Source organism: Cetorhinus maximus, chromosome 1 (genome assembly GCF_964194155.1).
Source record: "Cetorhinus maximus chromosome 1, sCetMax3.hap1.1, whole genome shotgun sequence".
NCBI lineage: Eukaryota > Metazoa > Chordata > Chondrichthyes > Lamniformes > Cetorhinidae > Cetorhinus > Cetorhinus maximus.
In genome coordinates this window covers 144,308,971-144,453,149 of record NC_135879.1, presented here as the reverse complement: position 1 = coordinate 144,453,149, position 144,179 = coordinate 144,308,971, and the positions used below count along the sequence as shown (strand labels likewise).

General features: G+C 41.3%; 2 protein-coding genes across 2 annotated transcripts; one reads left to right on the top strand and one right to left on the bottom strand.

Moving 5' to 3' along the window:
* Positions 1-43,613: 43,613 nt before the first annotated feature.
* On the bottom strand, positions 43,614-45,641 carry gsx2 (GS homeobox 2). The gene is made up of 2 exons (XM_078555837.1): positions 45,035-45,641; positions 43,614-44,558 (listed from the first exon to the last, which is right to left on the bottom strand). The coding sequence occupies exons 1-2, from the start codon at positions 45,405-45,407 to the stop codon at positions 44,218-44,220; spliced, it is 714 nt and encodes a 237-aa protein (XP_078411963.1). The 5' UTR covers positions 45,408-45,641; the 3' UTR covers positions 43,614-44,217.
* A 19,231-nt stretch (positions 45,642-64,872) lies between these two features.
* LOC144684276 (cysteine-rich hydrophobic domain-containing protein 2) lies at positions 64,873-140,674 on the top strand. Its single transcript, XM_078547910.1, has 6 exons — positions 64,873-65,080; positions 93,646-93,700; positions 109,519-109,674; positions 133,121-133,177; positions 133,356-133,415; positions 137,735-140,674. The coding sequence occupies exons 1-6, from the start codon at positions 64,935-64,937 to the stop codon at positions 137,783-137,785; spliced, it is 525 nt and encodes a 174-aa protein (XP_078404036.1). The 5' UTR covers positions 64,873-64,934; the 3' UTR covers positions 137,786-140,674.
* The last annotated feature ends 3,505 nt before the right edge of the window (positions 140,675-144,179 follow it).

The window sequence follows — 144,179 nt, the reverse complement described above, 5'->3', positions numbered from 1 at the left end:
CACATTCCTTAGATAATATCACCACCTTCAACACCTCTTTGTCCTTTTGTCTGTGACATCTTTTGGTTATCTCCACCTATCACTGGCTCTACTTGTCCCACCACACCCCCCCTCCCCACCCCCATTAAACAAGCTTATATTTCACTTCTCTTCTATTTTTACTTAGTTCTGTTGAAGGGTCATTCGGACTCAAAACGTTAACTGTGTTCCTCTCCACAGATGCTGCCAGACTTGCTGAGTTTTTCCAGGTATTTTTGTTTTTGTTTTGGATTTCCAGCATCCGCAGTTTTTTGCTTTTATTGCACTTCATTCATTTTGTCAGAAGACTCATTTCTCTTTGTTGTTCGCAATACATGCTCTGCTCTGTGTGGGCATCTCTTGAACTCCCACGCATCTTCAGAGCATAACCCATATTGCCTGTTCAATGCCTTGTTCCCAGTTATAAGATAAATGAAACATATATTTGTGGGGTGGAAAATTTAGGCTGACTACTAATGTGAATGTAACATGTTGTGGCTGAAAAGATGGGTGGGGTCGACTTATGTCTTGAGTACATACAAAAATACGATTTTTGCAGCCAGGTAAATGGGGTTGTCTTATATGCCGGGTCAACTTATATGCCGCAATCTATGGTACTAATTGCTTGCTGTACCTACATGCTAACTTTCCTTGTATGAGGACCCCCAAGTATCTCTGAATATCAATATTTATAAGTTTGCTGCCTTTTAAAAAATATTCTGCTTTTTTCTCTTATTATCAAAGCTCACACTTCCCCACATTATACTCCATCTGCCAATTTGTTGCACGCCCACATAACCTGTCTACGTCACTTTGCAGCCTCTTTATGTCCGCCTCAGATCTTACATTCTCACCTAGCTATGTATCATTAGCAAACTTGAATACACTACATTAGGTAGACAGTAGGAGGCCAGCCAGAAGCACATTGGAACAGTCAACTCTGGAGAGCTAACAAAGACATGGATGAGGGCTTCATCAGCAGATGAGCTGAGACAGGAGCAGAGTTGGCTCGTGTTGCAGAGGTGCAAATAGGTGGCCTGAGTGATGGCATGGATACGTGGTCAGAAGCTTATCTTGGGATCAAATATGACACTAAAGTTGCAAACAGTCTGGTTCAACTTCAGACAGTTTCCAGGGAGGGGGATGAAGTTGATAGCTAGAGCATAGAGTTTATAGTGGGCACCGATGACAATAGCTTCAGTCTTTTCGTTGTTTAACTGGAGGAAATTTCTGCTCATCAAGTACTGGCTGCCAAACAAGCAATGGAATAGTGGTGAGGTAGAGCTGGGTGTCGTCAGCGTATAAGGGAAACGTAATGCTGTGTTTTCCTAACTTCCAAACTCCCCAGCGTCGGATTTGGTGGGGTACCCAAAGATGCGCTGGGGAATCCCTCTGGAAAGCTCCCAGGTAAAGGTTTGCATGGCAATTGCCCAGAAATACACATTTCTTCTGCGCTGCACTGGGAACCATCCAAAAATACACTTTAAATCGCAAGCTTCGGATGGTTCTGACAGGGTTATACTAATACAACCCCCCACCTGCCCCATGTCTGACCCACACACCCTGAAATTCCAACACCCCCACCTCCTCCCAATGTCCAACATCCCCAGCTCCCCACACCCTTGAATATCTGGCCCACTCCACCCCCTCCCGATGTCCGACACCTCCCTGAATGTCTGACCCCCACCCCCCCCACCTCCATGAATGTCTGACCTGCTCCACCCCCTCCCGATGTCCAGCTCCCCCTACACCAGCCCCGATGTCTAAGCCTCCTCCCCCCCACTCCCAGCCGGCCTCTGAACACCCCCAAGTCATTTTCACTTACCTTAGGCATTTACCTTCTCCCTGGCCTGTCAATTTCAAACCGGACTTTTAAACTTACCTGCTTTACGGCAGCTGGTGCTGTAAAAAAGGGGCGTGTCCTCCTTCAATTTGACAGTGCTGGACTTCAACGCTGGACTTTGGCGACAGCCGTGCTGCCTGGATCTCGCCCGGACTGAGTTCGAAGGTCGGGCGAAACAGGCACGGAAGAAATTTGGCGTAGGTAAGTGGGCACGGAGTGGCAATCCGACGCTGATTGCCACTCTGAGGAAGTTGTGGCCCAATAGATGATGTCATTGAGGGAGGTATGTAGGTGAGAAATAGGAGGGGGCAGGGAAAGATCCGTGGGAGACACCAGGGGTAACAGTGCGGGAGCAGGAAGAGAAGCCTTTGCAAGTGATTCGCTGAGTGTGGTTAGATAGATAAGAATGGAACTAAGTGAGCGCAGTCCCGCCCAGCTGAACAACAGTGGAGAAGTGTTGGAGGAGGATGGTGTGGTTAACTGTGTCAAAGGCTGCAGACAGGTCGAGAAGGATGAGGAGGGAAATTTTTCCTTTGTCACAGTCACATCGGATGTAATTTGTGACTTTAATAAGAGCTGTATCGGTGCTGTGGCTAGGGGAATTCTGATTGGAGGGATTCAAACATGGAGTTCCGGGAAGGATGGTTATAGATTTGGGAATGACAACATGTTTAACGACTTTGGAGAGGAAAGGAAGGTTGGAGGTGGAGGGCTGGTTTGCAAGGATGGTGGGATCAAAGGTTTTTTTGAAGACAGGGTGAATGCGGCAGATTTAAAGGAGAGAGGAACAATATCTGAAGGGAAAGAACCATTAATAATATCAGCTAACATGGGGACCAGGGAGCAAACAAGGACAACAGCTAGAATGAGCAGGCACTGAGGTTTGTATCTCTGGCTGCCTTAATACAGGAACAGGATGCCATCCATTGGACACAAATGGCAAGGTGAGCACCTCCAGATTAACCAAGAATGTCCATCAACCACAAGGGATTTCATTCCATCAATGTTCAAATGAAAAGACTCATGCAAATCTTTGGTCGATTCCCTGGGAGCTGCCATGACGCGTTCACACAGAGACAGTCCAACACCCCCGACCTGTTCCCGTCTGGAAGTACCCTTAAGGGCTCAAAAAGAGTACCCCTTTCAAACCTGGCTAATGACATCTCTGAAGAACTCCACCAACGAACCCTAAAATCATTACAATGACAGCCATATGACAACCAGCTTTGTCAGTGACCTAGCCATTGGCATGCTCAAGATGTGCCTCAGGTGATTAGACAGGTCTGGAGCTGCTCTGATGCATTGAGAGGCACTAGAAGAATTGTTGTCTGCCATGTACAGCACAGCAACAAAGACTAGAGGTGGAGGAGGAACAAGCTGTTCATAAGGATTCCAATGAAGAGGAGGAGGGTGAGGGGGGGAATGAAGAGAAAAGATGAAATGAAACTCCTAACATCAGAGCACGCTTCAGATCTCTGTTCGGGATGCCAGGAATTTCCTAAGAGCTGGAAAATTCAGCTAGACACTCACAATGGACCAAAGTCATTATCACATACCCTGGGCGCTCCTTCTCCCTCCCTCTCCACCTCCACTGGTGCAATCCTGTAACCAGCCATCCAATATTTCACACCCACCAATTGGCATCTTTTAATTCATGTCTTTTCATTCATGAAAAAGCAACTGAAAAGGTGAGCTGACGCCCAACATGCAAGAATGGACAACATGGGAAGTGGTGCAAATTAACATATTTTATGTGACTTGAGCAAAACAAAAGAAGCTAATGAATATAAGATTTTCCTAAACATCCATGTGCATACTGTGGTGAACTTTTTTCTTCCTTTGCAGTGTTCTCCAACCCCATGGGATCTGCAAAGATAGAGCCAGACACTCAAATGCCTTCTCCGATGGTGCCTTGATAACCTGTGAGTTTTGGAGCCTATGAGAGTCCTGCCAGACTGAAGAAGAGTCTGTCTGTTCTGAAGAAGAGCCATACGGACTCGAAATGTTAACTCTGTCTGTCTCTCCACAGATGCTGTCAGACCTGCTGAATTTTTCCAGCATTTTCTGTTTTTGTTTCAGATTTCCAGCATCCACAGTATTTTGCTTTTGTCCTGCCAGACTACCCCACCTGCACCTATGCAGAGCCAGACTTGGCCATTGGGCGGAGAGGCAGCAGTACTGGCTGATGGGAGTGATACAAAGGAGCAACTGGTGAGAAAAAGGAGCGCATTGAGTGGAGTTCCAACTTCCGTGTATCCATTCATCATCCCTCTCCTGGTCCAGGAGCACATGACTCCTACCTCTCTGCGCGGGAGCAGCTTGGTGCAGATCAGTAACACACTGTAAGACCAGGGCTAAATGCCTAAGGTTTCGGTGAAAAAAAACCAGAAAATGCTAGAAATATTCAGCAGGTCCCACAGCATCTGGGGAGGTAAAAACTGAGTTATTGGTCTGTAACTTCTGTGGAGTGGCATTCACAGTCGGATTGCCACTCCACTCCTAGTCACTTACCTTAAAATGCAGCTGCACCTTTCTTGCCCGACCTTTCAACTCGGGCCGGGTGAGAAAGCTGCAGTGAAGCGAGTCCCTGAGGCCCCCAGTTGAGTGCAGGAGAGTTGAGGGTAAGGAAGACCTGCCCTCCTTTTTACTGCACTGGCTGCTGTAAAGCAGGCAAGTTTAATGATCCAGCCATTTTGAGAAGCCAGGGAGAAGATAAGTGTGTGGGGTAAGTGGATAGGATGTGGTTGGCATGCAAGGGGGCCAGGAAAAATCGGGTGACTGGAGGCGGGGGTGAGGTGTGGGGGGTTGGGTGGTTGGGAAGGGGTGGGGTGTCAGGTGGTCAGGTCAGTGAGGTACTTGGGGTGAGGTAGTTGGGAGGGATGGGGGTTGAGTGGATTGGGGGCCGGGCAGTTGGGGTGGTGAGGAGGTTAGAATGGGATGAAGTGTGGGTCGTAGGGTCAGGTTGGGGGTAAGTCGGGTGGGGTGGGTATGTAGTCGGGGGGGTGGGGAGGGCAGTTGGGGACTGGAGAGGGTAGTTGAGGTGTGGGGGGCAGTCGGGGAGTGGGGAGGACAGTCGAAGTGGGGATAGTCGGTGGGGTGAGGAGGGGAGTCGGGTGATGGGGGCATAGTGTAATCAGGGGATGGAGTGGGGAGGGCAGCCAGGGTTGGGAAGGACAGTCAGAGGAGTAGGGGAGGGGTAGTCAGGTGTGTGGAGATAGTCGGGGGACCCATGGTGGGTTGGAGGCTGTGGGGGCGGAGTCTCTTAGGGGATCTGGGGGTTAGTTGGTGGGTGGGGGAAGAGAGGGCAGGGGTGATAACCAGGGAAGGGGTAGGGCCCATAAGGGACCAAGGGGGCAATCTATGGGTAGAGCCACAGAACATCGCTAGCGTGTTGAATGAATACTTCACATCCGTCTTCACCCAAGAGAATGAGTATGAAGGTATCGAGCTCGGGAAGAGAGACTGAGAGGTTCTTAAGCAAATTTATATAGGGAGTGACAAGGTATTGGAGGCGATGGCAGGTTTAAAAGTGGACAAATCTCCTGGGACAGTCTGTGTCCCAGACTGCTGAGGGAGGCAAGGGAGGAGCTCGCAGGGGCTCTGACCCAAATTTTTAATTCCTCTCTGGCCACGGGGAAGGTGCCAGATGACTAGAGACCAGCTAATGTGGTTCCATTATTTAAGAAGGGTTGTAGAGATAAGCCAGGGAACTACAGACCAGTGAGTCTCACATCAGTGGTAGGGAAACTATTGGAGAAAATTTTGAAGGAGAGAATCTATCTCCACTTGGAGAGGCAAGGTTTGATCAGGGATAGTCAGCATGGCTTTGTCAGAGGGAGGTCATGCTTAACAAATATGATTGAATTTTTTGAGGAGGTGACCAGGTGTGTAGATGAGGGTAGTGCAGTTGATGTAGTTTATATGGATTTCAGCAAAGCCTTTGACAATGTCCTACATGGGAGACTTATAAAGAAGGCAAATGCACATGGGATACAGGGTAATTTGATAAGGTGGATTCAAAATTGGCTTCGTTGTAGGAGACAGAGGGTGATGACGGAAGGATGCTTTAGTGACTGGAAGCCAGTGTCCAGTGGCGTACCACAGGGATCGGTGCTCGGTCCCCTATTATTTGTCATTTATATAAATGACATAGATGACTATGTGGGGGATAGGATTAGTAAGTTTGCAGATGACACAAAGATTGGCCGGGTGGTTAACAGTGAGGTTGAGTGTCTTGGGCTACAGGAAGATACAGACGGGATGGTCAAATGGACAGATGAGTGGCAGATGGAATTTAACCCTGAAAAGTGTGAGGTGATACACTTTGGAAGGAGTAATTTGACAAGGAAGTATTCAATAAACGGCATGGCACTAGGAAGTTCTGAGGAACAAAGGGACCTTGGCATGTGTGTCCATAGATCTCTGAAGGCAGAGGGGCATGTTAGTGGGGTGGTGAAAAAGGCATATGGGACACTTGCCTTTATCAATCGAGGCATAGATTACAAAAGTAGGGAGGTCATGTTGGAGTTGTATGGAACCTTGGTGAGGCCACAGCTGGAGTACTGTATGCAGTTCTGGTCGCCACATTACAGGAAGGATGTGATTGCACTGGAGGGGGTGCACAGGAGATTCACCGGGATGTTGCCTGGGATGAAACATTTAAGTTATGAAGAGAGGTTGGATAGACTTGGGTTGTTTTCGTTGAAGCAGAGAAGACTGAGGGGCAACCTGATCGAGGTGTACAAGATTATGAGGGGCATTGACAGGGTGGATAGGGAGCAGCTGTTGCCCTTAGTTGAAAGGTCAGTCACGAGGGGACATAAGTTCAAGGCGAGGGACAGGAGGTTTAGGGGGGATGTGAGGAAAAACCTTTTTACCCAGAGGGTGGTGATGGTTTGGAATGCACTGCCTGGGAGGGTGGTGGAGGCGGGTTGCCTCACATCCTTTAAAAAGTACCTGGATGAGCATTTGGCATGTCATAACATTCAAGGCTATGGGCCAAGTGCTGGTAAATGGGATTAGGTAGGTAGGCCAGGTGTTTCTCACGTGTCAGTGCAGACTCGATGGGCCTAAGGGCTTCATCTGCACTGTGATTCTGTGTAGTCAATGTAGGATTGGGGATAGGCAGGGTCAGTGGTGTGGGGGATGTCCCATGGGGAGATGGGGGGATGGTGTCGGGGTGGATTTGTAAGTAAGTTATCCAGTTGTAAGTTGTTTTAATTCTTCTAACTTTTTCTGGGTAACTGAGTAAGACGATCCAAAATTATCCAAAGTTTGCGATTTAAATTGGAGTTTCAGATAGCTGAAAGTTTGAACTTCCTGGGTAATTGCTGTGCAATCCTTACGCGAGGACTTCAGGTGAGGAGGTGGGGTGTCCCCCAGTGCATCTTTGGGGTACCCCAGAGATTGAAAATTATGGGCCAATGTTTCAGGCTAATGATCTTTCATCAGACCCTGTTTCTCTCTCCGCAGATCACCCAGAATTGCTGAGTGTTTCCAGAATTCTGTTTCCATTTCAGATTTCCAGCATTTACAGTAATTTGATTTTATAAGGCATCTGTCATCTCGGTTAAGGTGCCAGACATCCAAAGTCTGCATGGTTGTGGTCATGACCTGCAAAAAGTCATTTAATTACTATGATTGAAATCTATAGAGGAGGTCAATCTGTCCATTAGAAGAAGACATTCTTGCTTTGTACTGCAACATTATTCCACTAATGCTTAAGATGAACCCTGCCATCTTCTATACTATTGTGGACAATGTGCGGAACAGAACTGTCAGTACTTCACAGATTTGTTGCTGTCCCTCTCTAGGATTATGCTTTTCATTGATGACCTCGGGGTTCTGCATCTGTATTCAGCTCAGCAGAGTTGGGAGAAGATGAGCGGTGGCTGTTCCTGCCACCACTCTCTGCTTATACTCACTTTTAAACAATAAATTACCAGCTGAGAACCCAACTAGCAGAGATGTTGACTTGGATCAGTGACCTAGCCTTGAGTATGACTCTAGTCACCTTTTTTTTGACTTGTAACTTGACCTTTTAAAATATTTGTTATTCTTTCACAGGATGTGCCCATCCCTAATTGCCCTTGAGAAGGTGGCAGTGAACCACCTTTTTGATATGCTGCAGTCCATGTGGTGTAGGTACACCTACAGTGCTATTAGGGACAGAGTTCCAGGATTTTGACCCAGCGACAGTGAGGGAACAGTGACATAGTTCCAAGTCAGGATGGTGAGAGGCTTGGAGGGAAACTTGCAGGTGGTGGTGTTCTCATGCATCTGCTGCCCTTGTCCTTCTAGGTGGTAGTGGTCACAGGTTTGGAAGGTGCTGTCAAAGGAGCCTTGGTGAATTCCTGCAGTGCATCTTGTAGATGGTATTTGCTGCTGTCACTGTGCATTGGTGGTGGGGGGAGTGAATGTTGAAGATTGTAGGTGGGTTGCCAATCAATTGGGTTGTTTTGTGCTGGATGATGTCAAGCTTCTTGAGTGTTGTTGGAGCTGCACTCATCCAAGCAAATGGGAGGTATTCCATCACACTCCTGACTTGTGCCTTGTAGATGGTGGACAGGCTTTGGGGAGTCAGAAGGTGAGTTACTCGCCACAAAATTCCCAGCCTTTGATCTGCTCTTGTAGTCACAGTATTTATATGGCTAGTCCACTTTAGTATCTAGTCAATTGTAACCCCCAGTATGTTGATAGTGGGGGATTCAGCAATGGTAATGCCATTGAATATCAAGGGGAGATGGTTTAATTCTCGCTTTTTGGAAATGATTGTTGATTGGCACTTGTGTGGTGCAAATGTAACTTGCCACTTATCAGCCTAAGCCTGAATGTTGTCCAGGTCTACCTGCATATGGATACAGACTGCTTCAGTATCTGAAGTGTCACAAATGGTGCTGAACATTGCTCAATCAGCAAACATCCCCATTTCTGACCTTATGATGGAGGGAAGGTCAATGATGAAGCAGCTGAAGATGGTTAGGCCGAGGACACTATCCTGAGGAACTTCTGATGTCCTGGAACTGAGATGGTTAACCTCCAACAACCACAACCATCTTCGTTTGTGCTAGGTATGACTCCAACCGATGGAGAGTTTTCCCCCTGATTCCCGTTGACTTCAGTTTTGCTAGGGCTCCTTGGTGCCAAACTCGGTCAAATGCTGCCTTGATGTCAAGGGCAGTCACTCGCACCTCACCTTTGGAGTTCAGCTCTTTTGTCCATGTTTGCGCCAAGGTTTTAATAAGGTCAGGAGTTGAGATGCCATAGCAGAACCCTAACTGAGTGTCAGTGAGCAGGTTATTGCTGAGCAAGTGCCGCTTGATAGCACTGTTGATGACTCTTTCCATTATTTTGCTAATGATCAAGAGTAGACTGATGGAGCAGTAATTAGTTATGTTGGACAGGACATAGCTGGGCAATTTTCCACATTGCTGGGTAGATGCCAGTGTTGTAGCTGTACTGGAACAGCTTGGCTAGGAGTGGGCTAGCTCTGGAGCACAAGTCTTCAGTACTATTGCTGGAATGTTGTCAAGACCCATAACCTTTGCAGTATCCAGTACATTCAGTTGTTTCTTGATCATGTGGAGTGAATACAATTTGCTGAAGACATCTGTGATGCTGGGGCCCTCTGGAAGAAGACGAGATGGATTACCTTCTTGGCACTTCTGGCTGATGATTGTTGCAAATGCTGCAGCCTTGTCTTTTGCACTGATGTGCTGGGCTCCCCTAACATTGAATCTGGGGATATTTGTGGAGCCTCTTTCTCCAGTTAGTTGTTTAATTGTCCATCACTATTCATGACTGGATGTGGCAGGACTGCAGAGCTTAGATCTGATCCATTGGTTGTGGAATCGCTTAGCTCTATTGCACACTGCCCACACTGTTTGGCATGCAAGTAGTCCTGTGTTATAGCTTCACCAGGTTGACACTTCATTTTTAGGCATAAATGGTGATATTTCTGGTATGCCCTCCTGCACTCTTCATTGAACCAGGGTTGATCCCCTCGCTTTGTGATAATGGTAGAGTGGGGGATATGCCAGGCCATGAGGTTGCAGATTGTGACTGAGTACAATTCTGCTGCTGCTGATAGCCCACAACACCTCATGGTTGCAGTCTTGAGTTGCTAGATCTGTTCAAAATCTATCCCATTTAGTACGGTGGTTGTGCCATACAACACGATGGAGGGTATCCCCAATGTGAAGAGAGGACTTTGTCTCCACAAGGACTGTGCTGCTTAGTCACTCCTACTAATACTGTCATGGACAGATGCATTTGCAACAGGTATATTGGTAAGGATAGAATTTTTTTCCTTTTGTTAGCTCCCTCACCACCTGCGACAGGCCCAGTCTAGCAGCTATGTCCTTTCAGACTCAACCAGCTCAGTCAGTAGTGGTGCTACAAAGCTACTCTTGGTGATGGACATTGAAGTCCCCCAACCAGAGTATGTTCTGTGCCCCTGCCACTTTCAAAGTTTCTTCCAAGTAGTGTTCAACATGGAGGAGCACTGATTCATCAGCTGAGTATGGGTTTGCTGTAAGTGGTAATCAGCAGGAGGTTTCCTTGCCCATGTTTGACTTTATCCCATGAAACTTTATGGGGTCCAGAGATGATGTTGAGGACTTCCAGGGCAACTCCCTCCCAACTGTATACCACTGCCATGATGGTGATGATGGAGTCTGGGACATTATCTGTAAGGTATAATTCCGCGAGTATGACTATGTCAGGCTGTTGCTTGACTCATCTGTGAAACAGCTCTCCCAATTTTGGCACAAGCTCCCAGATGTTAGTAAGGAGGACTTTGCAGGGTGTGCTGTTGTCATTTCAGGTGCCTCAGACAATGCTGGATGGTCCATTCAGTTTCATTCCATTTTGGCATTTCTGTAGCAATTTGATACAACTGAGTGGCTTGCTAGGCCATTTCAGAGGGCAGTTAAGAGTTAACCGCATTGCTGTGAGTCTGGAGTCACATGTAGGCCAAACCAGGCAAGGATGGCAGATTTCCTTCCCTAAAGGGCATTAGTGGAGCAGATGGATTTTACAACAACTGACAATGGTGTTATGGTCACCATTACTGAGACTAGTTTTTAATTCCAGATTTTATTAATTTAAATACTACCTGCTACCATGGTGGGATTTGAACCCATGTCCCCAGAGCATTAGCCTGGGCCTCTAGATTGCTCATCAGGTGACATTGCCACTACACCACCCACTCCCCATGTGGCTTGAAGAAAATGACTTGTGGGTTGATTTGACTTGGAAAAAATTGACTTTTGGCCATTCTTCAGTTTAAAAACAGTATTCTACAGTATGATTGGCATTTGGGCGCGAACCACACATATGTAATCCAGCACAGGTTTTCTTCTCCTCCTGCCTGATCCATTGTCACTGCTGATTGGCTGCTTTGGATACTGGACTGCCAGATCCACAGCAGTTATTAGCCAATAGCTTGTCAATCAGGAACGGTCTACACGTCAGATTCCTCTTTCTCTACTTTCTCGTGTGAGGAGAGGTCTGTTTTGTCAGTGTCAGTGATGGATTGGACCGAAGGTGATGGAGGCATCTCAGGATCCTGCTGGCACACACTGCCCACTCAGAACACAATATCTTCCTGAGGGTTCCATGGCCACATGCTCCCTGACCAAGAGCCCCAGTACAGTGCACTCTGGCCGCCCAATGGTTCTTTGAGTGACTCATCATGCAAGCTCCCATTAAGCACAAGCTCACCTTCCCTGGGATGCACAAGCTGGGATGTCAGTGCAGCAAGACTTACATGATAAGATCCTGACCAAGGAGACCCATAGGTACTGGGACTAGCCCTGGGCTCCCCACCCTGCTTCATCATGTGCCCACAGACTCTGTACTCCTGCCCCAGTAGGAGCTCTGTATCTAAATGGGGGAGACGGGTGAAGGGAGATGGACAGGGATTGGAAAAGGGGAGAGGGAGAGGGTCAGGGGAGAGCGACGGGAGACAGGAGAGAGGGACAGGGACGGGGAGGGGGGAGCAGGTCATCAGCACACACAAGCAAAATCTCAACAATGTTACATGTATTATATATTAACTGTCTTGAATGCTGAAATGCTGAGGTCACTTTGGTAATTGCTTCATGTAGAACACATGTATTGCTCTCACAAGCCACCAAAGATTGTACTTTTTGGTTATAAAAGTTATGAAAGTTTGGTCACAAAGTGAGCTGCTGTCTATAAAACATGTGGAATGGATTGAAGGTGCTTGATGGCCCTGCGATGATATCAAATTTTGTTCACCACCTGAAAAGCCATCCTGAAAAGTAAATTTTAACATTGAGATAAAAACAAAAAGCTAAAAGCTACTGCGGATGCTGGAAATCCAAAACAAAAACAGAATTACCTGGAAAAACTCAGCAGGTCTGGCAGCATCAGTGGAGAAGAAATCAGTTAACGTTTCGAGTCTTCATGACCCTTCGGCAGAACTGAGTATAGTTAGGAGAAAGGTGAAATATAAGCTGGTCTAAGGTGGGGGGGCGGGGGGAGAGAGAAGTTGAGGGTGGGGTGATTGTGGGGATAAGCAAGCAGTGATAGGAGCAGATAATCAAAAGATGTCACAGACAAAAGGATCAAAGAGGTGTTGAAGGTGGTGATATTATCTAAGAAAAGTGCTAATTAAGAATGGAAGGCAGGATACTCAAGGTACAGCTCTAGTGGGGGTGGGGTGGAAAGACTAACAAAGTTTTAGTTTTAGATTTAAAAATAATGGAAATAGGTGGGAAAAGAAGAATCTATATAAATTATTGAAAAAAAAAGGGAGGGGGGAGAAACGGGGTGGGGATGGGGGGAGGGGGAGTTTAAGATCTAAAGTTGTTGAATTCAATATTCAGCCCGGAAGGCTGTAAAGTGCCTAGTCGGAAGATGAGGTGCTGTTCCTCCAGTTTGCGTTGGGCTTCACTGGAACAATGCAGCAAGCCAAGGACAGACATGTGGGCAAGAGAACAGGGTGGAGTGTTAAAATGGCAAGTGACAGGGAGGTTTGGGTCTTTCTTGCGGACAGACCGCAGGTGTTCTGCGAAGCGGTCGCCCAGTTTGCGTTTGGTCTCTCCAATGTAGAGGAGACCGCATTGGGAGCAACGAATGCAGTAGACTAAGTTAGGGGAAATGCAAGTGAAATGCTGCTTCACTTGAAAGGAGTGTTTGGGCCCTTGGACGGTGAGGAGAGAGGAAGTGAAGGGGCAGGTGTTGCATCTTCTGCGTGGGCATGGGGAGGTGCCATAGGTGGGGGTTGAGGAGCAGGGGGTGATGGAGGAGTGGACCAGGGTGTCCCGGAGGGAACGATCCCTACGGAATGCCGCCAGGGCGGGTGAAGGGAAGATGTGTTTGGTGGTGGCATCATGCTGGAGTTGGCAGAAATGGTGGAGGATGATCCTTTGAATGCGGAGGCTGGTGGGATGATAAGTGAGGACAAGGGGGACTCTATCATGTTTCTGGGAAGGAGGAGAAGGCGTGAGGGCGGATGCGCGGGATATGGGCTGGACACGGTTAAGGGCCCTGTCAACGACCGTGGGTGGAAAACCTCGGTTAAGGAAGAAGGAGGACATGTCAGAGGAGCTGTTTTTGAAGGTAGTGTCATCAGAACAGATGCGACGGAGGCGAAGGAACTGAGAGAATGGGATGGAGTCCTTACAGGAAGCGGGGTGTGAGGAGCTGTAGTCAAGGTAGCTGTGGGAGTCGGTAGGCTTGTAATGGATATTGGTGGACAGTCTATCATCAGAAATTGAGACAGAGAGGTCAAGGAAGGGAAGAGAAGTGTCAGAGATGGACCATGTGAAAATGATGGAGTGGTGGAGATTGGAAGCAAAATTAATAAATTTTTCCAGGTCCCGACGAGAGCATGAAGCAGCACCGAAGTAATCATCGATGTACCGGAGAAAGAGTTGTGGGAGGGGGCCGGAGTAGGACTGGAACAAGGAATGTTCCACATACCCCATAAAGAGACAGGCATAGCTGGGGCCCATGCGGGTACCCATAGCCACACCTTTTATTTGGAGGAAGTGAGAGGAGTTAAAGGAGAAATTGTTCAGTGTGAGAACAAGTTCAGCCAGACGGAGGAGAGTAGTGGTGGATGGGGATTGTTGGGGCCTCTGTTCAAGGAAGAAGCTAAGGGCCCTCAGACCATCCTGGTAGGGGGATGGAGGTGTAGAGGGATTGGACATCCATTGTGAAGAGGAAGCGGTTGGGGCCAGAGAACTGGAAATTGTTGATGTGACGTAAGGTTAACATTATTGTTTCATGAAATAAATGCAATTTTTACCTGTGCTTACGTTTGAAGAAACGCCGGTCTTTTCCGAATTTATAGTTCTGAATGACTTCAGATATTAGTTATAACATTGTAATTGAAACCTTTAATCATAAATGATGTAAGAAGCTCCTTGTAACATTTAAGCTACTATTAAATTTATAATTGATTATCCTTTCGCTATGTCAGAAAATTTGTGCCTGGAAAGTAGGAAATGTTCATCTGACAAAGAGAATAGGCCTACCACCTAAGATTATTATTGCTCAGTCAACAAATGGAACAAAGTAAAGACTTTTTCAACCTCAATGTTATGAATAGAAAAGTTTGCATCTTAATCTCTATTAGATTTGCAGAGTACAGTGAGGTAAAGAAAAAAATGATGTCCATAGATGATGCCATTACCAGCAGCAGCCAGAGATCAATAACGTCTGTAACATGTTATGCTGCCATCTACAATACCTCTCATCCCCGTCAGCAAGCCTTCACAGAGGCCATAATTTCGGACCTCATTGTTAATTGCAGTTATGCCTATATCACTTGTTGAAAATATCAATTTGTTATCTTTTTGGAGTATGATAGTTTTAAATATCCCAATTACAATTTAAAAATTCCTCCTTGTTTTAAAGTCAATAAAACATTCATTTTTGAAATGCATGTATATCAGAGAAACTTTTATTTTTGTCATCCCACCTATGCCGGGGGTGGGGAGGAAAAGAGGCTTTGTCCAGACCAGCAACTAATAATTAATTTATCAAACTTTTTTTTATTGAAAAAGGGATGGGGATGCAGTTTTGACTACATTTTGTACTTTCAACAGTATGACAGTGGAGAATGGGTGAATCCATAGGATGTGCATTTTCAAATACATTCAAACAAAGTGACTGAGACTTGACTTGCTTGCTAAGAGTAAGAGGACATGTCAGTGACTTTCACTTTAAAAAATGCCTTGTGACATGAGAAAAAAATGACTTGGTTATAATTTTGCACACTACCTGTGCAACTAACCCTATGAATTGCAGGTATGTGCACTGATGCCTGGTAAGCATATTTCCTGTGACGATGCACCCTCAGAAAGTATCAACTCGCCTGAGGAATCATCATCCAGAGAGTCCACAAACTCCTGTTCTGCTTGTGAAGACCCTGGTGGAGAGAATATATTAGTACTGACAATGTCAAAATATTGCTACTTAGCATAATTAAGATGTTCATTGTTTTTTATTTGTTCACGGGATGTGGGTGTTGCTGGCTAGGCCAGCATTTATTGCCCATCCCTAATTACCCTTGTTCAGAGGGCACTTAAGAGTAAGCCACATTGCTGTGGGTCTGGAGTCACATGTAGGCCAGGCCAGGTAAGGAAAGTAGATTTCCTTCCCTAAAGGACATTAGTGAACCAGATGGGTTTTTACAACATTTGGCAATAGTTTTGTAGTCATCATCAGACTTTTAATTCTGGATTTTTACTGAATCTGCTGTGGTGGGATTTGAACCTGGGTCCCTGGAGTATTACTCTGGGTCTCTGGCACACTAGTCCAGTATCAATACCACTATGCCACTGTTACTGAAATCAAATCAACATGACTGATTCTTGCATGGGATGTGGGCCAGAGATATTTAATTTTGTCATCAGGCAGCTATAAAGTCCCATTCTCTCAAGAATTTGCAGCAGTGTCTGACTTCGCACACATCCAGATTGCTGTTGACTACATGTATATTGCTATGAGGGCTCTCTCATGGTGTCAGCATTACTGGTGGACAATTGCTATTCCTCATGTTGGAATCCTGGAGATGCTTGTTCCTGGTCCCTTCCTGGTGCTTCAGCCTGTGAAAGCCTGACTCCAAACAACTCCTCCTGCTGGGGCAGCCTGCCCAAAATGGTGTGCTGGCACCTTGGTTGAGGCTGCAGGTTGGCAATGGAACAGATGTGCTGACATCCTGAGAAAGATCAATATATACCATTCCTGTCATGCCATTTGCACTTCTGTGGGACTGTGGCTCAATAAATCTACTCATCTACAGGAGCCAGATTGCAGAATATTAGCATATATTAAAGGCCCCTATCAATTTGGTACACCATTCACTCCCCAGTGCACACCTGTCTCTTCATGCTGGAGTCCAGAGCCTCCATGGCAGTCACTTAAGCTTCCACCAAAGCTGTAAAGCATTTAAACATAGACACCTGTTGAGAGGGTGATGGCCGAACCCTTCAAAATAAACTGCAATGTGTGATCACACCACAGAGGCTGAAAGTGGACTCCCCCCGACAGTCTCCGTTTTAGTGCTAAAACTCCTTGGCATGCCTTTCGAAATCTCATGTAACTGCTCCTGTGAGCCTAGCAATTTTCTTTTCATAGCTGGGTCCATGACGTCCTCATCTCTATCCTCCGCAACAAAGCTCGGAGGGGGACCAGTGAGTTGCTTCCTTGGCTTTCCCTGCCATCAGCACTTACTGCTGCCCACTGATGCTGGATGTTTCACCATTTGTGGACCTCACTGTCTCATTATCTAATCAATGTGGAGCATTAGTGTCCGAGCTAGTGCCTAGAAGGGATGGAACGAGTGGTGATGCATCAGCAGCAGGACTATCCTCCTCTGTGATGTCCTGCTCTGGAGGAGCATCATGGTGCTGTGAAGAACTGAAAAGAGAGAGAAATGTGATGAGTTAGGACAGCAGATAGAAGTTGGATATTTGCAGCCTGTATTCTTGAGAATAGAGCTTGAAGGTGTGAAACTTTACTGAGGTGGATGAAGGATTATAAGTAATATCCAGTCTTCCAGCTGAGGTAAGCCGCCAGCCTCACCTTCCCCCATGCTGTTGATTCTGTCAGGGTCAATCAGCTCCAGGACATCCTGCTCTGATTGAGTGAAGGCTAACAGCATAGGCAAAGGATATGACCATGCGGTTCATGATGTATTTGCTCAGGAGAAATAAGTGACATCTGCCTAAACATTGCACAAGTCTACTGGAGTAGAACAATACATAACTGCTGTGCAGATGGTACATATTGAATGTACATTTTATATAAACTTTCTAAATGCCTTCGTTCAGGTTTTCAATGGTAATTTCACCATGGCAAAAGAACCAAAGGCGAATGAGGAATAACTTTCATTCACACAGCAAGTGGTTAGGATCTGGAAGGCACAGCCTGAAAGTGTGGTAGAGGTAGATTCAATCGTGGCTTTGAGAAAAGCAGCATGGAGGTAATTCCAGGGCCTCACTGGGGTCAGGCTGGTAGGCCCCGGTGATGGGTGTGGGGGGCCAGGGTAGATTCAGTAGGGGTGAGGGAAATGTGGGAAGTAGCTGAAATGCCTTGGTGGGGTGGGGGGGCCTCCAACCAGCACAGTGCCCTGGCCTTTGCTCTGGCCTGGCCACAAGACTCGCCAGATTTGTCGCCAACCTCCCTGCCCTGGGTAAAGTCCGAGCAGTGGAGACAAGAGGCCATTAAGTAGCCATTAATTGGCCCCTTAAGGCTCCAATTGGCCCACGGGCAAACAGGCTTCATGACGCCTCTCCTGCTGTGAGCAAATTCCAGGGTGGGAGACAGGGTTTGGCGGGTAGATGGCAGGCACGAGCTGCTGCCATGGTGCCCAATTTTACACATCCTCCACCTGCCAGCCTGAGGGGGTGGTGGTGATGGGCAGGGGTACGGTGGAGGGTGCAAAATCCTGGGCCAAGTTTCTATTGTGATCTTGTGGAGGAAATTGGAAAGTGTGGTGGAGGATGAGTGTGACAGGCATATCGTGAGGTGGGATATTGAGAGTGATGAAAAGGTCTATTTGCTTTTGTTGCTCGTCAGGTCATTAAACCTCATTTTACATTGAACCTAGATTGTGGGTGATCTCATTAAAACGTATAAAAGAAGGATTTACATGATGGGTGCTGAGATGCTATTTCCATCGTTCTAGAGTCTAGAACTAGGAGTCATTGTTCCAGGATAAAGGGCCAGCTATCTGGAATTGAGATGAGGAAAAACCTCTTCACTCGGAGGATTGTGAATCTTTGGAATTCTCTATCCCTGTTGGCTGTGGATGATTAGCCCTCGAGTTCAAGACTTAGATCAATGAATTCTTGAGCACTAAATGAATCTAGGGTTATGGCCATAGGGCAGAAAAGTGGAGTTGATGCAGAAGATCAGCTTTCATCCTATTGAACGGTGGGGTAGGATTGATGGGCCATACTGGCAGCACCTGCTCCTATTTCTAATGCTTTAATGTTGTTATGGAGATGATACTAAGGTTATTGACCTTATCAACCAACTCTAAAAAAACCAATTTCACTGCGGCCTTGGGATGTTCTTGCTGGTTCTAGGGAACAATTGCTCTCTCCCTGCCCTCACTTCCCCCATTAGGAGTAACAGGAAACTATCAGGAAAGTTGGGAGCAGTCCTCCAACTTAGCTCTGCAAGCAAAATGTGTTTAAGAGTTATCTAATGAAAATTATAAGCATGGGATGCAATCTTGCTTTGGCTCAAGACTTTCAGGTCATAAATTAGATTATTCAATCTGCTCTCTCTGAGACCATTATCCCAAATGAGCCTGTGCCTAGCATTAGTGAGTAGTGAGGCGTGAGTGTAGATGTTGTTGCTTCTCATGAGAGTGAGAGTGCACCTGCAGCAATGCAACCTGGGTCCAGGAAGCATTGGAAGAGCAAACATCCGGATACCAGAAGCAAATCCTGCAAGGGCATCAACTTCACTGAGTCAAGTGTCATTTCAATCCTAGAGTGCTCCATCAGAGTGCTCCAGACACAAACTTCACAACCATCTTACATTGAAATAGTAAAAGGTCAATAGCAACATGAAGAGAGTTTCTAGTGCAGAAGGTAAAGATTAGTCATTGTGACAACAAGTAACAGTATCAGTACAGCACCAGCAAGGGACAAGATGATAGTAAATATGCTAATTTCCAGCAATTTGATGTGCTTTGCACTTTTCCAGGAAGGCCTTCTGTTACCCTTACATGGTGAGGTTTGTAACTTTCCTGATATCCCATTTATTAAGTGGTTACCTGAAAGCAAGATGGGATTATGAGGGGTTTGTGTGATAAGTAGATGAAGTGCAGCTTCTCTAGTCGAAGAAGTTGGTAATGAGCTCCTGTGTGATGGTACATTAAGCTATCACCTGGGTTTTTAGCACACCCCATCATTCTTCTAGGTTTCCAGCACTTCAGGTTGTGTTTGGAAGGACCAATCTCTTTGTAATAGCCAATTTAAGGATGCTGTATGAACGATCAGTGTGAAAATCTTGCTGGGTTATACTGCAGGGTGAACTCTGATCTGTCCAGACATCAAAAATAGGACTTGAGAATATCAATGATCTGTTCCACTATGATCCTGGTAGTACGCAAGAAACTGCTTGAAGCTGTTTTTGATTTCTGTTCATGGATGCCAAAATGTGTTATCAGGCAAGGCTGAAGTGCATACTGAGGTCACCTTGTCTGAGCTGGTGTCCTGGATCACCAGAAAAACAAATTGTGGCTACTTGGTAACATTGCTGACATCACTCATTATCTGGACATTCATGGAATTAAAGGGGGTGAAACTGGTCTTTGCCGAAAGTATGAAATGGGCGATAGCGAACTGCTAGCCTGTTTTACACTGTATCTGAACTTATTTTCCACCGAAGGCAATGGTGCAATTGTCACCTTTACAACCACAAAAAAATGCATTGCCCTGGTGGAAAGAGGGTGCAAGTCAGGCTCTAACAACTGGGATATCACTCTCAGAGTCTCAGGGGGAGAATGCTGCCTTCTCAAACTATCTGTAGGACAATCCAAAAATTGGAGCTCTACATTATGTAGACCCTGTGGTATGGATACCCTGTTGGTAATTCATCATCACCTCCAGTGTGCCAGCTCAGCCTTCAACCAACTGAGGAAAATACTATTTGAGGACCAGGGTCTCAAACCTGAGATTAAGGTCATGTTTTACCAGGTAGCAGTGGTCCCTGTGCTATGCGCTTCAGAAACTTGGATGACCTACAGCAGACAGCTCAAAACACTGGAGAAGTATTACCAGCGGTGCCTTCACAAGATCCTCCAAGTCCTGTAGCAAGAAAGGCGGCCCGACAGCAGCATCATCTGCCAAGCCAATATGCCCAGCATTGAGGCGCTAATCACTCAAAACCAGCTCAGGACATATTGTTCATATGCCTGACACCAGACTCCCAAAGCAACTGCTCTACTCGGAAGTCAGTCATGTCAGGAGACTCCCAGGTAGATAGCAGAAGCACTTAGGGATGTCCTCAAAACATCCCTGAAGAGGCCAAGCATACCCACTGATTCATGGAAGACCCTGGCTTGTGACCGACCAAAATGGTGAAGGCTCATTTGGGAAGACATCAAACACATCGAGAGACTTTGACGGGAATGTTGGAGGGTGCACGCAAACTTTCAAATATCTACCCAATCCTTCAAGCACCACCTGCCCCACATGTGGCAGTGTTTGCAGATTGTGCATCGGACTTACCAGCCATTTTAGAACACATAAAATTGGAGGAGGAGAAACTCATCCTCAATCCCAAAGGATTGCCTTAAGAAAGGTATGGATGCCTGCAGGCTAATGTTGCCTGCACATGTGATGCTGCACTTTCTTGGCTTGCATTCTTTCATCCTCCATCTCTTCATCATTGTTTTGTTCTTTCAGGAAGACAATGAACTCCCTGAAGGGAAATCTACTATTTCACTAGAACAGCTCCCAATAGTTTTCATTAAATATCTTTGAAATGAACCTCAGGTGAAGTTATTTCCTGTCAAACCAGTGTCGCAGAGTCACACTTGTGTGACCTTACACCTTTCAGATCTTTCCTTCCCTGGGAGACATTGTACAGACTCAGCATGACTGACCCTATTGTGGTTAGAATAGGAAGATTTCTGGTTTGGAACCAGGTCAGTGCAGAGTTTGTCTTATCTTCAGCAATGTAATGGTAGGAGTGCTACAGTTAGCCTCAGAGCCCCTGGGTTAGAAGGCAGGTAGTTTTCCTGTTCATGAGAGATATCCTGTGACTCCTGATGAAAGTAAATGTTTGTTAATGTTAGATAAGAATAGTCACAGGCTTTTCTGAGATGTGCAATAGTTAAATATCCTGACAACGCGTACAGTCAAAGCTCACACTCAAATAATGGCTACTTTAGCATGGTTCCAGAGAATGACCATAAATCATAATAGAGCCAACGTATTCAAAAATATAATATAAAATGTCACCAATGGTATAACAGAGTATTAAATTCTCCCAATTAAATAACTTATGCAAACTTGTTGAGCCAACCTGCCTACAAAGTTCTTCTGATGCCCTACATCACGTCCACAATTCCTCTGATGCCCTATGTCATATCAAAAATTTCCAGTTACCTGGCCCTAACTGCCTTCTCTTCACCATGGACGTCCAATCCCTCTACACCTCCATCGCCCACCAGGATGGTCTGAGGGCTCTCCACTTCTTCTTTGAACAGAGGCCTGAACAATTCCCATCCACCACCACCCTCCTCCGTCTGGCTGAACTTGTTCTCTCACTGAACAATTTCTCCTTAAACTGGTCTCACTTCCTCCAAATAAAAGATGCATTTTTCCAGGTCCAGACAAGAGCATGAAGTGGCACCAAAACAGTCATCGATGTACTGAGAAAAGAGTTGTGGGAGGGGGCTGAGTAGGATTGGAACAAGGAATGTTCCGCATACCCCATAAAGAGAAAGGCATAACTGGGAACCATACGGGTACCCATAGCCACACCATTTAGAATAAAACTCAAAATACATTTGAGTTAAATATGATAAAGTAGAATTCTTACATGTTATGAATCCTATTTTATTGTAATGGAAAAGTTAGTTCAAGAATGGATGGGTATGAGGAGCGCTTAGTATATTGATGTAGTATGAATATTGAGGTCCTTACAGGCTGCTGACAGGATGCCAGTTAATGTATATTTTATGTAGTATCTGTATATTTAAAGAAGGACTTGTATTTATATAATGCTTTTCATGAGCAGCAGATGTCTCAATGCGCTTTACAGCTAATGAGGTACTTTTGAAATGTGGTCGCTGTTGTAAAGTAGGAAGCAGGGCAGCTACTTTCAGATGAAGCAGTGCTTCTCTTGCACCTCCTTCAGTTTGGTCTACTGCATCCGCTGCTCCCAATGTTGTCTCCGCTACATCGGGGAGACCAAACGCAGACTGGGTGACCGCTTTGCGGAGCACCTCCGGTCTATCCGCAAGCGTGATCCAGACCTTCCTGTCGTTTGCCATTTCAATACACCATCCTGCTCTCATGCCCATATGTCCATCTTTGGCCTGCTGCAATGTTCCAGTGAAGCCCAATGCAAACTGGAGGAACAGCACCTCATCTTCCGATTAGGCACTTTACAGCCTTCCGGACTTAATGTTGAGTTCAATAACTTCAGACAATGAATTCTCTCCTCCATCCTCACCCCCTTTTTCTACATTCATTTTTATTTTTTATCCACTTATTTTTATTTTTATTCATTTATCCGTGGTTTTATTCCCCTTTTTATCCCTCTTTTTTTCCCATCACCGCCCCATCCCCTACAGGGCCATCTGTTACTTGTTCCATGTTGTTCTTTCACACAATGCTTACCCTTGTTCTGCTATTATCGCATTTTGCTTTTTTACCTTTATGCCGCTATCAGCACCTTTTTTTAGCACTAACCACTGCCATTAACACTCCCTTTATCCTTTAGTTCATGACATCTTTGTAAATCCCTCCTTTGTCCCCACCTATCACTGGCCTTCTATCCAGCTCCACCTGCCCCACCGTCCTCCCACCCGCCCCCCCCCCCCCCCGCCCCCCCCCCACACCCCCCGCCCCTTTAACGGTATAAATTTCATCACATTTCCACTTCTCTTCAGCTCTGAAGAAGTGTCATTAACTCTGTTTCTCTCTCCACAGATGCTGCTAGACTTCTTGAGTTTTTCCAGCATTTTCTGTATTTTGTTACAAAGCAAACATATTGGATTAGATTTTCAGCCAGCTGAACCCGCATGAAACTTAACTCCTATGTGAAGGAATCCTTACTGGACTCCAGATCATGGCCTTCATCAGCTCAGAGTGTGTCTGAATCTCTTTCAAACTTGTTCTTTTCCTCTTTGGGTTTGGCAGAAAGTTTGCTGGGGCAGTTACCCTTTGGCTTCATTTTCCTTCCTTAGTCACTCTTGGACTGCCTGAAATCAACACAACCACCCTGCCCCAAATCTCTGCACTCCTCCAATTGTGGCCTCATAAGCATTCCTAATTTTCATCACTTCACATAGCAGCTGAAGGCTGCCATTGGCCCTAAGCTCTGAAATTCCCTCCTTATATCTCTCTGCTCTTATATCTTTCTTTCTTCCTTTAAGATGCTCCTTCAAATCTACCTCTTCTTAGCATTTGGTCATCTGGCCTAATGTTTCCTTTTGTGGCTCTGTGCCAACTCTTTTCATTATGCTCCTGGAAGGTGCCTTGGGGTGTTGTGTTACGATAAAGGTGCTATATAAATGCAAGTTGCTGTTGTTGCTGTAAATCATACCAGCTCAATGGAACTCATAAGGGTGATCTAAACTCACTGCCAAATGCATTCTGCTGTTTTTGACAATGAACTCAACGTATTCTTTTATTTTCACAAGCCACGCTGTTATATGATCAGTTTTCACAAGTACGTTTATATTATCAAATTCTACAAAACTATTTTTCCTCCCAAATCTATAGGAATTTTGATGTGAGTAAAAGCCCAACAGCTTATAAGATGTCAGCTGGAATACCACTGGGGCTGCAGGCTCTGTTATTTTTCACCCGTTAGATTCCTTGCTACAGTTTTCCCATCAATGGTGCTTCAGCCATGGGTTCTACCACAGGGTACTGGGGGATAGCCTGGAGAGTACCAGCTGCCACTGTGGATTCACTGTTGAAGAGTGGTTGAAAATTTTCTTTCCAGGGTTGATGGATGGCATTGTCATCCTTAATAAGATAAGCACCATCCTGGGAGCGAAAGGGATTTTGTTCATCTGACCTTGGTCTATAGGTGGTCCTGGTGGCTCTAAAAAAGCTTTACGTCATGTTATGATGGTCAGCAAACCATCTCTCAGGCTTTCTCTTCCCACCATGTTTCATTTATCTTCTAGGTTTGTCTTTGAGTATCAGCCTTAAGCTGTTGGAATGGTGCTTTTTGACTCATGACGTTGGGTTGTCCGGCCAGGCAATTAAGGCTGCTTGTTTTGTTCTAGGTAACAAATTTCAGTGTTGTTTTCATCAAGTCAGTCCTGGTAACCCCCACTTCCCACCCGAGGCCTGAACAGGGTCACTTTTCGAGCTTCCCTCTATGCCCCTAAACTCCTCCCGCCAGCCTGAAAATTGAGTCTGGGCAGGAAACAGCCCTTAAGTGGTCATTAATTGTCCACTAAAGGACCCTACTGGGGCAAAGGTGGGGGTGCCGGCTTAGGCCTCGTCTGTCCCACCGTAAAATCTTGGAGACGTCGGGTCAGTGAGAGCCCAGTGGGAAGGGCATCCGAAGAATTTTATGGCCAAGCCTCGCCTACAAATCTGCTGGTGGGCAAAGGTAAAATTCTGCACCATGAGTATTCTGACATTCCAAGTTTTCTTTCTCTAACCACAAAGATGGTGATCCTGCAGCTATGGTACCTCAATCAGGAGAAAGTGGGACAGCCTATTTTGAGGGCACCCTTTCCAGCCCCCTCCGCATTGGGGGTTAATGGAGGTTAGCATCTGCCCAATCACAGATGCTACTGCAAACAGCACAAGTGTCCAATAACCTTCATGTATCTGTCACCTGTGTGCAGATTCTTGACTAGGGACTCCCAGGTTCACAGCCCTGTCCCCATCCCCAATTCGCCATCACCACAGGACTTGACAAATGGACCCTGGTAGATGCTGCATGTGACTTTGTTTAACATGGGTACCTTGGGATGTTGTCGACAGGTTGGTGATCAGGCTTCAGTGAAGTGTCGGAGCACGATGGCTGGGACCACCTTGCCACCGCAGCATTCTTTCACTTTTGAAGCCAATGAGATGCACAGTGTTCCTTCACCTGCTCTGCCATTGAGGGCTTTTTTGGACCACGCTTTGTCTGGCACCTCCCCCTGTCCTTGCCACATGGGTGGCCCTATCATGTGCAAGGAGCTGCTGAAAGCATCGCTCAAGGGATCGTCGGAGCACACAAGCCTCTCCACCATGTCCAGGTGGCAATCCACAGAGGAGTCCGACTCTAACATTTACTGGTGCCACTATTACCTCAGTCCATATGTAGGTAGGGTGGTACTCCAGCTCTGCTGCAAACTTTATAATCCTGAAATTATGGTTTTAATATCTCTAATATAAATCATGAATCAGGTGAGTTTACTCTGACCCCTCCCCACATGCCAGATCTTCAATCTATGTTACAGTTAAAAAGAACTCTGTGTAATGGACTTTCAAATGGGAATTGGAGATATACTTTTAAAAAAATGTTTTCAGGATTACAGGGAAATGGCAGGGGAGTTTGACTAATTGCATAGCTCTTTCAAAGAGCCAGCTCAAGAACAATGGGCTGAATGGCCTCCATCATTCTGTATGATTCTATGATTGATATCTGAAAATCATCAGAAACTAGTCAAGTTTCATTCTACTTGGTTTATAATGTCATTTGCACCACTTGATAATCTTTGCTTATTTTACCCCTATGATTCATTAATCTATACATAAGACACCTGAATTACATAGATTGCAATGTGGCCATAAAGGTATTAGTAAACAAGGGTAATGACTTTGAAATCAGTGCATGTTAGGATGGGCATCGGAGAAGACAGATAGGAAGTATATAAAGATTGGCAAGCACAGGGATAATAGATGAGAGAGGCCCTGTACAAAGCAGAACAGAATGGAATTCTGTTCAAGTTGGACTTTGTATGGAGTGAGTTCAGAGATCAGTAAGGAGAACATTAGGAAGCCATGATTGGAGGGAAAAAGTAAGTATGCATTTGAAGCAGAGAAAATACAAAGCTTCAGGATGAGAGCAGGGCAGAGAGATTAGAAACAAAAATAAAAATAGCTGGAAAAACTCAGCAGGTCTGACAGCATCTGCGGAAAGGAATACAGTTAATGCTTTGAGTCCGTATGACTCTTCATCAGAACTGAGGGAATATAGAAATGAAGTGAAATATAAGCTGGTTGAGGGGGGTGGGACAGGTAGAGCTGGGTAGGTTAGATTTGGACGGCTCTAGCAAAGAGTCAACACAGGTGTGTCAAATGGCCTTCTTTAGTGCTGTGAACTCTATTGGACGATTTCATACATCTACTATTTAGATTCTACAGGATTCTGAGATGCGGCCCTAAAGCCTATAACCATGTTCGAAAAGAACAAAATAGGTTTTCTTTCAAAACAATTCCTACCAAATGGCGGTGATAAAAATTAATAAGAAAGCTAAAATATCAATTTCCTGCTTCATGGGCACAGTTATCATATTTTACCAGAGATGTAATTGTTAAACCCAGAAACCCATCAGACACACTAAGAACTTGGGTGGAATCTTACCAACTTCGATGATTCTTGGATATCAGTGGCTGTCAAGCCCATTTGTGCAATCTTCCTGGAGGCAGCCAATTAACAGACTGCCTCCTGGAGCCTCATCCCATTTGGGAAAGTAGGTTGGTTCCAAAGGCAGGATAACCAATTGGTGCACCCAAGGCTGTGGGTGACTGGCAGCCTCACTGGGAGAGCTGGGCAGTGCTGATGCAAGTGGGGGGTATCAAGTTGGAGGTGCCCTTTAAAGACTTCAGAAAACAGTTAAAGAAAGTTTGGCCACAGCTACCAGGTCATCATCGAAGAGGGGGAGACCCTCCACAGATGACCTGCAACCACAAATGTGGCTCTCTGGCACCTCTGGGATTGGCGGGAGGGTGGGGAATGAGTGGGTGCAGGAGATTCAAGCAGGCCTTTCTAGAACTCTGTCTAGCCATCAGGAGGCAAACTCCAGCCATCGTTCAGGATCCACCTACTGTCAGGAAGACCACAACAGCATCACTAATCCGTCCCAATTGAGCACTTGATTACCATTAATTAGTTACAGCCTGTTAAGCCCTATTTATTTTTTGTTTTGGCTATCTCCCTTGCTACAATTTGATTACCTACTGAATGACAAATCACTTTTTTATTGATTCATGGGCTGTGGATGTCACTGGCTAGGCCAGCATTTATCACCCATCCCTAATTGCCCTTGAGAAGGTGATGGTGAGCTGCCTTCCTGAACTGCTGCAGTTGATGTCATGTAGGAACACCACCATTCAGTTAGGGAGGGAGTTCCAGGATTTTGACCCAGCAATTGTGGAGGAACAGAGATATATTTCCAAGTCAAGATGGTGAGTGACTTGGAAGAGAACTTCCAGGTGGTGGTGTTCCTATGCATCTACTGCCCTTATCCCCCTAGATAATAGCAGCCATGGGTTTGGAAGGCGTTGTTGAAGGAGCCTTGGTGAGTTCCTGAAGTGCATCTTGTAGATGGTGTACACTGCTGCCACTGTTCGTTGGTGGTGGAGGTAATGAATATTTGTGGATGGGGTGCCAATCAAGCGGGCTGCATTGTCCTGGATGGTGTCAAGCTTCTTGAGTGTTGTTGGAGCTGCACTCATCCAGGCAAGTGGGGAGTATTCCATCACATTCCTGACTTGTGCCTTGTAGATGATGGACAGGCTTTGGAGTGTCAGGAGGTGAGTTACTCGTCGCAGGATTCCTAGCCTCTGACCTGCTGTTGTAGCCATAGTATTTATATGGCTAGTCCAGTTCAGTTTCTGGTTCATGGTAATCCCCAGGATGTTGATTGTAGGGAATTCAGTGATGGTAATGTCATTGAATGCCAAGGGGTGATGGTTAGATTCTCTCTTGTTGGAGATGGTCATTGCCTGACACTTGTGTGGCGCGATGTTACTTGCCACGTGACAGCCCAAGCCTGGATGTTGTCCAGGTCTTGCTGCATTTGGACACGGACTACTTCAGTATTTGAGGAGTCATGAATGGTGCTGAACATTGTGCAATCATCAGCAAACATCCCCACTTCTGACATTATGATAGAATGAAGGTCATTGGTGAAGCAGCCGAAGATGGTTGGGGGAGGACACTACCCTAAGGAACTCCTGCAGTTATTTCCTGGGACTGAGATGATTGACCTCCAACAACCACAACCATCTTCCTTTGTGCTAGGTGTGACTCCAACCAGTGGAGAGCTTTCCCTCTAATTCCCATTGACTCCAGTTTTGCTAGGGCTGCTTGATGCCACACTCAGTCAAATGTGGCCTTGATGTTTAGGGCAGTTTTCTCAACTCACCACAGGAGTTCAGCTCTTTTGTCCATGTTTGAACCAAAGCTGTAATGAGTTGGCCTGTATACATAAGATATCGCTAAACCCAAATTCAATTAACCTACTCAACTAAATAACCATCACCCTATGTCACTTCATTCTTTCTCATGCCAGCAGTCTTTTGCCACCTCCCCCCATCACCATCATTCTCCCTCTTCTCTGCTCTATCCACACCTCCACACCAGACCAGCCCCACATCCCCCCACATCCCCTCCTTCACTCTCCTCACCGGGGCCTGCCTGACTGTGGTGAGAAAACCACCACCACACACCCTACTCCCCATCTTACTCCAGTCCCATGGTTCCTGAACACTGAGTACTCAATGCAGCCCTTGCAGTGGCCACCACTCCCAATGCTGCTGCTGGGACCAGAGCACTGCCAGCCATGCTAGCTTCTTAGTGTCAATGGTATAGAAAAGCTTGAATACCAAAAGATTAGCCTAACTGCACAAATCACCTGTACAAACAAAACAATCACAATATTGTGCCTACCAACAATGTAAGATAGATTTAGTTTTGGGTGGTGTATTTATGAATGGGGTGAATTTGCTTTGCCCTGTAACTACAGTTGGAAGTTTCCAGAACTGTAGCCAATGTGTAAACTTTGTGACTTGTTGCTGGACCAAAAACATGGCAGCTAAGTCCATTTTTAAATTAGCAGAAAGTAACATTTGATTTACACAGTTTGTGATCTCTTTCATCAATTACGGACATGACAGATCAATACCTGCTATTTGGCTACTCCTGAAATAGTTGATTAAATGTTTATAATACTCATCTTTCTGAAATACAGCATGATCAGAGTTATGGCCCCTAGCACGTTAGCAGAATCAGCAAGAACTATATATCAGTTTAAGTCTGCAAAGAACAGCTTATGAAATTAGTATATGCATGTTTAACACAGCGTTATTTCATTCCTCTATACAATGGTGAATGACTTGAAACCATTTATTTTTACATGCCTATGTATACACATTTAAAATAGTAGAGGACTATCAAAATGAAGTATAAATATAATATAAACTAATAGTAAGAAATTGTTTAAAGCAGGCGATATGAAATCATCAGATTTTCATTTTCAATATCACTCAAAAGTCAAAATGACCCCTCCAAATTTTTGAGTGGTGTTTTTAGGGGTAGATCAAAAGCATGGCAAAAATCTCACATGTTGTATTGCTTTTGGCCCTATTCAATATTGCAGTGTTGAGGGCACTGGCACATTGTTTGGAGGCATTATGCTATTTACAGATGACAGGGAGATAGTGGATGCACAGGTAGTAACCTTCCAAGAATCCTTAGATTCTGGAAAAGTCCCAGAGGATTGGAAAACTGCCAATGTAACACCCTTATTCAAAAAGGGAGAGAGAAAAAAAAAACAGGTAACTATAGGCCAGTTAGTTTAACATCTGTCTTTGGGAAAATGTTGGAGTCTATTATAAAGGATGTAATAGCAGAGCATTTAGAAATACAAAATATAATCAAACAGAGTCAGCATGGCTTCATGAAGGGGAAATCATGCCTGACAAATTTAGTAGAATTCTTTGAGGAGATAACAAGCAGGATAGATAAAAGGGAACCAGTAGATGTAATATATTTGGATTTCCAAATGGCATTCAATAAGGTACTATATAAGGCTACTTAATAAGATAAGAGCCCATGGTGTTGGGGTAGTATATTAGCATGGATAGAGGATTGGCTAACTAATAGAAGACAGAGTGTTCATCTAAGGGGGGCATTTTCACGATGGCTGTAACTAGTGGAGTGCCACAGGGATCAGTGCTGGGGCCACAATTATTTACAATATATATTAATGACTTGGATGAGGGAAGTGAATGTACTTTGCCAAGCTTGCAGATGACAAAAATAGGTGAGAAGGCAAATGGTGAGGATGACACAAAGAGTCTACTGAGGGATATAGACCAGTTAACTGAGTGGGCAAAAACTTGGTAGATGGAATTTAATGTGGGAAAATATGAGGTTAAGCACTTTAGCAGGAAGAATGGAGGAGCTGAATATTATTTAAATGCAGAAAGACTGAAGAAAGCTACAGCAGAGAGGGATTTAGAGGTCCTCATGCATGAATCACAAAAAGCTGGCATACAAGTTCAGCAGGTAATAGAGATGGCAAATGGAATGTTGGCTTTTATTTCAAAGGGAATAGAGTATAAAATAGGGAAGTCTTGCTAAGACTATACAAGGCACTAGTCTGACCACACATAGAATACTGTGAACAGTTTTGGTCCCCTTATCTAAGGAAAGATATACTGGCATTAGAGGCAGTCCAGAGAAGGTTCACGAGGTTGATCCCAGGTATGGATGGATTTTCCTATGAGGAGAGGTTGAGTAGGTTGGGCCTGTACTCATTGGAGTTTAGAAGAATGAGAGGTGACCGCATTGAAACATATAAGATTCTAAGGGGGCTTGACAGAGTAGATGATGAGAGATTGTTTCCCCTTGTGGGAGAGTCTCGGACCAGAGGGCATAATCTCAGAGTAAGGGGTCATCCATTTAAGACAGAGATGAGGAGGAATTTCTTCTCTCAGAGGATAGTGAATCTGTGGAATTCTTTACCACAGAGGACTGTTGAAGCTTGGTCGTTAAGTATATTCAAGGCTGAGATAGGCCGATTTTTAATCAGTAAGGGAATCAAGGGTTATGGGGAAAAGGCAGGAAAGTGGAGTTGAGGATTATCAGATCAACCATGATCTTATTGAATGGCGGAGCAGACTCAATGGGCGGAGTGGCCTACTTCAGCTCCTACGTCATATTATCTAATTGGCAGCAGGGCCCAGCTGCTGCATGGTTCCATCCCAATTTCTGTCTCTCCTCTAAATGGGGCCCCTTTGTGTCGCAAGGCCCCAAAAAACTTTATACCAGGCTTTCGCAAAGTGTGTGTGTGTGTCTGTGTGTATTATGATCAGCCATGTGATATATAGGGAGATTTTTCATTATGGTGCTCCTCGCTTACATATCAGGAAATTGGGTGATTGCAGCTCATGATTTTACACTCATTAAAATTAAAATCCAGGCCCCTTAAAAACTGACAATGGTGAAATGAAATAGAAATATTATAAATGATATATAAATGACTATGATGAAATGGCAGATGCGTTAAATAGTTACTTTGCATCAGTATTTACAGCATGTGGGATTTGCCAGAATTAATGCAAGCCAATTAACAGCAATAAAGAAAATATTAACACCAAAGAGTGACAAATCCGAAGGACCAAATGGTTTTCATCCCAGGGTTTTAAAGGAAGTTGCTGAGAACATTGCAGGTGCCATAACTATAATCTTCCAAAGCTCTCTCAATTCAGAACCATTCCTTCAGATTGGAATATGTCACATATTACTTCATTATTTAAGGCAAGTGGGACAGAGAAACCTATAGATTATAGACCAATTAGACTGAATTTGTTATTGGTAAATTACTAGAGTCACTAATTAAGGGTAGAATGAGTGAATACGTTGAAAACTTTCAGATGATCAGAGAGAGCTAGCATGGATTTGTAAAGGGTGGATCATGCCTGATGAATCTGACTGAATTTGTTGAACAGCTGACTAAAATAGTGGGCAGGGAAATGTCTATGGATATTATTAATATGAACTTTCAAAAGGCATTTGATAAAGTCCCTCATAAGAGACTGCTGCACTCATGGAATCTTAAAAGTGGACAAATCTCCAGGTCCAGATGATCTGTGTCCCAGACTGCTGAAGGAGGCAAGGGAGGAGATCGCATGGGCTCTGACCCAAATTATTAATTTCTCTCTGGCTACGTGGGAGGTGCCAGCGGACTGGAGAAAAGCTAATGTGGTTCCATTACTTAAGAAGGGTTGTAGAGATAAGCCAGGGAACTACAGACCAGTGAGTCTCACGTCAGTGGTAGGGAAAATATTGGAGAAAATTCTGAAGGAGAGAATCTACCTCCACTTGGAGAGGCAAGGTTTGATCAGGGATAGTCAGCATGCCTTTGTCAAACAAATTTGATTAAATTTTTTGAGGAGGTGACCAGGTGTGTAGATGAAGGTAGTGCAGTTGATGTCATTTATATGGATTTCAGCAAAGCCTTCAACAAGGTCCCAAATGGGAGATTTATAAATAAGGCAAATGCACATGGAATACAGGGTAATTTGATAAGGTGGATTCAAAATTGGCTTAGTTGTAAGAGACAGAAGGTGATGACAAAAGGCTGCTTTAGCGACTGGAAGCCAGTGTCCAGTGGCGTACCACAGGGATCTGTGCTGGGTCCCCTATTATTCATCATTTATATAAATGACATAGACGACTATGTGAGTTAGTAAGGATTAGTAAGTTTGCGGATGACACAAATATGCCAGGTGGTTAGCAGTGAGTTTGAGTGTCTTGGGCTACAGGAAGATATAGATGGGATGGTCAAATGGGCAGATAAGTGGCAGATGGAATTTAACCCTGAAAAGTGTGAGGTGATACATTTTGGAAGAAGTAATTTGACAAGGAAGTATTCAATGAACAGCATGACATTAGGAAGTTCTGAGGAACAAAGGGACCTTGGCGTGTGTGTCCATAGATCTCTGAAGGCAGAGGGGCATGTTAGTGGGATGGTGAAAAAGACATTTGGGACGCTTGTTTTTATCAATCGAGGCATAGATTACAAAAGTAGGGAGGTCATGTTGGAGTTGTATAGAACCTTGGTGAGGCCACAGCTAGAGTACTGTGCGCAGTTCTGGTCGCCACATTATAGGAAGGATGTGATTGCACTGGAGGGGTGCCGAGGGGATTCACCAGGATGTTGCCTGGGGTGAAACATTTAAGTTATGAAGAGAGGTTGGATAGGCTTGGGTTGTTTTCGTTGGAGCAGAGAAGACTGAGGGGCGACCTGATCGAGGTGTACAAGATTATGAGGGGCATGGACAGGATGGATAGGGAGCAGCTGTTCCTCTTAGTTGAAGGGTCAGTGACGAGGGGACACAAGTTCAAGGTGAGGGGCAGGAGGATTAGGGGGGATGTGAGGAAAAACTTCTTTACCCAGAGGGTGGTGACGGTCTGGAATACACTGCCTGGGAGGGTGGTGGAGGCGGGTTGCCTCACATCCTTTAAAAAGTACCTGGATGAGCACTTGGCATGTCATAACATTCAAGGCTATGGGCCAAGTGCTGGTAAATGGGATTAGGTAGGTAGGTCACGTATCGGTGCAGACTCGATGGGCCGAAGGGCCTCTTCTGCACTGTGTGATTCTGTGATTGTGAATTGAGGGTAAATTATTGACCTGATTACAAGATTGGTGAAGTGAAAGAAGATAAAGAGTAAAGATAATGGGCAGATACTCCAGTTGCCAGCATGTGACTAGTGGCATCCCACAGGAATATGTCTTGAGGACTCAGCTATTCACTGTGAAATACACTGATTAGTATTTATTAACAAGATAGACAGCCACATATCCAAGTTTGCTGATGACAAAGATAGGAAACATTGTAAGCAGTGTACATGGAAGCATAAAATTACAAAGAGATCTTAATAGATTAAGTGAATAGGCAAAATGATAGCAAATAGATTTCAGTATTGGCATATGTGAGGTAACCTACTCCAGACCTAAGAAAGATAAATCAGAGTACTTTCTGAATGGTGAAAATCTAGAAATGTTGAGGGTCCAAAGAGACTTAGCGGGTCCATGGACAAAGATCACAAAAAATATAATTTAACCCTTGGAGTTCAGGTATCATTCCAATCCATCTACACTCCCTCCATGCCAATGTATTCTTGATATGGTGTAATACCCAGAACTGAACACAATGCATCAGGTGTGGTCTAACAAGAGCTTTAGATGGTTGCAGCATTACTTCTAACCCCTTGCACTCTTGGTATAAAAATTATTAAAATTATATTAACACGTAGAAAAAAAACTCTCTCTCTCTACCTATCTATTTAGATTTTATATCTAGAGGACTAGGCTACATCTGGAGTATTATGTTCAGTTCTAGGTGCTACACCTTAGGAAGAATATAATGTTCTTGAAGGATGTATAGTCCTTCATTTATTTATTTGAATGGCACCTGGTCTCCAAGGGTTAAATTATGAGGAGAGGTTACAAACTAGGGTTGTATTCCCAGGAATCTTGAACATTAAGGCATGATTTGATTGAGGTTTTCAATATATTAAGGGGAACTGATAGTATGGATAGAGAGAAACTATTTCTCCTGATTGTCCCCAATCCTAGATTGCCCATAGTACAAAAATAGGAGTCAGGCCTTTCAGGAGTGAATTTAGGAAATGCTCATATATACAAATGGTGGTAGAAGTTTGAAACTCTATGTAGCAACCAACAATTGACGTTGGGTTAATTGTTAATTTTACATCCAAGATTGATAGATTTTTGTTATCAAAAGAAATGAAGGGATATGATTCAAAGGTTAGGCTATAGATTAGCCATGATCTCATTGAAAGGCAGAACAGGCATCTAAATGGTTTATTTCTAACAACACATCATTTATGGTTAATGAAAATGTTAGATGTAAATTTTGAGTTTAAATAGAAACTAAGGTTTAGAGATTATATTTGCAATATTGGTATACAAATGGTTACTTCATTTTGATATTCCTCCATTTTGAATGTATACATAGACATGTAAAAATAAATGGTTTAAAGTCATCCACCATTGTATAGAGGAATAAAATAACGCTGTGTTAAACATGTGTACTAATTTCATAAACTGTTCTTTGCAGACTTAAACTGATATATAGATCTTGTTGATTCTGCTAACGTGCTTTGGGCCATAACTCTGATCATGCTGTATTTCAAGAAGATGGGTATTATAAACATTTAATCAACTATTTCAGGAGTAGCCAAATAGCAGGTATTGATCTGTCATGTCCGTAATTGATGAAAGAGATCATAAACTGTGTAAATCAAATATTACTTTCTGCTTATTTAAAAATGTATTTTGCTGGGCTGTGGCTACAACAGCAGGTCAGAGGCTGGGAATTGTGCAATGAGTAACTCATCTCCTGACTCCCCAAAGCCTGTCCACCATCTACAAGGCACAAGTCAGGAGTGTGATGGAATATTCCCCACTTGTCTGGATGAGTGCAGCTCTCACAACACTCATGAAGCTTGACACCATCCAGGACAAAGCAGCCCGCTTGATTGGCACCACATCCACAAACATTCACTCCCTTCACCACCAACAAACAGTAGCAGCAGTGTGTACCATCTACAAGATGCCCTGCAGGAATTCACCAACGCTCCTTCAACAGCATCTTCCAAAGCCACAACCACTAGAAGGACCAGGGGAGCAGATAGATGGGAACACCACCACCTGCAAGTTCCCCTCCAAGTCACTCACCATCCTGCATTGGAAATATATCGCCGTTCCTTCACTGTCGCTGGCTCAAAATCCTGGAACTTCCTTCCTAACAGCACTGTGGGTGTACCAACACCACATGGACTGCAGCAATTTAAGAAGGCAGCTCACCACCACCTTCTCAAGGACAACTATGTATGGGAAATAAATGCTGGCCCAGCCAGCGAAGCCCACATTCCATGAATGAATTTTTTAAAAATTCGGCTACAAATCACATGATTTGCAAGTTGGCTGTAGTTCTGGGAAGTTTCGACTGTAATTACAGGACAAAGTTCAACCCTCATCCTTGTGGAAGCTCACATCTATCATTGTTTGGACCCATTACAATCAATGAAACAAGGGAGCAGCAGACAGTTTATCTCCACAGTTTGGGCTTATAACAAAGAGAGAGAGCCATCAAATTTCATTATACCTGCAGAGGCACTAATAGCCACCATCTATTTCCTAAGGTGAACAATGGGTTTTGACCAAAGACATAGAAACTGCTTGTAACCCAAAACTAACTCCAATGGGCAACACCACATGACCTAAGCTCCTTTGACCCTTGGAACGTTTTGTTACATTCCTGGACTCCCAGAGCAGTCTGCCCTTAACATCTAGCCTGTCAACACCAAAACAGGATTCCAGGCTGACAACAAAGCCTGCCTCAAGTCTAAGCCTCCTCGAAGCCTGGTTATCTGGAAGATTCCTGCTATCACCTCGAGAGTGGGCCAAGTCTGTGTGTACCAACCCCATCCTGCTGCATCATCACCAACTTTGAAGGAATTCGGCAACTCCTGCTTTCAGCTAGCTGAACCCACATGAAACTTAACTCCTATGTGAAGGAACCCTCACTGGACTCTAACATTTTGGACTCCAACACACACGTGAATAAATATCCCTCTTTTTTTTGTTCCAAATTATTCCTAGTCGTAAAACTCTTTTCTTTCCCATCTTCTTGTGTGCATGTAATTGCGATGACCATGCCCCGCTTCTGATTTAACCCTAAATGAGTTTGCTGCGAGTCATTATAACACTGACTTCACAAACAGAGGGTTTCGGGAAACATGCCACAGCCAGTTTCAAAAGTCAAACACCTCTGCTTGCGGACAGACTGCGAGAAAAATAGAGTTCAGTTTGCCTCTTTCCCCTGTCCCTAACAGATCCGAAAATTGCAACGGACTATAGTGCAACCTATTGTAGGCTGTAGTTACACCATTAGGCCGAGGTCACTCGATATACGGGGGTAACAGAGGCCAATACCAATTAAAAATCTGTGTTATCATTAGTTATGATCGCCAATCCTCTGTTAGCGTTAAGAATTTGAAAAGCGAAACTGACTTCCCACTGGACTCTAATTATACTGCACTAGTAAACACAGGTGATTGGAAAGTGTCCCCTGCAGAGAGTCACACACCTCCTGTCAGAATGGAGTCTCAATCAGATCGCTCAACTGATTGTTGTGCAATTTTTGCCCTGGTGCACATCTAAGATAGCTGTGCATTGCGCAAAACATTGTCGACTGACATTTACTTACGAGTAGATGACTTAAAGGAGGAAATTCCATTTAAATGCTGAACTCATTGGGTGTTAACATGCCCCGCGTTCTTTCCCCGTCATTTCCCTCTGGGCTCTGACAATTTCTGCTCTCCTTTGACCGCGTTGCAATTTGTGATACTTCTTGTGCTCCTAGTAGCACCTAGCGAGATCGTTCCTTGACTTTACATCCTTGCTCTCACTCTGCGCCAGACTTATGTTTATCTTTATGTGCGTAACATCTAGAACACAATCGCGAGTGCGCAATAACACAAAAAGTCATACTTCGCTGTCAGTAACAATGTCAGACACATTAAAACGACCTGCACTGGTAGCCAACTCATGACCATTCAAACTCATGCATGTTACATAAGACACATTCACGAACAGGCATTTGTTTGATACTAAACATTATAAATACAAAGATTCCACAAGGTACTCCACTAGGTTTTCGCAATAGCGCGAACTCTCGCACGTTTTCTCAATCTCTTGTTCAAACACATTCTGAATTACTCCAACCCGACTATATTTTTAAACCATGCTTTCAAAAATCACGACTGTGATTCACGAAATATGTAAGAATCCTCGAGGATACACTCCTACAGGTCTAAACCGGAGTCACAGCTACAAAGGTAACAACAGTGGGATATATCCTGTGTCACTCACACAGTATTGAGTCTGACCTCAGCTTTCGAATGCAACACTAATTTAAAAATCTCCCGGGTACAGTCTGGCTTTCGGCAATAAATGGCCTTGAGTTGTTAAATTATGTATACGAAGACTCCAATACCATTTATATTAGGTATGTATTACCGTGGCTTGTTCCTGAACACATTGCAATGGCAGCCAGTGGTAGAGGGTAGAACGCACGGTGGAAAGAGTATGTTACTGCCCTGTTCTCAGGGCAGTCCCTACGCTGGTTGGGAAGAATGCATGTACACCCGGTGAGGGCCGTTTAAAGTTTATGAAAGGGTGTGGTAAATATAACTGCATTATGCAATCCGGAATCGTCTCGTCGTCTTTCTGGAATGTAATTTATAGCTGTTTAAAGGCAAATCTGATAAAAGGTTAATCAGCAAAACTAATAAAGCCCAATAGGATTCCGCCCCCACCCCATATTTATAGGACTATGGTGCCGCTAAGTGGCTATATGTATATAGAGCTGTCATTTATTAATATCTTCCACAAAAATCAGATAAATGCGCCATTTTTGTGTTCCAAATCTAAGGGTCCCAAAGAAAGACCAATGCGCATTTCTGTAAATGTCGCCACAAATTATCCCGCATCATTCAGTGATTCGAAGTAGCAACAGTGTCACTGTAACTGTACAAGCTTCGTCCTTGTCTTTTCTGTGTTCTAATAAATAAAACACGGCAGCACCGAAATCACTCGCACTTCACTCTACTATATCCCTACCGTTTCAGTGTATTTGCACGAACGGACCCAAATTTTACCCAACTATTTCCGTAATCCTCTGAAAAATGTTTGCGTTTAACGCCGATTAATTAAAAAAATATATTATGTTGTTCGGGATGTTCTTCCAAATCTATCTCTTGAACGAAAGTATTTTAAAATCGGTCAAAACAGGAAGTAAGTGCAAATTACCATTATTCATTTCCCTTACAGGTCTCAAAAATAATTCACCGCAAAACCATGTGAATATGTAACAAACTCTCTCAAACTCTATCTACCATTTGCTATCACATGAACTGAGATGTACTTAGGTTGCTCGGTGCATGCAGCAGACGTTAAAGTTAGGGAGGGGAGAGCTTCAATTCTTACAAAAGAAGTATAAATCACATTAAGCAGCTCTGTTGGCTGGGCCCCTTAGGACTCCAGGTCCGGCTTCTTTCAAATACAGACAGGCAGACACAAGAAGTAACTTTTTTTTAAAAAATTAGCTATATTACCAATATGAGGCACACGCTAATGGAACAAAGATGACCTTCTTCAACCTGCTTGACACTTTTTTTTTAAAAAAAAGATAGTTTGAAAGGAATGACAAAGAGTGAAGAAGCACACGGTGCTAGGCGGGCGCTTGCCGCGTAATTCAGTCTCCAAAAAGAGAACTGATCCGCCACGTGTCCAACCATCTCCAACATCAGCACCTCCAACCAAAGGCCTTTCTAAAGCTCCGGGATAAGTGATTCGAGATGTTTTATGCTTATTAAAAGCTCCTGATCCTTCACAAGTGTCCTTTTTTCATCAACATTGTTCAGGTGGCCGCAGTTCCAAACAGTAGATGTCGGTGCGCAAAATAAAACTTTTGCGCGCATTCATCTCTGATTTTCCCCTACTTTCCCGGCGGGGTACCAGCTGCTAGCTCGTGAAAAGACGGCTTATTAATTGTTCTTTGTCATGCAGAATTGCTTGATTTCTAAAGAAACTCACAAAAGAGCCATTTGGAGGATTCGAGTATTTTTCCTTGCGAATATTCTGTCATTTGCATCTTTCACCTCGTCTACCAGACACAGGTACTAAGTTCGGGCTCTATTGTGTGTTCGGGCGCCTTATTAACCAAAGGGCCTGATTTATGGCAAGCTGCCTTTTCAATCCTGCACTATAAGTTTGAAAAACTTTTAAAATCCCAATACTGTTTAACAAAAAAACGTCAAAAGCGGGCGGTGAGATGGATAGACGCGGTGCGTTTTGCGCTTTGTGCAAAGAAATGAACGGTATGCTTGGCCAGATTATAAGAGGCGCTGCTTGCTCAAGCTGCACTTAAATAATTACATTATTGTCATTTCCACCTTTTAGTAGTTTAGAGAAGTGAAATTGAAAGGAGTCAATGGCCTGCTTTGCGGGATTAGTATCAATTTTGTTTCTTCCTAACGCAGCCTCTATAAAACACAAAGAGAAAAGAAAAACTGTGGCAATAACAATCCAAAGAGCAGCCAGTAAAGCCAGCACGTTTGTCAGGTGTATCACGCAAACTTTTATAAAACTTACTATTATCGATATTACAAGCCACAGAAGGAGAGAAAAGGTAGAAATAATTGCTATTAATTATTTGCCGCCTTGGCTGCTGGGCGCTGCTTGATTGACGCTAATCAGCGCCGAATTTCTCCTCTGTGCCTTGTTTTGACAGTTTTCCTCATTCTCTTGGGTTTACATTTGTTGTCTACAAAGACCAGTATAGTCCCAGCAGCTGGTCTGAAATCTTAAAACCGTGGCCCACAACCCAGTAAAGGGGGAGGGGGGGGTCTGTGTTTTTTGGTTATACTTGTTGGTGGGGCGACTTTGATCTCTCCACCTGCGAGACAGGGTCTAATTTAATTAATGAAAAATTAAACTAATAGTTATTCTGTGTCTTTCTGCAATGATAGATTGTCAACAGCCAGTTAAATGGGACTCATTTATTCCCACCCTAAATGCGAGGCTGAATGCGCCTGGGCTTCAACTTCACCTGCTTCCCCAGTCAATTAGGAATGTATCGAAAATTCTGCCAGAAACGAGTTAAATTAACCGTTCGCTAATTTTCTTGTGTCCCTACCACATAATCCTCCTTTTACACGGCGGTTAACTTGCCCCTAGAAATTACCACATGTTGTAAGGTTCAAATAGTGCTTAATGAAACAGTGACTAAATCGTTCACTAAGCCGACATTGGAGCCCTTCAGCTTCCCGTTCAAAGGCTCTGGGTTTGCATCCGTCGGGGGTCCCACTCAATGCAATGCAAGTCTTTGGCAGCAGAATACCTGTCAAAGCGTTCCCTTGGCGAACATAGTCGTTTTTCTGCTTCTGCAGAGGTTCCGCGAGAGAGGAGGGAGGGAGGGAGGGAGGGAGGGAGGGAGGGAGGGAGAAGGAGAGGGGGGGGGGGAATATATAAACCTTTTAATGCATTGGCACTTAAAATAAACGGCGCCGTTTGGATAAAGTTGTCAATGTTACTGATGTTCTTTACACCAAACGTGTGATGACTGCATAATGTAGACTCGTTTTAGCCTTAAACTGCGTAAAAATATCCACTTAACAATGCTGCAAGATCAAAGCTGTGATCTCTATGACTTCAATATCCAATTGGCAAGCTCATCGCAACTCGTAGGTTAAAAAAAACTAAGCTGCTCAGTAACATTGCAAAACACTAAAATTCAAAAAAAGCTCTGTTATTGCTTTTAAAAAAAAACCCAAATGACTTTTCACAAATCTATCTGAAATATGAGGTGTTGTTTAGAAAACAACGTTAATGTTAAAGTGATTTCTGCTAGAAATGATTCGCTTATTTTGAAAAAAAGAGGGGTGTGGTGGATGATGAGTGTCAATTTTAGGTGCCTATTATTTCCAACATAACAGTAACTCTCATTGTTTCCATTGTGCCCGAACATTTAGTACGTTTATGGATTGAATGGCTCAAAATGATTACTTTTAGTTTTTTGCCAATGAACATCACCCATTTCACTGAAAAGGCACATGCTAATTGTGCACCCAACTGTATTTGGTTTAAAGTCAATTAAAAGGACGTGAAAGTCATATATCTTTGACCGATATTGTATAGATAGGGCTAATAAGGCATCATAAAAGCACCTCGGGCCATGTCTAACAGTGACACTGGTTTACGAGTTGCTGAATCACTCCTCTGGGTTCCTCAATGCTTTCCTATCCATCATTGTCGCTTCCATAGAAAAGACACACAATGCACCCTTCGCCACAGCTAGCCCAGCCGGGCTCCCCACGCTCAGTCCCGGGCATTGCCAACTTCGGCTTTTCAACAGATGGAAATTGTCAATAGTTCATTAATCTGTGGCTATTTTTCCCCTACTACCGACTGAATAAAGTTCCAATTTATCTTCTCTTATTGCCCTGACAATTCTACCGAGTGCCCGAAGGACTGCCTGTTGTTTGGGCGCTGGCAAAATTCAAGAAACGGATAGCCTATTCTCAGCTGAAATTTACAATCGAAATTCAAACGGGAGGCTGACAGCCGTGCCTGGTCCCCAACAACGACAAAAAGTCCAAGTACACGTTATAGGAGCTGTTTCGATATGCATTTAAAAGATGGGTGACTTGAGCCAGCAACCGAGGTTTTATATATTTAAATATCACCGCCTCGTTATGCGAACCTTCTGGAAGCTCGGTTTTGTTTTAAAACGCTAGCATCCTATTCCGTGTGTCCTTGTGATCTTTTTGAAATCGACACAAAACAAAGATGCAGCATTTTTCTGATCTACTTGTAAACATCGCTTTTCACTGGAACCAAGATTGAGGGGGGAAAAAACAGTCCTTTCTTGAAATTATAATGCAAATTGTTTCTCGATAGGCTTGTTCCCAAATGAGCTTATATTTCTAGAAATCATTTGGTTTCCTATTCTATATGCCTTGTATCATCTGATGGTGTTCTTTTAGTAGAACAAAATACATTGATTGGGATTTGTAGCTAACCTCTAGAAGATGTTGTCATTCCATTTATAAAAACAAACAGACATTGCTTGGATCATTAGAACCCTCCCCCAATATCTTAGCTCGTTTTCATTGGAAACATTGCCCTCATTCTGTCTTACGGCAGCTCGTCTGGAGCGCGGGGTGCGTGTGGCACCTACTTAAAACGCCCAGAAGGAATAAAATGGTCGGGAATGTTTGTTGTCACAGGTGTGAAGTTACAAGTGCGAATGAAGGTCAGCGACCATTTCGAATTTCAGACGAGCGGGACATAGTCCATCCATCATTTATTGCAGCCAGTAATAAATCAGATATTTTTGAGGGGTGGGTCAACTGAACAAATCTTTATATGTTTTACGCAACAGTTAAATAAAATAACATCGTGTCCCCGCTACCTTCATCAACATATTTGGGGTCACATACAACATGTGCCATCTGATAGGCACCTGCAGTTTTGCACTCGGATACTTTCTTTGTGGTATGTTTATCTATTACCAATCACTGATGGAATTGTGTAATTCTGTCTCTCACCCTCAAATCATGAACTGTGGTTAAGCAACCTGGTCTGTTAACTCTTAAAACAAGGACGAAGTTATTTTCCAGTGAGTAGGTTAATGTTACCCCCGACGCACACACTCTTCCTTCCGCTGAGAGAGTCCATCAATATGGATCACAGAACATCGATTATTTAACTTTATCGAATACTTCTCTTAATTCGCTCTTTTGTTTACAGCACAACTTTGTTAAATGGCAGAGCTTCGTAGACGCATGGCTGCGTTCATTGGGACAATCTATGAATTGTATTTCTGGAATCCATTAGTTTCCGTGATGATCAAAATGCAGGAAAATGAACCATGGAAGATAGAAGTGATGAAAATTGTCACTGGGGTGTTTTACTTCTTTCTATGAATCTTTATATCTGCCAAATTATGTCTAGCTAACAAAATGAACAGTTTCCTTCAAACATCCCAACATTTTATTTTAAATAAATATAAATATAAATGTCATATAAAACTATTCACAACAAGTGAACTTCAACCGTGACATTTTACAACAATGTATCAACGAGCTATCTATTTACATTTTTCCCATTCAACCTACAATTGTTTTTAAGGGTCTGGTGCATTTACACAGGTGTCTATTTTTTTTTTACAGAAGTTAACAGAGTTTGAAAATACATTATATAGAACACTCGAGAACTTTTTAAAAGGTGTGTGAATATTGCGTCACCATTGCGTATGGAGAGAAAAAAACACCTCGAACAATTCATACAAAATGATGTTAGCCTCATATTTTAACCTAAGTATTGAAACCCGGGATGTGAATGAAACTGCTGCGTGTTCCATCATAGAAACATTCTACAATGAATCCATTCATACCTGAAGAGTGAGCAGGCAAAGACAACCGATTGCAATCACAACACTGCACCAAGGGTCTTTCTGTTAAATCTTAAGCAAACAGTAAAATAAGTGCGTTGAAGGAATACAGAATTGAAAATGTCTGTAAACGTTTAAACATTGCAGATCATTCCATGGTGACTATGCGGGTGACATATCTTTGTCTTCTTTGCCAGATGATATTGGGGAGAGGGACTCCTCGTCCTCGGAGCGCAGGCAGTGCCCTTGGCTGCTACATTTGCAGGCGTTGTGCGCATTCCGCGGGGTCCCCTTGCCCTCCTTTTTGTGTTTGACGCGTCGGTTCTGAAACCAGATCTTCACTTGCTTCTCGGACAGATTCAGATAGGTTGCAATTTCAATCCGGCGAAGCCTCGACAGGTACATGTTGGAGGCGAACTCCCTCTCAAGCTCCAAGAGTTGCGTACTGGTGAAGGCCGTTCGCATCCGTTTACCGTTCTGTAAGTGACCGCTATTTTCAGGACCTGTGTCCATAATACAACATTAAAAAAATATGGAAAGGCAAAAATAAAATACTAACCCGCCAATAGCAAAAGATAACTTATCTCGCTATCTCCAACCCCTGAAAATAAATGTTACAAACAGTTATGAAACTTTTTTAATATAAATAACTGCTGCGTCTACGTTCTGTTTTGCTCCAATTTTTTATAAAATTCGCACCTAAATTTTCACCTTGCTTATATCTTTCAGATAGATACTTTCATAATATAAATCCTGAAGTCCTTTACTAACCGCTCACCTTTCTTCCAAACGTGGTACCTGCTGCCCACCGTCAGAACAGCAAACCCTCTTCAAAACAATATCAAAGTCTTCCCTATGCATTTGCAAATAGCAGAGTTTTTGACTCCCATGATCCCTCTCTTAACACACAAAACTGGCTAAGCCCGCAATCTGTGCTCAGGTATCTGCCGCGTTCACGGTTTTAAACAGATGTACGTACCCACGGTGAGACAGTGGTATCTCCTAGGGTCTGTTACGCTGTAAGTGGGTGTGCAAACAGGTGGATGCCCGAGCCCAGGGTTTGACTGCTGGTTGATTCGTTGACAGTACGGGGGATCTCCATTTGGGAACTGGCCTTTCAGCAGTGGGATTCCACTCCGGGATGAGTGGAGATGGGACGTGACACAGAGGGGACAGACACAGAAAGTGCCCGTCTTTCTGGACGGGCAGACGGGACCAGAAACCGACATCATGGTTGGAGAATGGACACTAATGGGAATCAGAAAGTCTTGGCCGTGATCGTTCAAGACAGGAGTAGGTCTCACTGCAGAATCTTTGATGATCAAGGAATCAACGTAAAACGATCGAGACATTTTGTGTATTCTCCTTGGCTCTGACTGGCTTTGCTGGTTGCTGGGTTCAGTGTACACTGCGGCAGGCAGAGTCAGAAGGTACTTATGTCTGGAGGCTAAACAAAAGGGTCTCTGGCGATGGTTGGTCTGAACATCACCCACGTGTGCGTCCCGCTCCAAGGCTTTTTTTAAAATGTTGCCAGTGAACTATTAACACGTGATTATAAAGAGAGCCGGAGATCAACATTTCCCCATTTGTCAGGCAACCCCTTGAGACACACTATCAAAGTCTGACAAAACAAGAAACAAAAAACTTTTTAAGTGAGTGTTTTGTAATTTTGCTCAGTGCGTAAAGGGAAAGTCTCACAGCTGATTTAAGATGTCCACAGCGCAAGTTAACCAGCTGCCGATAACAGCACCATTGTCATGAGATTTAAAATCACTTTCAATTGACTGACTGGAAAAGGGAATAGTTTATTCCAGTGACACTTTCTGAATCTTTGGCAGCGTTTTTCAGATGTGCAGATGGCTATAGTCCAACGTAAACACAATACCATTGTATCTCCGGATTCTTCCTGTAATTTTAATTTTATTTTTGCAAAGTTATACATCAATTCTCTTCGTTTCATTAGTTTTCAAATATTATATCAGTTTAAGTTTTGTTACTATATTGATTTTTTTTCGTTAACCACGATAGTTCTGCCCGCTTGGCAAATGTGCGCTGAAAATAGAATAAACTCCTAGCTGCAATTAAATCACAATATCTGACAGTTCAGTTCCTCGATATCATATGGATCGAGAATTGAGCATTTGAAATTCAATCATTGTCTGGGTTATTTGCACCCAGTCCGACATAGATTTCTGGACTATGTTGTATTCAAATACCCATAGAAACACACGTTCACAACGATTTAGGAAGTGTGACTGGAATAAACTATCCCCTTCCCCAGTGAGTCAGTTGAAAATGATCTTAAATCTCGTGACAATCTCTGAAGGGTCGTGTGTCCAGTGACTTGATCCCGATTTTAGTGCGGTTTATTATCCGCCTGTCTTATTTATAATGGACGGAGATGAAAGTGAACTGCTTACAGGTTTGAACAGCTTTGAATAAAAGAAATGAAATCAAAGACATTGATTTTAAGTGTACGCCAACATAAACACAAACGATCAATGTATTAATCCCTGACAGGATTACTACAAGCAATGTGCCCACTACAACCAAATAAATGATCAATAGTTACAGAATTGATTTTAGAAAGTGATGCAGATTATAGACATACATAATTATACTATTCAGATGTATCATATGGAAACACAGGCCTCTTAATGGGGACATGGCCGTGACGATTGAAATCCCCCTTTTAAGTGGTAATTCCTGCTCGGCAAGCATTATGTAAAGTACAGAAATTCATCGAGATTTAAGCAAATCTTCATTTTGAACAAGTGTGTCCCTTGAATGGCTGACTATTAAACGGCACATATTGGTAAGAGATGAACCGGACCTCGGTTTACCGGTCACACTTTAAGGCATACTGAGTTACCCAGCCGCCCAGAAACTAGAATATCCGAGATAGGATTGTGAGACTCTTTCATCATTAATAAACATTGACAAACCCGCAAAATGTGTTGTAGAGTTACCCCGTTGCCTTTCTATTGGCAAATCAGAAGGTCTGTTAAACGGTACTATTCAGTTTGGCAGACAGACACACAGTACTACTTAACATACATTTCAGCACAGTGAAGAACTTCAGCTTTTAGATTGACAGCACATACTCAATAGAAACTGTCACTTTTGAACCTACCCAGTGATTTCAACACTTACTTTAATACAAAATATTCAATTATCTTGTTACCATTAAAGGCAATAACTGCGGTTCTTTCAATAATTGTAACACAAGCAGCGCGCACCGTGGACTAAGATTGTTTATGTTTGGCAATTCACTTTTTATGAATTAACAGAGTGAATGATGATTGCGCTATTTGTTTGCGATTATCATTCAATTAATAAGTGTTTATTGGGTACCAGATTAGTGCATGTTAACAGGCAGCTAACTATCCTAGCAATGCGTTAATCCGACATCTTGTGACAATAATTAGCGATTTTGCTCTGCGCCAGGGTCCTAGCGGGTCAACTTGGAGCTTTACACGGCTTTCATGAAAGGACCTCCAACAAGAAATTCCGCGACTGACTGAAATGCAGGCAAATAATCTGAAAATCATAATCGTCCAAATAAGGTTCTTGGACAACGTCAATAAAATTTCAATCAATTGTGCTAATTTCGTGTTATCTAACAACAGAGCTACAGTTCACTGCTCTATAATGAGAACATTGTAATCTCTTTATTTAAATCGTTTCACACTATGTATCCCAGCCCCGAAGACGTGCAACTACAGGGCTACAAGTACACGGCTACGTACACTATTCTCATTAATAGCAAACCTAAAGTGCATGTCACCTACAAGAATAAATTACGATAAAGTGAAGATCAATCGGAACCCAGAAAACTGCTTCTCTGTTCGACGACTAGTCTTAAGATAGCGCCCGTTATTGCGTTAAATGTTCAATGCCAATAATTTAGCACAACCACCGCTTGCCATTATTTCCCCATGTCAACCCTGTCACGAAAACCTGATCTAGTCAATGTATCTTTCAAACCTCCCACCTTCCTGAGACAAGGTCCATGTGCTTTTTCGCCAGTTTGAACGCCCCAAAGTATTGTTCAACATTTCCGCAAATAGAGTCAACAGCAGGGTCGGTTTGTTCCCGTGTCAATTTCATTCACTGCACTCAATATCAAGGCAAGACCATAAAATACTTAATAAAAGTATAAGGGGTAGATCTGAGCTTTGATGTAGTTAGAACCAGTGCTAGATCGGTGCAGCCATGTCTCCTTAAACATACACCACTATATTCCACACCAATCCCATTTCGGGTAGTCGAATGCCAACCATATTTCCCACTCAATTGTGATAAGAATATTAAATGTGTTCTTATTTATTTTCCCCTCAGATCACCTGATTTCCTCCAAGAGGAATGGACAGCCAGGAGGGGAGCATATGAAATTGAACGGTCACTCAGAAGCCCAGACGTCTCTGTAATAAAAGTTGAACCAGAAAAGTTCTTCAGCGAGTTAGCTGAATGGAGGTCAGGCAGCCTCAATCACATCACCAAGCAGCTTTGTAATTGTACTAATAAAGCGAGTGAACGATATTACAGAAGCAGGGAGGTAGAAAAAGGCCACTGATTCCAGTGAAATAAAATGAAAGAATGCCTAAGCCAGGCGGAATGATGCAAGGCGCGCGCCCGCATCGCATGGCCCTCGTTACAATATTATTTTCGATAATTATGACCAATAAAATTTCATTGTTCATGAAGTAATCCTGGGAATGAGAGTGGTTATGAGCCTATAATGAGGTCAAATTGCTTCGACTAGCCGAGACACGTGTAAGGATTTAAGAGGTATTAAGCGGCTGGGTACAGAGCGCCGACTGTTACCTGAACATTACTTTCATAATTCAAGTATAAAATTAGTCTATTTAGGGGAAATCCTTTGAATCCGTTTATTCTACTCGGGTGACAAAGTGCTTTGTCTGTGTTGCTTAAGTCGGTGTAAAAAATGCGAATGTAACAAAATTGCTCTTTTGTGATTCCAGTTTCTAAAGAGCAACAGAGAACAATAGTGTGCTGCTTTGACCGGGTCTGCTGTCTGTTTTTGGGGTTCTTTCCTTTGATTTTCTTATTAATTCCAAATAACCTGTCAAACACCAGGAAAACAACTCAAACCGTCTTGGAAAATGGCTGAAGGAAAGTTTAATAACATATAAACGTGTTATTGCAAAACAATGCGTGTTACTCCTATTCGGGGTCAAATACGTTATGTTGATATAAAATTTTAATTGAAATTATTTTTTCTCCAAAAAAATGCTATATGCTAGCTCTGCTATGTTATAATTCCACCGACTAATTCATTGATGAAGCTGAAATATGTAAACCAGAATTATGATAAATTTGCCCCTTTCCTCAATTTAAATTGAGTTCGCATGCAACTGACACTAACGCTCTAAATTTCTTTTGTTCCACTAAATATGGGAATGTTCACCAAAAAGTAAAACAACAAAAAAAAAGTGCTTTTGGGAGCAATGTCAGTTTGGTGCCACCCCATTCTACAAGTTGCGACCGTGATCCATTATCACGGTAAACGTACAGATTGTAAGACTCAGTTAAAGCCATTGTAGCTGACACCAAGGCTCGTCTGTTGACTTTACAATAGCCACTCAAAGTCACAGCTTCTAAAAGAACTTGAACTAAAGCTTTGTTAAATATGACCACGATACGAAGAAAAACCACAACTGTATTCTCAAAAAATGTTATAACATTCGTTCAAACGTATGGCTCCGGTGCTTGAAACTAGTTGCATTAACACGTGCAGTTTAATTAAACTGTCTCATGTTACTAGATCTGTCTTGTTTGACTAACATTGCTAAGGCCGGACAGATGGATGGGCATCATTAATTTGTATCGGGCTATTAAAAAAAAACGTTCCCACTGATACACTGGAATATTCCTGATTAACGTAAAATACACTTGTGATTTGTTGAGTATTTGTTACCAGGCAACAGTCCTTGAATAACAAAAATTGAAAAGAACCGCTCGGTCTGCTGTCCTTTAAACTTCAAAAAAGTCTTCAATAATAGTGGAAAAGGACAATGATCGAAGAGACAACAAAATGCCACTGGGGTGACTTTTCACAAGCAATTATTCTTCATTTATCCATTCAGAAAAACAGCTTGGATATTCTTATTTTTATTTCATTTATTATGTTCTTTCCAAGTGATTTGCATGAAAAAAATTGTGTTTGGGTAATAAAAGTTTCAGATTTGCACAAAAACATACCAGTACGGGCAGAACATGGGCGTTTAGGCTTGTTTGATGTATAATTAAGATCGAAAATATGAAGTCAGGCGTTATGGGATCTGTCCCGAAGTGTCAACGTTGGGCGGATCGTCCATTGAAACATTTCAAAAGGAGTCAGGAAACAAACGAAGTGGAGAGCGCGTGACACAGGGAACGGTTGTAAATGTGTTAATTTCAGACAGCTCATTTTTGGAAAGAAGTGAGATCTGTTTCCCTTCCCCCATACAACGTGTTTATAAACCTTGCTTGATTGTTTAACAAGAATGTGAATAACTAAAGGTATGAATTCACAATCTCCTTATCTTACTAGGCATCTATCATAGTCTCAAAATTTGGTTGAACCTCGATTTTAATGATCAGGACCTCTTTCGAATCCATGGACTTAGAATAAACCGTGGTTTTATTTGGCATAGGCGAGGCCAGCAAACGGAAACACACCAACTCACACGCTAACTCATAAATGTTGATAGCTTATCCAAAGCAACATCATCAAAATGTCAAACGTACTGCGCGCAAAAGGTTGTGCATTCTGTTAATTTAAAATCTGAGTCTAATTTCTTTATAATCAGTTTGCATCCAATATCTTTTCCCATGTCTTTCATCTGAATGAGTTCAGGGATGTTTAAAGTCCGAAATTATACATAATGGTTCTCAGAGAGGAAACATAGATGCCCAATAGCAGTGCAAAGTCATATTCAGTTCGGACCAGAATTAAACAGAACCTTGTAGTTTTATGTGGTTTCTGCAACCTATTTGCCATATTCATGAACAAGTCCCAAACGTTGTGTGTTCTTTATTTTCTTTGCAACAGAAAAAAAGCAGCTGACCGATTTCATAGACGCCCTCTTATTCACGGTCGCCTTTATATTTGACATTGGGAGGTCGGAAATGTTACTCCGAATTCACCCTGCCTCACTTACACGAGTAAATCAGCTGCAGACTGATGATAGATTCACAGCTGTAGTGCAATCGATGGTAAAGTAACCGTGAAGTCTGCCTTTAAAATCGGTTTCACGTAAAAAGACAATGAGGGATGAGATCACATCCCTCCTGTGCACCTGGTGGAGTCTCTGCTTTGCTGGTGCACAGAGTAATGGAGGGGAGTTCACACAAGTTTGGAGCAATCCACGTCAGACCGATTCATTTTCATCTGTTTCATTCAGGTATTTAAAATTCTGAAACAGGGCAGTCGCACTGCACTTTTTGCATTATATACAAAAATAAGGGTGCATTTATATTACACTTGTGTCCCGGTCAAGCAGTTCAATTCTACACCTAAGCTGCCATATGAATTCAGCATTAGAATCGGCAGGGAAGCACAGAGGGACTTTCACCATTGTGAAGCAAACTTTATAATTCTAGTTTTAAAAGGTTTCAAAGTGATCTGCTGGAATGTCTTGGTATTATGAATATTAATAAAGTGTTAATAGAACAGTTAATCTTGCACATGCAAGTTGAAGGTGGTGCAGAGTAGAAAAATGGCGATGTAATGGGTGCTGTTGGCCTGCCCCTCTCCAATATCATTTGTTACAAACTTGATGACAATACTAAAATAGGAAGCGCAGTAGAGGCAGACAGATGATTCAATTAAGGAGCAGTTATGCAACTAGACAAATTGTAAATTGAATTTAATGCTGATAAGTGTGAAATATTCCATATGTGTGATTACAATATCGGGGCAGATATTCAAATTTCTGCCTAGGGAATAACCTGGCATTGTAGCTCAGCCTTCTGTCTCTGAGCTGGGGTGTTTATCCGGGATTCTCTTCTGTATTCGTGGCAGAAATAAGTTAGCTAACAGAAAGAGTGGCGGTAGAAGCAGTCTGGGCTATCATTGCGCTCTCTTTTCTCAGGTAGCTGGCTGCTCGCTCTACAGTTCCACTTCCTCTCCTTGTTATGCACCCGCCTAAGTAACACTTTCTTGGTCCGTAGTCCTTGCTAAATGAATCTGTGTAAGTAAGAGATACCTTTTATGAAGCTGAACTCTACTCTCTTCCGTGTATTCATCCTCCTCTTCTTCATAACAAGAGTGCTAAAAGAATCACTATGCAAGCAAAGAAACACCAACCTTCAGTTGCAGCACACAAAATGGCCTCTTCAGTGTGGCATCTGCTTCAGGCATACCTTGCATTGGCTCTTACTGTCTTGGATGTAGTGGCATTAATTACTTAGACCATATTTTGGGTGGAAATGGAAAATAATGAGCTGTAGGAGTTAGTCATGATGCTTTAACACCACTTCACTGTGGCGGAGTGAGCTGCTGGCAAGTTTTAAAAGAAACTGGCATTTTTGGGGAGGAAGATCATATTTTTTGGTGGATTTGAAATAATAACTTATTTTGTTAACTCGAATAAATCTGCCCCTAAGCAGATGGTAATTCAGAGGAGATTCCCAGCCAATGACTTTGGGAGAAGTGACAGGGAGGAAGAAACGCAAAAAAAAAAGGCAGGAAAGAAACAAAGTTTTAAAATCAAATGCATATGCAAGAAAAAAATTACAGACACAAAATCCAGAGCCGCCAATTAAATTTCCTAAATGCTAAACCCCCTGTTCCCCATTCCTTTCCAAATGTTTAAAAGCCACATCCAATGTATTCCTTGTACAAAATATTAGTCACTTCACTATTGTAATCCGGCACTAAAGTAAGTTTTTTTCCCCACTATTATAGCTTTCTGCTCAATATATTACTAGCCTCTATCTCCTAGTGAGCTTCATATAATTGCTGTAATTGCTGACATTCCTCACATAAAATCAGGTGTTTGAACTGAAGCAACTTAGCCATATCTTGTGACAAGTATTTATGATACAGGCAGAGCTAAGAAAAATGCAACCACACTTACCCTTGCAACCCCTCAACTGTCCCTAAATTACCAGGCTGTTTATCCAACAACCAGCACTGGATGAGCAGAAATGTCCTCCAGTTAAATATTGGGAAGATTGAAGCCATTGTCTTTGGCCCTGTCACAAGCTTTGCTCCCTTCCATTAATTTCATCCCTCTACCTGGCAATTAACTAAACATGAAACAGACTGTTTGCAGCCTCTGTGTCCTATTGAACCCCGAGATGAGTTTCAACCACGCAACTGCACCATCACCAAGAGCACCTATTTCTACCTCAACTCATCTGCTGTTGATACTCCCATCCATGCCTTTGTTACCTCCAGACTTGGCTATTCTAATGCACTGCTGGTTGGCCTCTTATATTCTATCCCTTGTAAACTTGAGGTCATCCAAAATTCTGCTGCTTGTGTCCGAACTCACACCAAATGCTGTTCACTCATCACCCCTGTGCTTACTGGTCTATACCACTCCCTAAAAATGTCTTCAAACAGCTGTCCAGAGGATAGGATGAATATGGAACAAATGTAAAAGTCCTGATGTAATTTTTTCCAATTCATTGTCATTTTCTAAGGCCTCTCAATGAAGAAAACAACTTAAATTAAAGATAAATTTCAGTGTCAGGGGAAGAAAAGAGAGTTTTAAAAAATATTTCTGTTTTATCCTTGTAAGCCCTACCCTTAACCCTCCTGAGAAATGCACTTCTGTAATTCTGACCCCTTGAGCATCCCCAACTTCAATTGCACCACCATTGGTGGCCATGCCTTCAGTTGTCTAGGGCCAAACTCTGGAATTCCCTCCCAAAACCTCCCCGCCTCTTTATTTCACTTTCCTCTTTTAAGACACTCCTTAAAACCTAAGGAAATCAAACTTTCGGTCTTCTGCCCTAATACCCCCTAATGTGGCCTAGTGTCGAGTTTTGTTTTGTAATGCCTCTGTGAAGTACCTTGGGATTGTATACTATGTTGAAGGCGCTATATAAATCCAACTTGTTATTGTTGTTGCTGTTGTAGTAGTAGAAGTGGCAGTTATATAAATGTGGGTGCAAACCTATGTGTTGAACTAAGGGAAGCTTATCAGTTAGTTCATTATGGAATAGCATTGGTGGGATTTATAAGGATAAAACGGAGAAATGCTTAAAAAAATGTTTTTTCCCCCAACACTGAAATCTATCTTTAATTTAACTTGTTTTCTTCATTGAAATGCCTTATAAAAGGACAATGAAGTGGAAAAAATACATCAGGACTTTACATTTGTTCCATATTCACCCAATCTTTGGACAGCTGTTTGAAGAGAAATTTTCTAGTAAGGATAAAGGCTTGCTCTTTTATTGCACATTTACTCCCTTTGTTTCACTCTGCTGAGATTGACGTGAGGTGAATTGGTGTGTCCAGGATTTGAAATGCTGTGTACTTGAGTGGGAGTTTTGTTCAGGGTAGAGTCACAGAGGGTACTTCAGATGTTGTGAACTGAAAGTGCATCATGCAAGTTTCACGCCACTGCAAGCAGGATCTTGCTGTGTAATTGTAGACATCCCAAAGAACTGACCTTCTCCAGATGTTTAGTGTGGAAAAGAGACTGCAGCTATGTGGTGTAGGTGGATGGTTGGTATGCATCAGCAACTACAGAAGTTCCAGCCTAAGAACCATACAACTTGCTTATATAGCAAAGGCCAGGGTGACCCTTGGCACAGGATCATTTAACCTTTTTTGAGTCACAGCTAAAAACTTGATAAAGACAACAACTATATAAATAAGCAATTTTATAAACTCTTCATATTCCTAAATTATACATTGGATTACAAGATAGACTAAGAAGAGAGATGCTATTCAGTCCTTCATATATCCAGAGAATAAACTACAGACTCCTCCTTTAAGCCATGCAATAATGTTTTTAAGGTTTGCAAGGTTTCTGCTTCCACTACCCTAGCACAAGGTCCTATCCATGTATTATTACTCTTTTTACTGAAGAACTTCTTCATTTCTGCCCCATAGGGAGGCACGTAAATTAACCAGACTAAGTGAGCATGCAAAACTATGGCAGATAGAGTTTAAGTGGAGAATTTTGACATATGAGGTCTTGTGGGACAGTGGGTAGAGTCCCTGCCTCTGAGCCAGAAGCTCACATTCCAGGACTTGATGGAGCCTAACAGGTTGAGTATCAACCTACAAATCCTTCCAACATGCACCCATGGCAGGCAGTAAGAGCAGGAGAGAGTCCTGGTCAATCACGTGATGGAAAGAAAATTGGAGCCTCTTCGATCACTATTCATAGCTCTGGATTACAACATGCATGGAAAAGTGCACATTACCACAGCAGCTCAGACGCTTTGGGGGGCCAGTTGGCTGGATGACCGGTGTGGATCAGATTGATGCCAACAGCACAGGATTTGATCCCTGTTCCAGCTGGAGTGGATGTGGGACCTGCTTCCTTACCCTACCTGTGGTGGGGGTTGTGTTGCTGTGGGTTGAACCTGCATTTGGGCAGAAAACTGAAGAAGAATTTTGAAATCATTTATTTTGGATCTAAGAAAGACAAATCAGGGTATTTTCTTAATGGAGAAGGAGTATGAACTCTAAAGAAACAAAGGGATTAGGTGCCCATTTATATAAATCATTAAAGGCTTGTGCACATGTCCAAAAGTAATCAAAAAGGCTAATCAAATGGGCCTAAGGCCACCACTTTTGGACCTGAAAAGTGCCCAATCTACCTCAAATTACCTGGAAAGGGTAAATATCTCAAAAATTTGAGCAACAGGTAAAGCTAGCCATTTCGCGTTGCTATTATACAGTGCAAACGTGAATGGGGTTTTCCACTAACAGGATGCTGCCTTCAAGCCAAAAAGATGTTCTTCCTACCACACAAATAAATAATGTAGCGTATGAATTTCAGTGCTTGTGTGATGCCAGGTATATAGGCCGTACATCCTACAACAGACGGATGTATCAAACAACCTAGATAGATGGATAGGAAGGCACTTTTTCCATTAGTAGAGGGGTCAATAACCAAGGGGCATAGATTTAAGGTAAGAGGTAGAAGGCTAAGAGAGGAGTTGAGGAGAAGGTTTCTTCACCCAGAGGTGGTAGGAGTCTGAAACTCACTGCCTGAAAGGATGGTTGAGTCAGAAACTCTCGTAACATTGAAGAAGTATTTAGATATTCATTTGCATTGCCATAGCCTCCAGGGCTATGGGCCAAATGCCAGAAAATGGGATTAGCGTAGTCAGATCTTTGTTGACTGGCACAGACACAATGGCCTGAATGGCCTCCTCCTGTGCTGTAAAGGTCTTTGAGTCTATGAGCCTGTTCCTTTTGCTGTTCACAATAGGCAGAGTACTGATCGTATTCAACCAGCCCATGCTTGCAAAACTCAGAACATAATGTCTAACATTAGATGTGATTCTGCAATTTGACAGCACTTGCTGAACAATCCTGAGTGTGATACGAATTACACTAACAACAAATTTAAGATTATCAGTTGGGCTCACAATGTGGTTCACTTACTTTTGCTAGAAACTACATATGTTCAGGTGCAGGGACCTGTCCTCTGTAGCAAAAGGAATATGTCCAGACATTACACCTTTTTTGAATAAACAAAAGCATGGGGTACAATAGGTCCCTGATGCAGTTGCCATTTTAGTAATCGTAGAGCGAGGGATTTGCTCAGCTATGAAGTTACAGATTGTGGTGGAATACAATTCTGCTGTTGCTTCTTCTGATTATGGCCCACAGTGCCTCATGAATGATCTGTTTTGCACTGCTAGTTCTGTTCTGAATCTGTTATAGTTAGCACAGTGGTGGTCTCACGCACCATGATGAGGCGTGGCCCCATTGTGAAGATGGGACTTTGTCTCCACAAGGACTGTGCAGTTGCACTACTCCCAATACTGCCATGGATGGATGCACCTGCCACTGGTAAATCAGTGAGGAATTAGGTCAAATAGGTTTTTCTTTCTTGCTGGTTCTCTCACCACCTGCCGCAGGTTCAGTCTGGCAGCTTTATCCTTCAGGATTTGGCCAGCTCAGCACATACTGATGCTACTTAGCAACTCCTGGTGATGCACATTGAATTCTCCCAACCAGAGTGCATTGTATGTCCTTATTGCCCTTAGTGCTTCTCCCAACTGGTGTTCAACATGGAGGAGTACTGATTCAGCAGCTGAAGGACAGCAGTAAGTGATGATCAGCAGGAGGCTTCTTTGCTCATGTTTGCCATGGTCCCTCAGACATATGAGTCAGAGGTCAATGTTGAGAATTCTGACTATATAGAACTGCGTTGCCACCTGTCGTGGATTAGTCCTGCTGCTGTGACTCAACATACCCAGTGATGGTAATGGAAGAATCAAGGTCATTGGCTGTAAGATTTAATTCTACAATTGTGACTACATCCGACTGTTGCATGACTAGTCTGTGGGACTAGTCATGCAACATGACAATTTCGGCACATGTCCCCAGAGGAGGAGGATTTTTCAGGATCAACTGGGTACTTTTATTGTGGCTGGTGCCCCATCTGATTTTGTTCTTATTATAGTTTTACGTAGCGGTTTGATACAACTGAGTGGCTGACTAAACCAATTCAGAGGACTGTTAAGAATTAATTACATTGCTGTGGGTCTGGGGTCACATGTAGGCCAGAGTAAGGACAGCCATTTCCTTTCCTAAAGGAGATTAATGAAGCAGATGATTTTTTACAACAGTCCAGAAGTTTCCTAGCCACATTACTGATAGCAGCTTTTTATTCCAGATTTATTTCATTAATTGAATTGAAAAATTTGAATTCATGGCTCCATATCATAAATCCAGGCTTCTGGATTACCAGTTCATTAACATAACCACTATGCTACCATACTGGCACAGTTTTACAAAAAACATGTTAAACAGAACACAAAGTTATCATGTTCCAGAAACCATAAAATGCATATTTATTTCCAGCTAGGAGCTAGGTCTCCGTCAGTAACCTCTCGCAATATAGTTTGCACCTATGCTTTCACTGGGAGGTGGTTTTCCGCTCCAAATAGGGCCATCATCCTTTGGTGCACCTTCTGCAGCAGGATCTCCAACTCTTCAGCATTAACGCAGGGCTGCTTGCATGCCAAAAAATTGAAGCAACATGCAATAAACAGAGCTAAGTGATCCCACAAGCAACAGATCAGATCAAAGCTCTGCAGTCCTGCTATATCCAGTTGTGAATGGTGGTGGACAATTAAACAACTAACTGGAGCAGGAGGCTCCACAAATATCCCCATCCTCTATGATGGGGGAGCCCAGCACATCAGTGAAAAAGACAAAGCATTTGCCACCATCTTCAGCCAGAAGTGCCAAGTGAATGATCCAGCTTGGCCTCTTCCTGAGGTCCCCAGCATCACAGATGTCAGTCTTCAGCCCAATTGATTCACTTCACTTGATATCAAGAAACTGCTGAAGGCACTGTATGCTTCAAATGCTATGGGTACTGATAGTACCAAAGGCTTGTGCTCAAGAAGTAGCAGCGCCCTAGCGAAGCTGTTCCAGTATGGCTAACACTGGCATCTACCTGACAATGTGGAAAATTGCCCAGGAATATCCTGTCCACAAAAAACTAGACAAATCCAACCTGGCCAATTACCGCCCCATGAGTCTGCTCTCAATCATCAGCAAAATGATGGAAGGTGTCGTCAATAGTGCTATCAAAGTAATATCACAATTACAATACAATATTATAATATTCCGCAGCAATAACCTGCTCATTGATGCTCAGTTTGGGTTCCACCAGGGCCACACAGCTCTGACCTCATTATAGCCTTGTTCCAAACATGAACAGTGGAGCTGAACTCAAGAGGTGAGGTAAGAGTATAAAGGCATAAAATGACATAAAGGCAGCATTTTTTTCAGTGTGGCATCAAGGATCTCTAGCAAAACTGAATCAATGGGAATTAGATGGAAAACTTTACTGGTTGGAGCCACACCTAGCACAAAGGAGATGTTTGTGGTCATTGAAGGTCAATTATCTCAGCCCCAGGACATTGATGCAGGAGTTCCTGAAGGTAGTGTCCTAGGCCCAACCATTTTCAGTTGCTTCATCAATGACCTCCCCTTCATAATGTCTGAAGTGGGGATGTTTGCTGATGATTGCACAGTGTTCAATGCCACTCAGGACTCCTCAGATATTGAAGAACTCTGTCCATATGCAGCAAGGCCTTCAGTTGACAAGTGGCAAGTAACAATTGTGCCACACAAGTGCCAGGCAATGACTATGTCCAACAAGAGAAAATCTGACCATCTCCCCTTGATATTGATTGGCATTACCATCAGTGAATCCCCCAATATTAATACCCTGGGGGTTACCATTGACCAGAAACCTAACTGTAATAGCCATATAAATACTGTAGTTGCAAAAGCAGGTCAGAGGCTGGAAATTCTGTGGTGAGTAACTCACCTCCTGTCTCCCCAAAACCTGTCCATCATCTACAAGGCACAAGTCAGAAGTGTGATGGAATACTGTTCACTTGCCTGGATGAGTGAAGCTCCAACAACACTCAAGAAGCTCAACACCATCCAGGACAAAACAGCACACTTGATCAGCGCCCCATTCACCACCATCAACATTCACTCCCCCCAACACCGCTGCACAGTGGCAGCAATGTGTACAATATACAATATCCACTGCAGCAACTCACCAAGGCTCATTCGACAGCACCTTCTGAACTCATGACCGCTGCCACCTAGAAGGACAAAGGCAGCAGATAGATGGGAACACCACCACCTTCAAGTTCCCCTCAAGACACTCACCATCCTGACTTGTAACTATATCGCAGTTCACTGTCGCTGGGTCAAAATCCTGGAACTCCCTAACAGCACTGTGGGTGTTGGTATACCACAGGGACTGCAGCAGTTCAATAAGGCGGCTCACCACCACCTTCTCAAGGGCAATTAGGGATGAGCAACAAATGCTGGTCTGCCAGCGAAGCCCACATCCCAGGAAAGAATTTTAAAAAATTAGAGACAAATGTTGCCCACAAATCTCCACTGTAACACAAAGTCATTTCTCCAGCAAAATTGGTCTTTCATGGTGAACTGCAGCCCTTTAACGGCTGCTCCTTTGTCTGATTTTCTGCTCTCAGATATTTTGGGTCAAAAGGTTTCTAGGTAAGCTATTAATGTGCCAGTTCTTTTTGAAAGCCAGGGGAGAGATTCTATTAACAAAATGGTACAACCCACCCCAAAGCTACATATGAGTTAATGCATAATGGACAGATGGAAAAGATTGGAGACTCTGTGCTGAATGGTGGGGGAAATATAATTCTTAGAGGATTAACTAGGAGGAAAGAATGAGAGTTTGGTATGGAGAATGTGATAAAGTGGAAGCTTGGATTGAGTACTAGGGAGCAGCGAAAGGTTAGAGGACAAAGGAGTTGAAAGGTTTTGGATTTCAGAGAGTTAGGCAGTGAGCACAGAAGAGATTGGTGGCTTGAGGAGTGAATGAGTGATTGTGGATGGGGTGTCTTGGGGTGGCGGTCCCATGGGTAATGAGTCGGCAGTAAGAACAGGGGAACAAGGGGGCTCTCAGTGGGCCCCCTATCCAATGCCGGGTCCCCTGATTGAGCACGCAGTACCTGTCAATGAAGGATTCCCCCACTGGAAGCCTATGGTGATTGTTGCTTTAAGGCCACCCTTACTAAGGGTCACATTGTCAGAACAGTCAACCAAAACTGAGCAGGGGAATCTTATAAGGGCTAGAGTTTTCCTCGTCTAGGGGATGTATTGTAGCCTTGATAGAGACATGTAGCTAATCCAGCAGCTCTGTAAATAAAGTTCCCTGTTCAACTAAAGAAACCACTCAGTAATACATCTCTACATCTGGTGACAGGGATAAACATTCCTGGCACTACCTCTCACCCAACAACTGAGAGTATCTCATTTTAAAGAAGGAAAGAAAGGAAAAAAATATATATACTCACCAGGATGCCTCTCTTGGGGAGATTAACCCATTTGACTGCTCCATGGAGGACTGGATTCAATACATTGAGGGTTTTATTTCCAGGCCAATGAAATAGGGGAGGAGGCAAAGTGCAAAGTAATTCTCTTGAGCATCTGTGGGAGTCAAACCCAGAGCCTTATTCACAGTCTCACAGCCTTAAGCGTGCCCGACTCCAAATTGTTCAGTGAACTCGTGGATTTAGTGAAGGGCCATTTTTAGCTGAAACCATCAGTCATTATGCAAAGATTCAAATTTAATACGAGGGTGAGGGCCCCAGGCAAATTAATTGCGACTTATATTGCTAAGTTGAAGCAATTGTCAGAGCATTGTGATTCGCAGTGACCTTGAATGACATGCTATGAGATCGGTTAGTTTATGGCATGTGCAACAACGCCACTCAACATCGATTACTGGCAGAAGTCGATATAAATTTTAAACGGGCAATAGAGATAGCACTTTCCATGGCCAGCGCTGAAAAAGATTTGCAGGAGCCACAGAGCTTGCAAAATGGCAATGTTTACCAGTCAGGGCAGGAACCTGCAACCGGGCGTGGTGCCAACACCGCAGAAGCAGCTGTGAAGCGGCAATCATTTCCAATCACCCAGGCATCAAAAAAACAATACCGGAGCCAATCAGACAGCAATCCTGAAGTTGAAGTGTTACCGACGTGGGGATAACCACACTCCTGAAACATGCAGGTTTAAGTGCTATTATTGTTGCAAAAGAGGACATTTGATAAAGCAATGCAGAGCTAAGTCCAGACTGCCAAGTAACCAGCCAGCGAAGATGTTAGAAGTACATAACGTGAAAGAGCCTGAAATAACTAATTCTGGCATTCACAATCTTTTTAACTTTAAAGCAGTCAAAGTAAACCCTATTACTGTCACACTCCATGTAAAGAGAAAGCCTCTAGTTATGGAGGTGGATACAGGGGCATCAGCCACAGTGATGGGTGAGCACACCTTTCAGTACCTGAGAGAAGGTACCCAACCCTTAAGTCTGGAGAGAGCTTCTGCCTAGTTGAAGACTTACACAGGAGAAGCCAATAAAGTAAAAGGCACCGCCATGGTACCTGTGAGCTATGGGCAGCAGTCAGCCCAGCTCTCAGTAATAATAGTGACTGGGGAAGGACTAAGCCTTCTGGGTTGTGATTGGCTAAAAGAAATCAAGTTAAATTGGTCTGAAATTTTTCATGTGCAGGCAGGAGGACTGTTAGAATTGTTAGAAAAAACAATAGCGCCTCTCACAACGAATTAGGAAAAATCAAAGGCTTGCAAGCCAAGATTTATGTTGATCCAGAGGCAACTCCCTGATTTTTTAAGGCAAGACCGGTATCGTAAGCCTTAAGAGAAAAAGTGGACGCTGAGTTAAACAGGTTGGAGAAACTAGGCATCATGCAGCTGGTTCAATTTTCGGAATGGGCAGCACCTATTGACCTCGTACTGAAACCGGATAAGACTGTCCATATTTGTGGCGATTATAAGCTAATAGTCAACCAGGCCGCCAAGTTGGATAAATATCCAATTCCAAGAATTGAAGACTTGTATGCAAAGCTGGCAGGAGGTCAATCCTACACTAAGTTTGATATGAGCCACACGTACCAGCAGCTCAAGTTGGATAACACATCCCGTAGATATGTCACAATAAACCCACACAAAGGCCTAGGCCTATTCCAGTACACACACCTACCTTTTGGTGTGTCCTCGGCATGTGCAATATTTCAAAGGATGATGGAGAGTTTGCTCCAGGGATCACCATGGGTTGCAGTATATCTTGATGATGTCCTCATGACTAGATCGACAGAGGCCGAGCATTTAGCAAATTTAGAGGAGGCATTAAAAAGATTTCTGCACTTTCTAAGCTACCGAGGTTACCTATCTGGGGCACTGAGTAGACGCACAAGGATTACACCCTGTGGAAGAAGAGGCTAAGGTAATAAAGGAAATGCCTCCCCCACAAATATCACCAAACTCAAATCATTTTTAGGGATGGTAAACTACTATGGGCGATTTTTACCAAACTTATTGACTGTATTGTCCCCCTTGCACATGTTGCTGAAGAAATGTCATCATTGGTCCTGGAAGACTCCACAAGAAAATACAAATATATGAATTAGGAGCAGGAGTAGGCTACTCAGCCCCTCTGCTCTGCAATTCAATAAGATCATGGCTGATCTGAATGTAATCTCAACCCCACATTCCTGCCTACCCTGATAACCTTTCACCCCCTTGTTAATCAATAATCTATCTAGCTCTGCCTTAAAAATATTCAAAGACTCTGCTTCCACCGCCTTTTGAGGAAGAGAGCTCTAAAGACTCACAACCCTCTGAGAGAAAAAGATTCTCTGTTTTAAATGAGCGACCCCTTATTTTTAAACAGTGACCCCCAGCTCTAGATTCTCCCACAAGAGGAAACATCCTCTCCACATCCAACCTGTCAAGACCCCTCAGGATCTTAAAGGTTTCAATCAAGTCGCCTCTTACTCTTCTAAATTCCAGTGGATACAAGCCTAGCCTGACCAGCCTTTCCTCATACGACAACCTGCCCATTCCTGGTATTGGTCTAGTAAACCTTCTCTGAACTGCTTCTAATGCATTTACATCTTTCTTTAAATAAGGAGACCAGTACTGTACATAGTACTCCAGATGTGGTCTCACCACCTGTACACCTGATCCTTACTTTTGTATTCAATTCCCCTCACAATAAATGATAACATTCTATCAGCTTTCCTAATCACCTTCTGTACCTGCATACTAATCTTTTGTGATTCATGCATTCTGAATCTCAGAGCTCTGCAATCTCTCACCATTTAGATAATAAGTTAATTTTTTATTCTTCCTGCCAAAATGAATGATTTCACATTTGCCCACATTATACTCCACTTGCCAGATCTTTGCCCGCTCACTTAACCCATCTACGTCACTTTATAGCCTATAGCCTCCTTACATCCTCTTTACAATTTACTTTCCTACCTATCTTTGTGTCATCAGCACATTTAGCAACCATTCCTTCAGTCCCTTCATCCAAGTCAATTATATAAATTGTAAAAACCTGAGGCCCCAGCACTGATCCCCGTGGATCCTGCCAACAAGGAAATTTATGCCAACTCTCCACTTCCTGTTAGCTAGTCAATTTTCAATTCATGCCAATATGTTACCCCCTACACCATGAACTTTTATTTTCTGCAATAACCTTTGATGTGGCACTTTAACAAATGCCTTCTGGAAATCTAAGTACAGTACATCCCCTTTATCCACAGCACATGTGACTCCTTCAAAGAACTTCAATAAATTGGTTAAACATGATTTCCCTTTTACAAAACCATGTTGACTCTGCCTGATTACCTTGAATTTTTCTACGTGCTCTGCTATAACATCTTTAATATTAGTGTCTAACATTTTCCCTGTGACAGATGTTAGGCTAACTGGCCAATAGTTTCCTGCTTTGGCGACACTCATATCACATGAATGAATAAAAAACGAAGATGCAATGTGATGGATAAATTCATGTCAAAATTCCAAATGTTAGTGAAAAAGAAAAATTGAAAAATGTAGTTATAAATGGTGGTAGATGGTTGTTAGGTAAATATGGAAGTAAGAAAATTTCTATTAAAATGTGAGAATTTGACTGAATCATTTTGCCTGGGCAATAATTTATGCTGGTCCAGAGTGTCTGATACAGAAATACAACAAACCTCAGTTGCTGAGGCACTCCTGAGGTGATTGACCTGTGGCATGTACGTCATTTCCTTCCCCCGCGCCCTTTGACCCGGGGGCGCGGTGGTGGGCCGCCGCTCTCGCGAGGTTTGGCTGCGGTCGCCGGGCAGCTCGCGGTGTCTCTATGGAGCTGGCGGCCTCAGGGATGATGATGGCGGATTTCGATGCGATCTATGAAGAAGAGGAGGACGAGGAGCGAGCGCTGGAGGAGCAGCTGCTGAAATACGCGCCGGACCCGGTGGTGGTGCGGGGATCAGGACACGTCACTGTGTAAGAACGACCGAAAAAGCAGGGAGGGAGGGAGGGGGGAGTAACCGGAGGGTAACCGGGAACCGTGGCCCGAGCTGCCGGGCTGGGTTTCAGCTCCTGTGGATGACAGCGCGTTGACACACAGCCCAGGCGGTGACAGGGACTGCCCGCTCAACACCAGGGCGGCATGACCGGCATGCCCTCCCGTCCCTCGGCAGGAAAAGTTGATGCTGATGGTAAACGCAGTCAGCAGTCTGACTACACCAGAAGTAACTCCCAGGAGAGGAGCGTTTTCCCAGCTCTGCCAGTGATGGGAAGAGTAGGTTAGCATCATTATTCACAAGGGAGAGAGGAGGTAGCAACCTGGAACCTGATGCTCAGTGTAATTCTCCTACTTATTGTAGCAGTGCGAGACAGCTAAGCAAAGATGCAGGTTCTTTATTAGATTTGAGTGGATTGTGATGTTCTGCTCTTTGTGTATTTCCTTTTCGATTTCGTCCAGTTTTGTCATGTGCATTCTTTGAGCGTTACTGCATCTTGAAGTACTGTGGTAAATGTGCATAAAAAGCTACAGCAAATAGATTTGTTAATGAATTTTACATTTCTTATAGGGTCAAGTGAGAACATGATTGGGCAGAGTTTTGATGCATGCTGTGGTCAAATAGCATGTCAGCAATTTTTTTAGTTTCATTCACGGCATCTGCTTGGGTGAAGCTGCATGATACATAGAATCTTAGAATGGTTACAACACAGAAAGAGTCGTCCCACTCGGCCACCCTTTCTACGTAGCCTGGCAGATTTGTTTACTTCAGGTGTTTATCGAACTCTTTTTGAAGGCCGTGACTGAATCTGCCTCCAACGCTCTCTCAGACATTACATTCTGGATCCTAACCAATGCTGAATAAAAAATGTTTTTCCTCATGTCGCTTTTGCTTCTTATACCATTCACATTAAATCTCTGTCTTGTGATTCTCAACCTTTCTGCTCATGGAATAATTTTTCTCTATTCTGCCAGATCCTGCTCATGATTTTGAACACGCCTAACAAATCTCCTTTCAATCTTCTCTTCTAAGGAGAATAGCCCCAGCTTCTCTGATCTACCCACATAATTGAAACCCCTTCTTTCTGGAACCATTCTCAAATCTTTCCCAGGCCCTTTTTAAAGCCATCATGTCCTTCCTAAAGTGCATTGCCCTGTATTGGATACAGTACTCTAGTTGAGGCTGAAACATTGTTTCATAAAGATTCATCATAACCACCTTGTTTTTATATGCTTGCCTCTATTTATAAAGCCTACAATCTTGAATGCCTTTTTAACCATTTCCTCAACCTACCACCTTCAATGATTTGTGCACTTATGCTCTTAGGTCTCTGTCCTGCATCCCTTTAGAATTGTACCCTTTAGTTCATATTGCCTGTCCTTGTTCCTTCTACTAAAATGTATCACTTCACACTGTTCTGCCTTAAAAGTCATCTCTGACATGTCCACCCATTCGACCAGGCCTGTCCACATCCTTGTGGGGCGGGAGGTGGGGGGTTAATTTCTCCTCTTCACCCATCTGTAAACAGATATTTTGATTTCCTTCCCCTTTTATAAACACTGCTGTATTTCCCAACCCCTCAGTTTTGGTGTGATCGAATTTTCTGTTAATAAGCCCATGTCAAACTTGAGTTAGAATGAACTCAAAGGGTTAGTTTATTTGCACACACAAACATGGGAGGAGGGTCGCAATGTTGCCTCCTTCGCATTCATACTGTAAAAGAGGGATAGAGAAAAGAAAAATTGTTTCATATGGGTCCATAGTCCAGAATCAAAGTCCAATGAGGTATTCCTTCATGGAGGTCAGCAGACTGAAAACCGATGTTGTACAATTCACTTTTCCAGTGGAGTTGACTTCACATGGTGAGATAGGCATATGGAGATGAATCAGTCTTGTAGGCGATGGTACAGAAGTTCCAGCAGAATCAGTGGAAATGGGACCAGGGGTTCAACCTGGGCAGAGCTCTTCTGTGAGGCTGCTTGTAGGATGGTAAACAGCAGACTGACTTTGCGGTTCTACAAGGCAATATTGCTGGTTCCGCAAATTAAAGCTCCATGTCACATGACTCCCACCTCTTTCAGTGTCTTTGACAAAGGGCGTGTATCCCTTGTCTGGGTCCCGAAATTGTTGAGTGTCTCAACCATTAAGAATTGAAAGGAAGGTTGTGGGGCCCTTTGTCCTAGCAGACAAGTAGACTCCAGTTGGCCAGTCTGGGTTATGAAATGCAGATGGCCTTTGTATAGCTCTCTGGAATTTTTCATTAGTGGCTGTTCAGAGATAATGAGGTGCAAGTTTCTCTGATGCTGCCAAAGTAGCTCCTTTTGTTCAGGAGTCACAGACAGCCATAGATTCAACCATTTTAAGGTCTTTGTCCAGTTTTAATTTTTTAGAGATAGCAATGAGCATATCTCTATAGAGTTTATAAAACATATACAGGGTGAGGTCTTAGATATCCTCCTTACAGTTCACAATACTTCCAAGTTTTGTCATCTGCACGTTTTAAAATTTTGCCCTGTATGCCCTGGTCTAGGTCATTAGGAAAAAGAGTGGTGCTAGTGCTGACCCCCGGGGAATTCCACTATATACTTTACCCGAGTCCAACAAACAACTGTCCTCCTCACTGTTTTCTGTCACTCAGCCAACTTCGTAACCAAATTGCTGCTGTCCCTCTTATTCTATGGGCTTCGACTGCATTGGCAAGCATGTTATGTGGCACTTTATAAAATGCCTTTTGGAAGTCCATGTGGACCATATCAACCAGATTTCCCTCATCAAGAAAACTCAATTAATTTACTTAAACTTAAAAAAAAATTGTTCTTGCATGTGCGCATTGCTGGCGAAGCCAACACTTATTACCCATCTCTAATTGTCCTTGAGAAGGTGATGGTGAGCTGCCATCTTGAACCACTGCAGTCCGTGTGGTGTTAGTACACCCACACTACTGTTAGGAAGGGGCTTTCAGGATTTTGAGCCAGTGACAGTGAAGGAACGGCAATATATTTCCAAGTCAGGATGGTTAAAACCAGATCCAGCATTGCCTCCTTCCGCATTGGGCTAGAAATGTACTGATCCAGAAAATTCTTTGGTACACACTTCAGAAACCCTTCTCCCTCTGCCCTTTACACTGTTATTTCAGTCTAAATTAGGTCCCCCATTATCACTCCTCTAATGATGGATTCTCCCATCACTTTGGCGGATGAGTGTTCATTTCACAGCTTGGGTTGGTGTTGTGTGACATGTGATGTTAAGCTAAATCTTGATTTGCAGATCTGATTTGAACTATTTCTTTTGAATTCACTGTGGAGGGGTGGGTGACAGCCCTAGCTTTCCAGCATGCCCGCAGGGACCTGACTCTATTCTTCTCGGATGCTGAGATTGCTTGGTGACAGACTTCTTCATTTGGATCTGTCCAGGATTTCTTTTCCTCATGTGTCACTACTCCCTTGTACTTTTATTTATACATGGGAGGTGGGCATCACTGGCAAGGCCAGCATTTACTGTCTTTCCCTAATAGATGATGGCGAGCCATTGCCTTGAATGTAACTGAGTGGCTTGTGAGGTCATTCAGAGGGTAGTTAAGAGTCAACCACATTGCTGTGTTTCTGGAATTACATATAGGCCAGACTGGGTATGGAATGGCCGATTTTCTTCTCTAGAGGACATGAGTGAACTGGATGGGATTTATTGACAATCCACTAGTTTTGTGGCCACTATTATTGAGATTAGCTTTTTATTCCAAATTTATTTAATTGAATTTGAATTCTCTAGCTGCCGCAGTGGGTTTGAACTCATGTCTTCAGGGCTCTGAATTAGAAGTTCAGCAATGTAACCACTATTCTACCATGCCCCTTGTACCACTCTGTAATTTCCCTGCAAATTTGTTTCTCCACATCCTTCTCACTTGTTGGTGGCTTTTAGGATGTATATACCTATTATTGCAATGGCAACTCTATTCTTTCTTAACTTTAACCAAATAGATTCTGCCCTTGGCCTGTCTGGGACTCCTTCTCCCTAATCAATACAATCACCCTTCCTCCTTTCATTTCTTGCCTATCTTTCTTGAACACCTTATGTCCAGGAATATTTAGTACCCAACCCTGGCCTTTTTTGAGTCAGGTCTCCATTTTCACCGCAACATCGTATTTCCATGTAATATTTGTGCCTGAGGCTCACCAAACTTATTTACCATGATTTGTGCATCCAAACATGCATTGTAAACCTGAATCAGGTCTTAAGTGTATTCCCTCTTAGTCTGACCCCATGTGATGCCTTACTATTTCTTACTTTGGTGCTACCTGTATCTCCCAATCTTTGTGTACCTTGTTTCTCCCTATCTACTGCCTGGTTTCCACCCCCCTGCCAAATTATTTTAAACCCTCTCCTACAGTAGCAAATCACTTAATGAAGAAATTGGTTCATGTCCTGTTGAGGTGCAGCCTGTCTGGCCCGTACAGATATCATCTCTCCCAGAATCGGCCCCAATGTCTCAGGAATCTAAAGCCCTCTCTCCAGCCAAGCATTCATCTCCACTATCCTCCTATTTCTGTACTCGCGAGAATATGTCGCTGGGTGTAATCCAGAAATTGTTACCTTTGTTGTCCTGCTTCTAAGACTATTTTCCAGCTCCCTAAAATCTGCCTGCAGGACCTCGTTCTTTCTACCAGTGCTGTTGGTACCAATGTGTGCCATAATGTCTGGTTGTTCCCCCTACCTACCCCACCAGAATAATCTGCAGCTGTGACATCCTGGGGAGGTAATGTACCATCCTGGCATCATGCCTGCAGCCTCAGAAATGCCTATCACTATTGTGTTTCAGACTCCCTCTTTATTGTTGTTTGCAAATCTCCCCATGGTCTCATCTCTCTCTACCTCTAACATCCTTCAGCTTTCCAACCCTCCAAGGTATCTGCACTCCTCCAATTCTGGCCTCTTGTGCTCCACCATCTCTGGCTGTGCTTTCAGCTGCCGAGGCCTTGAACTCTGGAATTCCACCATATTTGTCCGCCTCTTTTACCTCTCTTTCCTCCTTTAAAATGCTCTAAAAAAACCTACAGTTGAAAGTAAGTTTAAAAATAAGGGAGCTCCCATTTAAGATTGAGATGAGAATTTTTTTCTCTCTGGGGGTCATTGGTCTGTGGAGCTCTCTTCCCCAGAGAAAGTGGAGGCAGGCTCCTTGAATATTTTTAAGGCTGAGTTAGATAGATTCTTCATTGGCAAGGGATTCAAAAGTCGGGGGTAGACAGGAAAGTGGTGTTGAGGCAACAATCAGATCAGTCATGATCTTATATGTGCTAAAAATTTAAGATTATCAGTTGGGCTTGCATTGTGGCGCATTTGCGTGCACTGGAAGCTACATATGTTAATACACAGGGCCCTGTTCTTTGCAGACAGAAAGAACATGTACATATTGCACCTGTTTCAGCTGAACAAAATAAGTGACAGCCATTTGCTGACTCATTCCTCAGGGCAGTGCCTTGACCAATCAGGGTCAAACTGCCCGGTTTAAATTTCAACAATGCAGTTAACTGTCGGTCACCATCAATGGTGCATTCTCCATGGCAATGCCACTTGCCAACCAATCAGCACTCTGTTCACATACGGTATAAATTGTTGTTTTCCCCCTTGTATTAGTATTCTTGCAAGTGTCTTGAAGAGTGCAAGACAAAAAGCTTAGACATGTCTCTTTTTTTCAGCGATACTGTCCTGTACTACTAAACGACGAATTTTCAGTTCCCTGGAACCATGCAATCAGTTATTGTGTTATCGCACCTGATGAGTTTTTCGAAATTGGCACCCATTGCATGTAGTAGTAGCTCAAGAGGGAATCCATATTCAAGTTTTGAACATGTAATAAAAGCAATATTGGGCCAATATAAAGTTCACAGTGCAACTATCAAGAGGTCATCAAAAATTAACTTCCCACTGTTTCAATATTGTTTGGCACCTGAAATTGAAGACTGATTAAAGTGTGTATATGATTTCTCAGACAGTCGAGAGGTATCAAATACTTCAGATGTTGTCTTTGTGGATAGAAAGATGAGCAGAGAATATTATTGAGAGATTGAAATTTGATAAAGTTTAGATCTTTAATTATCATTGTTTGAATTGTGTAAAAAAAAATTAGAATAACTTTTGTGTCTGTTTAATAAACAATATGCCAGTAACCTTATTGAGAGTAGGTTTGGTGAAGTTAGCAAGCTCAACAGATGAATTGGTATCAGTAGCTGCCAATGGACATTAACATTCAGCTAGCTTAAACTCTTTCACGCCCTTGATTTCAGCAACTATTTTGCTTCAATAAGTCTATAAAGTCCAGTAACAAAATTACCAAAAAAGAGAATCAATGAAATTATCAGCAACATGATCATTACAAATGTTAGATGTAAAATTTGTTTATACAATGTGCATTCATGTTTTTAAGATATGAGTGGTGCACTCCAGATCCTGTGCCGGTTCTTTTGACGAGCCTCATCCATCATTCAGTTAGATCATAGCTCATCTGTCCATCTTCATAATTCTTAATACCCTTGCCTATCAAACATCTGACAATCTCAGTTTTTAAATTTTCTATTGATTTAACATCTCCTGCTTTTTTTTGAAGGGGTGGGTGGAAGAGTGTTTCAGATTTTCACGACCCGTTATGCAGCGAAATGCATTCTGACATCACTCCTGAACTGCCTAGCTCTAATTTTAAGGTTATGTCTTCCTGGATTGCCCAACCAGAGGAAATAATTTCCCTATCATCTCCTTTGATTGCCTCAGATTGGAACATTGGAACAGGAGTAAGCCATTAGCCCCTCAAGCCTGCTGTGCCATTCAGCTAGATCATGACTGATCATCTATCACAACACTACCTCCCTGCGCTATCCCCACCTTGATGTCTTTAGTATCTAGAAATATATTGATCTCTGTCTTGAACATATTCTGAGCTTTTACAGCCCTCCCAGGTAGAAAATTCCAAGGATTCACCACCCTCTGAGTGAAGAAATTCCTCCTTATCTCAGCCATAAATGGCTTGTTCCTTAATCTGAGACTCTGTTCCCTGGTTCTAGGTCCTCCAGCCAAGGGAAAAATCCTTTCCACATCCACCCTGTCCAACCCTTTAAGAATTTTCAATACGATCACTTCAAATCTTTTCAAACTCCAGAGACTACAGGCCCAGTTTTCTCCATCTCTTCTTACAGGACAATCTTGCTGTCCCAGGAATTAGTCTGGTGAACCTCCACTGCACTCCGTCTATGGCAAGTATTATCCTTCCTTAGGTAAGGAGACCAAAACTGTACGCAATACTCCACGTGCGATCTCACCAAGGTTCTATACAATTGAAGCAAGACATCTTTACTCCTGCATTCAAATCCTCTTATGATAAAGGCCAACATACCATCTGCCTTCCTAATTTAATTGCTTGGTGAACCTGCATGTTAGCTTTCAGTGACTTATGAACAAGGGCACCCAGGTCCCTTTGGACCCCAAAACTAAATGCAGTATTCCAGGTGCCGTTTAACCAAAATTTCTGTTTAGCTGTTACATAACTTTCACCCAGTTGTATTCCTGCCCTCTAGAGATTAAGGTCAACATTCCATTAGCCTTTTTAATTATATTTTGAACCTGCCCACTAGCTTTTATTAATTTTCTTTCTTGAATCCCTGGATATCTCTGCTCATCCACAGTTTATGTATCCACATATAAAGTAGCTACTCATTATTTTTGATGATGTATAGTGATTTTATAATTTGCAAGAAAAAGTCATTGTAAGATTCATTGTTACAGAATATGATGCAGTTTTAGGGTACTGATGATGAACAATGCAATTTAAATAAAAGTTAATCTTGTACATCACATTACAGGAATTGGATGGTATGCAAATTTGTAAAACTAATTTTTTAAGTGGACTCCACTGCTATTGTGAGTATCAGTGTCATCTAAAGGGATGCATGGAAATCAGCAGGCCATATAGAGCAGGAAGTCATCTATATTTCTATAAATTCTCACATTTTTCATGCTCACAGTATTGGTTTCAAAGTGTAGAGCAACTTGATGTAGATACATTAGCATGTTTTGTAAATATAAAAATACTAAATATCTAACATCAGCTGGTGACAGAACATCAATCCTAGTCTGAATCGGTCTTTATTTTTATTGATCACTTGTCAAATTTGAACGGCCTCGATCCGTCTTATAATATTGAATGGAATGTTTAAATGTCTGTTTTGACACTTGGCCACCCACTTAGGTTGGAATATTATGAAGTCCAACAGAACTTTATATTGCATGCACGTTATTTGTAATAGGACACCTGTAGTATCTGATCTCTACCCTGCATTGAAGTATAAAATGAAAAGCACTTTTACTTCTTTAAGGCTATTGGGTTTGCTTAAAAGTCTTTGAGTGTAGCAGCATTTTCTTTTTAGGATCAGCTGTTAAAACATTTCTGCTGAGCTTTGCTTTGGTCAATCCAAAACATTGTTAACGATATTGTAGTATGCTCGTGGTAATTCCATTTAATAGTAAAATTATCTTCAGTTTCAAATGCTTTTAGAATAAAACTCAAAATACATTTTTGAGTTAAGTATGATAAAGTAGAATTCTTACATGTTATGAATCCTATTTTATTGTAATGGAAAAGTTAGTTCAAGAATGGATGGGTATGAGGAGCGCTTAGTATATTGATGTAGTATGAATATTGAGGTCCTTGCAGGCTGCTGACAGGATGCTAACTAATGTATATTTCATGTAGTACCTGTATATTTAAAGAAGGACTTGCATTTATATAGTGCTTTTCATGAGCAGCAGATGTCTCAATGCACTTCACAGCTAACGAGGTACTTTTGAAATATGGTCGCTGTTGTAATGCAGGAAACAGGGCAGCTAATTTTCACACCGCAAGCCCCCACAAACAGCAATGTGATAATGACCAGCTAATCGGTTTTAGCCTGTGTTGATTGAGGGATAAATATTGGCCAGGACACCTGGGATAACTCTCCTACTCTTCTTCAAAACGTTTACCTAAGACGGCAGACAGGGCCTTGGCTTAATTTCTCTTCTGAAGGACGGCACTGGAGCGCCAGCCTTAATTTTTAATTTAATTTAAGCCTTAATGGAGTGGTGATTCGGAGGCATGATGCTATCAACTGAGCCACAGCTGGCAATTATAATTGAATTTTAATTTTATTCTTTCATGGGATGTGGGTGTCGCTGGCAAGGCCAGGGTTTGCTGCAAGGCCACCCGTATTGCCTTTGAATTCAGTGACTTGCTAGGCCATTTCAAAGAGCAGTTAAGAGTCAACCACATTGCTGTGGGTCTGGAGTCACATGTAGGCCAGACCGGGTAAGGACAGCAGATTCCCTAATTAGTGAACCAGATGGATTTTTACGACAATCGATGACAGTGTCATGTTCGCCATTACTGAGACTGGCTTTCAATTCCAGATTATTTTTAATTGAATTTAAGTTCCATTACCTTGGTGAGATTTGAACATCTGTTCTCAGGGGGTTGACTTGGGTCTATGGATTACTAGTTCAGTCACATTACCATTATGCCACCACCTCCCCTTATACAGTAATAAATCTTCTGCAACTGTTTACCATTTTATTAGTCAGATATTTTAGCTAAATTGGGCAACAACCTTAAATGTGCAGTTTCTGCACAATTCTCAGTTCATTGTCTCATTCTTGATTTAGCATTGTTAGTCCAGTTCTTTGGTGTTGGCCTATCTAATTAGCCACAGTTGTGACTGTGTTGTTTGGCTATTATTTTCCCAGTCATCAGGTGGTTAAGCTTTTGTTTTTCTTTGGTGTCATCCAGTAGGACTAACATCAAGCACATACTCTAGCCTGGAACTTCAGTGCAGCATTAAGAGTGTGCTGCATTGTCAGAGATGTCATCTTTTGAGTAAGCCGTTAAATCATGGTCCTGTCTGCCTGCTTAGGTGGACATAAAAGATTCCAAGCACTATTCAGAGAACAACAGGGAAGTTCCCCTGATGTCTTGAACGACATTTATCTGTCAACCAAAACACATTAGCTGGTCGCTTACCTCTTTTGCTGTTTGTGATCATCCGGCTGTCTGCAAATTGGCTGCTACGTTTGTCTACATGGCAGAGTGACTTATGCTTTAAGAGTAATTCATTGTCTGTAGGAACACTTTGGGATGCCTGGAAGACATGAAAGATGCCGCAGAAATGTGAGTTGAGATTCATTCTTTCTGTTTACTACATTACAACAGTGACTACCCTTCAAAAGTACTTAATTGGCTGTAAAACACTGAGATGTTTGGTGATTGTGTAAAGGGCTGCTAACCAATCTGGCTTCCTGTCTATCTGTTAAACCCAAGATAAGGTCACTGCCTGATGATTGCTATTTTGTGTGTAGGTTGTTTTATCATGTGTGTGCCCTGCTCCTCTAGTGGTAACTGAATGTTATGATCCAGCGAATGTTGAGCTCCTTGTCAGTATGTGTATGTTTAATTATTTTATGCAATCCATGCAAGTTTATCAAGTGAGAAACTACAGTTGGATATTGGAAAATAACAGTGAATATATATTAGATGGTGGACGGGAGCAACAGTCACAGGAGGAAAACTTGAACATTTTATCACCTGAACCTTGAAATGAAATTATTTTGTGTGCTCATTTTTACACATCTATTTTCACATGTTGTGACGTAAAGTCTGACCTCATGTATGTTAGATGGCATTTTCTAGCCCCAGGGGCCATTGACCCAGATGCTTCATGTGGTTCAGTACATGATCTTGATTGAAAAGTTAAATTTGTGAAATCACTGCAAGATTAATAGAGCTTAATCTACGGTGCTTTAACTGGAAAATTGTTGCCTATTATAGAAGAATTATGAAAACGATTGAATAGATATTTTACTTTCTTCTTACTGTCAAGCCGATTGATTGTAAACACGTGCTTTACTGAAGTGTTCCAAATTGTGGTTGATTCCTGGCATTTTTGTTGAAAACACTAGAAGCACAGTTTTCGTCTTTAAACATTTCTGGAACTTAACTGTCTCACCTGATTGTCATCAACCAGAAAGCAGTAATAACTGCTGGCAGAAAGCCACTATCATGAACTAGCACTGCCAAAATGGTAAGGACTATTCATACAGCAGTCCTCTACATTTTAACACATATAAAATCTGACCATTATTGGGTTGTTTTGAATCTTATTTCTTAATATTGCAAACACATCAAACACTTTTATGTTATAAAGTGGCTTCATTATGCCCCACTGGATCATTTTGGAAAGTATTTTGAAGTATGTTATAAGCGAATATTCAAGCCCTTGAAGCAAGCAACACTTCTTGCTTTTTCCCTAAGCACATTATTTATTTAACAAACTTGTTTGTTTAATTGAATTGCAAACAATAGTATTTGGCACCAGTCAATAATATTTATTTTGAATGTGAAATCACAAATGCATGCAACTTTCATTTGTGCCAGGAGTAATTCTAAAAATAAAGTACACAGAATCACTATCATGGTTGCACTTGTCATCTTGATCCTCAAGATACTGCTTTGTATGCTGTAGAGTCTGTGAAAGCAATTTCTATTGTGTGTTTGCTGGTAATGATTTGCTTTGTACTGTTGAACTTGATATTAATACTAAAGCATATGACCTAATCAATGGAATCATGATTTAATTTATTGGGTGATCATTTACAGATGGTAACTGCGAAATTACATTGTTACATAGCAATATTCTGAAAAAGAATGACCCATTTATTATTCTTTTCATGGGATGAGTGTGCCACTGGCAAGGCCAGCATTTATTGCCCATCCCATATTTCTCATGAGAAGGTGATGATGAGCAGCCTTTTTGAACTGCTGCAGTCCAACCGGTGTAAGGACACCCACAGTGCTGGTAGGTGAGAGTTCCAGGATTTTGACTTAGTGACAGTAAAGGAATGTGATACAGTTCCAAGTCATAATGGTGTGTTGCTCAGAGGGGAACTTGCAGGTGGTGGTGTTCCCATGCATCTGCTGCACTCTAACTTCTAGGTAATAGAGGCTGTGGGTTTGGAAGATGCTGTCAAAGGATGCTTGTTGAGTTGGTTCAGTACATCTTGTAGATGGCATGCACAACTGCCACTGTATGTGGTGGTAGAGGAAGTGAATGTTTAAGGTGGTGGATGGGATGCCAATCAAGCCAGCTGCTTTGTCCTGGGTGGTGTGGAGCTGCTTGTGTACTGTTGGAGCTGCACTCATCCAGGCAAGTGGAGAGTATTCCAGCACACTCCTGACTTGTGCCTCATAGATGGTGGACAGGTTTTAGGGTATCAGGAAGTGAGTTACCTGCTGTGGAATTCCCAGCCTCTGACCTGCTCTTGTAGCCACAGTATTTACATGGCTGTCCAGTTCAGTTTCTGGTCAGTGGTAACTCCTAGAATGTTGTTTGTGAGGGATTCAGTGATGACAATGCCATTGAATGTCAAAGACAGATGGTTATATTCTCTCTTGTTGGAGATGATCATTGCCTGGTACGAATGTTACTTGCTGCTTGTCAGCTCAAGCCTGAATGTTGTCCAGGCCTTGCTGTATATGGGCACAAGCTGCTTCAGTGTCTGAGGAGTCGTTGAGTGGCATTGAACGCTGTGCAGTCATCAGCGACCATCCCCATTTCTGACCTTGTAATGGTGGGAAGGTCAGCAGCATCTGAAGATGGTTAGGCCTAGGACACTCCTGCAGTGATTTCTTGGAACTGAGATGATTGACTTCCAACAACCACAACAATCTTCCTTTGTGCTAGGTATGTCATCAAGCAGTGGTGGGTTTTTCCCCCTGATTCCCCTAAGGGTTCCTTGCTGCTACACAAAAGCTGCCTTGATGTCCAAGGAAGTCACTGTCATCTTACCTCGTGAATTGAGCTCTTCTTTCCAAGTTTGGACCAAGGCTGTAATGAGATCAGGAGCTGAGTGGTCCTGGCAGAACCCAAACTGAACATCGGTGAGCAGGTTATTGCTGTGTAAGTGCAGTTTGATAGCACTGTTGATGACCCCTTCCATCACTTTACTGATGATCAAGAGTAGACTGATGGGGTGGTAATTGGCCGAATTGGATTTATCCTGTTTTTGTGGTCAAGACATAACCTGGGCAATTTTCCACATTGCTGCGCAGGTGCCAATGTTGTAGCTGTACTGGAACAGCTTGGCTAGGGGTACAGCTAGTTCTGGAGCACAGGTCTTCAGTACTACTCCCAGGATGTTGTCAGGGCCCATAGCCTTTGCTGTATTCAGTGCCTTCAGCTTTTTTTTGATATCACATGAAGTGAATTGATTTGGCTGAAGACTGGCATCTGTAAAACTGGGGACCTAAGAAAGAGGCCAATATGGATCATCCACTAAGCACTTCTGGCTGAAACTGGCTGCCAATGTTTCAGCTTTGTCTTTTGTATTAATGTTCTGAGCTCTTCGTCATTGAGGATGGGGATGTTTGCAAAGCCTTGTGCTCTAGTTAGTTATTTAATTGTCCACCACCATTTGCGACTGGACGTTGCAGGACTGCAAAGCTTTGATTTGACCTGTTGGTTGTGGGATCGCTTAGCTCTGTCTATCGCATGCTGCTTCTGCTGTTTAGCATGCATGTAGTCCTGTATTGTAGCTTCACCAGTTTGCTATATCATTTTTGGGTATTCCTGGTGGTGCCTCTGGCATGCCGTCCTGCACTCTTCATTGAACCAGGTTGATTCCTTGACTTGATGTTAATGGTAGAGTGGGGGATATGCAAGACCATGAGATTTCAGATTCTCCTGCTACTGATACCTCTCAGTGCCTCATGGGTGCCCAACTATGTTACTGACGAGTACAGGTACAATGATTTTTATCCACTGCAAAATTAATCCTTACCCTGGTGAACAAATATGATTGTTGTAATGGATAATGACGCTGACCTTGCAAGAATTTAAAAGTATGGAACAAGAAGAGGCCCATTGACCATCCTTTCACACAGTATAGATTTACTGTGTCATGAGCTCTCCCACTCTTTTAATCCCCTAAAAGACAATATTGTGTAAAAACCACAATTCCCCAATCAGCAAAAATCTGACACAAGTGTTAAGCTGGCTAATCAATTACTAATGAATGCTAATTTTCAAGGGTATTTAAATATTTTAAAGAAATTGTTTGAACTTTTTGTTTCCACTTTTGAGATCACACAGGGTGTGCAATTTTGGATGCCCTATCTTCAACTGTACATAGATATGTTGGAAAACACTAAGAGAAGAATGGCCAGGATGATTCTGAGCCTTGGGCCTTTAACCAATAAGCACTCAGGAACTAAATATTTAATTGAAAGAAAAGAAGATTGAGAGAAGATGTGATTTAGGGCTTTAAAAGTGCTAAGAGGACTGGGTGACTTAGACTTGAATCAAGCAAAAAAGTAATTGGCACAAAGTTAAAAGTGACAAACTTCAACTGAAATTAGAGATTAGAATTCTGCCCTCACTCACACCCCCTGCCCCAGCTCATGGATGTATGGAAGAAATTCCAAGAAAAGCAGCTGATGTTGAATTGATTAACTGATCCAAAAAGAAAGCTGGGTAAGTATTTTGCTTAGAATGCTATTGAAAGCTATTGGGAGACGCATGACCTGGGACATTTAAAATTCTTCATGGAATATTATTTGTTCTCATATAGCAGCAGGTCATGGCTGAATAATGGACATAAAAGGCGAGATGAGGATTGTATTATCAGTATGTAATTTGCAGAAAAGCACTTCTTCTAGTGACCCAAACAGTTTTGTTTACAATCTGGTTTTACTTGGTGGATGTCACTTTAAATCCAATCACACAGTTGTACTAAACTTAACTTGAAATAAATGTTTCAAGTCTTGTTTGGTTGCCTGTAAGACCTGAGAGAACAGACAACCCTTGTATTTGAAACCCTTGGTACCATTCTAGTAAATGTCTACACCCTCTCCAAGGCCTGACATATTTTCTAAGGTGCGAAGCCCAGAATATACACAATAATCCAGCTAAGGAGTGAATTAGAAAGGTTCAGTAAGACTTCCTTACTTTTATACTCTATGCCTTTAAGCCTGTGATCTGTGTTTTTTAAAGAACTTCCATTTAAATAGTGCCCTTTATGACCCAAAGCACTTTACAGCCAATGAAATACTTTTGAAGTGTAGATAGATAGGTTAAGTGAGTGGGAAAAGGTCTGGCAAATGGAGTATAATGTGGGCAAATGTGAAATTGTCCATTTTGGCAGGAAGATAAAAGAGGAGCATATTATTTAAATAGTGAGAGATTGCTGAGCTCTGAGGTGCAGAGGGATCTGGGTGTCCTAGTGCATGAATCACAAAAGGCTAGTATGCAGGTACAGCAAGTAATTAGAAAAGCTAATAAAATGTTATCATTTATTGCGAGGGGAATTGAATACAAAAGTAGAGAGGTTTTGCTTCAGTTGTACAGGGCACTAGTGAGACCACATTTGGAGTACTGTGTACAGTTTTGGTCACCTTATTTAAGGAAGGATGTAAATGTATTGGAAGCAGTTCAGAGAAGGTTTACCAGACTAATACCTGGAATGGGTGGGTTGTTTTATGAGGAAAGGTTGGACAGATTAGGCTTGTATCCACTGGAAGAGGCGACTTGACTGAAACATATAAGATCCTGAGGGGCCTTGACAGGTTGGATGTGGAGAAGATGTTTTGTCTTTTGGGAGAATCTAGAACTAGGGGGCACTGTTTAAAAATAAGGGGTCGCCCATTTAAAACAGAGATGAGGCAAATTTTTTTCACTGAGGGTCGTGAGTCTTTGGAGCTCTCTTCCTGAAAAGGCGGTGGAAGCAGAGTCTTTGAATATTTTTAAGGCAGAGATGGATAGATTCTTGGTAAGCAAGGGGGTGATAGGTTATCGGGGGTAGGTGGGATACAGATTTCAGGTTACTATCAGATTAGCCATGATCTTATTGAATGGCGGAGCAAGCTCGAGAGGCTGAGTGGCCTACTCCTGCTCCTTGTTCATATGTCATAATGGAGGGAAAAGCAGCATCCATTCTGCATGCAGCAAACCCTCACAGACAGCAGTGAGATAATGACAGCCAAATCAGTTTGTCCTGCTGCCTTCAAAGATTTGTGTATATGAATGCTCAAGTCTCTGTTCCAATATCCCCTTTAGATGTCGGAAGATGACTTGTGCCATGTGGTGTGGTAAAATGTATTTTTTTTGACAATGAACACTTGGCCTTTTAATACAGTAACTAAAAAGTGCTGTGTTAGCATTTAATCTAATTTAATTTGTATTCCCTCTGATCACATATTGTTCCTTTTGAAATTGGGCAGAGTTTGAAACTACCAAATACCTTGTTCATTCATCTGTGAGAAGTGGTGCTTCTCATCAAACATATAACAAGTTTTATAGGTTGTAAAGTCATGTTTGTCAAAGGAATAGTGCTGGTGAGAGTTGTGAAAAAGTCTGATTACCAGTTCATCCTCTCAACTGGAGTGCTGGAAGTAGTCATACAAAAGACAGTATGCTTGAAATAGTACGCTTGCTTTATGGGCTGGTTGTCTGCTGTCAGCACTATTATTTGTACATATATGGGAAAAGGGAGAAATTATATTGTGCTGAGAATTGAGAATAAAACCTATAGCTCATGCACAAGGCATTTTTAAACCCAGCAAGCTCACTTTTTTTCAAAAAGGAATGAAGTTAATTTGTAATTTTTAGTAATCCGCCTAACATGCTGGGTTTCCTTTGTAAAAGAGGAAGCTTTAGAGTGCTGCAAGTGTAAGAGTTGTTAGGCAATCCTCTAGGCTCTGATTAAAGTAATCAAACTTGCTCAAGAAACTTATCTGCAACCAGTTTTTCTGATGGTATAACATTTGCATTTGAAAGCAAACCAGTTTAATTAAAACTTTTAAAATTAAATAGTAAATTTGAATCCGTATTCAGAGTACACATTAAGAAAAGTGAAAGTTCTTAATTGAGTACTGAAGTTGTCCAATGAAGCCCACTTAACTGATGTGGATTAGAATACATGAGTAACATTTGAGTAGATGTTAACAAATACAAGTAATGTGGAACCGGGTTCTCTCTTTTTCAAGCGAATGGTATGAACAGATGTTCAAAATATTTCTTTAAATAGTTCTTAAATAAGGAAAAGTCATGGCTTTTCTACCTTTTACAAAAAAAGCAAGACATTGTAAAACTGACAAGTGAGTGGAGCAGGCAGAAATAATCACACAATTGCATTTATTTGCTCAGTACCTTTAACTTGCAATAAAGAAAATACGATACAGCACATTTGATATAAAGGAATAGAACTTAAAAATAGCTTGACTAATTACAATTTAAACAAGCAGTAACCATTTTTTGACCTGTAAATCTTACATAGTACATGGTCTACATTAGCTGTGGTGGCACTCTCTGGCTCAAGCAATTATCCAGAAGTCTCATAATAAATTGATCGTGCCTTGCATGGTTACTCTGCCTTATTAATACATTAGATAGACATGATTATAATTGCTTTGCATTAAAGATATAAAATGTGACAGTGAACTGCTGAATTAAAAAGCTGTACATGCAGGTGACTGACCCATTAGAAGATGGCTCTATGCACTTTAAACCAGTGTGCAATTGACAAGAATTTTTAAAATTACATTAATGGAAAATGATCAGGTTCAAACCCAGGCCTATTAAAGTAGCTGATTTCAGAGAAGATAATAGTGGAGCACAATAAGTGGCCTCAATGTGCTGAGCTGCATATTTAGCTTGGTTTCTGCTTATTGTGATCAGTGACCCCTACTTCAAAATGACTATAAATGTTGGCTGCATGTAGCTTCAGTCTGATTCTGGTGGCCCTTAAGGTAAAATAGACCGATAATATTAATTTGTTGGACCAGTGAGGAAAAAAATCATCCTCAGCTCCTCCCTCCTAGTTGCTGTATAGTGACACCTTCTGGAAGTATGGATGTTGGTTGAGAACAGGTTTAGGCTCAACTTTGAAACATGTTGATTGCGAGGGGAAGGCAAGACCAGTGGTGACCAGAGAATTTACTTGAACAAGTGAAGATTTTGTTTAGCTTCCGCGAATCTTCATATAAAATAAACCTTTTGTGTTCTTAGGACTAGGCAGCGATGGAGAAGATTCCTATTTTGGTATCTTGGAACATCAACTGTAAATGATCCTGAATTTTAGAAGTTCATTACAAAGCAGATACATTTTACACTAGCAGATGTATCCAAAGTGTAATCACACATGCTCAGGAAAGATGAAAATTGAAGAGGAGAAAAAATTCTGAGAAATGATTCAGAGCCTCGCACTTTGTTTTTCTTCGAATGCAAGTATATTCATCTCACAGAGTTCCAGACTAATTTTAATGTTCTATGTTTGACCACTGGCTCTATTTTTAGCACTTAATCTCTCAACAATGTATTTAAGCAATCATGAGCAAAACCACACCTGCATTTGCTTTGTCCTACCTCATTTCTATTCTAAATTGGCCCTATACAATGCTATTTCTTCAAAAAATAGCACAACACATTGGAAACAAATATCCTTAAATTTGCTCATTTTTTATCCTTTGATACTGGATGGTTTAAAGCTAGATCTTTTGAGAAAATATTTTGTCACTGGCAGCAACTTTATGGGAAAAGGTCATTATTTTCAGTGTTCTAAACTTTCTAAATGTTGTGTTTTTGTGAATTCTACCCTTGCCATCTTTCAGATTTAAAAAATTTTGATTTTTTTTCATGGTGTCGGCTGATGCCTATGGTTGAGAGTGCAATGCCCCTGGCAGCTAATCCTAGGGAAGTGGCAAAAGCCACCTAGTACCCTTTAATTTTCCCATCCTCAATTGAAAGGCATGCAGCTTCCATTTTGTTGCCTTTTTTCCAATGCAGCTTGGTCAAAAACTGCATGTGTCTATCACTATTGAATTTCAAGCTGGAGGTTTCTGACAACATACAGAATTATAATGAAACTACTGTAGATGCTGGAAATCTGAAATAAAAACAGAAAATGCTGGACAATCTCAGCAGTTCTGGTAGCATCTGTGGAGAGAGAAACAGAGTTGACATTTTGAATCCAATATGACTCTTCTACAGAATTATAATACCAGTTCTAAATATTACTCTGTCTAGGATATAATTCTCCTTATATTGAATTAATGAATATATGTAAATATGACTCTTTCCAACTGCGAAGTAAATCAAGAAGCAATATTTGTAAAAACAGATTTCACTGCCCTAACTCTGATATAATCTATGTAATTTGAAGCTTATTTCTCTTCAGAGTTCAATGGCAATGAAGATTCTTGAGTTTTACTGTGAAGTTTTCGATCAAACTGGAATTGTGATAACAATAATAAGAGGGCGTGAAGTGATTTTGAGTGCAGAGTGATTTGTTTAAATGCACCGCCCCTTTTTTGTTTGCGTGGCTCTACGTCCACAGTAACTTAAAAGGGCCAACTTTTGTGGCCTGCAGGAACTTAGAGGTTGCTGCGCAGCTGCACAGGTTAGAGGGAACTAGTTCATTTAAATGAGGATTTAGCTGTGAAATTCAGGGATTTATGGCATTACAATCTGGTTCATTAAAAGCCAAAATCAACCCATTGCAACTGTGTCACTACGAAATTTGCACTCTGCACTGCAGTAAATTCTTCACAACAACAAATTGCATGTGTAGTACCTTTAACACAGTAAAACATCCCAAGACACATGGGAGGTATTAGGACAGATGACCAAAAGTTTCTTCATAAAGGTGCACCTCAGAGGAGGAAAGAGAAATGGAGAGGCAGAGAGACTTTGGGAGGGAATCCTAGACCTTGGGATCTTGCAACTGAAGGCACAGTCACCGATGGTGGAGTGATTTAAAGTTGGGGATGTGCAAGAGGCCAGAATTGGAGGAACGAAGATAGCTTGGAGGGGTATAGGGCTAGAGGAGTTTTTTTATTATTCATGGGATGCTAGGCCAGCATTTATTACCCATCCCTAATTGCCCTTGTTCAGAGAGCATTTAAGAGTCAATCACATTGCAGTCAGTCTGGAGGCCCATGTAGGTCAGACAGCAGATTTCATTCCCCTAAAGGACGCTAGTAAACCAGATGGGTTTTTACGACAATCGGCAATGGTTTCATGGTCATCGTCAGACTTTTAATTCCAGATTTTTATTGAATTCAAATTTCACCATCTGCCGTGGTGGGATTTGAACCTAGATCCCCCAGAGCAATACCCTGGGTCACTGTATTACTAGTCAGCGACAATACCACTACGCCATCGCCTACCCCAGTCACAGAGATATGGAGGGGAGAGGCCATGAAGGGCTTTAAAAAGTACTGATAGTGATGAGTATGTAATGTGGTGAGGAAAGTCACTTCCTGCCTGCTACACAAAATTATTCTGCAAACTTGTGTTTCAGTTAGAGAAGGAGGAGGTGGCAGTATAGTGGTACTGCCACTGGACTAGTGATCCAGAGATGAAGAGTAATGCTCTGGAGATCCAGGTTCAAATCCACCAAGGTAGTGGAATTTGAATTCAATAAATATCTGGAATTATAAGCATGAAACCATTGATTGTTATAAAAACCCAACTGGCTCACCAGTGTCCTTTAGGGAAGAAAGTCTGCTGTCCTTACCTGGTCTGGCCTACATGTGACTCCAGACCCACAGCAATGTGGTTGACACTTATATGCCCTCTGAAATGGCCTAGCAAGACACTCAGTTGTATCAAACCACTAAAAACCAGACGGACCAACCGGCACCAACCTAGGCACTGGAAACGACAATGGCAAACTCGCCCATGTCAACCTTGCAAAGTTGCGCTTACTAACATCTGGGGGCTTGTGCAAAAATTAGAAGAGCTGTCTCACAGACTAGTCAAGCAACAGCCTGACATAATCATTCTCATGGAATCATACCTTACAGATAATGTCCCAGACACCACATCACTATCCCTCTGCATGTGCTGTCCCTCAGCAGGATAGACCCAGCAGTGGTGATGGCACACTGGAATACAGTTGGGAGTTGCCTTGGGAGCACTCAACATTGACTCCGGACCCTATGAAGTCTCATGACACTGGGTGAAACATGGGCAAGGAACCCCCCCCCACCCCCCCCCCCCCCCCCGGCCCACCGGTGATGAATTGGTACTGCTCCATGTTGAAGCACCGAGGGTGGCAAGGGTGCAGAATGTACTCTTGGTGGGGGACTTAAATGTCTATCGCCAAAAGTGGCTCAGTAGCTCCACTACGGACTGAGCTGACTGAGCCCTAAAGGACATAGCAGCTAGACTGAGAAAGACATACTTGACCTCACCCTCACCAACCTGTCTGCTGCAGATGCATCTGCCCATGACAGTATCGGTAGGAGTGACAACCACACAGTCCTTGTGGAGACAAAGTCCCATTTTCACATTGATAATGCCCTCTGTCTACCACCATGCTAAATGGGATAGATTTCAAACAAATCTAGTAACGCAAGACTTGGCAGCCAGGTGCTGTGGGCCATCAGCAGCCGAATTGTACTCAACCACAATCTGTAACCTCATGGCCTGGCATACATCCCTCTCTACCATTATCACCAAGCCAGGGGATTCAATGAAGAGTGCAGGAGGGCATGCCGGGAGCAGCATCAAGCATACCTAAAAATGAGGTGTTGACCTGGTGAAGCTACAACGCAGGACTACTTGCGTGCCAAACAAAATGAGCAGTAAGTGATAGACAGAGCTGAGCGATTCCACAACCAACCACTGCATCAGATCTAAACTCTGCAGTCTTGCCACATCCAGTTGTGAATGGTGGTGGACAACTAAACAACTCACTGGAAGGAGACGCTCCACAAATATCCTCATCCTCAATCATGGGGGAGCCCAGCACATCAGCGCAAAAGATAAGGATCCAGCATTTGCAACAATCTTCAGCCCGAAGTGCCAAGTGAATGATAAGTATCTGTCTCCTCCGGAGGTTACCATCATTAGGGATGTCTTCAGCAAATTTGATTCACTCCACGTGATCAAGAAACAGCTGAAGGCACTGGGTACTGCAAAAGCTATGGGTCTTGATAATATTCCGGCAACAGTACTGAAGGTTTGTGCTCCAGAACAGCCATGCCCCTAGCCAAGCTGTTCCAGTACAGCTGCAGCACTGGCAATGTGGAAAATTACCCAGATATGCCCTGTACAGAAAAAGCAGGACAAATCCAACCCGGCCAATTACCGCCCCATCAGCCTACTCTCAATAATCAGTAAAGTGATGGAAGGGGTCATCAAGTGATATCAAGTGGCACTTGCTTACCAATAACCTGCTCGCTGACGCTCAGTTTGGGTTCTGCCAGGGCCCCATAACTCCTGACCTCATTATACCCTTGGTTCAAACATGGACAAAAGAGCTGAACCCCAGAGGTGAAGTGAGAGTGGCTGCCCTTGACATCAAGGCAGCATTTGACTGAGTGTGGCATCAGGGAGCCCTAGCAAAACTGGAGTTGATGGGAATCGGGGAAAACTCTCCACTGGTTGGAGTCATACCGAGCACAAAGGAAGATGATTGGTTGTTGGAGGTCAACCGTCTCAGTTTCAGGACATCACTGCAGGAGTTCCTCAGGATGGTGCTAGGCCCAACCATCTCCAGCTGCTTCTTCAATGCCCTTCCTTCTATCATAAGGTCAGAAGTGGGGATGTTCACTGATGATTGCACAAAATGTTCGGCATCATCCGCAACTCCTCAGATGCTGAAGCAGTCTTTGCCCAAATGCAGCAAAACTTGGACAATATCCAGGCTTGGGCTGATAAGTGGCAAGTAACATTCATGCCATGCCAGGCAATGATCACCTCCAACAAGAGAGAATCTAATCATTGCCCCTTGATATTAATGCATTACCATCACTGAATCCCCCACTATCAACATCCTGGGGGTTACCATTGACCAGAAACTGAACTGGACTAGCTATATAAATGCTGTGGCTATAGCAGCAGGTTAGAGGCTAGGAATCCTGCGGTGTGAGTAACTCACCTCCAGACTCCCCAAACCCTGTCCACCATCTACAAGGCATAGGTTAGGAATGTGATTGAATACTTACAGCTTGCCTGGATGAGTGCAGCTCCAACAACAGTCAAGAAGCTTGACACCATCCAGGACAAAGCAGCCCACTTGATTGGCACCCCATCCACAAACATTCGCTCCCTCCAACACAGACACACAGTGGCAACAGTGTGTACCATCTACAAGATGCATTGCAGGAACTCGCCAAGGCTTCATCGACAGCACCTTCCAAACCCATGACTGCTTCCATCTAGAAGGACAAGGGCAGCAAACACATGGGAGCACCACCACCTTAATGTCCCCCCCGCTCAAGCCACTTGCCATCCTGACTTGGAAGTATATTGTCATCTCTTCACTGTCTCTGGGTCAAAATCCTGGAACTCCCTCCATAATAGCACTGCGGGTGTGTCTGCAGGACATGGACTGCAGAGATTTAAGAAGGCAGCTCACCACCACTTCTCAGGGGCAGTTGGGGATGGTCAGTAAATGGTGACCTAGCCAGTGATACCCACACCCCAAGCACCCTGGACCATTACAGTACTGTGAAATGTGTTACAATCAGGTGAGGAGGGGTCGAATGGCTCCCCTCTTTTCCCCCTCCTCGTTTGACCCCAATCGGTTTCTTCGAAAAGGATATACTTGCCAATTAAGTTAGGTTTAAATACTTACCTGCTGTAATCATAAAAGAACCAATCAGACAGGTCGTCTTGAGTTTAACAAATAGTTTAGTTTTATTATACTTGAACTGATCTAAGCAAAATAATAAAATATGCTCTGACTTTCGCGCGTACGTGCACACACACTCTTGAAGTTCACACATAATAGCCAATAGATTACAGCGTGGGGAAGGATAGATTTGCCAACTGAGTCCAGGGAAGTAAAAGGGATATACAGTATGCCGTTTGGTGACTTGGCTGGCTTCAGGCTGAATTCTGTGGTCTTATGACATTCCTTCCATGGATCCCAATTTAAGATATAGATGGCTGATTTGGTTGTTCTTCTGGTGATGATAGTGTTGGGTTGATTTCCTTCAAGATGTCTCAAAAGAGGGTTCCCTTGGTGGTCACAGTCAGCAAACAGGGCTCGAAGCTTGCAAGATGGGTTGGATTGTGTGGCGGGAAGGAGGAATCCCTCTCGGGTCTTCACTCTTCTGCTTGCTCTTTTATTGCAGAGAAAGCAGAAGTTTAAGCATACACAGGGAGGAGCTGTCACATGATCTTCACCCAGTGATTCAAACATAGTTGTGACTTGTGCATTTCCCCATGTAACTTAAGTCAGTTCATGTTTGGGAATCTTCTCTCTCAGCCAGTGTCCCATTGTTCAAGTGATTGGGTTTAGCACATTCCCACTGTAGCTTGATGAGTTCATGTCTGGGAGTTCCTTGTTGAATATCGTGGGTGATTGCCTTGATACCTTGCTAATGGGGACAGGATATGTGACTCAGTTGCATTCTCCTCAGGCCATTATCCTCAGGTCTTTGCAGATATGGTATTTCCATCTCAATGGATTGGAATGTGGAAGATTCAGTGATGTAAATTGGGTTGCCATTTTTGCGAGCTCAAGTTTCACTTTTAGTCTGTGTTTGAAAAGGTCTTTGGATTAAAAATCATTATTTGGCATAAAGCGTGTTTTTGTGACATATGTTCGAGCACGAGTTATTTCTCAAGGACCTTCATGTAGTCAGTTACTATTAATGATGGTGCTTTCAGGGGAATTGTGTCAACCAGAATTGAGGTGCTTCTCTTTGCTGTGCAGAAGCATGGTAATTTGTTGCCTAGCCTGACCTCCTACCACTGAGGAATTTTTCAATCCAGACTATATTTTATAGACAGTCAGTGAGAAACTGGATAAAGCAGATAGTTGCTTTGTACTGAGCTCCTAAAATTCAGGACCATTATAGATGAGGTGCCAAGATGCACATTAAGGAATATCATGCCTAGTCCTAAAAACACAGGTTGTTTGTTTCATACAAAGATTTGAGAAAGCTGAACAAAATCCTCAAAAAAAAGATATTCTCAAAATGGTTGCCTTGTATCACCTGATTTGTCTGCAGGACTAATTGGGGGCTGATCTGGCAACTAATGGTCAAAGTATAACTAGAACCTCAAAAGTTATGACAATAGTGAACAAGTAGTGCCAAAGCATAGCCTAGTACAGAACTGATAACTGTCCACATGACTGGGCAGGATTCAGCCCATGACTTGGCATGATATTCAAGTCCCTGTCTGAGATAGCGTGTTTGTCAGAAGTTTACCAAATACTCTTGCAGTAAATGGCACTGGTGCTCTCTGCCTCAGTAAACATAATATATTTAGGAGCAATATCTTGACATTATCAAGAGAGGAAATTAAAGAGAATGTGTAGTTCCCTAGTTGGATGACATCATCTGCCTATGGTACGTGCAGCAAAGCTTTCAAAGAGAATTTTCGTCTAAAGAGGCTAATGTATTTGTCTGCTAGCAGAATGAACATCTTCGAGGAAACAAAGGCCCATTTTTCAGTATAAATAATACTGAGGCTATCAGTACTCACCTTTATTAAGAAATAAATTACAAAATATCTTCTGGCATCTGCACATGCACAGTTAAATACACAAATCATGAAGTTGCTGTTTGAGATGTCCTCAAGATATTTCATACTAACACTAGTATCTCACTGAGAGTCTCATCATAGGAGAGCATGAATTTGTGGTCCTTGCCCAACTGATACCCACTGAACACACCAGAAAAAGTTGGGACTTGTCCATTCAAGTATAAGTGAATTTCTAATGGCACGATGAGTCTTTAAGTGCTGCCAATCAACCCCTTTGGCATTGAAAATTTACTTTTGAAAGCTGGTGTCTCATACCTCGGATTGTAATTATTGTTGGAGATTAAAATAGAATTTTTTGAAGGTTTTTCTCTCGCTCTCGTTCTCTCGCTCTCGTTCTCTCGCTCTCGTTCTCTCGCTCTCGTTCTCTCGCTCTCGCTCTCTCGCTCTCGCTCTCTCGCTCTCGCTCTCTCGCTCTCGCTCTCTCATTCTCGCTCTCATTCTCACGCTCTCTCTCATTCCCAGGCTCGCCCTTTCCCTCCCCCGCTCTTTCCCGCTCTTTCCCTCCCCCGCTCTTTCCCTCCCTCGCTCTTTCTCTCTCTCTCTTCTCGTTCTCTCTCTCTCATTCTCAATATCCATACCATCTCTTTATTTTGCTTTCCGTGCATGTTTTGGCGTTGAATTAATTATGCTAACCAACGCTTCGTGGTTTAGACAGTGTGCCTTAGTAAGAATTATTCAATCTGGTCCCAGATCCCCTGTAGAAGACGCTGCATTGATTTGACTCCAATTGCTGCAAGATGCAGTGCAAAATCTGTGGGTAAGTGTAAGGAACAATGAGCAGCATTAGTTTGCTCCTGATTTCAAAATATGGGCCACTGTCTTTTAAAAGGCATCTATTTTGAGACTTTGCAGTTTAGCCATGTGTCCATACATGTAGCTGCCAGGAGGCAGCAGCTTAATATTCTTCATAATGGGAAGAGCAGTGTCCCATTGAATTATATTTTCATGTCAAACTTCAGCTCTCCACTGATTTATTGCTGTGGGTTGAGGAAGAATGTTAGATAACTTGCATGCAATGTCTAGAATAGGCATTGCTATTTCCAGCTAAATAACAAATCTTGTACAATTTTCAACAAAATCTGTATGAATCACCCAAACTTTTATAACCCAACTTTGTAAATTGGGTTATAAATTCCTTCCACATGAACAGTATTCAGCAGTATTTAAAATCCAATATGGCTAATATCGTTCTGAACATGGTTTACTTGGAAGAAACCTCAATGGTGGCAAAGCTTTTAGAAACAATAATCTGGGGCAAAATTAAGTCACTTTGACAAATGTGGATTAATTAAGGCACAGATTTGTTAATGGCAAATCATGTTTAACTAACTTGATTGAATTGTTTGATGAGGTAACAGAAAGGGTTGATGAGGATAAAGCAATTGAGGTGCATGTGGACTTCCAAACAGGGATTAATAAAGTCCATAAAATCTTGTCAGTAAAGTTGAAACCCATGAAATAAAAAGAAGTCACAGCATGGGTACAAAATTGATTGACTGGGAGTAAACAGAAAATGGTGAACAGTTGTTTATAGAATTGGAGGAAGGTATACAATGGGGTTCGCCAGGGGTTAGTACTAGAATCACTGCTGTTCTTGATCTATATTAATAACTTATACTTGAGTGGGCAGGGCATAATTTCAAAGCCACGGATGGCACAAAACTTCAAAGTATAGTGAACAGTGAAGAAGATAATGATAGACTTCAAAAGAACATGCTGGTGGAATGGGTGGGCACTTGGCAGAAGCAATTTAACATAAATTGTAAAGTAAAATAAAGTAATACACTTTAGTAGGAGAAATGAGGAGGAAAATATAAACTAAAGGGCACCATTCTAAAGGGGCTGCAGGAACAGAAAGACCTGGGAGTACATGTGCATAAATCATCGAAGGTGACAAGAAAGGTTGAGAAAGCGGTTAAAAAGGCATATGGGATCCCGAGCTTTGCAAGTAGAAACATAGAGTACAAACGTAAGGAAGTTATAATGAACCTTTATAAAACACGGGTTCAGCCTCAACTGGAATATTGTGTCCAATTCCGGGCACTGCACTTTAGAAAGGATGCGAAGGCTGTAAGGAGGGTGCTGAAAAGATTTACAAGAATGGTTCTGGGAATGAGGGGCCTCAGTTATGTGGATAGATTGGAGAAACTGGGGTCATTCTCCTTTAAAGGGGATGTTGAGGGTCCTGAACAGAGTAGATAGAGAGAAATTGTTTCCTTTGGCAGAAGGGTTGAGAACCAGAGGACACAGATTTAAAGTGATTGGCAAAAAAAATCAAAGATGACATGAGGTGAAGGTTTTTTACGCAGCAAGTGATTACGATCTAGATTGCACTGCTTGAAAGGGTGCTAGAGGTAGATTCAACTGGTTTTCAAAAGGGAATTGAATAAGTACCTGAAGGGGTGAAAAAATTGCAAGCTACGGGGAAAGGACTGCGGATTGGGATTTGTTGAATTGTCGCAGAGAACCGGCAGGGACTCAACAGGTCAAATGCCCGGCTTCTGTACTGTGACTATTCTATGATTCTACGAATGCACTCTTGCCTTTCACTTAAATGTCTATTTTAATTTGGGACAGCCTTGATCCACTTCCTATTGGGGCAGCTTCTAAATCATTATGCCTGTATTTCAACATTATTTGGGTAGTGCCACTCATAGACTGCAAGACAAAAGTAGAAGAGGTGCACTGATTCAGTAGTGCTGTCTCTTCTGAGTTGGGTGAGCCTTTGCAGTGCTGTACGAGGAATTCTTGATGCTGACATAACAAAATGTTGACATTCTTTAGTGACTAATATTATAAGAGCAAAATTTTCCATCCCCAAAAATTATTCTGGTGTGTTTCTTCATTTCATTATTCTGAATGTTTTACGCGTGAAATATTTTATTGTTAATCCATTATTCTACAAAGTCAAATTTATTTCTTGAAATAGTGTTTCAGAGTTGTGTAGATTCTGTGCTTTGTTCTGTAATTTCAGGTTTGGTTTGAGCAACAAATTTGAATCAGAATTCCCTTCATCGTTAACAGGAAAGGTAAATCATTAATTTTTCCTATTGAGTCAAGTTTCTTGGTGAAAAACTGAACAATTTTTGAAAGCTAGAATTATTTAAAGTATATTAAATGTAAGCAGTGCTAACTTGTTTTTGGAAGCAAAAGCCTGTTCAAAAATGTGTGCCATTTAGAGTAGAACTTAGGAGCAGAGTGTAGGCCATTCACACTTCAAGCCTGCTCTGTCATTCAATAAGATCATGGCTGATCTGATTGTGGTCTCAACTCCACTTTCCTGTCTGCCCCGTCATAACCTTTGACTTCCTTGTCTATCAAAAATCTATCCAACTCAGCCTCGAATAGATTCAATGACCCAACCTGCAATGCTTTCTGGGGAAGAGAATTTCATAGACTTCTGGGAGAGAGAACTTTTCCTCATCTCTGTCTTAAAAGGGAGACCTCTTATTTTTAATCAGTGTCCCCTTGTTCTAGCCTCCCCTACAAGAGGAAACATCATCCCAATATCCACTCCGTCAAGCCCCCTCACGATCTTACATGTTTCAATAAGATCGTTCTTCTAAACTCCAATGGGCGTAGGTCCAACTTGTTCAACCTTTCTTCATAAGTTAAGCCCTTTATCCCAGGAACGAGGTAAGTGAACCTTCTCTGAAGTGCTTCTAACACAATTATATCCTTTTTGAAATAAGGGGACCAAAATTGTAAATTGTACTCCAGATGTGGTCTCACCAAGGCCCTATACAGCTGCAGCAAAGCTACCCTACTCTTATATTCCAATCCGCTTGCCACAAATGCCAGCATTCCATTTACCTCCCTAATCACTTGCTGTACTTGCACACACAGTTTTTGTGATTCATGTACCAGGACACCCGGATCCTTCCATACCACAGAGTTCTGCAATCGCTCCAATTTAAATAATATACTACTTTCTACCCTGCCTGCCAAAGTGGACAAGTTCACATTTTCCTACATTATACTCCATCTGCCAATTTTTTGCCCACTCATCTAACCTATCTATATCCCTATGTAAACTCTTCACCTCCTCTTGACAACTTACGTTCCTACTGACCTTGGTGTCATTTGGTAAATTTGGCCACCATACATTTGGTTTCCTCATCCAAGTCATTGATATGGATTGTAAATAGTTGAGGTCCCATCACTGATCCCTGTAGCACCCCACTAGTTACAGCTTGCCAACCCAAAAATTACCGATGTATCCCTGCTCCCTGTTAGCTTACCAATCCTCTGTCCATGTTAATATGTTACCCCCTACATTATGACCTCTTATTTTGTATAGTTTACATTTTTAAAAAAGGGTGTTTTGATATATTTAGACTGATTAAATTTAGCTGCATGCAGCCTAATTACCTAATCCTAAATTAACTCTTAAGTGGTTTTAGTTCAACAGAGATATGACCATCAAGCAAAGACTCAGACACTGAATTAGCAAATAATACCAACGTTTGTTGAATAAAGGATAAAATAAAACAATACAGTAATCAATTATCTAAAGGAGCAAAATAACAAAAAGATATATTTATCAATAATATGCTATAGACTTCATGGTTTCAAATAGACAGCCAGTCTAGAAGAAGCGGAAAATTACTTCAATTCTTCTCACTGACAGGAATTCTGCCTCTGATTCGGAAGGAAACGGCACTATACAGGGTCCATGCCAACAGGCTTTCTGCCTCTGTCCCTGGGCCCAGAGCTATACTACCCATTCTCTACCCAGGAATTCTACTGCCCCCAAGAAAACACAATACAGAGTCCCTTCAATTGGTGTACATAAATAAGATGGTTCCAGAAACCTTCCTTTATACCTAATTCTGGTATTGCCCCACCTTGATCTAAAGTTGTTGTTAACAGCCAATTGGTCAATAACGTTGTACGGGTTAATTTCATTGGATCTGTGCATATTACCTTAAACATGATGACAATGGAGCACTTAAATATGTGTTCCTTATCTCAATACTGGACAAGTGCCTTATTCATTAGGCCCAGCACTAGATGAGTCAAGGATAGTTTGTTTTGATAGGGACCTTGCCAGAATAATGCAGTTGTTTCCCACAGACACTCACAGCATGTTTAAAATACAGATAGGAATGTTGGTAGAAAAACAAAAATAAATAGAAGCCAATCCTTACTTAAGAAACTGATTAATTACTTATTTTTCAATTACAGAGTAATTGAGGTATTTCTTCTAATACAATCATGTGTTACTAGTTGGTTGCTACTTTAAATACTAGTGGTTAGTGTGTTAAAATGTTACATAGTTTATCAGCAGGTTCAAATCACAAAATGGCTTATTTTAGATAAAATGTTAGTACAAAATGACGGCTTGACTTTGTTAGCCTGTTGCAGAATACAGCCTCTAAAAATGGTCAAGTTAAGCAGGCAACCTAAATCCTACTAAAAATCTGAAATCTAGGCCAGGTTACAGTAGCAATCTTTGATGCGGCACCTTATCAAATGCCTTTTGGAAATCTAAGTACATCACATCTACAGGTTCCCCTTTTATCCGCGTTGCTTGTACCTCCTCAAAGAACTCTAATTAATTAGTGAAACATGATTTCCCTTTCAATAAACCATCTTGACTTTGCCTGGTCCTGTTGTAATTTTCTAAGTATCCTGCTATAACCTCCTTAATGGGTTCTAGCAATTTCCCTCTGACAGATGTTAGGTCTCTAGTTTCCTCCCTCCTTTCTTGAATAGAGGAATTACATTTCTATTTTCCAATTTGCTGGGACCTTCTATCCTAATCCTTCTAGAATCCAAGGATTTTGGAAGATTATAACCAATGCCTCTCCTATCCTTGCAGCCATTGTTTTTAAGACTCTAGGATGCAGGCCATCGGTCCTGGGGACTCGTCAGCCTTTAGGTCTAATTTTCCCAGCACATTTTCCCTGGTGATGCTGGCTATGTTAAGTTCCTCCCTCCCTTTCACCCTCTGTAAGCACACCAATAGTAAAAGAATGTTAAAAGGAGGAGTAGGGCTGATTAGGGACCAAAAAGGGGGAAGAGGCATGGCTGAAGTATTAAATGAATACTTTGCATCGGCCTTTACCTACAAGGCAGATGCTGCCCAGGCCATGGTGGCAGAGGAGGAAACTCAGTCACTAGAAGGGTTTAAAATTGATAAGGAGGTATTGGATTAGCTGTCAGTACTTAAAGTTGATAAGGCACCGGGACTGGATGAGATGCATCGAAGAATATTGAAGGAAGTGAGAGTGGAAATTGCAAAGGCACTGGCAATAATCTTTCAATGTTCCCTGGATTCAAGGGAGGTGCTTGAGGACTAGAGAATTGCAAACATGATGCCCTTGTTCAAAAAAGATTGTGAAGATCTGTCTTGCAATTACAGATCAGTCCTGCAAGCAGAATTTAGGGAGCTAGGAAACAGATTAAAAATCAGGACCTCAAAGGTAGTAATCTCTGGATTACTTCCGGTGCCACGTGCTAGTGAGTATAGAAATAGGAGGTTAGTCCAGATGAATGTGTGTCTGAAGAGATGGTGCAGGAGGGAGGGCTTTAGATTTCTGGGAGATTGGGACCGTTTCTGGGGGCGGTGGCACCTGTACAAGGCGGACGGGTTGCACCTGAATCGGAATGGGACCAACATCCTTGCAAGGAGGTTTGCTAATGCTGTTGGGGAAGGTTTAAACTAACTTGGCAGGGGATGGGATCCTGTGAGGAGGTTCAGCAGGGGGAGATGCACAGCCAAAATTAGAAGAGAGAGCAAGTGAATCTGGAAGGTATAGAAATTATAGGTCAGTTAAGGCACAAGGGAGTTTGGCAAGGTTGGCTGGTATTTATTTTAATGCAAGGAGAATAAGGCACATGAGTTAAGGGCATAAATGAACTCATGGAAATATGATGCCATTGCTGTCACAGAGGCATGGTTGAGAGAGGGGCAGGATTGGCAGCTCAATATTCCAGGATATAGGGTCTTCAGATGAGACAGGGAAGGAGGTAAAAGAGGAGGGAGTATCGCAATATTGACCAAGGAATCAATTACAGCAGTAAGGAGGGATGACATCTTAGAAGGCTCCTCAAATTAAGCCATATGGGTAGAACTGAAAAACAAAAAAGGAGTAATCACATTGCTGGGAGTGTATGATAGGCCCCCAAACAGTCAGAGAGAAATAGAGAAGCAGATATGTAGGCAAATTTCAGAAAAGTGTAAAAATAATAGTGTAGTAAGAGCGGGGGAATTTCAACTTCCCCAGCATTAACTGGGTTAGTCATAGTGTGATAGGTTTAGAGGGAGCGGAATTCTTAAAATGCACCCAGGAGAGCTTTTTAAGCCAGTACGTAGAAGGTCCTTCAAGAGAGCGGGAGTTCCTGGACTTAATTTTAGGGAATGAAGCTGGGCAAGTGGTAGAGATATCAGTGGGGGAGCATTTTGCAGATAGTGATCATAACTCCATTAGATTCAAGGTTGTTATGGGAAAGGACAAGGGTGGGCCAGAATCAGAGCTCTAAATTAGGGGAAGGCCGATTTTAATAAGATCAGATATGATTTGGCCAGAGTGGGCTAGGAGCAGATACTTGTCGGTAAATCTGCGTCAAAGCAGTGGGACTCATTCAAGAAGGAAATAGGGAGAGCACAGGGCCAACATATTCCAGTAAAGGCAAAAGGTGGGACCAGCAAATCCAGGGAACCCTGGATGTCGAGGCATATCCAGGATTGGATAAAGAGAAAAAGGGAGCCTTATGGCAGATATCGAGGGCTCAAAACAGCAGAAGCCCTGGAGGAGTATAGAATGTGTAAAGGGGAACTTAAAAAGGAAATTAGGAGAGCAAAAAGGCAGCATGAAAAAACATTGGCAGGTAAAATAAAGAAAAATCCAAAGTTATTTTACAAGTACATTAAGAGTAAGAGGATGACAAGGGAAAGAGTAGGGCCCATTAAGGACCATAGTGGTAATTTGTGTGTGGAGCTGGAAGACTTAGGTAGGGTTCTAAATGAATACTTTGTGTCGGTGTTCACAAGTGAGAGGGACGATATGGGTATGGAAATCAGGCAGAAGGACTGTGATATAATTTTAAAAATTAGCATAAAAAGGGAGGAGATTCTAAGTGGTCTGGCAGGCTTAAAAGTTGATAAATCTCCAGGCCCGAATGAAATGTATCCCAGGCTGTTGAGTGAGGCAAGGGAGGAGATAGCAGGGGCACTGGCAATAATTTTCAATAACTCTCTGGCCACAGGAGAGGTACCAGAGGACTGGAGGACAGCCAATGTGGTACCGTTATTCAAGAAGGGAGGAAGGAATAAACCAGGGAACTACAGGCCAGTCATTCTAATCTCAGTGTTGGGGAAACTATTGGAAGCAATTCTATGGGGCAGAATTAATCTACACTTGGAGTGGCAGGGATTAATCAAGGACAGTCAACATGGTTTTGTTAAGGGGAGGTCATGTCTGACCAATTTGATTGAATTTTTCGAAGTGGTGACCAGGTGTGTAGATGAGGGCAATGCATTTGATGTAGTCTACTTGGACTTCAGCAAGGCTTTTGATAAGGTCCCACATGGGAGACTGATAACGAAGGTAAGAGCCCATGGGATCCAAGGCAATTTGACAAATTGGATCCAGAATTAGCTGAGTGGCAGGAAGCAGAAGGTGATGGTCAAGGGGTGTTTTTGTGACTGGGTGCCTGTGTCCAGTGGGGTTCCACAGGGATTGGTGTTGGGTCCCTTGTTGTTTGTGGTATAAATAAACTATTTAGAGTTGAATGAAGGAGGGTTGATCAGTAAGTTCACGGATGACACATTTACCGCGGTTGGCCGGTAAATAGTGAGGAGGATATAGATGGGCTGATCAGTGGCAAATGGAATTTAATCTGGATAAGTGTGAGGTGATGCACTTGGGTGGGACAAACAAGGCATGGGAATACACGATGAATGGTAGGACGCTGAGAAGTACCGAGGATCTGAGGGACCTTGATGTGCATGTCCACCGGTCCCTTAAGATAGCGTTACAGGTAGGTGAGGTGGTTAAGAAGGCATATGGCCTTTATTAGCTGAGGCATAGAATATAAGAGCAGGGAGGTTATGCTGGAACTGTATAAAACGCTGGTCAGGCCACAGCTAGAGTATTACATGCAGTTCTGGAATCCACGTTATAGGAAGGATGTGATTGCACTAGAGAGAGTGCAGAGGAGATTTACCAGGATGTTGCCCGGGCTGGAGAGTTTTAGTTATGAGGAGAGGTTGGATAGACTGAGGTTATTTTCCCTGGAGCAGAGGAGATTGAGGGGGGACATGATTGAGGTGTATAAAATTATGAGGGGCATAGATAGGGTAGTCAGGAAGGAACTTTTCCCCTTGGTGGAGGGATCAATAACCAGGGGGCATAGATTTAAGGTAAGGGGCAGGAGATTTAGAGGGGATGTGAGGAAGAATTTTTTCACCCAGAGAGTGGTGAGAATCTGGAACTCACTGCCTGAAAGGGTGGTAGAGGCAGAAACCCTCGTAACACTGAAGAAGTATTTGGATGTGCACTTGCGATGCCATGGCATACAAGGCTATGGGCCTAGTGTTGGAAAATGGGATTAGAATAGTTAGGTACTTTGTCTGGCGCAGACTCGATGGGCCGAAGGGCCTTTTCGTGTGCTGTAGACCTCTATGACTCAATGAAACTTCTAGAAACAATTATTTGGGATGGAATTAATAGTCACATGGAAAAATGTGGATTGATTCGGAAGAGTCAGCATGGATTTGTTAAAGGAAAATCATGTCTAACTAACTTGTTGGAGTTTTTTGAAGAGGTAACAGAGATGATTGATGAGGGCAAGGCCGTTAATGTGGTGAATATAGACTTCCAAAAGGCGCTTGATACTGTGCCGCACAACAGGCTTGTGAGGTAAGTTATAGGTCATGGAATAAAAGGGACAGTAGCAATGTGGATACAAAATTGACTGAGGTTTGGGAAAACAGAGTAATGGTTAATGGGTATTTTTTGGGCTGGAAGAAGGTTTGTACTGGAGTTCCCCAGGGGTCGGTTTTGGGACCTTTGCTTTTCCTCATATATATGTATATATAAATGATCTAGATCTTGGCATGCAGGGGACAATTTCAAAGTCTGCAGATTACAGAAAACTTGGGAGAATTGTAAACCGTGAGGAGGGCAGTGTAGAACTTCAAAAGGACATTGACACCTTGATGGAGTGGACAGATAGGTGGCAGATGAAGTTCAATGCGAAGTGTGAGATGATACACTTTGTTACAAAGAACATGGAGAGACAGTACAAAATATAAGATACTATTCTAAAGGGTGTGCAGAAGCAGAGAGACTTGGGTGTATATGTACATAAGTCATTAAAAGTGACAGGACAGGTAGAGAGAGCTGTTTCTAAAGCATACACTATTCAAGGCTTCATTAATAGGGGCATAGAGTACAAGGGCAGGGAGGTTATGATGAACATATATAAGACAACTGGTCAGACCTCAGCTGGAGTATTGTGTACAGTTTTATGTGTCACGCTATAGGATGTGAACTCATTGGAGAGAGTGCAGAAGAGGTTTATGAGAATGGTTCCAGGGATCAGACACTTTAGTTATGAGGAAAGATTGGAGAAGTTGGGACTGTTTTACTTGGAGAGAAGGCGGCTAAGAGGAGACTTGATAGAAGTTTTTAAAATCATGAGGGGTCTGGACAGATTAGATAAGGAGAAACTGCTCCTGCTCATAAACGGATCGAGAACCAGAGGGCACAGTTTTAAAGTGTTTTGCAAAAGAAGCAAATGCGAGGTGAGAAAAAACTTTTTCACATAGTGAGTAGTTAGGGTTTGGAAGGCACTGCCTGGAAGTGTGGTGGAGGCAGGTTCAATTGAGGCATTCAGGAGGGCATTGGATGATTATTTAAATAGAAACAATGTGCAGGGTTACGTGGAAAAGGCAGGAGATTGGCAGTAAGTTAAAATGCTCAGATCTGATGCAGACACGATGGGGCCTCCTCCTACACTGTAACAATTCTGTGATTCTTGATTTTCAACGATCATTGGGAAGTTTTGAGTCTTTTACAGTGAAGACAGACACTAAATAACAGTTCAATGCTTTTCATAATTTCCTTGTTTTCCATTATTAATTCCCCAGACTATCTCTCTTGAGGACCAACATTCACTTTAGCTACTCTTTTCCTTTTTAAACACTTATAGAAACTCTTACTATCTGTTCTATATTTCTAGCTAGCTTCCTCTCATACCCAAACTTCTGACCTACCGCTAACCTTCACAGAATTGTACAGTGTTTCTTTCAATTTGAAACAATCCTTAACTTCCTTATTTATGCATCCTTCTCAGAGTCTGTCTTTCTCACTGGGATAAATTTTTTGCTGAGAGTTATTAAATATCTCCTTAAAAGTCAGCCACTGCATCACTACTGTCCTACCTTTTAATCTAGCTTCCCAGTTCAGTTTGGCCCACTCTTCTCTTTTATCCTTATAATTACCTTTATTTAGGTTTAGAACACTAGACTTTGACCCACATTTCTCACCTTAAAACTGAATGTGAAATTGCATCATGTTATGATCACTGTCGCCTGGAGGCTCCTTTGCTATGAAATGATTAATTAACCCTTTCTGATTGCACATTACCAGATTCAGGATAGCCTGCTCTCTAGTTGGCTTCAGCATGTTGAGAAATTGTCCCAAATACACTCTATGAACTCATTTGCCTGGCTACCTTCGCCCAGTCTACTTGGTGATTAAAGTCACCCATGATTACCTTTCATACATGCCCCCTTTATTTCTTCCTGTATACTCTTGTCCTATAGTGTGACTACTGTTACAGGGCTTATAAATTACTCCCACAAGTGATCTCTTACCTTTTGCCTTTCTTAACTCTACTCAAACTAATTCTACACCTTGCTCTTTCAAGCTAAAGTCACCCCCTTAACTACAGTACTGATGCCATCCTGAATTAACAGAGCTACCCCATTCTCCTTTTCCTAGCTCCCTGTCATTCCGAAATATCAAAATATGACTTTAACATTAGTTGGTGGCTTTAACATCATTTAGTCAAACAACATTAGGCAGCTTATACCAGTGCAAGAATCATAACCCCCAGGTAAGCAGGATAAAAATATGTATGAACATTGCCATTTTTATGGCCATTGATAATCACCTTATTTTATATATGCTGTAATGATTGTTCTGTGTCTATCACAATTTGTACTTCAGCATTTGAAACATTTATTCGTCCAATGCGTCCAAACTGAATGATCTAAGCACTGGTGTGGTAGATGTGGATGATCAGTTTTCTGTCTGTTCCTGGACACTAACCACTTTTTTAATACTTAGCAAGTAGGCATACAAATCTTGGGGGAAAAAATTAAGAACATACAACAATTCCACAACCCTGCTTACATTGTTGATACATAATTGGCCAATATCTAGAAAATGCTAAAAATTTTAAGCTTTTTTTATCCATTATCTTTTTTGCTTTTATCAGTAACTTTAAAAATATTGTTATATCCATCCTAATTTAAGCTTTATATATTAGTTATACGTTGTATAGTGTGTATAGGTGCCACTGAATTTAGCAGTTATGTCTAAGGAGAAGAGCAAGTAAAAACATTGGGCTTTATTTGAAAGCATGAAGGATTTGCAGCAAGGTAGATGAATTAATGGCACAAATTCATCAAATGGCTATTATGCCATTACAGAGATGTAGTTGCAAGGTGACCAAGCTTGGGAACTAAATATTCCAGGTATAGGTAGGTGATGTTTTGAAAAGACAGCCAAAATGGGGGTGTTGCTTTGATAATAAAAGATGACATAAGGACTATAGTGAGAAAGGATCTTGGCCTGTAAGAGCAGGAAGTAGAATTCGTATAGGTGGAGATGAGAAATAAGAAGGGTCAGAAACGCTGGTAAGAATAGTTTATAGGCCCTCCCCCAACAGCAGCTTTACTGCTGGAAAAGTATTTAATCAAGAAATAAAAGAAGCTTGTAAATAAGGCAACACAATAATTATGGAGACTTTAATCTTCTTATAGATTGGACAAATCAACTTAACAAAAGTAGTTTGGAGAATGCATTTGAGACCCTTTGAGAACAATATGGCATGGAAACAACCAGGGAAGAGGCTTTTAGATCTTATTTTGTGTACTGAGACAGGGTTAATTAATAATCAGAGATCATTTGGAAAAGAGTGGCCATAATATGGTAGAATTTCACATTGAGTTGTTAGTGATGCATAACAGTGTGAAACTAGAGTATTGGACTTAAATAGTTATATAAATATGAGGGGAAAGTTGGCTAAGATGAATTGAGTCATTGGATTAAAAGGTATGGTGATCGTTGAGCCATGGTGAACATTTAAATTAATATTTTGTAATTCTCAACTAATCAAAATTCCATTGAGAAATAAATATTCCAGCGGCAAAGTGATCCATCCATGGTTAACTAGTAAGACAAAGTTAATGTTTTGAGTCCGTATGACTCTTCTTCAGGGCTTGAGTCATATGGACTCAAAGCATTAACTCTGTCTTTCTCTCCACATATGCTGTTAGACCTGCTGAGTTTATCTAGCATTTTCTGTTTTTGTTTCAGATTTCCAGTATCCGCAGTATTTTTCTTTTAGGTTAAGGATAATATTAGATTAAAAGAAGAGACTTATAACATTACCAAGAAGAGATTTAAGCCTGAGGATTGAGAGAGTTCCAGATACCAACAAAGGATGACCAAAAATGTTAAATGGAGAAAATAGAAATATAAAAATGGATTGTAAAAACTTCTGCAAATATGTAAAAAGAAAGTAACAAAAGTAAACATAGGTCCATAGAGGCTGAGACAGGAGAAATTATAATGGGAAATAAGGAAATTGTAGTGACAATAAATATTTTGTATTATTTCCCAAATTTGTGCCCATCCTTCCCCAAACTCCATGTTTGAATCCCTCCAATCAAGTTTCCACCCCAACTTCAGTACCAGAACTTATCTAAGTCATAAATGGCAACCTATGCAGCTGTAACGAAGGTAAACTATCCTTCCTTGTTGTTCTTAACCTAGACTGCAGCCTTTGACAAGGTTGACCTCACTGTCCTGCTTAACGTCTCTACACCATCTTCCAGCTAGATGGGACTGCACTCATCTAATTCCATTCTTAACTACCCTGTCATAGCCAGAGAATCAACTGAAATGACTTGGATTCCCGCTCCAATGCTATTACCTTTGGTGTCCCCCAAGGATCTATTCTTGGCCTCTTCCTATTTCTCATTTACATACTGCCCCTTGACAATATCATTTGAAAACACAGCACCAGTTTTCACATTAATCCAAAAGCAAAATACTGAAGATGCTGGAAATGTGAACTATAGACAGAAATGCTGGAAATACTCTGCACATCTGGCAGCATCTGTGAGAGAGAAATCTGCTGAGTATTTCCGGTATGTTCTGTTTTTTGTACCATTTTTAGCACATAATCTAGTGACACCCAGCTCTGCCACACCGCCACTTCTCTCAACTTGTCTACTGTTTCAAAATTGTCAAGCTGCTTGTCTGATATCCAGTAAACGATGTTACAAATATGAGCTTTATGACTGTTATATTTTGGTAATGTGTTTTTAATTCAGGTTAAAATGAAGGGGGTCATGTGACTTGTTCTGAAGCCTACCTAACAACAGGTCTAGGTAACATGCCTGTTAAAAGATTAGTGGGAGACCTGGGTTGTTTGCTGCAAAGAAGTTCACAGTTGGAGACAATGGCAGCAGCATCTATGGTTACTGCTAGTTCCCAGAGTCTCAAGAAAGTGTCAAGAATGTTGTGCTGTAAACAGTTATGCTTTAAACTGTCCAATTACTTCCAAAATAAGAGAGTTAGAGTCTCAAGGATAGATAATCGGCATTTCTACTTGGATAACAGGCTCATCTGATTCATGTTGCTATGGATTTGTGTGTTGAGTGGGGAACAGCTTCAAACATATCCCTGAAACCCTCAGACACTGTTAGTCTGTCAGGATCTGGGAGAGAGAAAAAGCAGCTAGAGGCAAAAAGTATCTTTGGTTCACCATCCAGAAATGCAGATGAGAGCTGGAGCTTCGACTGAAAAGACAAACAAATCTACGAATTAGGAGCAGGAGTAGGCCATTTGGCCCTTCAAGCCTGCACTGCCATTTGATAAGATCATGGCTGATCTGATTATGGCCTCGCTCCACGTTCCTACCTACCCCCTGCACTCTTTGACACCCCTGTTAGTCAAGAGTCTGTCTATGTTAAAAATATTCAATGACCCTGCCTCCACTGCTCCCTGAGGAAGAGAATTCCACAGGCTCATGACCCTCTGAGAGAAAAAAATTTCTCCTCATTCCTGTCTTAAATAGGAGACTTCTTATTTTTAAACTATGCCCCCTTGTTCTAGCCTCTCCCACAAAGGGAAATATCCTTTCAGCATCCACCCTGTCTAGTCCCCTCAGGATCTTGTAGGTTTCAAAAAGATCACACCTTATTCTTCTAAACTGCAATGGATATAGGCCCAACCTGTCTAACCATTCCTCAGAAGAAAACCGGCACCCCCCCTACCCCCACAAATCCCAGGTACCAGTCAAGTGAACCTTCTTCTAATGCAATTATGTTCTTCCTTAAATAAGGAGACCAAAACTATGCACAGTACTGCACTCTAGATATGATCTCAGCAATGCCCTGTACAACTGTAGCAAAACTTCCCTACTCTTATATTCCATTCCCCTTGCAATAAACACCAACATCCCATTTATCTTCTTAATTCCTAGCTATACCTGCATACTAGCTTTTTGTGATTCATCCAGATCACTCTGTACTGCAGAGTTCTGCAATCTCTCTCTATTTAAGTAATATGCTGCTTTTCTATTCTTCCTACTGAAGTGGACAATTTCACATTTTCTCATTTTATAGTCCACCTGCCAAATTTTTGCTCACCGCCTCACCTATCTATGTTCCTTTACGGATTCCTTCTGTCCTGTTCACAACTTACTGTCCTACCTATCATTTTGTTATCAGCAAATTTAACAACCATACATTCAGTCCTTTCATCCAAATCATTGATATAGATTGTAAATAATTGAGGCTCCAGCACTGATTTCTGTGGCACTCCACTTGTAACATCTTGCCAACCCGAAAACCATTTATGCCTACTCTCTGTTTCATGTCAGCTAACCAATGCTGTATCCATGATAATATGTTACACCTTATACCATTAGCTTTTATTTTGCTTAGTAAACTTTGATGTGGCACCTTGCCAAATGCTTTCTGGAAATCCAAGTACACAACATCTACAGGTTCCTATTTAATTGCTTGTTACTTCGTCAAAGAACTCCAATAAATTAGTCAAACAGATTTTTCTTTCACAAAACCATGTTGACTCTACCTGATTGCATTGAGATTTTCTAAGTGCCCCCCTATAACGTCCTTTATTATAGATTCCAGCATTTCCCCTATGACAATGTCACCTGTAGTTCCTGCTTTCTATCTCCCTCCTTTCTTGAATAGAGGAGTTATATTCACTATTTTCCAGTCTGATGGGACCTTTCCAGAATCTAGGAAATTTTGGAAAATTAAAACCAATGCATCTAGTATTTCAGCAGCCACTTCTCTTAAGACCTAGGATGAAGTCCATCAGGACCTGGGGACTTATCATCTTTTAGCTCTAATAGACCAAATTTGTGAGGATTTAGAATGCAGTTGCAAGAGTCGGCTAACTTAAGCTAGAGGGAGAACCACCAGGGAAAACCCTCATCGCAAAAAACAGTTTTGGAGTTAGAAGTTACCAGGCTGGGAAAGGAAAAGAATAGAAGTAATTCCTTGTCAGCTAACAATCACTTTAGATTGGCTATGGGAGAACTGAATGTCTCCCCTGTGGGATGCTGTAACTGTGAAGTGGGATTTCTGGTTCTGTTAAATGTATAGGGAAAAATTATTTTTGGCAGTTTAAAGTATGAGTTGCCTACACAAACAGTGCTTATTTAATGTCCCTTCTAGTTTGCTTGTCCCAGTAAAAGTCTTAAAATGTGAAGTCTTTTGTCATGACATCCTTTCAGCTATTAACTGGGGGTTCAAATTTATTTTTAAAAGTTATTGGTCTCTACAGTGTTTGTAACAATGAGCAGAAATTTCCTCCAGCTAAAATTGAGAAGCCTAAAGCAATTGCCTCTGGCCCCTGCCACAAACTTTATCTAGCCACCGACGCCATCTCTCTTCCTGACAGCTATGTGGAGCTGAACTAGATTGTTTGCAACTTTGATGTCATATTTGAACCCCAAAACAACCCCCTGAGATGAGCTTTCGACCACAAATCTGCACCATCACAAAGGCGGCTTATTTCCACCTCATTAGCATTGCCCAACTCCACTCCTGTCACAGCCCATATGCTGCTGAAATCCTCATCCATGCTTTTGTTAACTCCAGACTTAACATTCTAATGCACTGCTGGGCAACCTCTCACATTCTGCCCACCATAAACTTGAGGTCCTCCAAAACTCTACTGTCATTTTCCTCACTCACATTAAGTTTCATTCATCCATCAACCCTGTGCTCACTGATCTACATTGGTTCCTGTTTAAACAATGCTTCAGTTTTTAAAATTCCCATCCTTTTCAAATCCCTTCATAGCCTCACCTCTCCCTATCTCTGTAATCTCCTCCAGCCTTAAATCCCTCTGAGATAATATGCACTCCCCCAATTCCGGCCTCTTGAGCAGTCCTAATTTTAATTGCTCCATCATTGATGGCAATTCCTTGGCCCTAAACTCTAGAATTCATTCCCTAAACCTCTTCATCTCTCTATCTTGCTTTCCTCCTTTAAGATGCTCTGTAAAACCTATCTGTTTGACCAAGCCTTTGATCATCTACCATAATTTCCTTATGTAGCTTGGTGTCAAATGTTGTCGGATAACACTCATGAAGTGTCTTGGAATGTTTTACCAAGTTAACAATGCTATATAAATTTAAGTTGCTGCTGTTTCCCTGCAATCCGCCAAAAATTTTGTACTTCTTTAACTCTGCCATCTTGTGCATCCACCCCAGCATTGGTGGCTATGTCTTCAGCTACATATCTACAGCACATGCTCTGGAATCCTGTTCTTAAATTTCTCCTCTCCATGCCCCACTGTCCTCCCTTCTGAAAATATTCTTTAAAAACCACGTCTTTGACCTAATTTTTGTCCCCGACACCTCTCCCCACCCCCCACCCACCTCCTGATACCTCCTCCTAGGCTTGGCACCTATTTTTGTCTGATTACACTTCTATGAAGTGCCTTGAATTGGGTTTTTTTCTGCACAGAAGGTGATATATAAACACAGGTTTTTGTAGTAACAGGGTTGGTTAGAATAAACTGATTCTCCAAGCTGCCGGCAATAGTAAATGTTGTTGGAGTGAGTCAAAAATGCTGCCTTAACTTATGTAATCAGTTAACGTTTCGAGTCCGAATGTCCATTCAACAGAACTAAGGGTCATTTGAAGGGTCATTCGGACTCGAAACGTTAACTGTGCTCCTCTCCACAGATGCTGCCAGACCTGCTGAGTTTTTCCAGGTATTTTTGTTTTGTTTTGGATTTCCAGCATCTGCAGTTTTTTGCTTTTATTTAATCAGTGTTTTACTTTAGGTGTTAGAATTTAGGATTCATTTTACAGTAATAAAGGTATTTCTGCCATTTGAGTAATCACATTACTCTAACTATTTCAGCATTGCAGAATGTAAGCTGAAAGCTTGCAAAACTACCTAACTCAGGAAGATGATCATTTCCCTGAACTTGCTAGGTGCCGAAGGGTTAAAAACTAACATATATAATGCAATAATTGCTACCATTTGCAGCACTTGGAAAACTTTTGAATCAGTCCATTATGTTTTCAACTGTTTTGCTTTAATAGGTTGCACCAGAGGAATTCAAGGCCAGCATTAGCCGGGTTAACAGCTGTTTAAAGAAGAATCTTCCTGTCAATGTGCGATGGCTGCTCTGTGGCTGCTTGTGTTGTTGCTGTACTTTGGGCTGCAGCATGTGGCCGGTAATCTGTCTCAGTAAAAGAGTAAGTTTTTCGAAGCCTTTAAAATGTCTTCAACCCGCATGGTAAATGTTGAATTTTATGCTGCAATCGTGGTGAAGAATGTTAACTATTGAATGGAACTGATGCTCACGAGTCAGCATCAAGTACTCCCAGGCCAGGGATGGCATGCTAAAATGCAGAGAAATGCTCCCTGTACTCTATTCCAACAATATGCCTCAATCCCAACCTTAAAGAGCACTTCCACTTCCATCATGGTGATTTTTTCATAGTTAATTATCCTGTATGAAATTGTCAATCTCTGCTATTTATTGCCAATATGAGCATAGTTGTGTGGCCCGTGCCCACCTGGGTTGAGGCTATCTAAATTAATTTCTCACACAACTCTTACAGAAAGCAGAAAGAGGCTTTTATGCCACTAGCCTGGACTGATTTCAAATTGGGATTAGTGTTTTTGGAAGACAAAATCATTTGTAACTGCATTTTAGGAAGACAAAATCATTTGTAACTGCATTTTAGTAATCATGAAGATCTTGTTCTCATCCTGTTCCAAATCAGGATTAGTTTTTCAAAATACTTTTGTTCTTGAAGTGTAATTAAACACTTATATATTAACACTTGGGATGTCTTGTGGTGCAGTGGATAGTGTCCCTGCCTCTGAACCAGAAGCTCCGGGTTTGAGTCCTACCCTTGGACTTGATGACCATGGAACAGAAAACCTGGCCACTTGGTCAGGATCCAATTAAAATGCTGTTGTCAGGCAGCACCCTTGGCCCAGGACTCCTTTCCAGTACCATCCAGTTTTTCATGGCAAACTCTGTTCCAGGAGTGCAACATAAGACCATAAGAAATAGGAGCAGAAATTAGGCCATTCGGCCCATCGAGTCTGCTCCGCCATTCAATCATGGCTGATAAGTTTCTCAACCCCATTCTCCCGCCTTCTCCCCGTAACCTTTGATCCCCTTACCAATCAAGAACCTATCTATCTCGGCCTTAAATACACTCAATGACCTGGCCTCCACAGCCTTCTGTGGCAACATTGTATATATTTCTCATACTGTTCCAGTGGACATTTCTTTTAACCTGCAGCCATTGTAATTCTAATCCACTGTCCAACTGAAAATAAAAAAATATGTTCTACACAACAATCCAACAGAAATAAAAAGATATGCTCCTTTACAATTGGGAATCGCCACAAAAGCAATTAAAGAAAAGTTTTATCTGCAATGTTTTGTTCTGAAATGTACATTGATTGTAGTTTGAAACTGTGCAGTAATATACATATACAGAATCCTTGTGGTGCATAAAAACATTAGTTTGCATAAATAATGGCTCTAGTGCTTTGATTTTTACTTTTGAGCAACAGTTTAGTGACAGTGCAACACAAAATTGCTGTCCTACACCTCAGCAACTGAATATCTTAAGATTCATGGCCTGCAATTGTATAGTTAATTCAAATTATAAAACATCTTGAATGTTGTCAGATTTTTAAAAAAACTGGTGTCAATTAATTATATAAGATCAGCCAGTATTCAAAAGTTATGATAAATTTTAAGTGTAAAAATTACTTTTAAAGAAAGTTGGTTCTTAATTTTCTTTCAAGTGTTTAATTGGTATATTTGACTAAGCTAGTGATTTGGGGATAAATCTTTGGAAAATCTCTGGCCCAATCTTGATGGATGGGTTTTGTAGATGAGAGGTGCAGCGTGGGGGAGTCTGATCTCTGATATTTGGGGGGAACGTTCTAATTCAGTTCCAGGAGAGTGGGAGCAGGTCTTTGTACGGGAGAGGGGGTGTGTTTTTATCCAAGGTAAGAAAATAAGCTTAGGGGCTGCAGGGTGATGCACATACCTGCTCCTTAAAGCTGTCCTCGCCTCCCCACAGCTGCTGGGTTCCCCGGGAAACCCAAGTGGCCAGGATTAAATCTGGAAACCAGGTTAAAATATTTAAATCTGGAAACCAGGTTAAAATATTTAAATAACCAACCCACTCCCTGGGAGCAGGTTGGCTGCTGCTTTTTTTCCTGCCTCCGTTAAACCTGGAAGTGGGCAAGTTGGGATTGGGTTTGAAATTTTTAATGCTAAAACGACTGACCTGATTTTGGGGATTAAAACTCACCTCTGTTTATTAGTTAAAATAAACTTGTTTTGTTCCCAGAAATGATCTTTGGACTTGATCATATGGGTGTGAGATGACTCGAAGAATATTTCTGGCAAGGTGCCCAGCAATGTTTCAGTAGTTTAAAATAGCCTGTGTGTTATGAGATTGGCATCTCAACCTCTGCTCCAGTAACATACGAAGGTGAGGGCAGTAAATAAAACTTTTGTGTAAGGACCATGTGAAAATTGGCATAAGCTCCAAACATTGCATTCATTCTTTTTTCCTAAATTCTGCGGATTGCTTTGTTTATGAAATGTGTTAAATCATTTGTAACCAGCTGTAACATCACAAATGAAACTAATTGAACAATTTTATTAGCTGCAGTGAGGAGCACCTCTGACATATCACTGCATGTAATAGATTGTTGATACAAAGGTTTATTGATTCACTTAGGAAACTATTTTACAAACAGCATAAATGAATGACACTGCTACATAACCAACATACTTTACATTTAAAAATACTGTATAATGCTTCAGTTGTGAGGAGTATGCCTTCTAATGGATTGATATTTTCTGTGACTGTCCTCCAATTCATAAGACTGTAAATATTTAGTTTGCTTGAAGGGTGAGGGGGATAGGATAGTGGGGGGGTGTGGGAATTTTGAAGCTCTCCAATGGCTGGAGTCATAATTAGCACAAAGGAAGATGGTCGTGGTTGTTGGATGCACGTCAACCCCAGGACAGCATTGCAGGAGTTCCAGAGGGCAATGTTCTAGGCCCAGCAATCTTCAGCTGCTTCATCAATGACTTTCCTTTCATTATAAGGCCTAGAAAGACATGGGTCGCAGGTGCAAGGGAACTTCACCAGCAAGTTCTCCTCCAAAGCATTCGATAAGGTGCCACATAAAAGGTTTGACAAAGAGTATAATGTGGGAAAATGTGAGGTTGTCCACTTTAGCAAGAAGAAAAGAAAAGTAAAATATTATTTAAATGAGGAAAGACTGCAGCATGCCACAGTACAGAGGAATCTGGGTGTCCTTGTATATGAATCATAAAGGAAGGCAAATAGAATGTTTTGTTGCAAGGAGGGTGGAATATAAAAGTAGGGAAATCTTGCTGGCTGCACCGAGAGTACTATGTACAGTTTTGGTCTCTACTTAAGGGGAGACGTACATATATTGGAAACAGTTCAGAGAAGGTTCACTAGATTGACTCCTGGATGAATGGTTTGCCTTACGAGGAAAGGTTGAGCAGATTGGGCCTAAACTCTTGGGAGTTTAGAAGAATGAGTGGTAATCTTATTGAAACATAAGATTCTGAGGGGGCTTGACAGCATAGATGCTGAGAGGATGTTTCCTCTCATGGGGGAATCTAGAACTAGGGGGCACCGTTTAAAAATAAGGGGTCTCCCATTAAAGACGGTGATAAAGCGGGATTTCTTTTCTCAGAGGGTGGCTAGTCTTTGGAATTCTCTTCCTCAGAGAGCAGTGGAGGCTGGGTCATTAAGTATATTTGAGGCTGATTTGGACAGAGTTTTGATTTACAAGTCTGAGTCAAAATCCTGGAGCTCCCTATCTGACATGGACTGCAGCAGTTCAAGATGGTGGCTCACCACCTTCTCAAGGGCAATTAGGGATGGGACGCCCACATATCATGAACAAATTTTTTAAAAATTAAGCTGGGGTGCAGAACATGAGCCACTGCAAAATTCCTGTCTGGTTGACTGGATACTTGCAAAATACTTAATCATCAATCCCTCCAAAAATCCTTTAAGGTAACACTACCCTGTCTTCCTGAGCTATACAGGTTCCCAAACGAATGTGCAGTGTAAAGCCATCAGGGTTCAAACAACTTCCAGTTCTTTTTTTCAGAAAACAACTTGCCTTGTAAGCCTAGTTCAACTTGAATAATTTTTTTTTCTGATGGGGGGGGGTGGGGTTGGGATAGGAGTTTGAGGATGCAAAACTTGCACACACAACTCAATTTTAGAACTAGGAAATATATTGCCGTTTATTTATTTTAAAAAATGAAATTAACTTAATTCTCTCATTTTCAAGGGCTGAGTAGTTTAGGGCATAGACAATCCACCCTTTCCCTACTGGAATACTATTGGTTCTGTGATTTTGGGTACTAAATGTATAACATTAACAGTAAGAAATGGATATTTAATAGTGGAAAGTGTGCTTGACTAAAGCGTGACTTAAAGAGAAAAATGTTTTGAAACAGGCCTTTAGAAAATAATGTGACAACTAATCGTTTATTGATTTTTATTCAAGTATTTGGCAATTTCAGAATAGCATGAGTTACAAGAAAAGTCTGTGCAGTGAGGAAGCATTCCAGTATAAGCAACTCCTTTTAATGTTGTATATATAATTTTAAGTGCTGTAGATCAGTATCCAGGAATGAAAGATTATAGATTCCTATTTTAGTGCAGGAGACAGAGCCTGTAATAAACTTTGGATCTGTCAGGCCTTTACCAGACTTAGCATGTCAGATGCTCTAAGAATGTAGTATTCCATTGTAAATAGTTTCTCCTCAGATAAACCTCTGTGAACTATGTGAGTGAAACATAAAAGGAGGGGGAAACTTATCCAGAAAGTAGAATATCCTTCTGAATTCATAATAGTATTTGTTCACGTTCCACCCTACCTACATTATCACTGTCCCACTACGGGACCTCTTACCTTGTTGATGGACTCATTCCAGTTATCTTCTACCAATTCCTATTTCTTCTTTACTGCCTGGCATTTATGTATCAGAATTTTTATGTAACCATGTCTCTGCAACTTGAGCTTTCCCTCAGTACATTTGACTGCTGCTCCAGATCCAAGCCCGTCACATTATTTCCACTTTTGCTCTTTTTTTTCACTTTTCGTTTTACCCTTCCAAAGACCCCACTCTTCTGTGGTCATGCCTCCTTTCACTTCTCCAATCTCAAATGTTCTGCCCTCCCAATTCCCTACGCTGCCTTCAGTGCTCCTCAACCTTCTTACTCTCTCGCCACCCTCCCAGGCTTGACCCTGTTAGATAAGCTACAGCTTCCCTCTTTACTTCTTTTAGAATCTTCCAAAGGGCTGATTGAAACAATCGATGCCAGCTCATTATGAGGAGCAACCAGTTGCCCATTCTACTCTCTCATCGACCTACTCGCCCAGCACTGGGGGCGAATCTTGCCTATTGCCTTCCCACAAATAAATCTGTGGACTCTGCTCTCACAGCCTCCCTATGCAGCTCACTCCAGAATGCCCATTCACTTGAGAATAAGGCCCTTGCATTCATGAATTTATTGTGGATGATTGCATCGACATCATGGCCCGAACTGGAACTTGACTGAGGGGTGCTGACACCTTTTCCCTAAATGAACGCTCCCCACCCCAATACCCACCAGGCTGTATCTTCCACTGCTTGCCCTGTCAAGATATTGTGGTGGTGGTTTGGTGCTTAACACCAAATATCACCTTGACCTGATCTCCTACTCCTCTGGCACTTTCTCCTCCTTTGAGCATCTCACCTTGTTCCACCCCTCATTCAAAATTATCATTCCCTACCCCCTCTCAGGTTTGATTTTTTAAAAATACTCTTACCAAGATATCTTCACTGCTTCCCTCCCTCAGCTTCTGCACCAAATAATTTCTCATCCTTGGTGATTACAACCCCCATCTCAACTCTTCATGCTGTCTCTCCCTAATCTCTCAATTATTCTAAACTCCTCGATTCATATTCACAGTCATGCCCTTGTACCATCGTATCAATCATGGATAAGGCCATCTCTGATCATTTCCTTGAATCATACTCCACCCCCTTCCACAGCCCCCTTCTACACCCAATCCTATTCCTTGTGTCCACCCATTGAAAAAAATTATCCCCCATTTCACTTACAGCTGCACTTTCAAAATTTCAGCTATTTAGCCTTTGGACTTTTATTTGCCTCAACATTTCTGCAGCTACTGATTTGCTTAACCACATCCTCACCTCCAGCTTTGATACCCTTGTCCCCTGGAAATCTATTATTTGCTCTCACTCGCATGAGTGGCTCTCATCTCCACTCTCTTAAGCCCAAGGGATGCAGACATGAAAGGATATCACAGACAACTGGTTTAGTTATCCAATACCAGATCTGGCTGAACCACATAAAGTGCTGCTGGGTCTTGCTCTCATCTGCTGAAACAGTTCATTATTCCAGGATTACCCTGGAATCTAGAGATAACTCCCGACTTCTTTTCTCTACTACAGACTGTCTTTAATCTCTTTCCCCTATCTTCTCCACCCTCACTTCCAACAATATGTGTGAGGAACTCATGGACATCCTTGTCACGAAGATCAAGGCCATCTGATCAGCTGCCTCTGCTTGTGCCCTCTCTGAGCTCATCTTGTCCATGAAATCCACCTCCTGCTTCCATGATTATATTTCCACTAATCTGCTTACCATCCAACGCCCCCTCCTGAGCCCCATGTTAGCCAATGTTGCTAATAGTTCTTGCTCTCTTCAGGTGTTACCCCTCTTTCCTATAAATCGGCCATCATCATTCCTCTCAAAAAAACAGGCCTTGACCCCACCATCCTTGTCATCTACTGCCCCATCTCCGACCCCTTTGTTCCTCTTGGGTCTTTGAACATGTTGTCATTTCCCAAATCTGTGCCTGTTTTTCCTGGAACTCAATGTTTGAATCTCTCTAGTCAGGTTTCTGCCACTGCCACAGCACCAAAACAGCTCTTGTGAAAGGCACGAATGACATCTGCTGTGACAATGGTGAACTTTTCCCCCTCCTCCCCAGCCTGTCTGCAGCTTTTGACTTGGTTAACCACACACTCTCTTCTAATGCCTCTCCACTGTCATCCAGCTGTGTGGAACTGCTCTTACCCAGGCTCATCCTGTAGTGTCATTGCAGTGGCTGCTCTCCCCACTCTCGCACCATTAACACTAGTGTTCCCCCAGGATTTATTTCTCATTTACTTGCTGCTCCTGAGTTACATTATCCAAAAGCACAGTGTTGTGATCCCAGCTGATAATACTGGCCAAGTTAGATTCCAGAGTGAAACCTGGCTTGGTAGATCCTAACTTTGTATTTTTAAAGAAGCTGTGGAGGTCAGTTACTGAACACATTCGCAAGAGTCTGTCAGTATACTGTTAACACAAAGAATAAAATGTTTATTGAACAAGGAAAAGTGAACTATATTACACCAGACAAAAAAGTCGGAAAGATTTCAATACAGATACCAGAAAATGATTCAAACTCTCACTGTTCCTTTTATCCCAGCAACCCTTACGGACACACAACCCCAGTGAAGATTTCCCACTGTCTCAACAATAAGGTTTCTTGCTTGGGTTAGCTCAGTTTCAAACGTCTTTCTTCTGGCGGATTGCTGAGCATTCACTAGATGCTTTTCTTCAGCTGGTACCTCTCCCTGAGACATCCAAAAACCGCAATCTTGTCTCGCTATTATTTGAACTTCAGAGCAAACACAGGAGTTCCCTAAATTCAGTTCCCCAGCAGGCTTACAGGATTTCTTATTAACAACATTAGACCTTCTGCCTGCACTGTCTGGTATATACACACTAACTGACCTGTGTTTCCCTGTCTCTGGCCCCCTGTCGCTAGACAACTGCACAGTTTTTTCTACTTTGTTTTTTTTAAACTTCACTAAACTATCCATCTGTTCACCTTAAGAGTTGTAAAACCTCATTAAAAATGCATATATACAAGCAGGGCCCCAGACATCCTGGCATCCAGCTCACAAAAACCTCCAAATGAAACTAAAACCAGGTTTCACATTTCTTAACACTCAAATACACAATAGAAATTAAACTTAAAAAAGCTATACATTGTTCTTAACAACAGTTAGTTTCCACATGTGCGCTGATGACTCCCAGTTCAATCTCATCACAATCTCTCTCAACTCCTCCATTGTTGCTAAATTATCAAACTGCTTATTTGACATCGTACTGGATGAGCAGAAATTTCCTCCAATTAAACACTGCGAAGACTAAAGCCATTGTTTTCGATTCACACTCCAAGCTTCATTTCCTAGCTACTAACTCCATCCTTCTACCTGACAACAGTCTGAGAATAAACCAGCCTGTTTGCAAACTTAGTGTCATATTTGACCCCAGGATGAGCTACCAACCGCGTATTTGAGCTATCATTAAGACTGCCTATTCCACTTAGGCAACATCGCCTGACATTGCCCCTTTCTCAGCTTTGCTGCTGCTGAAACCCTCATTCATGCTTTTGTTATCACTAGACATGACTACTCCTGCACACTCTTGGCTAGTTTCCCACATTTTACCCTCCATAAACTTGAGATTGTCCAAAATTCTGCTGCCCATGTCTTAACTCTCACCAACTCTAACACGCCAGTGGTCACTGACCTACATGGCACCTGGTTAAGCAATGCCTTGATTTTAAAGCTCTCATCTTTGTTTTCAAATCTCTGAATGGCTTCACCCCTCCCTTTCTCTGTAGTCTCCCCAACCATTCAAGATGTCTGTGTTTGTATAATTTTGGTCTCTTGATCATCCCCAGTCTTAATCGCTCCACCATTGGTGTTTGTGCCTTCAACTGCCTAGACACTAAGCCCTGGAATTCCCTCTCTACACCTCTCTGCCTCTCCTCTTTGTTTTCTTCCTTTAAGACATTCCTTAAAATCTCTGACCAAGATTTTTGTCGACTGACCAAGAGTTCCTTATGTGGCTTGGTGTCATATTTTGTTTTATAATTCTCCTGTGAGGAGTCACTGTGTTTTATTATGTTAAAAGCTCTATATAAATATTTATTATTCTTGTATGCTGATTCTTTGAATACAAACGCACTTGTGATTATAATTTTAGTGAAACTCTGGATGACGATAAAGGGAACATTTCTTGTTTTTAATGTGATTGTCAAATGTGTGTAATCAGTCTTTCAACCAGATAACTATACCCTTGGCAAGGGAATTCAATTCACCAGCCTATACATGTTTTCGAAGTTCTGAATGCTCCCTTTAAGTAAAATATAACATTCTTGTCAGGATGTGTTGACTTAATTAATGGCCAATTTTATTTAGCTGTCAATTAACGTTTGAACAAGCTAGCCAACACGAGAATGGCATTTGATTATTTACACATTTGATTCAATTCATATCCTGCCATATAGAAGATTGAGAACAATCCCAATATAATGCAATAAACAGTGGCTGAAATGTTTTAATTATGTTGGTATGGTAATTGATGTATGTTGGCTAGTAGCCTAACATTCATTATGCAATGTGAAGTTGTACCATTATAAATTACAAAACAAAAAACAGAATTACCTGGAAAAACTCTGTTTTTACCATTATAAATTACTTTGTTTCAATGGCAGTAAATGTTTTGATAACTAGAGGAAGCTGTTTCTTTACTACAGCTCTTCATAACTCATAGAATAGTTAATATCTAAATACTTTTAACTAATTTATAATGCTGCTGTGATTATGTCAGAATATCTAAGCCCTGTGTGTAGTGTACTGTCCTAAGTTGTTTTTCCTTTCTGTCACACCATTTCCACCACACTGCTTTATGTAGCTTTCCTGTCAAAATTGAATCCTATAATCCCTCTAATTGAATCCTATGAACTTTGTCTCCAAGGTGGGCAGTACTGGTGTACAGTTGCCTCCACTACCTCTCAACCGTCTTTGATATGTGGTGCTATTGTTCGTAGTGACATCTGTCTCAAAGCTGGCAAAATCAATGTCTTGCTCAACATTGCTTCCCTCTCTTCCTGCTGCTGGCCACTAAAATCCCCAACCTCAAAGTCTCTGGGCCCTGTCTGACTATTCAATGTTCTGAAAAAACTTGGTAGAGGGAAGCAGCTTAAATTTCTTTCAATGCTTTTAAAACCCTCCTCACGGTTTGAAAACACGGAAAGAACTTGAAGCCAATTCTTGTAACAGCTGGGAATGAGGCTTTTTTCACTGACTGTGAGGTGGGTTGGCAGGATCCCAATAGAATCTCTCCAAACTTAACTTCTTTTTAAATACATATTTTTTTTAATAACTAGGTTTTTCCCAGCTAAGTGCTCATTCCGATTACATTTGGTATCATTCTTGTTGCTCCACTCCTAGGTGATTTTTGTGATGGGAGCAGAATTGAGTATGGTATCCCAAATGTGATTTAATCTATGCCCAGTAAAGTTTTAGTATAGGGACTCGTACTGTTCTGGATACATACCCAACCTCTTTTAATTGCTTTGTCATCTATTCTCAGTATATTCCTTTCAGCTCTAGAATTACTTGTTTTTATTGTTCTCAAAACAGAAAATGCTATATAATTAGCTGTTTCTTAATGCACAGCTAGATTTGAAAAATATGCTGGTTTCATACTGGGCAAAAGGTAGTTAAACTATTTTAAAATTAATTTTCCAGTTTTACCATGAACATGAATAGTAATGCTGAACTTATAGGGGAACTTTCATGAAAGCAAAATATTGTGGATGCTAGAAATATGAAATAAAAACACAATTTTCTGGAATGTAAGAGAGCCTTCAACTGTTTTGGTGAATTTTGCATTCATTGATAAGCTTTATGGCAATGCTAATACCAATCCAAACCACCCACTATATATCATCTTGAGGGGAGGTGGAAGAGACGGTTGTTACTTTTGTTAATGGAACCCTTAAACAAAAATGGCAATCATTGCTCACATCAATCACTCCTCCCAGGCACATACGAAGCAGTTAAATGTAATGTCAAGAATATGCTACTCAACTATATGACTTCACATGAACTTATGGGACTATTTCAATGTCTATTTTCTGTTTCTTTTTGAGACTATGACTAAGATAGTGAATTTATGATGTGGACGGTGCTGCGTAATCATGGCATGATACCTGTCTACTTTTTTGTTTTGTAAAATGTACAAAATGCTTATTTGGGCTGAAATGCCAGTCAGTTCCTTTTTAAAATGGTTTCTTAATGCATGATGATATGAATAATGAATAATTTTGGATAACACAGCAACTAGCAAATATAACATTTTTTGAGGAAGGAGCTTGGTTTTCTTCTCATTTTCCTCACCAAGTACCATTCCTCAGTTCAGCATCAGTGACCAACCATTGCTGCTTTTTAACTAGATTCCAGAAAGTTTGTGACTTGTCCACTATTATTCACCTTTATCACTGTCACCTTCACATCCTTACAGTGAAATATTCCTCCTGCAGGTGTAACTAAGACTTAAAAACTTCACTAGTTGGGGAATTATGGATATGAATATGTGCCCATCCATTCTGCAGCACAACACGTTGGAGTATCAACTTAGCATTCACTTGGACAGATTTGTTTTAATAGCTTTCACATTGCAATGATGAAGATAAAGATGTTTGCTTTCGCTGATGATTGCATCATGTTCTGTGCAATTTACAATTCCTCAGATATTGAGATAAGTGTACATATGCAGCAAGATCTGGACAACATTCAAACTTAGGCTGATATGTGGCATGAATGTCACTTAAGTGCCAGGCAATAAGCATCGCCAACAAAAGAGAATATAATCAAATAAAAGCAAAGTACTGCAGATGCTGGAAAGCTGAAATAAAAACAGAAAATGCTGGAAAAGCTCAGCAGGTCTGACAGCATCTGTGGAGAAAGAAACAGAGTTAACTTTTCAAGTCCGTATGACCCTTATTCAGAGAATATAATCATCTCCTCTTGACATTCAGTGGCATTACAATCACTGAATTCCCCGCTATCAATATCCTGGGGGTTACCATTGACCAGAAACTAAACTGGATCAGCCATATAAATACATGGCTACAAGAGCAGATCAGAGACTGGAAATTCTGAGGTCAGTAACTCACCTCCTGATTCCCCAAAGTCTGCTCACCATCTACAAGGAGTGTGATGGAATACTCTCTATTTGCCTGGATGAGTGCAGCTCCAACAACACTCAAGCTTGATACCATCCAGGACAAAGCAGCCCACTTGATCGGCACACCATCCACAACCTAAACATTCACTTCCTCTGCCACAGATGTCCAGTGGCAGCAGTGTGTACTATATATGAGAAGCACTGCATCAACTCACCAATACTCCCTTGACAGCACCTTCCAAACCTCTACTAACTAAAAGGGCAAGAGCAGCAGACGCATTGAAGCATAACCACCTGCAGACTCACCTCCAGCCCACACACCATCTTGAAACTATATCGCTGTTCCTTCACTGTAGCTGGATCAAAATCGTGGAATTCTCTTCCGAACAGTAATGTGGGTGCAGCTACACTCATGGACTACAGCGGTTTAAGAAGGCAGCTCGCCACCATCTTCTGGAGGGCAATTAGGGATGGGCAATAAATGCTAGCCCTGTCTCATCCCATGAAAGGAAAAAAAACTGGCATGAACATTTATTCTGAAAACCATAAACGCATCTTTACAAGATTTACAAAATTTATTGTGCTGTATAGGGAATAGAAAAAATTGTTAGCACTAATAATATACCATGGAGTTATACTTGTATATACAAATTAGACACACAACTGATTAAAACTACTTATTGTAAAATTTGGAGATTATAATCATGAACAGTGAGGAAATGTGATTGTAATGGATTAAATATGCAACTGAGTGGAATATAGACTTTTTAACAGAAGCTTGTACCTTTTTATTTTTGATTAATAGTTTAGGCACTGCTATTAAGCATCCTGGTGACTAATGTGAGAGCAAAAATTGGGGATTTGTGTTTTGTCGTTTTTTTTATTATTCTTTAGGAAGAAAAATAGAAGAAGTGACAATTATAGTTGAGGCCACCCACATTAAAGCACTTTACAAAATAATATAATGGGATACTTCACAAAACAATATCATTCAGGCTGTCTAAACCATAGTTGTATTAAATTTACCTTTCAAAGTTTTACTATTTTAGAGGAATAGTGTGATTTAATTATCTATTGTATTACTAAACTCTCATAGCTTTGTCATTTTAGAGTCCGGAGATTTTCTTTTAAATTCAGTACGCCATTTATTTTGGCTGTGATTTAGTGACATTTTCCTCCATTGACTTGAAAAATCAAGTGTTTCCTATTTTGTTTTGTACTTTTCACCTGCTTCTCACTGTAAATCACTGAGACGTCAAGTGTAGTGATTAATTAGGCTGCATGTGCAAGTGCTTTTTGTCACCTGTCAAGTTGTAAAGAAGATGCATTATTGGAGACTGAGATGCCTTTTAGTTCACTGAATTTCTCAGTGGACATGCAGAGCAGCTTAACCACATTATCTGCTTTGTTTTTAGTGCTTTCAGGTGCAGGCTCAAATTCTTTAAGTTTGTAAAGACTGAAAACTAAACAGTTCATTTGAACAAACTGAGAATTGACTTTGTTTCGTATCAGTAAGCATTTATTTTTTTGAATTAGAATGAAATCATTAGCACTAATTGTTGCACTGGCATGTATCACTATCTTGAACTACAATTATATTTTCTCAGATTTAATTGATTGACTTTTAGTTAATAACTAAATCACTTAAAGTATGAAATGTCAAAACTTTAAATGCAATATAAACTTTGAACATAGTTGCATCCTACAGACCTGGATATAATGTAGCGCAGACACAGCCATGCTAAAAATATTTGCGTACTCCTTCTCCAAGCATTGTGCACTCAAAATTGTCTAGTGACTTCATAAAACATGCAAATAAATTTAATGTTTATACATTTAACAGAGCTCTAAAGTTAGATGGTGGCAGTATTACAATACAGAAGATTTAATTTTGAAATCAATCATAAAAATATAGAGGGGAAAGAAGCACTATTAAGGTGATTGATATCAGTGTTAGGAAACCGAATATTATTTTCCTTTTTGGGGTTACCTAACTGGTCATTTTCCGACTTTGGTTTCTGGACAAGAAGTCGCATCCACTAGAAAATTTGAATTTGAGTGCTCATTTTTGGATGACTTTCCAACTGTTTAAAATTATCATAACATTTTCCACAGCATGCACTGAATACGCATGGTCAAACACTGACTCCTCACTAAAATGTAAAGCTATAAAATTACCTGTCCAAATTTGAGGTAGAATGCATTCAAATCTCATTTGACCAAGTAAAGTTATCTGTACAATGTCAGAATAACATTTTTTTTTCTCACTTTCTTTCCTACAGCAGCCATCTCTATGGTCACTGAGTGAGATTCTTGAGTTAAGTCTAATTGTTCAAATCTGTGTTCCCAAACTTACTTCCCATATGACCTTCATAGCTGGCAATGAGAGATGACTTCCCATTAATGTCACCTGGATTGAAATGAGGACAATGTACTGTGATAGCCTTGTGATATTTTTAAATGTATAGAATCATAACCATAGAATGGTTACAACATAAAAGGATGCCATTTGGTCTGTTGTGCCTGTGCTGGATTTCTGCAAGAGCAACTCTGCTAGTTCTACTCCCTCACCCTTTCGCCATAGCCCTGCTAATTTTTTCTCTATATATAATTATCCATTTCCCTTTTGAAAGCCATGATTGAAACTGCCTCCACTATACTCTTGGACAGTGCATTCCAGATCCAACCACTTGCTGTGTAAATAGCTTTTTACTCATGTTGCCTCTGGTCCTTTTGCCAATCATCTTAAAATGGTGTCCCATGGTTCTCGACCCTTAAGCTAATGGGAACAGTTTTTCCCTATCTACTCTGTCTAGAGCCTTCCCTCATGATTTTGAACATCTCTATCAAATCTCCTCTCAACCTTCTCTTCTCTAAGGAGAATAACCCCGGCTTTGCCAATCCATTCACGTAACTGAAGTCTCTCGTTCCCGGAACCTTCTCCAATGCTTTCACACCCTTCCTAAAGCGTAGTGCCAAAAATTGAACACAATACTCCAGTTGAGGCCAAATCAGTGTTTTATAAAGGTTTACCATAGAACCTTCTTGCTTTTATACTCTGTCTATTTAGCCCAGGGTCCTGTATGCATTATTAAGCGCTTTCTCAACCAGCCCTGCCACCTTGAATGATTTGTGCACATATACCCCCAGGTCTCTCTGCTCTTGTGCCCCTTTTAAAATTGTATCCTAATTTCAAATTGCCTTTCCTCATTCCTTCCACTAAAATATATCACTTCACACTTTAAATTTCATAAGATCATGAGATCATATGAAATAGGAGCTGAAATAGGCCACTTGGCCTGCCCACCCATTCACTAAGATCATGGCTGACCTGATTGCAGTCTTAACTTCATTCTTCTCCCAAACCCCATGACCCTTAACTCCTTTGTCCATCAACAATTTGTCTAACTCAACCTTGAATATATTCAATGACCCAGCCTCCACTGCTTTCTGGCAGAAAATTCCAAAGACTAATGACCCTTTTCTCAGAAATTCCTCCTCATCTCCATCTTAAATAGGAAACCCCTCATTTTTAAATTGTCCCCTAATTCTAGATTTCCATCCTCTCAGCATCTACCCTGTCAAGCCCCCTCAATAAGATCATCACTCATTCTTCTAAACTTTAAATTAGTATAAGCCCAATCTGCTCAATCTTTCCTCATAAGACAAACTCCTTATCCCACAAATCAACCTAGTGAACCTTCTCTGAACTGCTTCCAATGCAAGTACAGTAAAATCTTTGCAATGCGGAATGCATGGGAAATGGGGTGTGCCGGTTAAGCAAAAATTCTGGTTAGCGGAGAATTCCATTCACCAACAGAGTACAGCACAATACTTGTAGCATGAACTAATGTGCAAGTATTCAGGAAGTAAAGAACAGTATTCTCTTTACTTCTAATCTTCAACAGTACATTAAAACATAAAGTATAAAATACAGGTTCTGGATAACTTCATAATTGCTTCAAGTTGTTATAGTGATGATTCATATTAGGGGAACATCAGAATTTGCAGTTAGTAGAAAATTCTGTTTGGTAGTGTGCTGGATAACAGAGTTTATTGTATTTATCTGCTTAAGTAAGGAGACCAAAACTGCACACTGTACTCCAGGTGCGGTGTCGGTAATGCCCCGTATGGTTGCGGCAAGACTTCCCTACTTTTATACTCCATTCCTCTTGCAATAAAGGCCAACATTCCATTTGCCTTCCTAATTACTTGCTGTAACTGCACACTAACTTTTTGTGATTCATATACAAGGACACCTAGATCCCTCCATCCTATTGTATTCTGCAGTGTCTCTCCGTTAAGTAATATTTTGCTTTTCTAGTCAACTTGCCAAAGTGGTAAACCTCACATTTCCCCACATTATAATCCATCTACCAATTTTTTGTCCATTCACATATCTATATCCTTTTGCAGACTCTTTGTATCCTTTTCACAGCTTGCTTTTCTACCTATCTTTGTATCATCAGCAAACTTAGGTACAATATAGTCGTTTCCTTTATTCAAGTTATTAATGTAGATGGTAAATAGTTGAGGCCACAGCACTGATCCCTGTGGCATTCCTAGTTACAGTTTGTCAACCTGAAAATGATCCATTTATCTCGACACTCTGTTCCCTGTTAATTATCCAGTCCTCTACCCATTCTAATATATCACCGCCAACACCATGAGCTCTTATTTTGTATAGTAATATTTGATGTGGCATTTAACCAAATGCATTTTGGAAATTCAAATGCATTACACCTAGTGGTTCTCCTTTATCGACCCTGCTTGTTAAATCCTCAAAGAACTCTAATAAATTTGTCAAACATGATTTCCCTTTTGCAAAACCATGCTGACTCTGCCTGATTTGTATTATGATTTTCTAAATGCCTGTTACTACCTTCTTAATAATGGATTCCAGCATTTTTCCAATGACAAATGTTCGACTGACTGGCTGATAATTCCCTGCTTTCTGTCTCCCTCCTTTCTTGATGTGATGCATTTGTGGCTTTCCAATCCGCTGAGAATTTTCCAGAATCTAGGGAATTTTGGAAGATTACAACCAATACTTTCACTATCTCTGCAGCAATTTCTTTTAAGATAGCAAAATACTGTGGATGCTGGAAATCTGAAACAAAAACAAAAATAGCTGGAAAAACTCAGCCGGTCTGACAGCATCTGTGGAGAGGCATACAGTTAACGTTTCGAGTCCGTATGACTCTTCATCAGAACTAAGGAAAAATAGAAATGAGGTGAAATATAAGCTGGTTGAGGGGGGTGGGACAGGTAGAGCTGGTTAGAGGGTCAGTGATAGGTGGAGGCAAAGAAGAGATTGCCAAAGATGCCATAGACAAAAGGACAAATGGGTGTTGATGGTGGTGATATTAGCTAAGAATGTGCTAATGATGACATTAAGGGTAGAAAGCAGGACGGGCAAGTGACAGATAACCCTAGTGGGGGTGGGGTGGCGGGGGGAAGGGATCAAAATAGGCTAAAAAGTGGAGATAAAACAATGGGTGGAAATAAATTTAAAAATAATGGAAATAGGTGGGAAAAGAAAAATATATTTTAAAAATGATAAATTATTGGAAAAAGGGGGTGGGGATGGAGGAGAGAGTTCATGATCTGAAGTTGTTGAACTCAATGTTAAGTCCAGAAGGCTGTAAAGTGCCTAATCGGAAGATGAGGTGCTGTTCCTCCAGTTTGCGTTGAGCTTCACTGGAACATTGCAGCAGGCCAAGGATGGACATGCGGGCATGAGAGCAGGGTGGTGTGTTGAAATGGCATTTCTTTTAAGACCCCAGGGTGTAGGCCATCAAGTCCATGGACTTGTCAGCCTTTAGTCCTATTATTTTTCCTAGTACTACTTCTCTAGTGATCATGATTTGTTTTAAGTTCCTCTACCCCTTTTGCCCCGCTTTTCTACTATTTGAGATGTTTGTGTCTTCTACTGTGAGGACAGATACAAAATGCTTGTTCAAAGTCTTTTGCCATTTCCTTGTTTCCCACTATTAATTCTCCAGTCTCACATTCTAAGGGACCAAAGCTCACTTTAGCTACTCTTTTCCTTTTTATATACATGTAGCTTTTATTGTATATTTTTATATTTGCTAATTTCCTCATACTCCAGTTTCCCCCCCTTTATTATTTTTTAGTCACCCTTTGCTAGGTTCTAAACCTTTTCTAATCTTCTGGCCTACGACTAATCTTTGCAGCATTGTACATCTTTTCTTTTAATTTAATACCATCCTAAATTTCTTAGTTAGCCATAGATGGTGCATCTTTCTCATATTTTGTCAATGGAATATGTTTTTGTTGAGAGTTATGAAATATCTCCTTAAATGTTTGCCACTGCATCTCTACCATCTTCCCTTTAAACTTACTTTCCAATTCCACTGTAGTCAATTCTATCTTCATACCCTTGTAATTGCCTTTATTAAAGTTTAAAACACTAGTTTCAGACTCAAATTTCGCACCATCAAACAGAATGTGAAATTCTATCATGTTATGATCACTCTTACCTAGAGGATCCTTTATAATGAAATCATTTATTAATCCGGTCTCATTACACATTACCAGGTCTAAACTAGCCTGTTCTGTGGTTGGTTCTAGAACCATTTATTTTAAGAAACTGTCCTAAGTACATGCTATGAACTCACTCTCCAGGTTATGTTTGCCAACTTGATTTGTCCAACCTATATGAAGATTAAAATCAACCACAATTGTTGCTGTACCTTTCTTACAAGCCCCTATTATTTCTTATTTTGTACTCTGTCTGACAATGTAGCCACTGTCAGGGACCCTATAAAGCACTCCCACCTCTTTACTATTTCTTACCTCCACCCAAACTGATTCCACATTTTGATCCATTGAGCCAAGATCAATTCTCATGATTACTGATCTCGTCCTTGATTAACAGAGCTACCCCACCACCTTTTCCTGCTTATCCTTCCGAAATGTCAAATATCCTTGAATATTTAGGTCCCCAGCTGTGGCCACTTTGCAACCATATCTAATGACTATTAAATCATTCTCGTTTATTTCTGTTTGTGCTGTCAATCCATCCATCTTGTTATGAATGCTGTGTGCGTTCAGCTAAAGAGCCTTTAATTCTGTCTTTTTACCAATTTTCCCAACTCTTGATCTTAATTGCTGGTGCACTCTTATTTTTGTACACTCTGCCCCTTCCTGTCACAATCTGGTTATTATTACCCGTATTGCTACCCTGCACTATTGCCTTGTCCCTTCTGTTTAACTTTCCAAATCTCCCCACATGTGAACCCTCCCTCTCATTATTTAGTTTAAAGCACTCTCTACAGCCCTAGTTATACAGTTTTCCAAGACACTGGTCTCAGTGCAGCTCAGGTGAAGACCACCTCAACAGTACAGCTGTCTCTTTCCCTAGTACTGGTGCCAGTGTGCCATGAATTGAAACCCATTTCTCCCAAACCAATCTTTGAGCCACACATTCAACTCACTGATCTTATTTAGCTTAGCCAATTATTACCTTTGTGGTTCTACTTTTTAAATTTAGTCCCTAGCTGCTCATGCTCCCTCAGCAGAACCTCTTTCTTAGTCTGACCTATGTTGTTGGAACCCATGTGGCCCATGATGACTGGATCCTTCCCCTCCCACTCCAGGCTCCTCTCCAGCCCTCTTGCTATCACCACTTGAGCTGTCTGACTGCCAAGTAATAACAGAATATTTGTGCAATTTGTAAAGTGTTTCTCTCTTGAAAAACATCCATGTTAGGGGTAATGTTGTACTTCAAACTCTGCTAAAGTAATTTAAATGGGGTTAAGTGATCTTCCTTGATATCTCACTGAAAATTCCCAATGCGTAGCTGCTGCTTACAGATAAGTAAGTCCCACATTCATCCCCTCTGCTGAGTTATCTGATGTCAGTCATACAAATAGTAAGGCCACTACAATCCACCTCTATGCCTGCCCGGTATCCAGTGACCTCTTTTAAAATTGTGGACGTGTTGTGATCTGGTGGAATTAGATTGGGCTTTGCTGACAACCTGGGAAAAATATCAGAGGGCTACCAATGTTTGCAAATAAACCAATGCTTTTTGAAGGGAAAGAAATAGCATAAAATTACAAGGAAAATTTAGATTCAGTGATGTGTCTACACTTCAGGAATATTTAGGTACTATTTGAAAGTGCAGAAATGCATCACTATTTCCGATTTGCTGATAGTAAAGAGACAGATCAAATTTTTTGGCAGATTATACTCTGATCATTAATCTCCCAGTGTTTTATCTTAGTTGAAGCTTTAGTTTGATAGAATGTGTGTTGGTAAGTTTGCAAGAAACAGAACCTTAGGAAATTTGAAAAACTTCCTTTATTTAAAGCCTGACATTGAAATTTGTGCAGCTTCTGGTATTGAGGCTGAGCAGTTTTTCGGCTTGTGTTCAGAGTTTTTGTTCCAGCCTATAATGTGATTGCACCCAGTAGTTCCATTGGTACTTGCTTTGTTAAGAAGTACAACTCCTGTAGAATGCAGCCAGCCAGCATTGAAAAAAAACAGAAATGAAGTATATCCTGTACTTAATGTCGATGCTAAAGGGATATTGGGGAGTAAAATCTGTAGTTTTGTATTAGTGTCACCTTCGGATCAGCAGCGGGTGGGCAGGCAGATGCCAGTTTGAAGTAGAAGAACGTAGTCCGTCTTTTTCCATTGATAAAGTAGCCTTTCAGAGTCAATGAGCTCTGTCAATGCAAGCTTGTCAAGGCTACAACTTCATAGACCTGAGAGGCGGTTTGAGAGGTCAGGCCTTTTCAAATTCGCTGTGATGCAAATGAACTTTGCTGCTTAAACAACTATTGGAATTTTTATGTCCGCTCCTTGTCTGTTTCACAAAGTCATTGACGAGACATTCAGTGCTTTTTAAATTGGGGTAGCATTGTGATAAAGACCAAGTACAGATTTACGGAGGGCTGAAAGCAGTTAGATCATGTTCTTTTCATGGTACCATTAGAATCAAATCGATTTCCCTCAAGCCTTCAGAATAGCAAATTTTAACAAAGCTTTGAGGCTAGACAAGGGCCAAAATGACTGAACTGAATGTTAATTACACTCCACAAACTTATTTTCTTTTTATTTCAGATTGACTAGCAACTAAAATTAAAAAGTGTAACGATAAACTGCTGCATTGTTTACATGCAAAGGAGGTCAGACTGAGGATGTATAGGTGCTATTATGGTGTTCACAAAATAAGATTGGGCAGCATTAGCAAAGTTTAGATTTTAAATATATCTATCAAACTTTTTTCATCCAAAAGTATAACTTCTGCCCTGTTGCTTCTATATTATATTTGTGTAGCTGACAGATATCCAGCAATAAATACCAGTAGTATTATTAGTAAAGAAAAAGTCTACATCTGGATGGCTGATGTAACCGTTAAGTAGGGAGTTAAACCTCCCCCAAGGGTATTTTTGTTTTTTAAAAAATATCTGCTGTTCTAATTTTTAAAATGTGATTGACTTGCCAAGTAAAGATCCCAGTAATCTGTGTATGTACCTACACTATAATCACAAAAATGGGATTTTATTACATTAGTTTTTTTTCTTTTTTGAATTCATGTTAAACTGGAACATAGCCTGTTTTAAGATTTTGATTTTCCACAATTCTGAGTAATGAATTCAATTTAAAAAAAACTTATGAAAATAATAGTGATACTTAGGCACCTAGTTATGTTCAGTTGTTTGTTTAAATGTATTATCTGATTGTAAATACACAAAATATTACAGATTGTTTATAGAAAACTTTCTACTATTAAGCATTTTGGCTGTTTACAAGACATTTCACTGCACTCAGTAGAAATGTTAGTTATCAATATATTATATTTTTTCAGGTTCCAGTTGTGAAATCAAACTGGTAATATTCTTTAAAACAAGCAACTTATTACATCAGTAGCAACTTTTGTGTAGGTTAGAATTTCATCTCAAAAATGTAGCTTTACAGCTAAGATATTTTAAAATGCAATTGGCAAAATTATTTACTTTTCTGGCTTAGATGCTACAGGTTTGACTCTTGCCTCATTTAAATGAACAAGAATGGTTAGCACACCAATAAAGCTGTGCTGAGCACTTCTGGGTTGACTAACATCAGCCTTTAAAGGAAAATTATTCTTTGCAAATTTCCATGGGAATATCTGTTACCCAGTTATATACCTTGATAAGTTATAACTTTTCTTAATTAACACCGTAAAGCTTGAGTTGTAAGTTAGAACAGGAAAGGACAAATGTGTATCTCGTACCTGTTTTTACTTTGTTTTCTGACATCCTTTTAACAGTGATGTACTTGGGTTTGTGAGCAGCAGCTGCATCAGTGGTGCAGTTGAACTGCAGGGCAATGTTTAATGGCTTTTCTGCACCTGCAGCTTTAGAATCTTATTTTGACACCTGGCTTCATCACTTATTTACCCTTCCCCCTTCCTTTTTAAAAAGGACAATTTTTCTCTGCTATCTTAGTCCAATTCCTGTTGATATATAGATATGTTAGTGATATGAAAGGGGTAATCAGTAGGGATTCTTTTGTCCCTCTTGCTCTATTAGAATCAATATCGTCAGCGTTACATGTTCTATCTTTGATTCAAACAAAACATGAACTAGCTTCCAGTCATGGGCATCCCTGAAGAAGTTGCATAGTAAACCATTCTTTTTACTTTGCACAATTTAAACTAGATGAAGGAACGTGAAATAAAGGACTGTGTTTTAAGAAATAAGGCTTTAAGCAAATAGTAAAATACATTTCACTACCTGATGGTTTTATTTTACTATATTGGGGAAAACAGAATTTAAGCACAGAAATAAACAATATATTCTGCCAAACTTCAAGTAATGATGTAGTTCTCAATTTTATGTATTTGGATTAAATCTAATTACTGACCATTCTTTACAATTTATGGGTAATAACTGGAGCGAGAAGTTGAATCACTAATAGGTACAAATTGTGATAAAGCAATCCTTTTTTAAATCTTAAACCTCATTATTTTGCTCAAGTTGATACATTTCAGAAGTAGTGCAATGTGATCTTTTAATAAAGATATAACATTAATTTCATGTTGAGCCGAGCCTTTGATTTGATTTGTGATATGAGTTACTATAACAAATATATCGATTGTGCAAGCCCTCCTTAATATTCTAGTTATGTAGATTTTGACGGTAAGTTTCTTGTATACATTTTACCATTTGCTTATACACATCTGCATTTAATATTTGTTGCATGCATAATTTGGATGGCCTTTTATTAACCAATGTGATATTAAAATTAATTACTTTATAATAGTAATAACTTTCTCTTTTGTCATAACTAAAAACCTTTTAAAAGGTTGTTGGTTTGGAAATAGGGGTGGGGGGCACACGGGGAATGAGTACCATTTTTAGTTACTGTTTAACACTAAAGGTGCTTTGGCAGAACACAGCCTGTGGCATAGGACCACCCTGTATTCAGTCACTGTCCCCACACCTCTCTGCCTCTTCCATTCACACAAGCAGCTGCACTGCAAAGTTTTTCAGAAGCCAGTCAAGAGTAAAATTCTACCTCATTTGTCTTCCAGACACGAAGATCGATCGAGAAGTTATTAGAATGGGAAAACAATAGGTTATACCACAAGGTGAGTGCCGCAGGGAGCAACTTTAGCATGGGGTTCAGACCATTGGGGTCTGAATTGCACAGTATGGAAACAGATGCTTTTGTTGGTAGAAAAATATGAAAGATGGATAAATGGGTTTGTCTGGATGTAGGAATAAAATGGAAGTCATTTTTCTTCCTTTTTTCCATTTCTTTTCCAGCTGTGCTTGCACTGGAGACTAAGCAAAAGGAAATGTGAAACCAATAACATGATGGAATATGTAAGTTAAAGGGCTGTTTTGTTACTTTCTCTATTAAATGATCATTTATTTTGCTTCTGATCTTATTCTTTCAGCAGTTATTAATCAGAAAGGTGTCAGCCTACTTAGTCGCTTGAGTGGAAAAATTTATCACGGTCCACAGATGCACATATTCACGTGCAAGGCAGATTTATAAAGTTATGAATGGCCTGAAAACAAGGCTTGCACTGTGCTCTGAAAATAATAAATTAATTGCAGAATGAATTAACTGCGATGTATTAAGGGGATTGGTGTGTCCATCTAAGTTCATCACAAAAATGTTTAAGCCTGTTTTAGTTTAACTATGCAAAGTGAAATGGTAAGCTCTCTTCCAAACACACACTGCAATCTGAACAATAATCTAATGGAGAAGTAGTGGGTTCCATGAGAAGCAAGTAAAATCATTGTTGTGGTCAATGATTAAACAAAGCAACTATTTATTGAGCAGGTATCTCAAAGCAAGAGTCAAATTTGTGACCAAAACAAAATTATATGCATCCTTTTTGTTTTGGGTAATTTAATCTAGTACTGCGCCTATCTGTTTCTGAAATGCATTATGAATTAGTAAGCTCTTTGAGCATTTTGTAAAATTGGCATTGGCTCGTCAAAAACAGGGTAGCAGCTCACATTGTGACAGGTTAGTTGAAAAGAATTTGACTCCCACAGTTCCTCTAGCTACCAAATATTATTTGCATTAAGGTAAGACTTGCAACTTTTCTCACTATAACCCATTCATCAAGCCCCCATTGGAAGAAACGCATCACTTGATGTCAGTCTTATATGCCGGGTAATGATCTTGGTTTAGTATGGGAAGACTTGAGGAGGGGGTGACAGGAATGGAATATAGATCAAGGATAATTTGCTAACATTGAATACTGCAGATAGATGACCAATACTTAATGATGTTGTCTGCTGTCTAAATGCGATGCTGTTTAATTTTTTTTTAAAAAATAATGAAAGTAGAACCAAAGTGATCTGAGTTTGCACATAAATTGCGTTGTACCCACTGCATTTAAGTACAAGGTCAGACCTGTTTCTCTATTTTTCTCAATTTGACAGAAATTGTTTGGTTGCATCCTAACTTTTAATGGGCTATTTAATTTTAATTGAATTTTTTAAAAAAAATGTAGGATGGTTTTGACAGATTTTCCATATTCCTCCTCTGCATTCTATGGAAACTTTGGCTTGTGAAAGCCGTTAGATTTTAGTAACAGTTTCACTCCTTGTTTTGCTGTTAGAAAATATTCATTTCAAACTTTGTTTCCTTGTGGAATTTCACAAATGTTAGTTAACTTCTACTTAATGTCTTATTTAAATATCTGCTTTTCTCATCACCTTTCTTCTGTTAACCTTATTGAAAACCCTATTTGAAACCAAAGTCTACAAGATAACAAAAGCCTTTCAAAATGCTTTTTTGTGTGGAACAGCACCCATTCGCTGAATTGGTTGCTATAGATTATTTGTAACATCAGCAACTATATCAAACATGTTGATTTATGAGAATGTGAAAGGCACGTGAAGAGTTTTTTGTAATGCAAAGGAGGGAGGACCTGAGTGAGTTGTTAAAGGTTTTTCTCTTCTTAGATAGCAACGTCATGTCCCTAGTCCCCAAACAAGAAAGTGTTTGAATTAAGATTCATTCTTTGCTGGTACGAGCTGTTTTGTTCATAGTTGCAGCTAAAGAGTAGCTAGCAACCTGTGTATATAAATCCTAAACTGATTTTAAATGTAAAAAAATTGAAGATAAGCTAGCACCAATGTTACATATTAATTTAAAATTATTTTTAGAAAATAAATGGGAATGATTTCTAATTAATAATAAATGGAAGATAGCAGTAACAACAAAATAACAAAACTCATAATTTTGATTCTGCAGTTAAGAAAAATTGTAACCCTGATTTTTAGTTTTATTGAAAAATCATTCTGAAGTTATCAGAGTGCATTATGTTTCACTTACATTAGAGACTACTCAGCAACACCCCCCCCTCCCCCCCCACCCCGCCCCCCAACTTGGTCAGCTGTGCCCCCGACCAAATGGAGTTCTGCCTCAAGTGTTTTTCTTTGCTCAAGCAGATGCACAGCACCAAACATAAATGGCTACTGCCAGTGAAGATGGGTCATAGACTCGAAACGTTAACTCTGTTTCTCTCTCCACAGATGCTGTCAGATCTGCTGAGTTTTTCAAGCATTTCCTGTCTTTATTACTGCTGGTGGCACTGGGCATCACATATCTCTGTTTTTCTGGACATGCACAGCCTGCTTCAGCTACAGCAACAAAATCTTGCATTTACATAGTGCCTTTAACATAGCAATGTATCACAAAGGAGTCAGAAGTTCAATTCCAAGTAGGAATTGGGAGTTAGGAGGGGTGACTGAAGGTGTGGTTCAACAATCATAACCTTGTACAGCATAGGAGGAGGCCATTTAGATTATTGCCACCATGCCCCTCAAAAGTTCCATTTCCCTACTCTTCATGTTCTTTTAATTTTTCTTTTCCAAGTATTTATGCACTTCTCTTATTCACTTCACTTTTATTATGGATTGCACTTCTGCTGTTCCTAACAACTTTCTGCATTTTTAAAACATCTTCTCTGAATGTCTGCCTTCATTTTTTGGCTGTCTGAAATTTATGCCCTCTAGTTACTGAATCATCAACTCGTGAAAATAATCTTTCCCTACGTACATTAGGAAAAAAATCCTCATAACTTGGAATACTCTAGCAGATATCCTTTTAACCTTCACTGCGTAATGAAATTAAATGAAATACATTGAAAAGAACTGATGTTTTCTTTTCTTCTTATAATTAAAACCTCACCCTTAATATTCTGGTGAAGAAAGATACCCCCAAAATGGGACAAAGCATTCTAACTGCAGCCTGATTTGTGATTTGTTTAGGTTTAACTCTGCCTCTCTACTTTTGATACCTCCATTTGTAAAACTTAGGATCCCATAAGCTTTATCAATTTGACCATCCACTTTTAAAGATTGTGCATCCAAATCCTTCAGGCTCACTGCTCCCATAATTCTTTTGAAGGTTTACTCATTTTTCCTCCCAAAATCTATTGCTTACATTTCTCACCAATCTAATTTTGCCTCTTTCTGCCCAATCCACTAACTAACCTATTTGTTCTCTTGTAATCAATTACAGTCCTCTTCACCATTAACTGTAGTTTCTATTTTTGTGATGTCTGCAAATTTTGATAGCCTGTCCATATAACCTATTGTCCCAGCCCTGGGAGACGGCACTCCTTAAATCCCTTTGGTCTGAAAAACATCCACTAACCACCAGTCTATCTTCTAAACAAATTACCTATCCATGCTAGCGCATGCTCTTAATATATTCAATTTTATTAACAAACCTTCTATGTAGCACCTTATAAAAATCAATATACTTGAAAGCTATTCATTTTTCTGTCAGTGGACTCTTATTTCCTCAATTAACTATTGAATTTAGTGGACATGACTTCCCTTTGTAAAATTAACCTAGCTTGCCTTAATTAGTTTTGTCTTTCAAATTGAGTATTAATTTTGTCACACATGATGGCCCGTCTCCACTTAACCACCAACTAAATTCAGATGATTGGCTTAGCTTAACCCTTTTTGAATAAAGGTAACACTGTAGTTCTTTTGCATATTTAGCTTAATTAAAGAAGCAACCCTTCAGTCCCCTAGTATAATTTACATATTTAAGGTGGATTTTTAAAAATTATGATCAGAACCTTAGCTATTTCCTCTCAAACTTCCCTCATTTTCTGCAATACATGCCATTAGGGCCATAATTCTCTTTCACTTCACAATTCAGAAGCTGTTTGAACTTCTTCATGTAATTAAAATTAAACACAGCTCCCAACTCGTTAGTTTTGATTAATGAACATTTCCAAAGATGTCAGGTTCATGGTGTGAAATCTCTTCAGAACATAGCAAAAAAATTATTCAAAATGGCCATTGATTGGCTTTGTTGCAAAGTAATATAATCAAAATAAATAAGAATTGTGTTAAAACACACAGTTTCTTAATTGTTACACAACTTCTTTCTATTTATATTAGCCAAGTGTTTGTGCAGTGCTAATGATAGTGTGAGGATATTATAATCTGTTGGCCATTGTTAGTCACATGCTGGGAGCATAGTTGACTAATGACCTTCAAGTTAAAGGAAGGACAAACTAAATGGTTTCAAAATTTGCGGGATGTTTGTTGGTTGTCATTCCTCGTTCAGTCTTATTAAAGCATTGCTGGGAATAAACTGTTAAGAGGTTGTACATTTTTTGTAATCATTTTGTTTTTAATTACTTCTTTCTTAGGTCATCTTAATAGAGTTTTTACCGAAGACACCAATATTTCGACCAGACTAGCAACAGATTTTGTTTTCAGAGACTTGTTCAAGTGCATTGTCCTTCCAATGGTGCCTTGCTTGGTACTCCTAGTGAAGATTGTCAGCCTCACAGATTCTTAAAGCTATAATTGAGTTGTTCATTCCTGTCTATCCATACTTTTCTGCTCAAGTTAATTGTTTTGTATTTCTCATAACTTACATTCCAAACTTTCCTTCTCTCGATTGTTCACTAGATGCATTTATCTTGTCATTCCTTTTATTTGGATCTCACCACCCTCTTCCAAGATGCTTCTAATAGTCATCTTGCCCTCTCCTTTTAATGCTTCTTGATACCGATTTCCTTCTGCACAGCTTTCACAACACTCAGTAAAATTGCCTAAAATGGTTCTATGGTTACTAAAATAATCAATTTGGTGGTAATGCCTGTGAATCACCCCACATTTTTCTAGGAGGTTTTTGATAATGGATTAAAATTAATAGCTGGATTTTTTAGAAGAATCAACTTTTCTGCATGTTCCATTCTCCACCCAATACCCGAAGAGCAAACAGAAGTAGTTTCCCTGCGCTGTATTGTTTCTTGTCTCGTTTTAATATACTATTTTTTTCTTTCTGTCCTTTTAAATTTGAACTTGAGATCTACTGTGCACATATTCAGAAACACATACTACTGTGGCTATAGAAGTCACAATATTCATATGAAGAAAACGGAGTGAAGAAATCATGTCAACTGGCTCTGCCTACGTCCTGAATATTGAACTCAAAACAATTGGAATAAAATACCTTGAATTAATACTGTAGCAAAATCAAATGAAGGATTTTGCATGCATTGTATGATCATTTGGAGCCAGGACCTTGAAAAATGCAACAGGAAAATGGATACTTTGTTCAGGTAGCTGCCATAAATTATGGCTTTTATGACTTCTGTTACTTTATTTGTTTACTTTTTTCTGCATAATTTAGATTTACATATAGATGTGTTGATTTTTTTGCCCTGTACAGATGTTAACAAATAGTTCATTATTCAGACTTATGTATATTGTATAGATTTTTGGGTCAGGTCATTTTTTTTTAATATTCTGCACCTCAGATAGTGGAACCTGTCAGTGTATTCAAAGAGGTGCTGCTTTCCATTTAGTATTTCACTGAATATTACCAAGACTTATGGTGCAGGTTAATATTTTTATATTTTTAGCTTTTTTAATTATAGCTTTGCTCGGATTTTTAGAAAGTCGGTTATTTTACGGAAGTTGGTCCCCAGTGTTTAAAGGGTCAGTTTTTACTGTTAAATAAAATGTCTGAAACATTAGGAATCATATAAAATTAAATTCCCATATATTGTTAGCACCTTTGGCTGCTGTTGAAAAACTATACATAATTACCTATTTCTTGCATTTGTTCCCAGTATCCCAAAATGATGATCAGTTTGCGAAATAAGATTGAATGATCAAATTTGATCAGATGTGTGTGATTATCGAATTCATCCATAACTTCTGAATTACAAAAAAAGCTACATAATTGACTTGAGATTTTTGCTGTGCATAATGATGTATTACTGTCCTAGTCAGTATGCATGCATACTAACCTGATACCCAGATCCGAGGCACAGGGTGGGGGAAAAGATGGAGAATTCACTGAACCTTTCTTTTCATTCTGGATAACAAAACACCTCATTCTGCTGTGATAGAGAGGAAAAGATGTTTTTTTGTGTAAATGTTACAATAATCTGAAAGACCAAAGTTAATGATAATTTTGTTTGATAAATAGCAGTTTGGTAATTTATCTGATTCATTCTCTCTATAGTGAAGCATGTCATCCATTTATTGTCTCCCATGAAACAGTCAATTAATTAATTAATCGTGTAGCCATTCTATAAGCAATAATGCTTCTGTTGAAGTTTGGTCTGTCAACAGCTGTTCACCTTGTATGATTGTATGCATATTCAGGTGTTATGTTTGCTATGTTTTTATTGCATTTATGTCTATTTGTGCTCGTTATTTACTTCAAATTCACTTAGATTATGTGGCTGCAAGTGACTCTTCTAAGGGCAATGTACACAGAAAGCAATTTCCTACAGATGGATAAATGAGAATGAGTTGTTTCAGAAATAAAAGACACTGGTCAGAAATATTTAACACTGAAACACTAATGCTAATTTATCTTAAATATGATTGTAGATTTCTTGTGATTCCATCAAAGCAGTGGAATATACTTGTTCATTGGTTGGAAGTCCAGCACTGCCTGTCATATTTAAGTCAACTTTTGAGCAGGGATGAGTTTCACCAATTTATTTTTTTGTTGGCCTGTAGCCACCTCACGCAATGAATGTTAAACTTTGGAGAAGAACAAAATCATTACCTATCTAAACCTTGCTACAGACAACAATTTGCAGATATGGAGTGATCTGGGACCTGAACTAATCCATCATCTTGGCTGAGAAGGACTAAATGTTAATGATAAATGACACATGGAATAAGGTATAAAGGTGGTGATATTAAATGTTTTTCCTTTCACATTTCACCTCCAAACTAGTCCCAAACAACTGTTCCTGATAGTGTTCCAAACTTAGTCTATTAGCAGGTTTTCTTTATAAATGCCAGTTGCTGTTTGGCTAATTATGAGGCTCAGTTATCTTTAGAATTGGCCAAAATCCAGTGCTTTGCTAGGCATGATTAATTCAAAGTCTAGGAAACAATGGCTTTCTAGTTGTAGGTTAAACGTATTTGATCTTTACAGTGTAGGCTTTATATAACTGCAGCAAACTTTGAAAAATCTTACTGTACTGTAAATTTGGAATCTTTGGTGTGCAACTATTTTTTTGTTACAGTTTGTCAGGGAGCCTGACCCAAGACTGGAATTTTTGAAATTTGTTATAAATATTCACAAATATTAAAATATCAGCCTTGTATCATATCTTTTGTGAATTAAAACTATTTTCTTCATAGCAATCTAATCCAGATTTGTTTTAGAACATATGTATTCTTCAAAATTGTGGAAAATCATAATTTTAAAATTTTCAGTGAAATTCATTGTGTTTAGATATGAATGCAAAATTAACAGATGTAAAAGATACAAGTTGATGCTTTCTGAACAATTTAGCAATATGGGAAGGATTTCCACTGTGGTGTATTTTAGGAAATCATAAGTTGTTTACAAAGAACTAACGCAGATTTCATATGCAAGTGTACAAGAGAATTCTTTGCTGAAGAAGAGTCCCTATAAGAAATGTTTTCACTTGATGGTAGTCAATGGAAACACTTTACAAGATATTCACTGTGCATTTATTACTGAATCAATTATGTAATCAACAAAATGTGGTAGTAAACCAGTGCACTTGTACCAAAAATGCAACCTTCATAGTTTCTAACCAGGCAAATGGAATTTGCTTGAACCCAATTGACTTTTTTTATGATGGTAGAGAAGAAGGGAAGAAAAGAGAGAAGTTATATTTGAAGGAATTGAATGCTGTGATGGGGTTTACTGATTCTGTGAAAATATAGGAAAGGTGGGCCGTATTGTCCTAGTTCTCTCTCTTTATCTTTGTACCCATTGTTTAGTGTGTAAACTGATGCTTAATCCTTTGCTGAAATTCTTGGCTACATGATCTACACTTCTAGTTTCAACAACAAGATGGTCCCTTAACTCTTTGCCCACCTATGGAACTGGGTAAAGGATAAAGTTGAATGAGACCTAAAAGGCTGAGTAGACACCACCCACCAACAGCTGCATAATATCTTGGGAAAGCTTTTAAAAAAAAAAACCTAGACCGCTGATGGTGGAACCTGAGAAATTCCCTATTAATCCCTGCAGGCAACCAAAATGAGTTCCAGGAGATGATTTGGAGGAAAATGTGACTGGGCTAATTAGTAAGTTTGCAGACGACACTAAGGTTGGAGGAGTTGCAGATAGTGAAGAGGATTGTTAAAGGATACAACGGGATATAGGTCGGTTGGAGACATGGGCGGAGAAATGGCAGATGGAGTTTAATCCGGACAAATGCGAGGTAATGCATTTTGGAAGGTCTAATACAGGTAGGAATTATACAGTAAATGGCAGAACCCTTAAGTGCATCGACAGGTAGAGGGATCTGGGTGTACAGGTCCACAGGTCACTGAAAGTGGCAACACAGGTGGATAAGGTAGTCAGGAAGGCATATGGCATGCTTGCCTTCATCGGCAGGGGTATTGAGTATAAAAGCTGGGAAGTCATGCTGCAGCTGTATAGAACCTTGGTTAGGCCACACTTGGAATATTGCGTGCAATTCTGGTCGCCAAATTAACAGAAGGATATGGAGGCATTGGAGAGGGTGCAGAGGAGGTTTACCAGGATGCTGCCTGGTCTGGAGGTTATTAGCTATGAGGAGAGGTTGGAGAAACTCGGATTGTTCTCACTAGAGCGACAGAGATTGAGGGATGACTCGATAGAAGTTTACAAAATTATGAGTGGCATGGACAGAGTAGATAGTCAGAAGCTTTTTCCCAGGGTGGAAGAGTCAATTATTAGGGGACATAGATTTAAGGTGAGAGGAGAAAACTATAGAGATGTGCGGGGCAAGTTTTTTACGCAGAGGGTAGTGAGTGTCTGGAATTTGCTGCCAGAGGAGGTGGTGGAAGCAGGTACGATAGTGGTGTTTGAGGCAGCTTGACAAATACGTGAATAGGATGGGAATAGAGGGATACGGACCCCGGAAGTGCAAAATGTTTTAGTTGACGGGCAATTGGCGCAGGCTTGGAGGGCCGAAGGGCCTGTTCCTGTGCTGTACTTTTCTTTGTTCTTTGTTCTTTGAGACCATAGTGGCTATGATGCTTATCGTCTAATATTGTACCTATGCATTGTGATATCAGCCATATCAAAAATTTGTCCAGTTTCCTTTTGAATTATTGCAACAAATCTGCCCTCCATACACAAGCCAACAGTTTGTTGCAAAGGTCCATGGTCATTGGAAACAAACCGATCTCCTGACAGCTAACATAAGCCGAGCATGTGCTTGCTTCATTTCTGGCACGTGCCCCTAATTCAAATAGTCAAGCCATTTAGACATAGTTCAGTCCCTTCATTATATGAAAGCACAAATCACCCTGAAGTCTATAATTTTTAGGGTAACAAGATCCAACACATTTATTGTGGTAATTAAGAGCTTTTAAACTAGGCATCACTTTAATTGCCTGCCTCTGAAACTTTTCCAGAGTATTTATTTTACCCATTACCTGAAATGAACAAAACTGGGCACAGTATTCTAGATGAGGCCTAACTAATGTATTATAGTGCATTTTGTTCCATCTTTAGTAATTATAGTAGTGCATCATTTAAGAAGCTCCATAGCTGCTTTAAAAAAAAATTCATCCAGATGGGTAAGACATGACCACTTTTACCAGAAGCCATGTTTAGAGAACACCTGATAGAAGCCCTGATTTAAAATGGCAGCAAGTGAATTTTATGCACAAAACAGGTACCCAAGTTTCAGTATCTTAGTGCTCATTTTTTGGAGGTGAAACTGGTATTCCCAAATGGAAAGTTTTCCTCACTGTCTATGACCATTTGGACACTGCAGTGGTTATTAAAGAAGTTCCTAGATCAATGGATGAAGATAGACTGGTTGACTGTGTATACTTAGATTTTGAAAAAATACCACCCACTTTATAAGAGATAATTCTGTCAATTGATAGACAAATTTGATTATATAAGGAATTGGCTACATTTTCGTAGGCGGTAGGCTGTTTTTCAACATACTGATTCTGTATCGAGGTTGCATGAATCAGTGTTAGGATCATTGCTATTCACTATCTTTATTAATGAACTGGGAGAAGACAGCTACAGTCAGAAGGAGCACAACTTGTCATATGACCTTTTCAGCCTGTTTTGTCATTCAGTTGGATGATGGCTGGTCTTTGACTCCAACTCCTCTTTCCTGCCCTATCTCCATATCCCTTAATTCCCTAAGTGCCCAAAAATCTATCACAGCCTTGAGCATACTCAACAACTGAAGATCCACAGCCCTCTGGGGTAAAGAATTCCAAAGATTCACATTCCTCTGGGTAAAAATTGTTTTCCTCATCCCAGACTGAAATAGCCGACTCCTTATCCTGTGAGTCTAGCCATGTCAAATGGCCTCCCAGCATCTCTCTTGTCAAGCTCTCTTGGAACTATAGTTTAGAAGAATGACACATAATCTCATGGAAACATACCGAGAGTATAGACCCATTCTACTCAATCCCTCCTCATAGGACACCCTGTCATCCTGGGAATCAACTTATTGAACCTTGGTAGCACCACCTCTAAGGCACAATTTTTCTACCTTGGATATGGAGATCAACACTGTTCACATTAGTGCAGGTGTGATCTGACCAAAATACTGTACAATTACAGCTAGACTTACTTTCTTGTGTAAAAGCAAAAAACTGCGGATGCTGGAAATC

What these genes read in the sequence shown, in the direction of transcription:
- gsx2 (XM_078555837.1), bottom strand. Translation starts at nt 45,407, where the DNA reads ATGTCTCGATCGTTTTACGTTGATTCCTTGATCATCAAAGATTCTGCA. An exon ending in ATACCACTGTCTCACCGTGG is followed by an intron (nt 44,559 to 45,034) that starts GTACGTACATCT and finishes TTATGGACACAG; the next exon opens with GTCCTGAAAATAGCGGTCAC.
- LOC144684276 (XM_078547910.1), top strand. Translation starts at nt 64,935, where the DNA reads ATGGAGCTGGCGGCCTCAGGGATGATGATGGCGGATTTCGATGCGATC. An exon ending in GGATCAGGACACGTCACTGT is followed by an intron (nt 65,081 to 93,645) that starts GTAAGAACGACC and finishes CTGTAATTTCAG; the next exon opens with GTTTGGTTTGAGCAACAAAT. An exon ending in CCAATAACATGATGGAATAT is followed by an intron (nt 133,416 to 137,734) that starts GTAAGTTAAAGG and finishes CTTCTTTCTTAG; the next exon opens with GTCATCTTAATAGAGTTTTT.